This window comes from Pinus tabuliformis, chromosome 5_1 (genome assembly GCF_031772625.1).
Source record: "Pinus tabuliformis cultivar Carrire ecotype Pingquan chromosome 5_1, CPIR1, whole genome shotgun sequence".
Lineage (NCBI taxonomy): Eukaryota > Viridiplantae > Streptophyta > Pinopsida > Pinales > Pinaceae > Pinus > Pinus tabuliformis.
Window position 1 is genome coordinate 321,246,360 of NC_142305.1, and position 144,179 is coordinate 321,390,538.

At 41.4% G+C, this 144,179-nt stretch overlaps 1 protein-coding gene across 1 annotated transcript; it reads left to right on the forward strand.

The window, feature by feature from the left end:
* Window positions 1-46,277: 46,277 nt before the first annotated feature.
* On the forward strand, window positions 46,278-99,744 carry LOC149164645 (plant/protein). The gene is made up of 4 exons (XM_089432141.1): window positions 46,278-46,605; window positions 47,472-47,604; window positions 98,955-99,150; window positions 99,243-99,744. Exons 1-4 carry the CDS (start codon window positions 46,426-46,428, stop codon window positions 99,466-99,468), a joined length of 735 nt encoding a protein of 244 aa, XP_089288267.1. The 5' UTR covers window positions 46,278-46,425; the 3' UTR covers window positions 99,469-99,744.
* The last annotated feature ends 44,435 nt before the right edge of the window (window positions 99,745-144,179 follow it).

Below are 144,179 nucleotides of genomic sequence, written 5' to 3' on the forward strand. Positions count from 1 at the left end.
CGGAGGATAGGAGCAAGACAACCTTCGCGACTGAGTAGGGTTGCTTTTAATATACTGTCATGCCATTTGGATTGAATAATTCCCCTGCTATCTTTTCGCGCATAGTTGTTGCGAAATTCAGGGAATATATTCATAAGTTCTTGAGGTCTATTTTGACGACTGGATTGTATTTGGGTTGGTTAGGTGCCATGTAGCTTGATGCTGGATACATGTCGACGATACCAAATCGTGCTCAACCTCAAGAAGTGTACGTTTCTCGTTTCTTTTGGGAACCTGTTGGGGCATGTGGTTTGTAGACAAGGGCTGATGGTAGACCCCGCGCAATGATTCTAAATTTGGAAGCACCGCGGAGTGCGAAACAACTGTGTGCTACTCTAGGGCATATGGGTACTACAGGAATTTCATCAAAATTTGTGCCTAGATCATCGTGCCGATGGAAAAGCTGTTGAAAAAGGATGTCATTTTCTGTTGGAATGATGACTGTAAGAAAAGCCTGGATGTATTGAAAGAAAAGATGGTTACTGCATCGATTTTGGTCTTCCCAAACTGGAAGAAAGAGTTTCATGTCCATGTTGACGCGTCAAGTATAACGCTGGGGGCAGTACTAACACAAGAAGGTTGAGAAGGCTTGGATCACCCTATCGCGTTTGCAAGTCGCAGATTATCTAAAGCAGAAAAGAATTATTCCACCGCTGAACGCGAGGGACTAGCTATGGTTTATGCACTCTAGAATTATCGGCACTACTTGCTAGGGGGACACTTCAAGATGTATACATATCATTCCGCGCTGAAATACTTGGTCGTTAAGCCTGTGTTGGGGGGTGCTTATGCAGATGGCTTTTATTGTGCCGAGAATATGATTTTGAAGGTATTGTGAATCCTGGACGATTGAACGCGGGACCAGATCACCTGTCGCCTAAGTTGCACGAAACGGGAAATGGGTATGAGTTTTCGAAACAAGCACGGGTACGAAACGTGACACCACCTCCCCCCCCCCCCCCCCCCCAAATTTTGGAAATGGGGAAATGCAATATATATGTGTGTGTGTGTGTGTGTGTGTGTGTCTTAGGACATTTAAGAAATAATGTGCAATCATAAAGCATATATGATACATGTCAATTGTCAATGCATAAACTATAAGTCTCTAAATTTACATCACATTTACTCATGAATGATCACATAATGAAACTACTAATATCCAAAATCAGCCACAAGAAACTTCTAATTTCTTGTCTCATGCTTGATTGGGAGTCTCCTCCTACATAGTCGAACGACCTTAGTGCTCTTGATTAAATACAAGTTACATACCTTAGTACCCTACATGCTCTTGATTATTGGGAGTCTCCCCTGCATAGAGGGGTTGGTTCTCTTGATTAAATACAAGTTCCATACCCTAGTACATTATAAAATCCAATGGAAACAATGCAATCCCCCCAATCCTCAAATCCTGGAAAACAAATAAGTCAGTTGGATTTTGAGTGAGATCTAAAATTCTACTTTCTCCATATGAAATCCAATGAGGGCGAAACCACTCTCAAACATCCTGAGTCATTTCATGGTAATGTTAAAAATTTAAGTAAACGATGAAAATGAAAAATAAAGGAGAATGTCACTTTTACTTTAAGAATTTAACATTACCATGAACTGCATATCAACACTAGGGCCATAGGCTGCCTCACTAAAAAAAATCCCTTTTTTTTTATAACTTGAGAGGCATCTAGAAGCATCCATAAGATATTTTAGTCACCCAATAAATAATTAGAAGCCAAAAAAAAAATACAAGAAAAAGTCAAGTTAGAAGAGGAAACTCCGCCGTACGGCCTGGAAACTCGTTTCCGGCCGTACTAGCCATGTTTCCTCCTCGAGAAACAGGCCAGTACGGCCAGAAATGAGTTTCCAAGCCGTACGGTATGAATTTCCTCATTTCTGTTTCGTTTCCGGCCGGAAATGGACCCTTCTCCAACGTTTCCTGCAACTTAGCCTGTCGCGCATTGAGACAGGAGAGGAGCCTACTAGTATGGAGGAAGGATTACTCGACGCACAGCTCTTTGTTGTGCACGTAGAAGATGGACATTTTGAAGATATAATTCACTCTCTCACAACTGGAACTGTGTCGAAAAGGTACTCTGTCTAGCAGAAGAAGGAACTAGTGGTGCGCACGGTAGATTTCTATGTCATTATGGTGAATCTATACAAAATGGCGAGTGATGAGATACTGCGAAGGTATGTACCTGAATTTGAATGAAGCAATATCCTCGTGGATGCTCATGGGGGCATTGCGGGAGGACAATATGCAGGGAGAGCGACTGCGCAGAACATTCTTCGCATAGGGTTGTGGTGGCCGACTCTTCATCAAGATTCAAAAACACATTGCAAAGCATGTGATGTATGTCAAAGAACAAGTAAACCATCGCAGAGGGACGAGATGCCTTTGAATCCGCAAATGACGTTGCCACAATTTGAAAAGTGGGCAATCGACTTTGTAGGACCTATCAAACCTCAAGGAAAGATAGGCGTGAGGTATATTATCACTGCGACAGAGTACCTGACTCGTTGGGCAAAAGTGCAGCCAGTAAAAGATTGCACGACCGCAATGGCCACGAAGTTTTTGTTTGAACACGTATTGACGTGATTCAGATGTACCAAGATCTTAATGAGCAATTGCGGTACACATTTCCTGAATGAGATGATCAGCGCGCTGACATAAGAGTTTCAGGTGTATCATCAGAAAAGCACACCGTATCACTGATCCAAATGGATCCTAGAAAACCCTCTAAGTCTTCAGAGTCTTCTAAACATTCAAGACTATCGCAGAGGAATAGCCTTTTAAAAAGTTAGATTACACTATCGAGAGGCAAAAAGAGTGAGAAACAGTAGAAAAACAAATTATCAGCAGCGATGCACAGGAGCTGTTGGATCAGGTCGATCAACGATCCAGATTCAATCGGCACATCGCAATCGGCGGTGACAGGCGGAAGCTATCAGGGGGCAACCATATAACAGTTTCGATCGCGATCAGTGGGGTCAATAAGGATCGTCGATCAAGCGCGCAAATCGACGGCCCAAGTTGAACCCCGATATCGCAATCGGCAAACATAGAGGAATGCTTACCCAACGGTCGGGGGCTCATGCGACATGCAATTGCGACAAGTCGCATCACAAAATTGCATCGGAGCAGCACCACGAAGTGGGGGCCGATACCTACGTGACTTGCGATATCTATAGCCGGACCCGACGGGGCTATAGGCGATATTTGATATCTTTTGAGATCCGTCAAATGACAGTTTTGTGTGTATTGTCATGTATTTCGTTTAATAAATGAAATACGAAGGGAAGCGCTGATGCGATGAAGACCAGACCCGAAAGGGTTTGTGAATAAAAATATATAATATTTCAAATCTGCATAAAGCCATTTTTGCGATATTTTAAGTGTTTTAACATATTTTCCAAATACAAAGGGGAAACCATGAGACATGGGCAGTTGCGATATGCGATAGCGATTGAGGGCGGACCCGATAGGAATATAGTGCGGATTTACGAATATTTGAAGTCCGATGAATAGTGTTGGTGGATTTTTTTCCGTGTTTGAATGTATTTCTCTATGTAACAAAGAATAGCTATTTCAGGGATTTCAAAGGCCATATGGACTCTTTCGTTGCAGAACAGGTGGCAACCTCCCCTAAAGACGTTATGTAGCGATTGCTAACGCTCAGAAGGGGAATTCGAGCGGACAGAGGCCGAGGAGCCAGGGAGCCCGAGAAGAGGAAACGAACAGGCAGTGCAGATTGGCTTTAAACCCACACACTGCCAAAAACAGAGACAAGCAGTGCTGAGACAAAGAGAAAACAGAGACAAGGAGTCAGTGAGGAGAGTCTATGTACTCAGAAAGACTTGGGGGATCCAAGTGAAGACTTGTTGTTTGTATCTATTGTGTGAGACTCAAATTGAGCTCACTTTTGTAAAAACTCTGCTTCTGAAGACATAATAGAGAGGTCACCACTGAAGGCTGGACCAGGAGACGTAGCCCAAGAGTGTTGGGTGAACTCCATATTAAACTTGTTGTTTTTTATGTGTGTTGTCTATTATGTTTCTTTGTCTGCTTCATTGTCTATGTATTTCACAATCTTATCGATCCATTGCACAAAGTAACATAGGAAAATCCATGCACGATTCTGTAATACCTTAATAATTGTCTAAGATCTCATTTTAAAATCAATCACCCACAAGCTAACGATACAATAGAAGCGTTTAACAAAGTACTGGAGACTACGCTGACCATGGTATGTAATGCGCAGCGAAGTGATTCGGACCTGCGCATACCCGCGGTATTATGGGATTATAGGATGACATGCAAGAAACTGACGAGACATACACCTTTTAGGCTTGTCTATGGAGTAGAGGTTGTAATGCCTATGGAGTATATCACGCTTAGTCTGCGCATAGCCGTGCTCACAGGTATGACGGACTGTAGAGCCCTAGAGGAGAGACTCGCACAATTGGAGGAGCTCGAAGAAGAACAATTTTTGGTTAGATTCCACCAACAGGTGCAAAAGCAGCGCGAAAAGGCCTAGCACGATCGACATATTAAGTTGTGCACATTCAATAAATTCCTAGGGAAGCTCAGAATGCATTGGTTGGGACCATATGTTATTAAGGAGATCATAGATGGTGGCGCGGTGCAGTTGGTAAAGTTAAATGGAGAACTCTTCCCAGGAAAAGTCAATGGTAGTCATTTGAAGGCGTACACAGGTGGCCCGACCATCTCACTAGCCAACAGAAGCATAGTCTTAGTGCTCCAATCAGTTGAAAGGAGGCGCGGGAATATAAACTACTATGCCCGGGAGTTGCACGATGTCAGGATTGCGCACAGTAGTGAAGTGTCACAAGGTCCGCGATAGCGCGAGGGTAGTTGTGTTGCCGTGCGGGTTGGCTAGAAAGTGACCGTTATAGTCACTATTCACGATGTGATGCTTGGCTTGAGAGCAAATGGAGCGGGTGACAAACATTTAAGGTGAACTTTATGGACCAGATTCTTGAAAATCTGCCGCCAAGTGAGCATTAATGGACCGAATGTGGGGGGAACGGTTGAATTCGAATTCAAAAGGCGATATAAATTACAAAGGGTTTCCAGGAAACAACACTTGGCCATTTGAGAATTGAGTTGTTGCGTGCCCAGAGATTCATGAACCCAGATTTGTTTGATCTTTTGAAGTCGAAGTCGTTGTTTGAGCACTTACCCGAGCCATTGAGAGAATTATGGAATAGCAGTATGGCAGCACCTGAGGAAGCCATGGATACTAAATAAATGACCACTAAGGAGGTCGCGCAGGCCATAACGATAGGAGAAGCCCCAGAAAGTGTCGGGATAGTTGCAGAAATCCCTAAATCACTGCACACGCTGAGACTTAAGAAAGACAAGTAGCCTATGGTACCAATGCGCGTGTCCCCTAGAAACCCGCTGAGAACGAGGCTTACTATGGAAGAAAAGGGGAAGGCTATCAACTTGGAAGCTGATGAGGAGGAGGAAGAATTTGAAGAAATCCTGGTAGAGGAGGAGGAGGAGGACATAGAAATGGACATGGAAACCCAGGGTGGGGACCCTCTGACCAGGCTGCCTGCGTATGTTCCTCTGCGGAAGGGGAAAGCAAGGGTGCCCAAAGACCTAGATGAGAGAAAAAGCTCTTTGCAGAATCTGTTGCTCCTTGACGAAATCATTGTTTATGGAGTGCACTTCGGGCAAGTGCCTCTGCTAAAATTTGAAGACTGGGATCTCGCAGACCACGAGAAGTCCCCACATTTAGAAACCGCGTAGCTCATGTGCCAGAAGAAAGATGTGCCAACTGTTAGAGTCGGTCTAGTAGCCCTCCACCAGAGATCAAAAGCTCTTTGCATTTCATAGTTAGGTGTCTCATCAGTGTGATCATGTTGCATTCCATTAGGCATGCCATAATCTCGGTGGAAGGAGTTTATGTCGTCATTCCCCTCTTGTTTGGCACTGTTGGTTCAGGTTTGTTCAAATAAATAAAGTTCTCAAAGGGTCATTCATTTTGCTTTAAGTTTTAAGGTCTTAGGTCTAGGGTTGAGTCTAATTTTGTCTTGAGAGGTCATCAAGGACCAGCAGGCCAGAGGGATGTCCTTCATTAAACATTTCTTATCATTGTACAGCTTAATTTTTGCCTTGTTCTCAAAAACTCTGTTTTTGAAAACAAGGTCATTATCTCATTTTTGTAAAAATTCTCAAAATTTCAAATTCTTCAAATGTCGAAGTGCAGCCTTGGTCTCCTTTGCCAAAGCATCCCAGAAGCTATCCCTGCAAAAATTTTCAGAAGAAATCATCATTTAAACCAATTTTTCAAAGAAATGAAATTAAAGGTCAGAGCCAATTAAAGCAAAAAGTGTCAACATTCAAAACATTACAAAGTGGGTTTTGGGCAAGTAAAAATTAAAAGGAAGCCTATAAAAGCATACCACTCCTCATTAGTAACTCATTTTCCTCTCAAAACTTCAAGAGAATACTTGTCAAGTCGATTTCAAAGTTCATTGGGAAAATTGAGTAGTTGCAGCAGCACGCTACGCATCAGAGGAGGCGTGCTACGTGTTGGGGGCGCGCTACGCATCAGAGGAGGCGCGCTACGCGTTGGGGGCGCGCTACGCATCAGTGCGCATTTTCCAGTGTTAATTAGCTCAGGCGCTACGCGTTGGAGGCGCACTACGCATCAGGCTGGGCGTGCTACGCGTTGGGTTTCTTGCTCAGGAAATCGCCATCAAAGCTGCTTCTCTCTCCAAATCTTATCAGGTAGGCCTCTAATCCATGGTGGTTTTGGTTTGGCTAAGATGAATGAGCAATGAAAATGCAAAAATGCCATGCTAATATGGAGTAAAACCCTACCTTGCTGTATCAAATATTAAAAATGCAAATGTGCTAGGGTTTCATTGAAATTTGTTGCCCAAGGTTACCCATTTTCCCATTCCTCTTTCCCCATATTTTCCTCACCATTTTCCTTGACATTTTCCATGCAAATCATATAATTTCCCTACTAAAAATCATTAAAATCCCTAAACCCTACTAATTCCTAAAATCCTATGTAAATTTCCTAAACCCCACTTCCCATTACAATCCTACAAATTATGATTGTATATGTTCCATGTTCCTTTCCTAAAATTTCCTTTCACATTTGTTTTCCCTAATCCCCTCAATTTTCCCTTTTCCCTAACATTTCCCATGTGTGTTTGTCCCCTTGGTAACAGCATTTAAACAAGTCAAAACAACAGTTCATTGGGTGCACAGTCAGCATTATTTTTCAGTCACTTGCCTCCAAAACCATGTCAGAAACCGAAATAGATTATGAGCAAAGTGATGACCGTGAATCAACACCAGAGGTAGAGGTGCCAAGGAGGCATCACAGGGGTGGTAAGGGTGGTCAGCATGTCAGGGAGGAACCCACCTCTTTGGCTTATCTACAAGCTTGTCCACTTGCAGTGTCATGTTTCCGATATCTATCATGCTATGAATATTGTGAGAGAATCTCCCAAATTCAACACCACAAGGAATTGGCCCGCTTGTTTGTCCTACATTTGCACAATGGGCATGTGAATCTTGCAGTAGTGGACTTCACATTGTCACCCGAGATTGTGCTCAAGCAACAGGGATACCCAATATTGGAGAAGAATGGAAGAAGCACCAGCAGTTGGACAGATTTCATTATGATCCATATATCAAACCTGTATATATGAGGTACCTAACTGGTGTTTTTCCCTTCAGATTCTTAAGAGACGAGTATGCACCTTTGATGAGGATCATCATTCGCTATTTCACTTGTGAGGGCATATTTTCACGTTTGTATTCGTACCATATCCGTTTGTTGATGCATTTCACACGGGTACGAAAGATGAACATTCCATTTTTCATGTGCCGAAATATAGAGAGGATGGTGCCCTTGGTGCAAAGAAAGAGCCCAGCACAGCAACACAAGAGCATTTATCATTATGCACTGATCAAGATTGTGGTCATGCATCAGTTAGCACAACAGGGTATTCTATGGGAGGATTTCATTTCTCGTGACTTGTTCACAGTGCCACAGCCACCTCCTAAGGTTGTCCGTGATGAGGGAGGGCCTTCACATCAGTTTGATATTCCAGAGTCCGAGCATGTCAGCGCTCCTACTTATGTTACATATCAGAGAGGCCACAGGGTCTTATTTGCATCTGCACGGCGAGTATTATCTCCACATCAGGTGGAAGGGGTCTCGCCTTCTTCATCAGCACAGCGAGTGTTATCTCCACATCAGGTGGAAGGGGCCTCGCTTTCGACAGCAGCACAGGTACCAGAGAGAGGCAAGCAACCCAAGATTGATGAGGGGCCATCAGGTGTTCCAGGCATAGATGTTGTTGACCTTGATATTATTTCTCCTAGCCTAGAGTCGAAGGAGATCATCCAGCAACTAAGGGCTGAAAATGACTTGTTGCAGCAAAAATTAGAGATGGAAAATTGGACAATTACTTATTTAGAGTAGCGCAACAAGCAATTAGAGGATGAACACTCTCTTGATGAGTTGCGGAGGATCCATGAAGACCGCAACTTGGCTCGCAAGAGACCCGGTGATTTGACACCCATTGAGCGAGAGGCTATGCTCATCCGGGTCAATACTCATTTGGAGAAGTTGCTGGCCAAGGCAAACACGGAAAAAGACATGCTCCGACACATGAAGAACCACTATTGGGCTCGAATGCATGTATGCAAAGCAAAAATGAAGGTACTTAAAGCACGCTTGGCCAAGGCACTAAAACGGAGGAAAAGGCCTGACCCCCTTCATATTTTGACTGAAGCTACCTTGAAGGAGCATGGTGCTCAATGATGCACTTCCAGCTCAAATTTCAGGAAATTTTGAGCAATTTTGGTCAATTTTGACTTTTTTGTGCCACACACAGGTTTTTGCTCTCAACGCGTAGCGCGCCGCGCGCTACCCTCAAGATGGGCAAGTCCATTCCTCAAAAACTCAGAATTTTTGGATTTTTCATGACAAATTACACTTGCTCAACAGTTACCAAGACATTTCATCAGGTTTTGAGCCCTCAGAAGGTCAAAAAACATGCAAAAAATGACTTTCTGCCACTTTTTGGACACACAGGGAGCAGTCTTGGGAGATTGCAATTTTGGAGGGGCAAATGACCACCAAATTGATAAATTCCACTTGGGCTGGAAAGTAGACATCCAGACCTTTCCAACAAGCCTACTTTTGCCTCATTTGGATGCTGGGAAGTGCCTCAAAAGTTGGCTCAAAGGCGCGCTACGCGTTGAGGATTGGGGCGCTACGCATCAGGGAAGTTTGCCAGATTTTCACCTACAGCTCAGCAAAACGCAGATTTGACTAGTTTTGACTTTTTGGAGTGATTTTTCATCCTCCTTGATGTAATTGATGTAATTTTATGATGTCATGGCACTTATTTATCTCTTCTAGAAGATTCATTCATAAAAAAGTCAAAAATTTAATGAATGAATCAGTTTCCTAGCTTATAGAGGCAAGTTGTTTTGATTGCCTAGATTGTAGTGCTCAGTTTAGAATTGGTTGAAACAGCTCCTAGGATGATGAGCTCGACCCCTAGAGGCAAGGAAAGGTGTTAGCTTGCCTATATTATGTATTTTCTTACTCATTTTCATGGTTGGACTCTTGAGGGATAAGCTTCTATTGTATTACACTTTGTATCTCTGCAATTTTGGCAAAGGAAAGACCAGGGTTTTGTAGCACTTTTTGGGATTCCTGTGGTTATTTGTGTTGATGGTGTGCTTCTCTCATGTACTTGTAAGTGTGTTATGTGTATCATTTTCCCACTTTTCTTTTCTGCACATTAAGTAAATGAAGTGTTAAGGTAGAATTCATAATTTGTATGCTCTGCCTTTAAGTTTGCTTAATATCTATGTTTTCCTCTGTCTAAAGAGAACTCTCGAAAGTTTCTTGCTCTCTTTAGCTCCTCACCGGTCATTCCTATTCATTCACTTAAATCAAAGGCATCAAGACAATCTCCTACCTTGCCCCAAAAAGACCTCTGCAAAAGCTGTGTCCCATCCCCGCACCCAAAATTGCTCTCCTCCTGTTTTCCACCAAAACCCTAAAAATCTGAAATCAAACTTTCTCAATCAGTTTACTAGCCTAAAATCAGTGTTCTTTATTGGTCATCTCCGCCCTTTGAAAACCTTTTGCCGAGATAGACCCGGAGAGAGCCCTCTCCTACCCCGTAGGGCTAGCTACGAGGCTAAGTGGTTTGATGTTGCCTTGGATTTTGTCTTTTTCAGCCTGAGGCCAAATTCAAGCGCTAACATATTGGCGACCATACTGGGGAGAACAAACTTGTCTGTGGATTGATGTGTTTGTTTCATAAGTCTTAGACGGAGCCTGAAGTTATGCCAGGTAGCCTTCGAAACGCTTTTGCTTTGCATAAGCGGAAGTAGATAAACGCTGCTTCAGTCAATCTCCGTGAGCTTGTGAATACGGCCACTTCGATTGCATTTTACCCAAGTTCATTTGTAAACTCTGAACTTTTGGATGATTAGTTAAGAGTTTTCACAGGCTGATTGGTTATTTGTTCCTCGATATCCAAACTGGCTTTAGATTCTAATCACATATTCAAATCTCATTCATGTCCAGCTGTTTTTGAGTATCTTGAAGACATTGATTTTGACGAGAGTTTTGAGTTGTCCTTGTTCAAAACCAAATCTGAAAGTGCACTTGATTCTCTAGTTCCCAACCCTGATTTTGCAGCTGCTCTTGAAATCGAGAGACATAATAAATTGGTTGAAAATTTCATCCTAAGGCATCTTCAGACAGATATCCAAGTCACTAATCTTGCTGATTTCCTAGAAACTATATCTAGCAATATTGGATCTACTATCACGGCTTCAGCTTCGCATGAAAAGACCAATCCTCCTTTTATTTCTATATCCCCTATAGTCACACATCCTGAATCAACAGTCAATTCTCCTTCCTCATCACATACCGCTTCTCCTCTGCCTACACCTCCCTATACCCCTCATACTACAGCTACACCTACTCCACCTGCTACTCCTAGACCCAATCTACCTAAAGCAATGGCTGCCCGGTTTGCCCCACTTGCTCTTCCTCAAAATCTGCATGATATGCCAGCTGATTATCAGAGTAAAATTTCCATGTTTGATGGCACTCCTCAGGGTGTTTCTGCTCATCAGCATATAGACAAAATGTCAACTTTCTTTTATCTATATGAGATAGATGAAGAGGATGTAACTATGCGTTTGTTTGTACAAACATTTGATGGAGAAGTAAGAAAATGGTTCAGAGGTTTGACAGCTAGAAGCATACCCACATTGGAAGAACTTCAGAAGCAGTTTCTAGATCGATGGGAAATCAGAAAGGATCCACTTCAGATCAATGCTGAGTACAACAATCTCAAACGTAATCATGGTGAGTCGGTCCAAGATTACATTATCAAATTTAACACAGTTTACAATGCTATTCCAGATGATTTAAGGCCATCTAGAAAATCAGCACTTCTCAAATTCCCAGATGGCTTTGATCCGGAGATGGCTTATTCATTGCGAGATAGAGATCTGCCTACCTTGGAGGATATGCAGAAAATCGTTGTTAGTGTTGAAGCGAATTTGAATGATAAGAGAGCAAGGATGAAAGCCGAAAAATGAGTGACAATCAAAGAAGAAGCTTCTACATCAGATCAGCTCCTTCGCAAGGTAGCTACGTTGCTTGAAAATACTCATCTCAGCAAGCCGGAACCGCAGATCCGTAATCCTAATTTCCGAGGTCCACAGCAGCCACAATACAGAATCAAGCAGCGTGAAACTAGGGCACAAGAAACATCAGTTCAGCAACAAGTAAAACCTCCGCTTCAGCAGAATTTTGTTAGCCAAGAATCCGAGGATGAAGGTGATACTATAGGAGAGGAAAATCACTTTTTCACTCCTGATGATCTGCCTACCTATATTACAGAAGAAGAAGAATTTGTGAGAAATTCCATCATACATCAGGATGAGAATTATATCTTATCAAATGAGGCAGCACTTGAGGAAGAATCGGAGGAATACCAAAGAGGATATCTCAATGCTTTGTCCGCTCAGCAGAGACAATTAAGAAACCGAGTTGTTCCCATAAATCCCATTCAGAGAAAGAAAGATACTTCAGCAAAAAATGATTCAGCTTCCCCACAGCCAAAAGGAAAAGACATAATTGATCCCTCAGTAAGTCAATCATCTTCAGCGGATAAGGTAAATCAGCCACCAAGCATAATGAAGGATAAAGTCGAAAGAAGAGAAGTTCCGGCCAAAGAAGGTGAAAAAGTTTCAGCATTTAGTTTGGAGAATGAAATTTCAAAACTGAAAGTGTCTATTCCGTTGACTGAAATCATGAAGAACACCACTTACCGAGGTCAAATCTCCAAAACGCTGAATTTTGATCCAATGCTTGACACGGTAAATGTAGAAGATGATCAGCCGGAATTAATTTTTGGGCCTGCTTTGAATGGTGAGTCTCCTGAAAATGATGTTCCTCCCTTCTATATCAGTTTGAGGTTGCATGAGTATATTTTACATAATGCTATGTTTGACTCGGGTGCTTCGCACAATTTGATGCCGAAAGCAATCATGGAAAGGCTGGGATTGGACATCACAAGAAAATATCATGATTTGTATTCATTTGATTCCAACCGGGTAAAGTGCATCGGATTGATCAAGGACTTGGTGGTAAGCCTAGATCAAATTCCAGCTAAAAATGTTTTGATGGATGTGGTTGTGGCGGATATTCCTCCGCGATTTGGTATGTTGCTTTCAAGATCTTGGGGAGCTAAGTTGAAAGGTACACTTCAGCTAGATTTTTCCTATGCTACAATTCCAGTCTTCGGTCAAATGAGAAATTTATATCGGGAGCAAAAGATGAAATACATGATAACTAGCAAAGAAAAGCCAATAAATCATCCTGTAAATTATGTACATACAGATTTGGAATCGTTTGTTTTGTTTGCTGATAATTTTAATGAGGTAGATAGTCAGTTAGTTCAAGAAGAAGATATACCAGAGATTACCGAAAATTTTCGAGAAGTTTTGCAAAAAGAAAGAGAAGAAACGCCAGCTGCCATGGAGCGAAAAGCTGAAGCTAATGGGCAGCAAGCAGAAAAAACAGAGGCAACACATTTTCAGCACTTGGAGGAAGATGAAGATGGTCTTTGGACCATGGATTTCGATGGCGTTGTGGGCAGCGATGGTGCTGGTATCGGTGTGTGGATTCGAAGTCCCTTTTCTGCCCAAGACAGTTCCAAGCAAGGTGAGAGTATGTTCTTATAAACTAGCATTTGATTGTTCAGATAATGAGGCGGAATATGAGGCTCTTATTGCTAGCCTTAAAATTCTTCGAAAGCTGAAAGCAAAGAAGATTGCAGTCTATGGCGACTCCGAGTTGGTGATAAAGCAAGTTAAAGGTGAATTTCAAGCCAAGCATCCTCGTATGAGAGCATATCGGAATGCTGTCCTAGATATTTTGGAACTGTTTTCTGAACATACTTTGACATGTGTGCCCCACATACAAAATGGTGTTGCTGATGCATTGGCTAAGGCAGCAAGTAACTTAAAAATTCCCATGAATTCTAGCAACAAGTTTGAGATTTATGTGAAGTACCGTCCTACAGTTCCGGATAATCAAAGATGTTGGCAAGTCTTCCAGGATGATGAAGAAATTAAAGATTTTCTGCAAGTTGAAGGTGAGTTTAAAGACATCTCCATAGATACAGAACCTGATGAAGTGAATCAAATGGATGTGCTGCAACTTAAGGATAATTTTATTCCTAAAGGATTGATTCCTTTGGAAGAGTTGTTTGATCAAGATGATGTGGCCCGCAAGCCGACATTGAGACCTACCGAAGAAGGTGTTGAGGAGGTAAACATTGGAGCAGCTGAGAATCCTAAGATGGTAAAGTTATCTAAGTCATTGTCACCAAAGGTAAAGAAGGAGTATGTCAGATTGTTGTCTTCATTTTCTAATGTCTTTGCATGGGACTATTCAGATCTGAAAACATATGATACTAATATCATTCAGCATACTATTCCTATAAAGCCAAATCAAAAGCCTTTCCGCCAAAAGTTGAGGAGAATCAATCCTAAATTTCTGCCATTGATAGAAAAAGAAGTGAATAGGTTGTACAAGTCCGGAATCATAATACCTATCCGATTTTCCGATTGGATATCAAATTTGGTGCCCGTAAGAAAGAAGACCGGTGAGATCCGTTTATGCATTGACTTCAGAAATTTGAATAAGGTATCTTTAAAGGACAATTATCCGCTGCCCAAAATGGATCACATATTGCAACGAGTAGTTGGAGCATCAAGGATGTCGCTACTCGATGGCTATTCCGGGTACAATCAGATTTTGGTGCATGAGGATGATCGTGATAAAACTGCATTCACTACTCCATGGGGTACATTTCATTATGCAAAAATGCCATTTGGCTTGAAAAACGCAGGTGCCACTTTTCAGTGTGCGATGGACATGGCTTTTGCCAATGAGAAAGATGTCTTTTTAGTTGTTTACCTTGATGATTTGACTGTATTTTCAAAATCCGATGAAGAACATTTATATCACTTGCAAATTGTTTTTCAAAAGTGCAGAAAATATGGTATTTCGCTGAATCCAAAGAAAAGTCTTTTCGCCATGAGTGAAGGCAAGCTCTTGGGTCACATCATTTCCAAAGATGGCATCTGTATAGATCCTGCACGTGTTGAAGCTATTCAGCAACTTGAGCAGCCCCGGAACAAAAAAAGAAATACAGTCCTTTAATGGTAAGCTGAATTTTCTGCGTCACTTCATTCCGAATCTTGCCGAGCATCTTAGAGAAATCACAAACATGCTGAAAAAGGACAGCCAGCTAAAGTGGACTGAAGAGGCGGTAAAATCTTTCAATTTGGTAAAGTTGGTTTTATCTTCAGCCCCTACTCTAATCAGTCCGGATTACACACAAGATTTTATTTTGTTTTCATTTGCTTCTGAGCACACATTGGCAGTCGTACTAATGCAAAAGAGAGATGGAGTTGAGAAGCCTATTGCTTTTTTCAGCCGTATTATTAGAGATGGAGCATTAAAGTATAACATCATTGAAAAACAAGCACTTGCACTTGTGAAGGCCTTGAAGGATTTCCGTGTGTATGTATTGCATTCCCACATTATAGCTTATGTTCCTAACGCGGCAGTAAAGGATGTGTTGGTACAGACAGAACCAGAAGGAAGGCGGGGAAAGTGGATTGCTGCATTATTAGAGTATGATCTGGAGATTAAACCGACTAAGTTGATCAAAGGGCAAGGTCTTGCCAAGTTGATGGCTGAAACAAATCTACATGTCCTAGACATCAATCTGATAGCTGCCATGTCCGATGAAGATGAGGAGAATTCAGCACAACAGGTATCTAACATCTTTATTTCTTCTCCTTGGTATGATGATATTGTATATGTACTTCAAAATTTGTCCTCACCTCCCGGGATGCCTCGAAATAAAAGTAGGGCATTGAAGTTGAAAGCAACCAAGTTTTGCATTCTTAAATCTGCACTATATTGGAAAGACCCCGGTGGAATATTGCTGAATTGTTTGGTTGAGGAGGAAGCCAAATCAGTGGTGGAAGATTTTCATAAAGGTGATTGTGGGGGTCATTTGTTTTGGAAGACTACAACAAATAAGATCCTAAGAGCAGGTTTTTATTGGCCTTCATTGTTTTCAGATGTATATAAAGCTGTTAAGAGTTGTCATGAGTGCCAAATATTTCAAGGAAAACAGAAATTGTAGCCATTGCCTCTCAAACCAATTGAAGTCAGCGCACCATTTCAGCAGTGGGGCTTGGATTTTATCGGTGAGATTCATCCGGCATCGTCAGGACAGCATAGATGGATATTGACAGCCACAGATTACTTCACAAAATGGATTGAAGCCATTCCCACTCGGCAGGCCACAGATGCGGTAATTATTTCGTTCCTTGAAAATAATATACTGTCACGTTTTGGCTGTCCAAGTAAGTTAATTACAGATAATGCAGCAGCATTTAATTCAAAGAGAATGGTTGATTTTTGCTACAAGTATAATATCAGCTTGGGGCATTCTACTGCCTACCATCCGCAAGGAAATGGGCTGGCAGAATCTTCAAATAAGTCCTTGGTAAATATCATTAAAAATTTGCTGGAAATCAATAAGAAGAGCTGGCATAAAAAGTTAGTGAATGCACTATGGGCTGATAGGGTAAGTCATAAAAATTCAATTGGCATGTCTCCTTTTGAGCTGGTCTACGAGGTGGATGCAGTGTTTCCTACTTCGCTTGCTATTCCGATGGTCAAATTGCTTCAAGAAATTGATAGTGAGGAAGATCCCATGCAGAGGCGGATTAATCAAATGATTCATTTACAGCAGACACGGGAGGAGGTTCTTCACAATACTCTCAAGTTGCAAGAGCGCATAAAAAAGATTTATGACATGAAAGCAAAATCAGATGACTTTCAAATAGATGATGTGGTTTTGAAGTGGGATGCTCGGAATGAAGACAAAGGGAAGCACAGAAAATTTGATAATTTATGGAAGGGTCCCTATAAGATCGCAGCATATCGTGGCCAAAATGCTTTTCTTCTCAAGGAAATGAACGGAGATGATTATCCCGGAGGGTCGATCAATGGTCGACTGCTGAAGAGGTACCATGTCTGAGCATTTTTGTTCTTCTCACCATCATTGTATATACCATTTTACTTCTGTTTTATCGCATGTGTGTGCTGATCTTTCATCCTCAGTCTGGGGCCTGTGGTGAAGGCTATAATTCTGAAGATGAAGATTAGTTGGTGTGAGGTTTGTCATGTGTTTTTATCAGTCCATTTTCTTTATAAAGTTGAGTTAGTTTGGGTCAAAGTTGTGTCCAATTTGTAGTCAGATGTCCAGTCAATAAAGCTGTCCAAGCTTAGGTCAAATATGTAAATAATGACTCCATCGCCCAATGGTTGAAAGCACTGGTCTGCTCTCCCAGAGGTCTGCGGTTCTTGGCACCTCCAAGGAGCTACCATCCCCATTGGAGCCAATGTTAGAGTCGGTCTAGTAGCCCTCCATCAGAGATCAAAAGCTCTTTGCATTTCATAGTTAGGTGTCTCATCAGTGTGATCATGTTGCATTTCGTTAGGCATGCCATAATCTCGGTGGAAGGAGTTTATGTCGTTATTCCCCTCTTGTTTGGCACTGCTGGTTCAGGTTTGTTCAAATAAATAAAGTCCTCAAAGGGTCATTCATTTTGCTTTAAGTTTTAAGGTCTTAGGTCTAGGGTTGAGTCTAATTTTGTCTTGAGAGGTCATCAAGGACCAGCAGGCCAGAGGGATGTCCTTCATTAAACATTTCTTATCATTGTACAGGTTAATTTTTGCCTTGTTCTCAAAAACTCTGTTTTTGAAAACAAGGTCATTATCTCATTTTTGTAAAAATTCTCAAAATTTCAAATTCTTCAAATGTCGAAGTGCAGCCTTGGTCTCCTTTGCCAAAGCATCCCATAAGCTATCCCTGCAAAAATTTTCAGAAGAAATCATCATTTCAACCAATTTTTCAAAGAAATGAAATTAAAGGTCAGAGCCAATTAAAGAAAAAAGTGTCAACATTCAAAACATTACAAAGTGGGTTTTGGGCAAGTAAAAATTAAAAGGAAGCCTATAAAAGCATACCACTCCTCATTAGTAACTCATTTGCCTCTCAACACTTCAAGAGAATACTTGTCAAGTCGATTTCAAAGTTCATTGGGCGAATTGAGTAGTTGCAGCAGCGCGCTACGCATCAGAGGAGGTGCACTACGCGTTGGGGGCGCGCTACGCATCAGAGGAGTCGCGCTACGCGTTGGGGGCGCGCTACGCATCAGTGCGCATTTTCCAGTGTTAATTAGCTCAGGCGCTACGCGTTGGAGGCGCGCTATGCATCAAGCTGGGCGCGCTACGCGTTGGGTTTCTTGCTCAGGAAATCGCCAGCAAGCCATCAAAGCTGCTTCTCTCTCCAAATCTTTTCAGGTAGGCCTCTAATCCATGGTGGTTTTGGTTTGGCTAAGATGAGTGAGCAATGAAAATGCAAAAATTCCATGCTAATATGGAGTAAAACCCTACCTTGTTGTATCAAATATTAAAAATGCAAATGTGCTAGGGTTTCATTGAAATTTGCTGCCCAAGGTTACCCATTTTCCCATTCCTCTTTCCCCATATTTTCCTCACCATTTTCCTTGACATTTTCCATGCAAATCATATAATTTCCCTACTAAAAATCATTAAAATCCCTAAACCCTACTGTTATGAAACCAACTCACAAAAAGATAGAAAAGAGAGATCCACGCCTTAGAATTCAGCCTCTTCGAGGGGGAAACCTCCTTTACATTACATAAATGAACAATTCTTGGATGATACAAATGAAAAGACCTCCTTTCTATATATAGGAGTCTAAGGGGTTATTATATAATCAGAGCCTACATAACAATAATAATGTAAGGGCACAATAATAACAATAGTGGGCTTCTATGGGGCACAATAGTAACAATATGGGCACTACATGGGTACATCAATATAATAAGAGGGTTGTACTAATAATAATAAGGGGTTACACTAGTAGTATAGGAGCCTAACATGCCCCTCTCCTTCAAAAAGTGTTGTCCTCAACGCTTGAGTAGTTCTTGATGCTTCTGTATAAACTTCTTGTCCTTCGATGTGGAATCTTCAGTGGGTAAGTTCTTCCACTTGATGAGATACTCTGAAATTGATTGATTTCGTAGCTGTCGGGTTCTTGTTTCTGTGACTACTCCAGCTTCCAATATGATTTTTCCTTCCTCTTCAATTCCTGGCAATATTGTTTGAATTGGGATCTTTTGCAACTTTTGATTAAGTGGCCATACTTCTTCATCCTTCTTCGATTCATCCCTTGCTTCGTTTATCCAATCTAGTTTGATAATAGAAATAGCACAAAACAATGCTTCCAAATCCTCATCCTTGAAGAGTCTTCCCATTCGGTAAGGTCGCCATTTTTTAAGTGCATTTAGTATTGCCAACATTTGCTTCTCATGAATAGCTTGCTTGAGATGTAGCAGTAAAAATACCCAATCACCTACATCAAAACATTTTTCACTACGATGTTGATCTACCCGTTGTTTCATTTGATTTTGCACCAAAGTGGCATTATCCTTTAAAAGTTGGAGAACTTGTTGTTGAAGCACGATGTGATCTTTCATCACTTAAACCTTTTTCTTCTTGATATGTCCTTCTATCTTTAGAGTTTGAGGAGTGATAATTTCTTCCAATCCTTTACAAGATATAGTTAGATTCATTTCTTGATGCTCGATGTGATCTTTCACTTCTTGAACATTTTTCTTCTTGATATGTCCTTCTATCTCGATAGTTTGAGGAGTGGTAATTCCTGCCAATGCTTTACAATATATGGTCTGATTCATTTCTTCTATCTCTGGGGTTGGATCCTGGCGTATATCCTCTTCTTTTGATGTTTATTGATCCTTTTCTTCCTCCTCTTCATACTCTATGTAAAATAATTTCTTCTCAACACACTTATGACCTTTAGTGCATTTGCTATCACAATTGTAACAAAGCCCTTTTTCTCTTTTTTCTTCCAATTGTTGTGGTCTAACCCTTGTAGGTTGTGGAAGGCTAGGAGAAACAACACTTCCATATTCCAGAGTCCGAGCATGTCAGCGCTCCTACTTATGTTACATATCAGAGAGGCCACAGGGTCTTATTTGCATCTACACGGCGAGTATTATCTCCACATCAGGTGGAAGGAGTCTCGCCTTCTTCGTCAGCACAGCATGTGTTATCTCCACATCAGGTGGAAGGGGCCTCGCTTTCGACAGTAGCACAGGTACCAGAGAGAGGCAAGCAGCCCAAGATTGATGAGGGGCCATCAGGTGTTCCAAGCATAAATGTTGTTGACCTTGATATTATTTCTCCTAGCCTAGAGTCGAAGGAGATCATCCAGCAACTAAGGGCTGAAAATGACTTGTTGCAGCAAAAATTAGAGATGGAAAATTGGACAATTACTTATTTAGAGCAGCGCAACAAGCAATTAGAGGATGAACACTCTCTTGATGAGTTGCGGAGGATCCATGAAGACCGCAACTTGGCTCGCAAGAGACCCGGTGATTTGACACCCATTGAGCGAGAGGCTATGCTCATCCGGGTCAATACTCATTTGGAGAAGTTGCTAGCCAAGGAAAACACGGAAAAAGACATGCTCCGACACATGAAGAACCACTATTGGGCTCGAATGCATGTATGCAAAGCAAAAATGAAGGTACTTAAAGCACGCTTGGCCAAGGCACTAAAACGGAGGAAAAGGCCCGATCCCCTTCATATTTTGGCTGAAGCTACCTTGAAGGAGCATGGTGCTCAATGATGCACTTCCAGCTCAAATTTCAGGAAATTTTGAGCAATTTTGGTCAATTTTGACTTTTTTGTGCCACACACAGGTTTTTGCTCTCAACGCGTAGCGCGCCGCGCACTACCCTGAAGATGGGCAAGTCCATTCCTCAAAAACTCAGCATTTTTGGATTTGTCATGAAAAATTACACTTTCTCAGCAATTACCAAGACATTTCATCAGGTTTTGAGCCCTCAGAAGGTCAAAAAACATGCAAAAAATGACTTTCTGCCACTTTTTGGACACACAGGGAGCAGTCTTGGGAGATTGCAATTTTGGAGGGGCAAATGACCACAAAATTAAGAAATTCCACTTGGGCTGGAAAGTAGACATCCAGAACTTTCCAACAAGCCTACTTTTGCCTCATTTGGATCCTGGGAAGTGCCTCAAAAGTTGGCTCAAAGGCGCGCTACGCGTTGAGGATTGGGGCGCTACGCATCAGGGAAGTTTGCCAGATTTTCACCTACAGCTCAGCAAAACGCAGATTTGACTAGTTTTGAATTTTTGGAGTGATTTTTCATCCTCCTTGATGTAATTGTATGATGTCATGGCACTTATTTATCTCTTCTAGAAGATTCATTCATAAAAAGTCAAAAATTTAATGAATGAATTGGTTTCCTAGCTTATAGAGGCAGTTTGTTTTGATTGCCTAGATTGTAGTGCTCAATTTAGAATTGGTTGAAACAGCTCCTAGGATGATGTGCTAGAACCCTAGAGGAAAGGAAAGGTGTTAGCTTGCCTATATTATGTATTTTCTTAGTCATTTTCATGGTTGGACTCTTGAGGGATAAGCTTCTATTGTATTACACTTTGTATCTCTGCAATTTTGGCAAAGGAAAGACCAGGGTTTCGCAACACTTTTTGGGATTCCTGTGGTTATTTGTGTTGATGGTGTGCTTCTCTCATGTACTTGTAATTGTGTTATGTGTATCATTTTCCCACTTTTCTTTTCTGCACATTAAGTAAATGAAGTGTTAATGTAGAATTCATAATTTGTATGCTCTACCTTTAAGTTTGCTTAATATCTATGTTTTCCTCTGTCTAAAGAGAACTCTCGAAAGTTTCTTGCTCTCTTTAGCTCCTCACCGGTCATTCCTATTCATTCACTTATATCAAAGGCATCAAGACAATCTCCTACCTTGCCCCAAAAAGACCTCTGCAAAAGCTGTGTCCCATCCCTGCACCCAAAATTGCTCTCCTCCTGTTTTCCACCAAAACCCTAAAAATCTGAAATCAAACTTTCTCAATCAGTTTACTAGCCTAAAATCAGCGTTCTTTATTGGTCATCTCCGCCCTTTGAAAACCTTTTGCCGAGATAGACTCGGAGAGAGCCCTCTCCTGCCCCGTAGGGCTAGCTACGAGACTAAGTGGTTTGATGTTGCCTTGGATTTTGTCTTTTTCAGCCTGAGGCCAAATTCAAGCGCTAACACCAACGAGAGTTATAGAGTTGGAGCCGCATAAGTGGTTGAGAGGTGTAGAAAAGGCAAGACTGTTAAACCTGCTCTGGGTGCCGCATTACCATTGTGCCCCAGTGACTATTTTTGTCATCAAACAGCTGTTATGCCTGGTGCATGATGGGTGCTTGTGGCTGGAGGAGCCCATCCCCATCACAAACCACTTAGTTCACAAAATTACCCGGTTCCCTTGCAAAGGGGAGGACCCAACGAACATCTCGGAGGGTAAAAGTGATGATTTGGTCATCGCGGAGGCCATGAAGAAAAAGTTCAAGCTGGAGAAGAAGAAGAGAGGGTACGTGATTTCCAGCATCAGTGACGTTGTGGTCAAAGTCGTGACATAGATACTGGCTGGGAAGGTTATGCGGAAGTGTCGCGCGGATGAGGTGCCTACGCCGATGGTTGCACTTGCCGCACAATGCGCCGAAGGGGTCTAGTTTAACTAGGCAGACTACTTGTGGAGAGAATTCCTTGAGAATCGTCGCGAGGCACAGGAGCAGGGGTAGACTTTTCATTATGTGTGACTGCTATTGTCCATCGTGCTCGTGGCATGGGAATTGCCTGAGGACAGCCAGTTCCCAACGATTGCGCAGGATCTTCTGGAGGCAGCGAAGTACGTTTCGCTATGGGCAACTAGAGATGCGCAGAGAATCAGGGACAATAAGATATTCTAGGTGTTCATGGAGATGAACATCATAATGGGGATTAACCGCAAGTCACGGTTAACGCTCACTGTTTATAACAGTCTATAGAGCTTCGCGGAGTTCAAGGCAGACTTTCATCACGTATACATCAGGGCGCGTAAGGATCCTGCAAAGACTTGGAACGAGATCCCTTATCTAGCGAGGGACGATGTCATATTCACCGTCCTTGAGTCATGGTTGCCAGAGTGGCACGCTCCGGCCAGCTCCGCAGTGGAAGTAGAGAAGTTCGCTGCGCAAAGGAAAAAGGATGAGGAAAAACTATGGATGGCGTAGTTAGTAGAGAAGTGAAGAAACGAAGCAGGAGCATCTAAGGCCCAGGTGACGCGGGACACTGCGAAGGTGGCAGAAGAGCAACAAAGGAGGAGCGCGGAGGCTAGAATTCACCTTCGCCCGAACAAGAAATAGATACAGAGCAAGGTGGAATGGACCCGCAGACAGTGTCTACACAGCTGAAACAACAACACCCAAAAGAGCAGGTAGGGCCACGGAAGAAGTTGAAGGCTTCAAAGACTTCTTTCGATCCGATCACCCTCACTGAGGGGGATCTGCACAACATTGGGGAGACGGTGAGGGACGTCACCACGAAGACCCTCCAGCAGTTCGTGGAGGAACACCAGATGGTGTTGGGGGCTCTCCGAGCACAGATACAGGAGTTGCAGGTGCACACTCCACAGGCTAGTACTCTGTCAACTAGCCTCATAGTAGGCATGTCAGCGGCTAAGGAAATGTTGCGCGCCAGAATGACCAACACTATAGTGTTGCCAGAGGGAGCACTCGTGACAGAAAATGAGGTCAACAGGCCTATGGTAAGCGGGCTAAAGGGATTCAGGATAAATATGGTTGCACTCCCTCGAGAGATGCTCTATGTTTTGCAGGATGGAGTTACTGTAGAACTGCGTGCCAAGGAAGGTCGTGCGCTCCACGTAATGAGCAAGCAACGCATTAACATCGAACAGTTAAGCCTGCAACGTGACGGGGTAGTGGCACAGAACTGACAGCTAGTACAAGTGGTCGACAAAGCCTCCCAGATGGTCCCAGAGTTGGCCATCCAACCAGAGGAACCAACAGAGGCGCGCATCCATAAATTAGCAGTAGGGGTGCGCAAGGAAAAGGAAGAGATGGATAAGGTTCAGATGGAGCTAAACCTTCAGATCGTTAAATTGCAGTTGAAGGTGCAACTTTCAACTCCACTAGAGATTAAGGAACAGCACGCTAATGCCATTACAACAGCCATAGCGGAGGTCAACAACGCAGTGAAAGTCTGCACCAACTTGTTCAAGGAGTCATTCGAGGTTCTCACTACTCTACAGGAGGACCTGAACATACAATGCCTAGAAACAGAGGCGCGTGAGCTACAACAGAAGTACGATGAAGTAAAAGGGACTGCGCAGACAGTTTCCCTTAGATAAAGGCTCACACGGATGCAACAGGCGAAAGCACTCAAGGAGTAGGTGGATGTTGCTCGACACAAGGAATAGCTTTGAAGGCGCATTTACAACCATGGATTGATGAGGCATTCGACATTACAGCCTCTATTGAAGCAAAGCTTGCGCAGATGCAAGGTACATAGGAACAGGTTTAGGAAAGCAGCTCAACTACCGCGGTCTCTGAACAGCGCGTCCAGGAAGTGCAGTAAGCAGCCGCTCAGTGCGCTACCAATATTGCAACGATCTAGGCAGAGTTGGGAGGTCTTCGCGCAAAGATCTCTGCACCGACAGAGTGACTCAAGGGCGAGTCACGATGTTTGTGTTAGGGGCCTTTTGGGCACAAGATCCCCCAAAGGGAAGTTTTGGAGCTAAAAGCCAATTTTTTGGTCAAAATTTGTAACTTCGATGTAAAGACTCCACATTTTGTGGGCGTAGAGTGCGTAACTTGTAAATAAGTCATAGGGTTGTTCGCCTTTAATTTTGTAATGTAATGTCGGCTGTAGAGATGACCATGGGATTTTATACATAGAGAGAGGCTCTAAGTAGTTAAGACATCAATTGATGATCATGAAATATAAGCATAGCGGAGTACCTGAAGTGTAAAGTCTAGTTTTGGGTCGTAGAGTAGGAGAAGGCTCTGTAGTTGAGTGCGTAGAGGCCTAGTAGTCCGCAGCTAAGTACGCAGGGCGAGTCAAGTCTGTAACAGTTGGAAGCATTAATAAAGAGAAGTTTTATATCATTCCTGTGTATTTATTTCCTGTTTTTTGCATTGAATGTATTGGGTATCAATTTCATTTCTACTATTTATATGATGCGGGAACATATGTGACTGTGTTAATTAAGTGAATGTGAGATAAAGTATCTGTTTACGTGAAGTTAACTACGATATTTAAGAAGATAAGTAAGATCTGCGGTGTACTTTGGGGAAATAACGGAGGACGTTGCCATGGTAGCGCGAAAGCACCTTAGCCCCAGGTTAGGGATGTGCAAAAGGAAATTATAACGGATCGTATAGGCATTGAAGGTCAGGACAGTGCACAAAGTGACATGCGCAAAAGTAGGCATAGTTGGACTAAATCAACACCTTAGACATCTTAAGGGTGCAAAAACTTGGTTCCAGCATCCCCCCATACTGCTTCGAGTGAGACATCAATCCACGCTTCATGGGCTGATGCCGAAAGGGCCAGTAGAGTAGGATTTGTTTGGCTAATTAACTCCGAACCCGGGTCAAGCCCCATCAAGCCAACAACGACCTCTTCTTTTGCTCCTTCAAACAACAATTGTCACATCATGTAGTACTCTTGCATCTTGGTGTACAAACATTTTGGTGTGTTAGTTGATGGTTTACTAAACAAGTCGACAAAACATACTTCTTCAAGCAACTGACTTGACTTGAGAGCCAAACATAAGCATGTACATCAACTTGATGATTCTTTGCATAAACAACAAGAATTTCACATCTCATGCAATAATCCATCAACATCTCCCTTTCATCTTTGGAGATAAAATCAACTCTTCCAAGTCGATATAACATACATGTGACAACAATTGACACAATTCGACACTCATGCATGTATCCAAACACAATGAAACTAGCAACAATTCCACTATTCACACACACACAAACTCTCATGCATGTGTACAATTCTTCAACTCTCCCTCAAGTACAAACACAAGTACAATAAGCCCAAAAACATGTATGGGTACATAAAGAGTTGAATTGACAAATTTGTTGCAAATGAAGTGAGTAACATACCCCACTTTCACACACCTTCTTGGCGAAAATATGCAACATCAATAATGCATTCAAAAGAAATGCATTCACATACAAACTTGTAACCACAAATTGCCTTCTTTGCTGCATTTAAGTGAGTCAAACAGAACTCCACTTTCAACATCTTGCATCATACAAGTTGCAGCATACTTTCAACAAAAAAGTAATGCATTCATAAGGCAAAGAATTGCATCTATCAAAAAAAGAAATGCAAGCCTTATTTGGTTAAGAAATCAAACCACCTCTTACCAAACCATTTCCATGGCACTTATTTCAGCTGCACATCATCTTGTGAATCATCTTGACCCACTTCAATTATGGACTCTTCTTTTCCATTCTTGCCAAATTCTATCTCCACCATCTTCAAATGTCGTGGATGAGTTGTTGGATACAAAGTCCAACATTTGTCTATGAGATGACCTTGCTTATGGAAATGAGTGCAAAATAATTGCATCTTCTTTGCAACATGGTTTCCATTATCCAATGGACCTCTGGTTTTTTGTCTCTTTTGTTTTGAAAGTTCCCTGTATGTGGCAATTTTCTTCCAACATCTTGAAACATTATGGTTATTCAAACCACAAAAAGAACATGTAAATTCTCTCCAATTCGTATGTGAATATTTACCATGTTTATCATAATAAAAGGAATCTTGATTAAAGGCGGATTTATACCTTGCACATTCACTTTTATCGCCTTCTTGAGGAGGTGAATTTGAGGAGGTAGTGGCTCTCTTCGGAATACCAACAATGGTTTCAATGACCTTAGAGCTGTCATCATCCTCTTGTTTTCCCTTTCCACTAGTTGCATGCTTATGAGCATCTTATTGCAAAGTGGGTATAAAACTTTTGCATTCCTGAGTTTTTATGGTAATGTATACTATGCTCTGAAACAAGGAAGAATGCGGGATCTCGACAAACGATTGCGATGGCAACTCCGGGGATCAATGGCCGCATGACGCTTGAGCCCCTTGCAGAGCGGCTGATGGCCCGAATCCTCTGGAGATCTATGGGTCTACCCTTACCTCTGAGCACAAAGAACCCCATGAGGTAGGCAGACAGTGGACCAACAACTCGAGAGGTGGCGATGGGATGCAGAGATGGCCATCTGAGCAGCCTGACAAGCAAAAGGCGAGCGGAAAATGGTGCGCACACAAAAGAGATGGTAAGGGTTTATACAACCATTGTTTTTGCACAAGATCAAGGGATTTTCGGTGCTCATAATGCTGGATCTGGCATCCATAGTGCTAGATCTGACAGCCCAGCACGGGATCAGGCAGTCTTGCCTTCCATGCACATTATACATAAACATGTCTCAGGATATGCTGCACTTGTCTGACATTGCAGATCTGGGAGGCGGAGAAGGGTTTCTAAGAACATTAGACAGGGAACAATGGCATTGGCAGCCGTTGCAGCGCTGGGCCGGAACTCACCCACACCAAATCTACTAAAAGAGCCACTAGAACCCATATTCTTTTATGCAGCCGGTCTCGCCATCAGATCCGGAGAGGATTTAGTTTCCCTACCCAGCTATATCTGGTCCCAGACTACCCCGCCCATGCTGGAGGACACACCCAAATCTGGATTGGGCGCTGCATACAACCATATCAGATCTAAGGATGACCACGCAATCAATGACGTAGAGAAGACCGATGCAGCTCTTAAACGAAACAACCCAGAACAACAGAGAGCTGCGACGATTGTGCAGGAGCAGGTAAACACCCCAACATTAGATCCTGAAGATCTACTCCTGAAATGCTCGAAGGTAAACAGAGTACCCTCTTTATCAGATCTATGGAAGAGAACACATTATGCATTAAGATAGGGAGATGGGAGGAGATAAAAACACTCAAATAGAGGATATAAGATAGGACAAGTATCCCACCTTGTAAACAACTCCTGATCTACACAGGAAAAGTATTGCAGGAGGAGCACAAACTAAAAGAATACGACATAGGCAATGACTCAACCATCTGCCTTAGCACAAGACTCCACGACGACTGCTCTGGCACAAGCTCAAAAGGACCTATTTCCTTCAAAGATGCAGTAAAAGGGAAGATGGAACCTCAAGCACAAACAGAATAGCAAGCTACAACCCCTGGTGCCTACATCGTCGAGCAGACAACTCAGAATCTTGCATTAACAATTGTTGTACCTGAGGTAAATGAAATATAGGCTGATTATTTATCTAAAGCAGTGATATGCAGGTTTAATGGTTTTTGGCCCGAACCTGAAGCCCTTCGCTAATGGATATACTCCATATGGACAAAAAACTGCAATATTCACCTCTGTTCAAAAGGATTTTTTATTGTCAAATTCCACACAGTAAATGACAAGGAATATGCATTGAATGAGGGACCATGGTTCTAGGGTAATGTTGGCCTCTTTATGACATCTTGGTTCCCAGAATTTGACCCAAACACCATGGTGGTTTCCAAAATGCCTGTGTGGGTAAAGTTATATAACCTACCTCTGCACTTTTGGCACATCAAAGTATTAGAAGGCATTGGCAACGCTTTGGGGAAATTCTTAAAAGTAGACAGTGAGCGCCTTTCCAAGGATATCTATACATTTTCCAGGATCTGTGTGGAGGTAGATCTCAGTCAAGGATTACCAGACCACATCCTCTTACTCCACAACGAAAAGAAATGGGCCCAACCACTTGATTACAAAAACACTGCCTTCAGATGCCGCATATGTCGTCAAACTATTCATCTACAAAGTGCGTGCCCACAAAACAAAAAAGACAGGAAAAGAAGATAACCACCAAAGCCGAAAGGATAACAGTTTTCAGCCACATGGGCAGAAGACATAGAAGAGGAAAAAAACACATAAACCACCAACATATTTCATGAAGCAAAATATCTAGGAAATAATCCAGAAATCAGCGAAAAAAGAATTCCACACAACCTACAGAACGACGAAAATCATATTGAATCTGCAATAGCTCTAAAGACAACCAATCCACAACAACAAAGTGAGAAACACACCCCAGTGCAAGAAATCGGAGGTAGCAAGCGAGCACACTCTACGAAAAGCTCAGATTCTGAAAAAGAAATCCTAGTTGCCACAAATGAAGCACAAATGTCTATTGTAATAGCCACACCCAACAAAGAAGTTTGGCGGAAAGTGGAAAAAAAGAAAGGTAGGAAAGCATAGATAGACAGTAAATTATTTTAGATCCTGATTCCATCAAGACAAGTTTTGATAAAGCATATGCTTTTTTCAGCGTCTACAACATGTAATTTTACTCAATAGGAATAAAATTATGATTTTTCCATGAAAAAAAAAACTTTTGCATTCCTCATGAACACAAACTTCACAAGCTTGAGGGTATGAGCATGTAATGAAATTCCCTCTTGGAACACCTTCATGTGCCTCCTTGGCTTTGGAGCATTCTCCATCATGTTGTCCATAACAAAGACCCAAATATCTAGGCCTTTCCTCAACAACAATTGGCTCAACTATCCCTTGTGCATGTGTGCCTAACCCTTTACCTTCATAGCCAATCTTCATCAATAATTTGGACCCTATTCCTCTAGTGTGTCTTTTGAAAGCACCAAAACATTCATTTTGAGAGGAAACTGAAGATAAAATTGAACTTCCTACCTCATGTTCATGCGCATACTTGGCTAGGGTTTCCTTGGCATCATAGAGTAAAATCTCCATCTCATGCATCTTTTCAAGAAGCTCTTGCTTCTCCTCCTTCATGAACATCAACTACTCTTGAAGTATAGTGTTCTCCTTCCTATCTTCAATCATCTCTTGCACCATATCTCTCATGATGAAAAACTCCTGCAACATCTCTTCATCAAATAATCTTGCTAAGGAAGAGAGATTAGATACGTCACTTGTTGAAGCTGCCATCACGTAAACTTGCAGACTGTTAATTCTCCTTGCACAAATCTCAAGCAATCAAGCAAATAAACCTTTCCTCTGATACCAACTTGATTTGTAACAGAATGTTAGTTTTGTTGTGCTAATTTCAATTACAGATTTATAAACACATGCTTGCCTATTGCTTCATGTGCAAGGTTCTCTTATGTTGTCTGTGATTGGAAACAAGTAAATTTTATGTCAAGTTTTATGTGAAATCATGAGCATAATAGCATTAAAGTAAAGTGTTGAACAACAAAAAGTAAATGAATAGCAAACCATCAAGAACAACACTTAACACAATGTTTTGATAAATGAGTTCACCCCTCTTGGGCTATCTCCTTGGTTTAGCTACCATGGCTTAGGCCTCTGTATTTTCTCAAAATGGAAAAAAGTACAGTTTACAATGATCTACAGCTCCTGAAATTTGCTTCAATGGTCTCAGAGCATCCCAAAACCTCTAAGATGACTCTCCAAACTATGCAAATGGACCACAATTGTTCTGGGCTTGACCTCCTCCTTGATGGCCCTAGGCTTCATAAAACTCAATGTGGAAAAATCACGTACAAAAGTGCCTCATTGCCTCTGAAACCTGTTCCATTGTGTTTAGAATGTCGAAATCATCTAGAAACACCTTTTTTTTATCTCAGTTTGGTCGAAAAATGCTCCAGTTATGGCTCAAACAGTTTTTCCCTAAAAATCCTCCTCTAAATCTAGAAGAACTCGAGTTAAGGCTACTAAATCTGGAGGCAGGCTCGAAAATAACGGAGTCTGCCAAAAATCCACCAACTACTAATCTGGGTTTAATTGTGAGTTAATTAAGGGTTAATTAGCGGTAATCCAGATTAGTGCTAACCCTGCGGTTTTACTAACTGTTACCTTGATGATTAAAGAGGAGGCGGGCGCATGGGCAGTTAATGCAAGGTTTCATAACCGTTGCCTGGCAGTTTCCATCGGCGCGTTCACATGTCTTATTGTAACCGTCATGGTCGTGGTTTATACTGTGTTGTTTTCGCCGGTTTGTTAACCGTTTGGTGTTACCGCCGTGATTTGTTCACATGGAGAGTTGACCCTCTTAACAGCCAACCCAAACCACATTAAAGTTAAAATATATGCGGTCCACCATAAGTGATCTAGATCTGGGTGTGAAGAAGGACCCTTCCAAGACCTTTTACTTTCGTGATGTGTTAAAATTGCTTTAAAAGGAACATTAATGAATACATTTGCATGTGGAAAAGAAGAGGAACATAACAATCATTAGCACATGAGAACAAAAGCCGTTGATAACGGAGTTCGTCAAGAAGGGACTACGTCTCCAGGCCCTAGTGTTAAGATGGTGTAGGCCGCTGCAGTATGTGTTGTCATAAAGATGATGTACACAGAGATGATGTCTTGATCATACAAGGAAGAATGCCCTCACACAGGAGTGGCTCTAAGAGATGTTCCACAACGAGAACTCTCAATGATCCAGGTGGATATTGGTGGCCACCTGCCAAGTCCACCTGGACCCCCACCATTGTTTCTCTCAGCATTTTCAGTTTCCTTAATTGTAGCACAACTTACTATTTTTAGCAGTTTTTCGGGTCCTGAACTTCTGGAGCTGTTTTGAGGCCCTAAACGACATTTTTTGGGAAATCTGGGGGCAACATGGGTCCATGGACCGATGTTGCCTTCCCAAAGTGGTAGTGCTCGGATAGATCTTTCTAACGAGCTATTGTACGCGTCAAACGGAGATCGTATGCCAAAGTTACGACCCCGGGAAGTTGATGTACCAATTTACCCAATCACAGTTTGGCATTTCATCTCCTAGGGTTAAGTTTTGGAATGTTAAGGGTTTTCCATTGTTTCTCAACAATAAATAGGCCTTCGAGCCTCATTGTAACACAGTTCAGAGGCATGTAGCCACCACATCCCTTCTCAGAGATAAGCTACCATCGCCCTAGCTGGTTTATTTCCATTTCTGGTTGTAAGCATATTTCAGTATTTTCCATTAATGAAATGAAGTATTAGTTCCACTGCATCTTGGTGTATATGGTTATCTCTGTAATTTGTTGCGTTCCTGTTTAAATCCAGATCAGTGGTATCAGAGCGGTTTTCTTTTTCTCTGTTTTTCTTTGCATGTCCCCAACAAGGTCGGGATATAAGGAGTTAGGGCTTGAACTGGTTGAACCTTTGCAAGACCAGCCTCACAAATCCCGGTGGCCTCCCATGGCGGATGAGAAGAAAGACGAGGGGGTAGGAGATCCCATCAAAATCTTGCTCGAAGAAGCCCTCGAGTGACAACGGAACGCGATGATGGACAGCTTTGCCCAGATCCTTCAGCGACTACCCAGAAGCGACGCATCGGCTTCCAGCAGCTACTCTGGAAACGCCACGCCCTTTAAGGTACAAGTTAATTTTGAAATCCCCATATTCGAGGGTCAGATAGACGCAGATGCCATAGATAAATGGTTAAATCTGCTAGAGGGTTATTTTTCTGTTCATGAATTTTCGAGTCGGGAAAAGATTGTTTTCGCTCTTCTCAAAGCAACCCCCCACGTCAAGGATTGGTGGGAAACCTACTGCAAGAAAAAGGATGAAAGTACTGGCTCACTATTTTCAGCCGCACCCACCTGGAATTCATTCCGGGATTCCATCAAGGAGCAGTACTACCCTGTCGGAAGCTATGAGGATGAATACATAAAGTGGACCACGCTGCGGCAGGGAAGGGACCAAGACGTGCCGGAGTTCACCAATCTTTTCCATACCCTTCGCACAAAGTTGGGTATCAAGGATTCGGAACAACATTTGATACTCAAATACCGTGGCTGCATGCACAAGTACATCCAGGAAGAAATACAATTCCTGAACATCTCCTCACTCGGCGCAGCATACAGATATGTCGTCAAGGTCGAGCAGAAGTTTAAACAAAAGAAGCGAGACTTTGGATCTGCGAATCCAAAGCAGGGGAAAGGTGCCCCTAAACCACAGAACAAAGGACAAAGCCAAGGCGGGACAACCCAAGACAACCCGCTGAAGCTGCAAGCAAAGAACAGTGCCGCGAAGCTGAAAAAGGACACTGGAAAATGGTGTGAGTTCCATAAGAGCTCCACTCACAACACAAGTGAGTGTCGGGCCAAGCAGTCACTGGTGGCTGAGCTAAAGGTTTCAGAATCAGATGCATGTTCTGACTTTGAGTCAGAACCCGATAAAGGGAATGAAAAAGGGAAGCAGATCATTGATGCGGATCCCAATGCCACTGTTGCTACCGCCAAGATCCAGAAAAATGAACCTGAAGATCCAGAGGAGGAGGAGCGTCTCTTCCACTCCCAGATGTGGGTAAAGGGCTCCCCGATACAGTTCATTGTTGATAGCGGGAGTCAAAAGAACCTCATTTCGGCAGAGGAGGTTGAGAAGCAGTTGGGCTTACCGACCACAGCACATCCACAACCATACACCATTGGGTGGCTTCACCAAGGACGAGATCTTCGCGAGAGCCAGCAGTGTCGCCTTCCATACAACATCAAGCCCTTCACGGATGAGGTATTGTGTGACATTGCTCCCCTTGAAGTTTGTGATGTATTATTAGGACAACCATACTTGTGGAAGCGACATGTTGTGTATGAATCAAGGGCCCGTGCTGTTATTATTACATTGGGAAATAAGTTGTACACGATACCAGAGGTAGCACCACCTACCGCCATCTCTTTGATTACTGCAAAACAATGCAGTAAGATCATTTCCAAAACCAGGAAATTTGTTTTCCTGATGATACGCCCTCAAGGAAAGAAGAAGACGGTGGCCGCGGTCTCCAGACGGGGTCCCTATGCACGACAACTATAGATGGACAAGGTTGTGGAGGAGTACGAGGACAACTTCACCTCCCCTGCAGGGGTTCCTCTGCACTGTCAGGTCAAGCACTCCATCGATCTGACCCCAGGTGCGCCGCTACCCAATGGACCAATTTATCGGCGCTCCATTCTGGAGAACAATGAAATCAAGAGGCAGATTCAGGAGCTCCTGCAGAAAAGTCACATCCTTCCGAGTTCATCGCCTTGTGGGAGCCCGATCGTGTTGGTACAGAAGAAGGATGGGACGTGGAGACTATGTATTGACTATCGGGCGCTGAACAAGATCATTGTCCGTAATAGGTACCCGATCCCGCGGATTGATGACCTCCTGGACCAACTAAAGGGGGCGAAATATTTCAGCAAGATCGATATGAAGTCAGGATATCACCAGGTACCAATCAAACCCTCTGATGTGTGGAAGGCTTCCTTCAAATCCAAGGAGGGCCTTTTAGAATGGTTGGTTATGCCTTTCGGATTGACGAATGCTCCTGCACCCTTCATGAGGCTAATGGATGACATCTTGCGGCCATTCACCAACTCCTTTGTAGTAGTATACTTGGATGACATTTTGATCTTCAGCCAGAGTTGGGAAGAGCACCTCCACCACATCCGACAGGTTCTCCAAAAACTGCGGCAACACAAGCTATGTGCCAATTTGGAGAAATGCACTTTTGGCATGACCCAGGTTCAGTATCTGGGATACATCATTGATGAACAGGGGGTGCATGTCGATCCAGCCAAGATCCAAGTCATTCGGGATTGGCCATCTCCAACCACTCTAACAGAGCTCTGCAGCTTTCTAGGTCTTGCCAACTTCTACCGCAGGTTCATGTTGGGGTTTTCTCATATTACTTAGCCCTTGAGTCAAGTCACCAAGGGAGGGGCGAAAGCAAAATTCTTTTGGTCTGAATCTCAACAGAAGGCATTCATGGAGTTGAAGGATCGCCTCTGCACGACACTAGTGCTCGCGTTACCAGATTTACAACAACCATTTGAGGTCGAGACAGATGCCTCTGACTATGCTATTGGGGCAGTCCTTACTCAACATGGACATCCGGTGGCATATCACAGTGAAACACTTTTAGGCACAGTCCGGAAGTACCCCACTTATGATAAAGAGATGTATTCCATTGTACAGGCCTGCCGACAATGGAAGCATTACATTTTGGGGAAGGAAACGGTCATCCACACAGACCACCGACCCCTGCAGTTCATACAGACCCAAGGAAAATTGCAGAATGATTGCCATCAGAAGTGGTCTACATACCTGCAACAGTTCCACTTGAATATCAAGTATAAGAAGGGCAGCACCAATAATGTTGCAGATTGCCTCAGTCGACCACCGATCATGGCGTTAACCACCGTGCTCAACTCTTGTGGGCACGAGACTTCTAATTGGCCACTTCTCTACAAAAGCGACCCAGAATTCGGCCACACATACCAGACACTCTTGGAGGGTCGGCATGTTCCAAATTTTCACCTCCAGGATGCCCTGTTATGCCACCTGGGTCACCTTTGTGTTCCTTCAAGCGAGCGTGCCAAGATAATTTGGGAAGCCCACTACAGTCGAGTTGCTGGGCATTTCGGGGTCGAGAAAACAGTGGCAGTACTGCAAAATTATTTCTATTGGCCGAATCTTCGACAGGATGTTGGGAAGTACATCAGATCATGTACTGCCTGTGCCATTGCCAAATCGACCATTAAGAAGCACGGCCTCTATACCCCGTTGCCTACCCCTAGTCGACCTTGGGAATCCATCTCCATGGATTACATGTTAGGCCTTCCTTCCACTAAGCATGGAAATGACTGTGTTTTTGTGGTTGTCGACAGGTTCTCGAAGATGGCCATTATGGCGGCCTGCAAGAAGAATATCACAGCAGAAGCCACTGCTAAACTCTTCTTTGAACGAGTGTGGGTGCACTTTGGGATCCCACAGTCTATCATCTCAGATCGGGACAGTCGGTTTCTCAGCACACTTTGGTCCAGTCTCTGGCCAATGATGGACACCAAACTCACGAAGTCCACAGCCTTCCATCCTCAAACTGATGGCCAGACAGAGGTTGTCAATAGGATGATTGTGCACATTCTGCGCATGTATAACTCAAAGCATCCACGCACATGGGACGAGAGCCTCCCCTATGTTCAGCACAGCTACAACCGAGCTCTTCATAGCTCCACTGGCCATAGCCCTTTTCAGGTGGGTTTGGGATTCCAGCCACTATGCCCCATTGATGTGGCCATGCCACTTGCAGCTACTCACATAAATTCAGCTCATGTCCAGTCCGAAACAGATAAGGCCACCAGCTTCATTGAGCGCATCCAACATATTCGCCAGCAGGTCCATGAAATTCTTGAGAATTCAAATGCCAAGTACAAGCAGCAACATGATCAACATCGGGCGCCACACAAGTTTCAGGTGGGCGACAAAGTCTGGTTGCATTTGCAAAAGGAACGCCTTACTGGAGCCTATCGGAAATTGAGACCACTCCGATATGGTCCTTACACCATTACTAAGGCTATGGGAGACAATGAATTTGAGCTCAGCATTCCCCCATTCCTTGGCCTGCACCCAGTGTTCAATGTGGACCACCTTCGGCCATACTTTCCACCATTTCTAGACACATCCGACATTGCAGAACAACTCAAACCCACAGAATTAAATCCATATTGTATGGAACAAGCTGCAACTGATCGGATCATGGACACACAGATCAAGAACACTCGCCAACAAAATATCCAACTGTATCGAGTTGTCAAAGCAGGCCAACTCCTTCAGCAGGGCAAGTGGCTCACCAGGGAACAAGTTCAGCAAAAGTTTCCTCATCTCATGGAGGAACTCAACGCAATGGGGAGCATTGCTTCCTAAGGGGGGAGGAATGATCCAGGTGGATATTGGTGGCCACCTGCCAAGTCCACCTGGACCCCCACCATTGTTTCTCTCAGCATTTTCAGTTTCCTTAATTGTAGCACAACTTACTATTTTTAGCAGTTTTTCGGGTCCTGAACTTCTGGAGCCGTTTTGAGGCCCTAAACGACGTTTTTTGGGAAATCTGGGGGCAACATGGGTCCATGGACCGATGTTGCCATTCCCAAAGTGATAGTGCTCGGATAGATCTTTCTAACGAGCTATTGTATGCGTCAAACGAAGATCGTATGCCAAAGTTACGACCCCAGGAAGTTGATGTACCAATTTACCCAAACGGGGCCCACAGTTTGGCGTTTCATCTCCTAGGGTTAGGTTTTTGAATGTTAAGGGTTTTCCATTGTTTCTTAACAATAAATAGGCCTTCGAGCCTCATTGTAACACAGTTCAGAGGCATGTAGCCACCACATCTCTTCTCAGAGATAAGCTACCATCGCCCTAGCTAGTTTATTTCCATTTCTGGTTGTAAGCATATTTCAGTATTTTCCATTAATGAAATGAAGTATTATTTCCGCTGCATCTTTGTGTATATGGTTATCTCTGTAATTTGTTGCGTTCCTGTTTAAATCCGGATCACTCAATCAAAAAGACTCCTATCAGTATGATACAAAAACAAGCATGGTGCGCATCCCGCCAACATGGCACAAAAGGGATGTCAAAGCAAAACACATGCATGACGAAAACAAGAGTATCCCGGCAACATACAACAAGGGATCTCAAAGCATAACATGAAGAGTTATGACAACAAGTACATCACATAAAAAGATTCCGCATCAAATCAAGCAAGGAATCATGACAACATGTAATAAACAAGATCCTGCATCAACATCAATCATGGATCTGTACAACATAATGCTGAAAGAAGAAGTACATGAACACATCATATACCTCACAACCAAGGGCCATCTAAAGAAGTGGATGTCACACTGCTGAAGCTGCTCGGACCATTGCTCTCAAGGAATCGATCTTCATGAAGATGGTTGCTTGCACAAGAATGTGGACATCTGCACTGGCACTTAGAAAAGTGACTAGAAGAAGAAATGAGAGAATAAGAAATCTTAAGGCACCATCAGATTTGTGGCATTGAGTAGTGCTGAATCGAATGTCCAAAATCCAAATTCTGAGAAGTTGAGAATTTTGGGCTCAAGAAATATTCTAGATTCCCCCGGGATTCCTCAAAGATTTTGTTCCATGGATGGACTGTAAATCTGCAACTTAGATGAAAAAATTGGTCTCGCCATTGCAATCTTTGTGGACAACCATGAAAAACAAGTATAAACTTGACTATATTCTAAAAAAATGTCAAAATTTTACCTCCTTGGGAAAATTTCATGGCTCATGGTTCTGCTACCTGTTTTTGTTGAAATCATGGTTCCACATGCATTCTGGAACTGAGTGGAAAATGCAAACCTCTGATGAAGAAATAAACAACACCATTGTGTTCGTGGCAATGAGAGGTGTAACAACCATATAAGACTTGTCAAATTCTGACAAAGTGATAATTTTGCCCTCCTGCAAAACTCATGGTTCCTGCATTAAACTATTAATTAATATGTTGCCTTGAAATTCGTGCCTGCAGTCTCTCCCTGTCTCGAACTATGTGCAGAGAAAAAATAACTGCTTAAGTAGAAAACCTTGGGCGGATTCACCAAGGTAAAGTGGTTGGCGCATTGGTAAGTAAAGAAAAGGGTTGAGGAGAGGTCGGGGGATCAAATCCCGCCTCTCCGCATATAACACTTTTACAACCACAATGTCTTTGAAATAGGGGTTTGGTCCGCTTTAGGCAGCCCGCCCCACAAACCCCGCACCAAACACTTTATCGCTTAAACTGTTGTCGGCATAAATATACATCAGCGCAACTACTGTCAGCGCCTTAAAGATCGACGCTTTTCCAATATCGGCGATCGGCTATAGCGGTTGCATATACATCGGCCCGATTTCTAGGACTTCACATATATATATATATATATATATATATATATATATATATATATATATATATATATATATATATATATATATACATATATATATATATATATATATATATATATATATATATATATATATGTATACATATATGTATATATATATATATATATATATATATATATATATATATATATATATATATATATATATATATATACATATATATATATATATATATATATATATATATGTATATATATATATATATATATATATATATATGTATATATATATATATATATATATATATATATATGTATACATATATATATATATATATATATATATGTACATATATATATACATATATATATACATATATATACACACATATATATATACATATATCTATATATATATATATATATAATGTTTTGACATGTATGCGAGTTATGTGGAGAAGGGTTCTGCGGAGGTTATTACCGCTGATCCCGATCCCATATGTGTATATTCATGCGATTATTGTGATAAGTGATTTAAAAGTGTTCGACGGGGCTTGTTGCTGTCGATCCCGAAACCATGTCTTAATGTGATTTTGGGGTTTAAAGGGGTTATTACTTTTATATAGTTATTTTAATAACTATATTGGCACATTTCGTTATATGGTTTATTTATTTAACCATTTTCCCTGATTTTGTCTCTTATGCAAGTTTAGGAGACAAGTGAGAAAATTCCAAGTGTCAATGGTTAATGGGCTGCTATGTGGGTCCCACCTACTTACTGGGATGCCATGTGGCATGCTGTGGGCCCCACTTTTCCCCTATCATGTCAAACTTTTGAAGAGCTCTATCTTTTGCATACGAGCTCGGTTTGACGAGCCGTTTGCACCACCACGATCAGGACGATGAGGTCTTCGATCTGGTCTTGGTTTGAGCACAATCCAAACACTTTCATTTTTTAGCCATCTTTGTCATGTGTGTCTCTCTAGAGCCACCTGGATTAATCCTCCCCACTAAGGAGATTTTGGTCCTCCAAAAGCATGAAAAACATTCTGCATCTTTATCTGTACCCTGTCCACATTACAAGCGTCCTGAAAAAATCTCGCTTCCATCTCCTTCACCTTTGTTCTTCGGAGCCTTTAGCGACGAACCGACACTTACTACTTCTGCAACCTGTAGTACATTGTTTGCAAATTACATGCTTTGAATGACATGACCAAACTAAACACCCAAACATCCCATACTTGCCACAAGTATATAACACATCCTCGGTGGTCAAGTTTACAACAAGATGAACGTAATACTCTAGCTATGACAACAAGGCCAACCCATCATGGTTGCTTCATAAGTGATGGAAAACACATCATCACTGCAACACATGATTTACAATCATAAGGCCAAACACTATTGTTTTGACACGTGAGGGAAACATAACATCACTTTTAGAGTTTTAACATGAAACTCAAAATAGGACTCAAAACATGACCAGGCATCATTGTTGCTGACCAAGTGATGGAAACACATCATCACTTTTACACTTTAACATGCAACAAATGATTTACAAAGAATGACCATGAAATGACATCATGTCAAAAAAACCATTTCTCACTCATCAATTTGAATGGGTCAGCCCCCTGAGGTGGTTTTGCTTGTTGAACAACCACTCTTCCTGCTTCACGCACCGACGCTTTGTCTTTAAGGCGTTGTTCTGGATGGAACCTCCAACAAGTGACTCTTTGATGACCATTTCTATCGCAATGACTGAGTAGGCTTCCTTCCTCCATACCTACTTAACCTATTTCTTTTCATGCTATTGAGAGGGTTTTTCATGCCTCATGAGTGTTGCCATTCTTTTCCAACACTTAGAAAAGGTATAGTTAGGTAAACCACAAAAGGGTTCATGTTTTCTGATGCCTTGATATTCATTCATTATTAACAACATGATCATAATCAAAATGAACATTCGAAGATCGAAAGTGATTATACCTTCCTTTGTTGTCTCTGATGTCAGTATGGCGATGAGAGCTTGCCTCAGCTCTCTCCCTACAATGGGAACTGCCATGGGATGATGGGGATGTTTTCCCATCATTCTCTTTCCTCGACGATGTCTTGGACAACTCTGACACCTTTGAGCACTCTCCTTTGGTGTATCTCGAGCCTGCAAATCGAGGTTCATGCATAACCTCCAAAGGTTAAGTGATTCCTTGGTTATTAACACCAATCTCTTTCCCCTCATGCCTTGTCTTTGTAAGGAGCCTCATATTTGTCCCTGTAATTGGGATCTCCAAATCTCCAACATACATCATACTATTAGAAGATGAAATCGAAAGGAAATCAACATCTTTTACCTTCTCTCTCGATTTGGAAAGAACTGATGAGGGTTTCTCATCATCTGTTGTTGGTGGATCACATTCCCCAACTTCTTTCCTGACATACCCAAGTCCTGCCTGATGGGGTAATTCCTCTACTTTGATGGGATTGATAATGCCTTGGCCATTAACGCCCAAGCCTTTTCCTTCATATCCCATTCTCTTCAGCAGTTTGGAGCCAATTCCTGTGGTATGATTTTCAAACACAACGAAATCATCATCAGGAAACATACATGAAGATGGAGAACTACTTTTTACCTCACATGGGTCTCGTTGCAGCTTTTCCAAGGCCTCGTCCTTTTCTTGCAGTTGTAGTAGCAAACTCTGCTTCTCCTCTTTCTCTTCATGTAGACGCATCTTCAATTCATCATTCTATGTTTGAAGATTATGTCTGTCTTGCTTCAGTTCTTTCATGGCCTCTTCAATGGATTTTAACTGAAGCTGTAACTGCTCCTTTTCCTCTGTTTCTTTCTATAGGGTTTCATACACAATTTCCACCTTCTTGGAAATGTTAGGCATGGGCTCGTACGTTTCTCTTTCATCCTCTGTCATTGTTTATGCTGCAATTCACATCAATGTTAAGACCTGCTCTGATACCACTTGATCCAGGTCCGGGCATGAAGAAGGACCCTTGCAAGACCTTTTACTTTCGTGATGTTTTAAAATTGCTTTTAAAGGAACATTAACGAATACATCTGCATGCGGAAAAGAAGAGGAACATAACAATCATTAGCACATGAGAACAAAAGCCGTTGATAACAGAGTTCGTCCAGGAGGGACTACGTCTTCGGGCCCCGGTGTCAAGATGGTGTAGGCTGTTGCATTATGTGTTGTCAATAAAGATGATGTACACAGAGATGATGTCTCGATCATAAAAGGAAGAATGCCCTCACGCAGGAGTGGCTCTAAGAGATGTTCCACAGCGAGAACTCTCAATTAAAAAGGCTCCTATCAATATGATACAAAAACAAGCATGGTGCGCATCCCGCCAACATGGCACAAAAGGGATGTTAAAACAAAACACATGCATGATGACAACAAGAGTATCCCAACAACATACAACAAGGGATTTCAAAGCATAACATGAAGAGTTATGACAGCAAGTACATCACATAAAAAGATTCTGCATCAAATCAAGCAAGGAATCATGACAACATGTAATAAACAAGATCCTGCTTCAACATCAATCATGGATCTGTACAACATAATGCAGAAAGAAAAGTACATGAACACATCATATACCTCGCAACCAACGACCATCTGAAGAAGTGGATGTCACATTGCTGAAGCTGCTCGGACCATTGCTCTCAAGGCATCGATCTTCATGAAGATGGCTGCTTGCACAAGAATGTGGAATTGACACTTAGAAAAATGAATAGAAGAAGAAATTAGAGAATAAGAAATCTGAAGCCACCATCAGATTTGTGGCACCGAGTAGTGCTGAATCGACTGTCCAAAATCTGAATTCTGAGAAGTTGAGAATTCTGGGCTCAAGGAATCTTCTAGGTTCCCCTAGGATTCCTCAAAGATTCTGTTCCATGGATGGACTATAAATCTACAACTCGGATGACAAATCTGGTCTCTCCATTGCGATCCCTGCTGAAAACCATGAAAAACAAGTATAAACTTGACTATATTATGAAATGTCAAAATTTTACCTCCTTGGGAAAATTTCATGACTCATGGTTCCGCTACCTGTTTTTGCTGAAATCATGGTTCTACGTGCATTCTGGAACTCACTGGAAAACACAGACCTCTAATGATGAAATGAACAACACCATTGTGTTCGTGGCAATGAGAGGTGTAACAACCATATAAGACTTGTCAAATTTTGACAAAGTGAGAATTTTGCCCTCCTGTGAAATTCATGGTTCCTGCATTAAAAAATTAATTAATTTATTGCCTTGAAATTCGTGCTTGCATTCTACCTCGAAATTCGTGCATGCAGTCTCTCCCTGTCTCGAACTGCGTGCAGAGAAAAAATGATTGTTTAAGTAGATAACCTTGGGCGGATTCACCAAGGTAAAGTGGTTGGCGCATTAGTAAGTAAAGCAAATGGTTGAGGAGAGGTCGGGGGATCAAATCCCGCCTCTCTGCATATAACACTTTTACAACCACAATGTCTTTGAAATAGGGGTCGGGTCCGCTTTGGGCGGCCCACCCCACAAACCCCGCACCAAACACTTTATCGCTTAAACGACTGTCGGCATAAATATACATCGACGCAACTGTTGTAGGCGCCTTAAAGATCGACGCTTTTCCAATATCGGCGATCGGCTATAGCGATTGCATATATATCGGCTTGATTTACGGGACTTCGCGGAGGTTATGGGCGCATTCATCGGGGTTTCCGCCAATTGTTATCAACGATCGGCGCAACGCTTAACTATCGGTGCTATCTCATATGTTTGGACTGTTGGGGTTCGAGCCGGGTCCGGCGATCACACTTATCGCCAATCAGCGCTGCGGAGGTTATGGGCACATTCATCGGGGTTTCCGCCCATTGTTATCAGCGATCGGCGTAGCGCTTAACTATCGTGCTATCTCATATGTTTGGACCGTTGGGGTTCGGGCCAGGTCCAGCGCCGATGGCCCGCGCCCGCCCCCTAATACATGGTTTTGTTATTTTATATATATATATATATATATATATACATATATATGTATGTATGTATGTATGGGTCACGATAGTTGTGGAGGGTTCGACGGAGGTTATGGCCGTCGACCCCAATATACATATATATATATATATATATGTGTGTGTGTGTGTGTGTGTGTGTGTGTGTGTGTATATACACACATATATATATATATATATATACACATATATATATATAGATATATATATATATATATATATATATATATATATATATATATATATATATATATATATATATACATATACATATACATATATATACATATACATATATATATATACACACACACACACACACACACATATATATATATAATGTTTTGACATGTATGCAGGTTATGTGGAAGAGGGTTCGGCGGGTTTGTTGCCGCCGATCCCAAAACCACGTCTTAATGAGATTTTGGGGTTTAAAGAGGTTATTGCTTTTATATAGTTATTTTAATAACTATATTGGCACATTTCGTTATATGGTTTATTTATTTAACCATTTTCCATGATTTTGTCTCTTATGCAAGTTTAGGAGAGAAATGAGAAAATGCCAAGTGCCAATGGCAGATGGGCTGCTATGTGGGTCCCACCTGCTTACTGGGATGCCATATGGCATGCTATGGGCCCCACTTTTCCCCTGTCATGTCAAACTTTTGAAGAGCTTTATCTTTTGCATACGAGCTTGGTTTGACGAGCTGTTCGCACCACCACAATCAGGACGATGAGGTATTTGATCTGGTCTTGGTTTGAGCACAATCCAAAAAGTTTGATTTTTGAGCCATCTTTGTCCTGCGTGTCTCTCTAGAGCCACCTGGGTCAATAAGATTAAGCAACAGGCGGTAGGGGAGATGGTTAAGTCGCGGGCACTTTGGAGGGGAGGTCGTGGAGTCGAATCCCGATGCCTCCATAAAATTTTATCACACCATCATAGGGGCACGTGGCGGCCTCCAGGCTTGCCATGTGTCGCCTTCCCATTGGTCCAACTCAACCACAATTGCCCAATAACAAGATGCCACTTGGTGCAATATGACTCATCCACCTGTACGGGAATATTTTGGGAATATCCCATGGAATATTCTAAGGAAAATTCTCCTTGCAAACTAGGCTATACGGATGCCCAGTGAACATCCCAGTCAACCTTTTCCAAAATTTTCCGTGTTTGTTGAAACGTCAGCGGGCTCTAACTTCCTCATACGAACTCCGTTTTGAACAAAATGAGTTGCGTTGGGATCGTATCGCCGAGATGGACGCGGTCGTTCAACTTTCAAGTGATTCCGAACACTTTTATTTTTGAGCTAATTCTTGCCCCTAATCGAGATTCCGATCACCTTTCTTTAGTGCTTTGTGTGCTACACACAGACATGACAAGTCTTAGTCCTCAGAGCCATATAGTCTAAGTAACAAGAACTACAACACATCCAATTCTTGTTACAAAAGTTGTCACCGATTCTCTCGTCAATTCGAATTTCTGAGTGAGAGAGGGAAAAATGAGTGTATTAGAAGAATAATGGAGTAATGCTCATAACAAAAAGGCCAAAAAGAAAAATCTCCTTCAATGACTTTTCTCTTTCATTTTTATAAACACACCTTAACCATTCATCTTCCCAACCATCACATTAATGGAATTATTAATTCAAGGTATGTATTTTCCTCCCAAGTCAAGTTTTCTCCCTCCCCAAGGCATCATAATCTGATGGTTGTCCCCTTTCTTCAACTCTCGCATTTTCATCAATAAAAATAAACATTGCATCATATAATAGAGTTTGACATCATAGCATCAATGCTAATGCCCCAATATTATATGTTCTTAATTACATTACAAATTTTGGGGTAATGAAAGGGGTGTCACATCATAGTCTACATCTGGTAAGAAGGACCAATTATCCAGAGTTAACATGATAGTCGAAGGGAGGCCTTTGTTTAAATCAATTTCAACATAGATTTTGGCACAAGGAAGCATACCTTCTATTAGATTTGTTCGATCTATATATTTACCTAGAGCATTTCCCATGGATATCAAAGTTTCATAATTCTAGCAATGCAGGGGAAGATATGGGAGCTTTACCCAGACTGGAATAGTTGTAGGCACATCATTTTCTAGGTTAACATTCGAATTCCACTTGTCTAAATACAGTCGTTGGGTTCCCATGAAATAAGGCCCACTCCTGAAGATCATATCTATATTAGATTTATTTTCAAAGAGAAAGGTGAAGAACCCACTTCCACCGAAGGAGACAAAGATTTGTCCCTGGATGAGTGGCTTCTAGTTCTTGTTTACCCAAGAATTTAAGGATTTGGGGGAGGGCCAGATGCTTGTAAACTAACCCACCAAAACCCGTTCTACCATCCTGAGTGCCATAAGTATGGATTAGGCTCCACAAATTGAAATTTTGGGGACTTCCTCTAGTTTTTTTTACATATATTGTTGATTTTTTCTTGGAAGCACAATGAGTGTTAGATAGCAACACTTAGAATGCAACTATATCTTGTAGGGGAAGAAGGGGAAGAGACATGTCCTCCTTAGCCAATGGCTAGCTCTACATGATTTATTAAGTTACAAGAGCGTCTTTAAAGTATATGCAAAATCCTTAACATTTCCATTTTACATCGAACCCCAAAAATCCCTTATTATAATACTTTTTATATTTATATATAAACATTTGTATAATTTCTAAACAAAATTAGATAAAAATGACGTTCTTTTACTCCATTAAATTTACATGAATTGACCCCTTCATATATATATATATACTCTTTTGTTAAGATTTACTAACAATGATACTCCTTTAAATTTACATAAATTGATAACTAATTTTATTATTATTATGTTTTAAATTTAATATGCTACTTTAATATATAAAGCCTTCATTGCCGAATTCACTTTCGTATAAAGGGCCAAAAAATAAAACGTTACGCTCGTTATAGTTTGATCAAAACGCACTTTATTACTGATTCCCAGATTAAACTCGTTCGAGCTTGGGGCACAGACATAGGGGAAAATCTGGTGTTTTGTGGACTCTTTATTTCTTTCAAGTGGGTTTAGGCCGTCTTTGAAGATGAGTCTGGCACTCGTGCAGGGATACTCTTCTGAAGAAGAGGAGGCAGCTCGAAATGACAGTGACGATGAAAGCGACGAAAATGAAAAACGAAATGAATCCCCTGAGCAGAAGCCTTCCATGCCTCTGCAGTCAACGAAGGGATCGCTGTTGCCATCTGCTTTTGATGCTTTTTCTGAGGTACTCAAATCTTTTTTCATATTAATCTCCATTCTTTAAGCAACGCCGTTTTTTTTTTTTCATCTGTTTCTCTGTAATGTGAGGACGACGCATTTTCTTAATTATTTATCTAGGCACCCAAGTTGATTTTCGCTCTATTTATTTACTTCTGTCTTTGTCTCTCTATATTCATACAAATAGCGCGAGAGACGGTGTGTAGCTACCCAACTTAATTTTCAGTTTGCATTTCATTTTTCTTCCTAGGCGCCCGATATGAATGTGGCTGACTTAAAAAATTAGAGACCGGCTGTCAGTTCAGTGTACTACATGGAGGAAATGTTCTCAGGAAATATAATTTAAGCCAAAACCCAGTTGAGTTTAATAAAACAATTTCCTTTTGTTCTTCGGAGAGCGGGCTGCGAGAATGCAGAATGCAGGGCCAAAGGGAGTATTGGATGGTCAAACATTAATTAAATTTTGTTTAACTTATCTGGTAGTGGTTACTGCGAAGTGCCGGTTTTTGAACCCAGTTGGATTTATTTTTCTAAGGGCTGCCTAGAACTGTCTGATAATTTTTCTTGGGTGCTTTGAGATTTTCAGTGGACTTTATTGAACCCAGTTGGATTTATTTTTCTAAGGGCTGCTTAGAACTGTCTGATAAATTTTCTTAGGTGCTTTGAGATTTTCAGTGGACTTGATTGAACCCAGTTGGATTTATTTTTCTAAGGGCTGCTTAGAACTGTCTGATAAATTTTCTTAGGTGCTTTGAGATTTTCAGTGGACTTTAACCTTAACAGTTTGCATTTCATTAGTGAGCAAACTCCTTATCTGTTCAAAATTAAAATATTTTGTTCGGTTGAAAAGGCCCTCACTCTAGGTTCCTGCAGGTTACAGGTCCTCCTGAGTTTTTGAATAACAGTGCCTCCGAACCAATACCGACTAGACCCTCTGAGAAGAGAAATTCATTTGGGGGATGGCAAGCTGCAAAAGATCCTCGCATCAAGAAAGAGCCACGAGCTGGTAAGTCATTCAGAAGTTCATTGATATTGAAGGTTTTTCTTTTCGATTGGAAAACCTCTTTTCCTTTAGATGTTTTTGATAAGGAAGTTTGTACCACCCAAAGTCTCTCACATATGTCAGTATATATAGCCTTTTATGCATCCTTCTACCTCAAGTGGTCGAGTGCTTTGAGCTCATGCATGAGGTCTCGGGGTTGATTCCTTGGCCTGACAACCTCTGTTGCACGCTTCACTTGATGTCCCTACAGGGTCGGGCATTGTAATCAATGCTGATGGGGTTAAACAGGGTACCATCTGCATAATGCGGGGAAGTGCCTGTTGTTTTCCCTGCAAGGTTTTCCTTGGAAAATATCTATACATCTATCTATATACGCATGTATGTATGCAATTCTAAGTCCTGATGTGGTAATATTATAAATTTATAAGCTGTTACCTGAATCATTGCAATATTTTTTCTCAATGCGATTACTAGTACATGAATCAGTGCCATATCTTTTTCTCAATGTGCTTACCGGCATGCTTACTGGCATATGAATCAGTGTTTTGAGTGAGACAGAACTCACACCTGGTCATTTGGCCAAAGTACAGCACCATACACAAGAAGTGCTTGTTATTTGATATAATGCCGTTACTAATTTTTTTACTATGGTGCTGGAATCTGTCAAGAAAATTAGTGCTGATTATTCTGTTAATGTCTAAAATATAGCCTCGGGGATATTTTCTGAAATTGCAATAAGGTTGGGATCATTATAAGTTCTCTCTTTACATAACCACAAATGAGTTTAACGAGTTTTGACAAGGTTGGCATGAAAGGAATATAATTCATAACTCTCAGCTTAGCATAGGTTAGCTATCATTTCACTGTCAACCAAGATCTGGATCAAACAGTCGTTTCTTTGTAAAATTGAAACCTAATTGCACGTTTTGTATACTCATAGGAAGTTGTACTCTAAACATACAACTAAATAAATGCACACGCGAGTGGAGAGGATATGTAACATTATATTAGAATGCAGCAAATATAATCCAAGGGCTGGCCCAAGGTAGGCTGTAATATGTCCAATACCATTGCAGCATTTATGGTACCTTATACCAGTTATAATGGTTTATGCAACCATATATAGTACCTTAAACCAGTTATAGTGGTTTATCTACCTAACACAAACATTCACATTAATGGTCACATATTAGTCACATGTGTTAATTTTTCTTAGGGATATATTGTTCTTTGCTTTGATAATTGCATTTCACCATTTACATATAGAATTCACCCCATAGCATCATAACATTATTCAGATTTACAACATTATTCAACAACATATGCAATTATATAGAAAGAACAACATCATCATCAATGCAGTGGAACATAAAGGAACAATAAAAGAAAAACATTCACACATAGAGACACCAGGATCGGTCGGAGACTAGGGCAAAACCCTTTCAAATTCTTCCTCTTATTAGATTGTTATTGAATGATTTAGCAAAAGAGAGTACAATAATCCATATACAACTATCCAACAAAATCAACTTAAACAATATCATAAGATGAACCCATCATGCCATTGATCAAAACCTTGATTCAGAACCCTGTAATCAACTGTCGCTGTCTGCGGTCAACTTCTGAACCCTGCGGTCGATGAGTGAAATCTGCGGTCAACTAGAAAACCAAACCCTAAGTCCCAACCGCACCCAGAGAGTGACGTGTGTGCGACTAAAACCCTCCAACCACACGCATGAGCATGCGAGCCTGCGATTATGACCAAAATCTGCCTAAGGCATGCATGCGGTTGGAAACCAAAAACCCTAGACACGTGCGAGCTTCAGACCTTGCAATCTCGGACTTGTGCGAGTTAACTATCCATGAACTATCTCAAACTTGTGCGAGCCAACCCAAAGAAAGAAGAAGAAATGATCATAACGATGGTGTCCAAATGAGGTTGAGGTTACTTGTATTTATGGCCTTCCAAGGGCGGTCTAATTTGCTTTAGGGCCAACCTGATCAAATGTGCACATGTGGGCTTTAATTCAAAAATACACTTTCCCTTATCCAAATTGAGCACTTCAATAGTCAAAATTGGTTCTCTCGAAAAGAGGAATCTTGTCCCATGGTTGGAATTTGTCAGTGAGTTGCCAAATTAACGTGTCACTAATACTAGCATAGTCTAACATAACATACGTATACAAATGTTCATATGTCCATATAATAATATTTAATGTTGGAGCTTGTTGTTTGCTCTTCCAAAACCTCCCTTCAAATGAGAGATCCACCAACACCTCCTTACAAATGAGAGATCCAATAACGCTGTCAACAACTAATTTGCGTATCCTTGTATTCAAGATCATTGGCTGCATCAACAAAATCACCATATGCAAAGCCTGATGTCTGTTGTCATCATCCCCCTCATATAACAACTGACAAGGTTAGAATGTTGTATTCCTAGAATAGCATCTCCCTTGAACTCAAGGATCCCTCCAATATATGGTCTGGACTCTGACCCTTACCATTTGTCTTTTTCTTTCACCCCAAAATCACTTGCTTTATTACAAAAACCATTCAACCAATATTTGAGGTGAAGGCTTAATATGAGCTAACTTTGTTAAGCCCCTGGATCTTGGGTCATTAGGTTGTTATTCTTATATTATTGTTATCGTTACCAAGGATATCTTGTTTGAGGGATCAACAAGATTATTTTTAAACGTAAGCTATAAATCAGGTTCTCACCTTGAAGGGCATTGATATTCAAATTTCATTCTCTTTTTATGATTCTTAAGGTGTGGCATTACTAATTTGGGTATTTCTTATGCTTATTTGCCTATTTGGTCCATAACATTTGGTATTAGAGCAGATGATCACTAGCTTGGTTCTTTCAAATAGGTCATTGTGCTTCCCTTTCGCCTGTAATTCTATAAAAGAGATGTAGGGTGCTGCATTGTTGTGGTTAGACAATTAGAGTTTTGAGCTATTTGTTAATTTATGGTATGTTCTATGCTTAAGAGCAATTTACTTCAAATCTTCTTATTAGCGCAATGTCAATTTCTAGTATAGCAATCACATTAACATGATAGTAAAATGCAGATAGAACATAAATGTAAACAACAGAAGACAAGCCAAGACAAGAGACACAAGATGTGGCACCAGCCAGGGACAAACTCCAATGCGGGGAAATCCTTTGATCAATTCTTTTATATTCTTCGATAATTCAACAGAGATAGAGATAGTACAATATCACAATCTGTGATTTTACAACAACAACAGTATAATCCAAATCAACAAGGTCAAAGTTGGCCAAACAGCTCCCAAGTGACCTCAAGACAACCTAGGAGAACCCGACCTCCAATAGCAAGTATATGTAGCCCAAATCAGTCCTCAGTCAACGGTTAAACAACAGTCAATGAAAGTCAAAGTTTGCGGTCAGCCCTAACCAATCAACACTGGTCAACGCTTGGTCAATGATATGCCAAAACAGAAATCCGCAGTCAGAATCTGGTCAATGCATCACCTTGTAGCTTGGTCAAACTTCAGTCAATGCAGTCAATGCTTGCTATAACAAAAAATCTGTCCTCCTCCTTGCACGTGTGAGAGATCAACTACTCCTACACTTGCCCATCAGATTGGGAGAGAGAAAATGATGTGTTGAGTGATGGTTAAATGAGACGCAATGTCTCCTTTTATATGCAACGTTGAGACTAAGTTGGGGGCAAAACTGACTGTTTTGCTTGCTGGTCGACCTTGAAAAATTGTCAAGAATACAAATAAATTCATATCTCCATAAATACATATCGGAATCGGATGATCGTTAGATCAATCCTACACCTCTCGATGAGAGGAATCCAAGAAAAATATCAGCTGCCATAAATAAGATGACCCACATGGAGTTTGGCCCTAGTTGCCAATTTTAACACTCCCTCTCAACTAGGGAGAACTCCATCTGCTAATCCATCTATCTGTCGGTACTATCTCTGCCATCAAATGCACTGCCCTGCACTGCTTGGCTTTGCTCTGCTCTGCTGAACTATGAAGAAGAAGAAATGATCTAGAATGTATCATACCATCCTCTACTGACCTGAAGTCAGTCCCAGATAAAAGAGAGTGTCCAATAACACTCTTACTGACCCAAAGTCAGTCCTCCTGAAGAGAATGTGTCATATCACTCTTACTGACCCGTAGTCAGTTCCAAAAGAGAGTGATTTATATCACTCTTACTGACCCGAAGTCAGTTCCAATTGATCCTAGATCAATGTCATCTTAGCATAGGGAGTACGGTAGATACACGATGTGTCCATCGGTACTACTATGGTCCCTATCTTCATTTCCCTACTCATTGGCCAGATGAGAGGTACTTCCCATGAGTCTTAGACTGCATGGGTAGGATGTCTTGGCAGGAGAAGGATGAACCACTCATCCTGCTTAAATGTCGCCACGGGGTATCACAGGCGAAGGCTGAATCATTCACCCTATACATAGCGCACCACTAGGTGAGCGTGGGTCACCCTATGGTCGCTCGTCGCTCCATGAAGTACCCCAAGCCCCCTGGAGCTCCCAGAGCTTAATGTATGCATCATACAGGACCCTCATGTGAGGGTCTCTCCACGACTTAGTCTTTCTTGGAAAGTTAAGAATTTGACCTTTCCCAGGGGCTTTGTCAAAATGTCGACGACCCGCTCTTCAGTCCCAATATGATGGAACCTTATTGCTCCTCGTTGTACCATATCCCGGATAAAGTGGTACCTGATATCAATGTGCTTGGAGCAATCGTGAAATACAGGATTCTCTAATAAACGAATCCCACTCTGGTTGTCGCAGAGGATCACAGTAGTATCCAACGTATGTCCAAACAACTCACTGAAGAGATTCCTCAACTAGACAGCCTCACAGGAGGCCATACTCGCAGCAATGTACTATACCTCAGCGGTGCTTAAAGCCACCGACTTCTGCTTCCTGCTCATCCAAGATATCGAAGCAGAACCCAAAGAGAAACAACACATGGAAGTGCTCTTTCGGTCCATCACACTGCCTGCCCAATCAACATCGGAATATCCATGTAGCTTCACATCTTCGGCAGTGTATCTCAACCCATGAGTGATTGTGCCCCGAAGATATCTCAGAAGATTCTTGGCACCAATCCAATGTGAGTGATGAGGCTCAACTATATATTGGCTCAACGTGTTGACTGCAAAACATATATCCTGACAGGAGTTCATCATGAACATCAATGCTCCTATTAGTTGACGATACTCAGAATCATTTCCCAAAACAGCTCCGGCAGCACTACCGCGTAACTTCTTGAAGTTAAGCTCCATTGAGGTAGTCATGGACTTGTAGTCCACCATACCAAATCTCTCCAATATCTTCACCACGTATTTTCCTTGAGATACGAAAATTTCTCCTGGATTTTGCCAGACCTCCAGCCCTAGGAAATAGTGCATCAATCTTAGGTCCTTCATCTCAAATTTGGAAGCCAACTCCCTCTTACATTTGTGAATGAGAGGGTTTGCACATGTCAGAAAGAGTTCGTCAACATACAACACCAGTATGAGAAGCTTATCGTCTTCAACCTTAAAGTAAAGGCTCGGATCGACTTCACTCCTAGTGAATCCCAACATCATCAAGTAGCTATCAATCCTCTCATACCAAGCTCGGGGTGCTTGCTTTAGCCCATAGAGAGATTTCTTCAACCTGCATACGTGAGATTCCCGATTATGAATCTCAAACCCCTCGGGTTGTTCCACATAGACTTCCTCTTTAATCGAACCATGCAAGAATGCGGTCTTGACATCCATCTGATGTAGGTTCCATCCTTGCGAAGCGGCAAGGGCTATGATCGAGTGGATAGTGGTGTATCGGGCAACAGGTGCAAATATCTCATCATAATCTACACCTTCCTTTTGAGAGAAACCTTGAGCAACAAAGTGAGCCTTATACTTTTCAGCGCTCCCATCAGCTCCATGCTTGATTTTGTAAAGCCATTTCGAGGTGACAACTGTTTTGTCTTGGGGTCTAGGGACCACATCCCAGACATCATTCCTCATGATGGACTCATATTCCTCATTCATAGCATCCTTCCATACTTTATGCTTTACGACTGATTCGAACGATGAAGGCTCATTTTGAATGATGGTGCTCATAATAGTCAAGTATCCCTGATACCTGGTCGGCTTCTTACTTTCACAGAAAGTCCCTCTAGGTGCAATATGTCTCTCGGCATCTTCAAGAGTCCCCCTAAGCCATGAGGGCCTCTTCCTAGAAGAGGAAGGCTCTTGCGGAGGGGGATCAATAGGATCCATAGGTTCTTCCACATCGGGCATCGTCTCATCTTCCTTCTCATCTGGCTTCTTGGTGTTAGCTTCTTTATCTTTCCTAAGAATAGGAAGATTGTCAACCTTGCTAAGAGCCATATCTTCGTCAAAGGTGACATCATGACTTATCTCGACTTCCCTTTGACCAACCACATAGATTCTATAGCCCTTAGAATTTTCGCTGTAGCCCACAAAGATTCCCTTCTTTCCAGATGCACCCAATTTGCTTCTTTTCTCTTTCGGTACATGAAAATATATAGGACTTCCAAAAATTCTAAAATGAGAGACATCAGGTTTCTTACCAGTGAACATCTCTTCGGGGGTGTTGGAATCCAATGCTTGATGAGGGCATCGGTTTTGAACATATACGACGGTATTCGCAGCTTTGGCCCATAGAAACTTTGGAAGCATGGAGCATGCAATGAACAATTTCCAAAATCGTACGGTTCTTCCTTTCAGCCACACCATTCTGCTCAGGAGTGTATGGTGTTGTGGTCTCCCTCTTAATGCCAACTTCTTTGCAAAAGTCATGAAACTCATTGGATTCATACTCAGTCCCATTATCAGTCCTTAAAATCTTGATCCTCTTCTCAGTTTGATTCTCGATCAAGGCTTTGAAGTGACGGAACCAGGAGAACACTTCATCCTTATTTTTTAAGAAGCATATCCAATTCTTGCTAGAATAATCATCTGTAAAAGTGAGATAATATAGATATCCTCCCAAAGAGTTCACGGGCATCATATCAGATATGTTGAAGTGAACCAATTGAAAAATGTCGAAGGTCTTTCTATTGCTTGAGGGGAATGGTCCCCTTTTGAGCTTTCCTTCAGCACATCCCGAACATACACCTTCATGCTCTACTTTGAACTTGGGCATCCCTGTCACCATCTGTCTCACATCGTGTAGAGCTTTATAATGAAGGTGGGAAAACCTTCGGTGCCATAGTTCAGGCTGTAGAGATGTGTCACAAGACATGACTCCCAACGGACTTCCTCCAACTTGATATAAAGAGTGAACCTGAAACTCAAGAGTGAAAGCATCTTTAAAATTCTTTTTCCACACACATACCTTGCCATCGATGAATCCCACCTTGTAGCCTTTGTCTTCCATTGCCAAAATGGACAGTAGGTTCTTCTTGAGATCAGGTACATATAAGACTTCTTGCAAATGAATTGCGTTATCCTGATTTAATTGAAGAGTAACATTCCCTACACCCTTTACAGGATAGGTGGAATTGTCTCCAAGAATAATCTCCAAGTTTGTCTCCTTCTCTATCAGATCAGAGAGAGCTTCCTTGTAACCAGTGAAGTGCCTTGAAGCACCACTATTAATAAGCCAATTGGCCAATGAATACGGAGGAGAGGTAGTGGAGAGGGCCGATATCAGATAATATTCATCTTGCTTATCGTTAACAACATTTGATTCATACCTGGAGTTCCTTGCTTTCTTGGAGGGTTGACCACTTCCTTGATTTCCTGCATTCCTCTTTCCTTTGCCATTGAACCTGCCATTCCTTTGATTGTGGTTGGAGTTGCCCCTGGAGTGATTTTGATCATCATCATGTGATGTGTCCTTTCTATTTGGACACTCCCTCACATAGTGGCCAAATTTATTGCAAACGAAGCATCTTCCCTTCCTTCCACCCTTCGATCCGGTCTTTCCTTTGAAGTGACCTTTAGACCCATAATTATTTCTCCTTTTGCCATGAGAGGAGAAAGTAGCGGGGTTGCCTTTGCTTGAAGGCATTTCTTGCTCTTCCATCCTTGTCGCTTCTTGAATGCATCTCGACATCAATTCTTCAAATCTCGAAATTCGGTCATTGTTGAGAAGAGTGGTTCTAAATACATACCATTCGGATGGGAGCCCTCCAAGGGTAGTGATGGTTAGTTCCTTGTCAGAAATGACTGCCCCAATTGATATGAGATCATTTTTGATCTCAGTGATCCTTAAGAAGTAGGATTGAATATCTTCATCCTTGCTCTTCTTAATATCCTTCAACTTATTTTTGAGGAACAAAACTTGATTTGCATCACTAATTTTAAACAAGCTTACCAGTCTATCATAGATCTCCTTGGAGGTATTCAACTCAAAAATGTAGGCCACCAGACGCTTGTCAGTTGAGTCTCAGATGATCTTCTTCGCTTTGACTTCACCCTTAGTGTACTTGTTCCTTGTAGCAGCCGGTGCATTTGATGGAGGCTCCATAATTCTACCCCTCACATAGTCCAACACTTCCCGCTCTTCCAAATTCAGATCAAGAGACATCTTCCATCTGTGAGCTTATCTTCGGCCGAGAAGTGTGATGAGGAAACCATGAAGCCTTTTTTTTTTGATTTTTCAAACTGTCTTCGGTGATTGCTCTTGCTCTTGCTTGGTGTTGAAATTGGACAACTAGGTCCAAACTCCATGTTCTGATGCTCAGATTAAGAGGCTGATATTTTTGTTGGATTCCTCTTTCTGAGAGGTGTAAAATCCATATAAAAATAGTCTTAATCCGATGAGCAGAACTTATATTTTGAATTTATTATTCTTAATAAATTATATGTGCAAGGTCAGCCAGTTTTGTAATGTAGGCTCACATGCCCAACAGATGTGTCACACACCCTCATTGATGGATATATATACAGGAAAAGTTGGAGAGAATTTGAACACAACATAACTCACATCTTCCTCTCTCATCCTAAAAGTACGAGCTACCTGGAGGACGAATTTCAGCCACACGTGGGAAGGACGAAGAGGGTTTCTGCTGCTAGGGTTTCGTAGAAGTTTCAGGACAGCGTTGACTTTTGTAGAACTGACTTGGGTTGATTCATCTACTGGTTGGAGGGTTGTTGTGACACATGCTGGGCTGGCTGACCAAAGGAGACTTTGCTGGTTGAAGCATCCTGTTGACCGCCGAAACGAACACATACATTTTTCTTGTTTCTGATTTGTCTTCTGTAAGATCTGCTTATATGTTCTATCTGCATTTTGCTTATCTACTTGTATGATTGCTGTGAGAAAAGTGAAATTGCTCTTAGCATAGAACATCTACAAAACTTTACATGGGATCAGAGCTGAGGTGAAGACAAACTCTATCTATAGCAATCATCATCGAAGAAAATGGATTCCTCTAAGCTGGAAGTCATCACTTGGAGTCATAAGCACAACCTCTTCATGTGTAGTCTCCTCCTCTCCACGTCTGGGTTTTTGGTGAAGGAGAGAGACACCATGAGTGATACGCTAGTCTTCAAGTGATGCCCTAGCTGTTGTACATTGCCCTAGCCGCAAAGATCTGAACGCAGTCAAGGGAGGCATTGTTATGCTGCACAAGAAGCCTTTATACGCTGCCTGTAGCAGCCTAAACGCAGACTTGTTCACGTAGTCAATGGAGGAAGAAGAGCCGCAGTCATCAAGCATAGAAGAATTCATAGGAGATCTGGCCGCAGTTGAAAGGAGACCTGTAGCTGCCAAGCCAATACGCAGTGTGAAGGTTCACGTAGCCCTAAACTTCAGCCACGTCCCTAAACGCTGTAAAGGAGAAGACGTTATGTATGCACAGCACTATACGCTGTCATGATACGCATACGAAATTAAGGAAACTATACACACAGCGTGGACATCTATACGCTCAGTCATGGACAGTCTATACGCTGTCACCTTATACGCAGTTATGGACACTATACGTTGTCACCTTATACGCATACGCAGCAAATCTATACGTTGTCATTATACGCAGCAATGGAGAATCTTCGCATAAGGGAGCCGCATCCGTAGCAAGGTATTGACTGCACCATGGTGCAGTCATGACACTCTCGGCATCCTGTAACGTTCGTTGATCTGGCAGCGTGGGATCTGGCAACATAGATCAGGCAGCGTGTATTAAATGATCTCGGCATAAGGACGCAGTCACCATGAATGAATACCCTCGACCTCCAACGATATACCTGTAGTTGATCTATTATAAAGCAGTTATACTACAGCATGGGATCCGTGTTAATGCCACGTAACTGTAGGTGACAGCGTGGTAAAATCCAACGTTGTCTATGAGAAGAAGCAGTCTTGACACCAGATCTTGGTGGTTCTTCTATAGATGTTTAAGTATATTGAATAACAGTATGAAGATAATCCAGTAACGTATCTATTGCAAACAGTGATCTGAATTACAAGAAGTGACAAGGGTAAGGATCTCGGTTGGATGAAAATCTCGAATGAAGGGACCGAGTTATCTCACACAACAGTCCTGAAATACAGTCTCGGTGAAATCTCAGTAAAGGATTTCGGTGCTATCTCAGGGACAAGGTCTTGTTACTATCTCAAGAAAAAGTCTCGGTGCTACCACAAAGGACAGTGACTTCAATTCGGTGTTGTAATTTCAGTTTCGGTGTTATTGCAGAAGGAGAGGTTCAGTGCCATTGTAGAGATAAACTCAGTGACCACAAGATTCGGTACTATTAGAGTGACCTCAGCTTGGTACCATCACATGACCACTATGAGAGGACGTTCTACTTCAACAACCTTAGTGATGCATGAGATCAAGAGCAGCATGATGATGCATGATGCATATGCAGTGGTGCAGCTTGAGAACCTGATGTAGGATGATGATAGGTGAAGGAGTCACCTTGGAGGATCAGTTGAAGCAGAATGTCTTCAACTGATCTCATCGTTATATGAGATGATCTATGCTCAGATCTAGACAAGTCAAAGTGTTGACTTCTGTTGTAAATGTACACTCTCTCTCTTTCTCTGCTGCACTTTGAAGATAAAAGAAGAATTGATCAAGGGTTTCCCCACACAACTGATCTCATCCTTGGGGGGATGTTCTTACTATATGACATTTACTGATGACTTCTCTCGCAAAACCTGGATATACTTCTTGAAGAAGAAGGATGAGGCTTTCATGTGGTTCCGTACCTTCAAAGCCTCGGTGGAAAATATGACCGGAAAGAAGAACAAGATTTTGAGGACTGACAATGACACTGAATATGAGTCAAATGAGTTCAAAGACTTTTGCAGAGAAGCTGGCATTAAGAGGGAGACTACCACTGCATATACTCCTGAGCAGAATGGTGTTGCTGAACGCAAGAATAGGACTATTGTGGAAGCTGCCCGTGCCATGCTATGTGACCAGGGTCTTCCAAAGTTTCTGTGGGGAGAAGCTGCAAATACTGCTGTGTACATTCAAAAACCGATGCCCTCATTCCGCTTTGGACTCCAAAACTCCCGAAGAGGTTTTCTCTGGTAAGAAACCTGATATCTCACATTTTAGAATTTTTGGATGTCCTGTCTATTTTCATGTGCCGAAAGAAAAGAGAAGTAAGCTGGATGCTACTGGGAAGAAAGGAATGTTTGTGGGCTACAGTGAGACTTCTAAGGCATATAGAGTCTATGTACCTGGTCAAAGGGAAGTAGAGATAAGCCATGATGTCACTTTTGACGAAGATGCCTCCCTGAAGAAAGTAGTAGATCTTCCTAGATCTGAAGAAAACCATGAAGAAAGACCTGGAAATCTGGAAGAACCCCAGGATGAGACTATGCCTGATGTTGAAGGGCAAATGGACCCTATTGATCCTTCCCCTTCTCTAGGAAAGAGGCCATCATGGCTCAGGGACACCCTCGAAGATGCTGAGGGTCATGCTGCCCCAAGGGGATCATTCCGAGAAAGCAAGAAGCCGTGTAGATACCAAGGGTATCTAGCTGCCATGAGTACTATTATACAATCTGAACCTGGATCTTTTGAGGAAGCCATCAAGCATCAAGTCTGGAAGGATGCTATGCATGAAGAATATGAGGCTATTATGAAGAATGATGTCTGGGATGTGGTCCCGAAACTGAAGGACAAATCTGTTGTCACCGCTAAATGGCTCTATAAGATTAAACATGGATCTGATGGGAGCGCTGAAAAGTTTAAGGCAAGATTTGTTGCCCATGGCTTCTCTCAAAAGGAAGGAATTGACTATGACAATATATTTGCACCTGTGGCTCGATATACCACCATCCGATCCATCATAGCCCTTGCTGCTACGCAAGGATGGAGTCTTCATCAGATGGATGTCAAGACCGCTTTTTTTGCATGGTGCAATAAAGGAAGAGGTGTATGTAGAACAACCTCTGGGATTTGAAGTTCAAGATCAAGACACTTATGTCTGCAGGTTGAAGAAAGCCCTCTATGGGTTAAAGCAAGCACCCAGAGCTTGGTATGAGAGGATGGATAGTTACTTGATGAAGCTGGGCTTCACTCGAAGCAATGCTGATCCAAACCTTTACTTTAAGGTTGAGGAAGGAAAGCCTCTCATTCTAGTGCTGTATGTGGACGACCTCTTCCTGACAGGTGATGACCCTCTCATTCATCAATGTAAGAGGGAGCTTGCTGCTGAGTTCGAGATGAAAGACCTAGGACTGATGCACTATTTCCTAGGCCTGGAGGTCTGGCAGAGACCTGGAGAGATTTTCCTTTCTCAAGGAAAGTATATTGTGAAGCTTCTGGAAAGATTTGGGATGGTGGACTGTAAGTCCGTGTCGACACCAATGGAACTCAACTTTAAGAAGTTGAGTGGCAGCGCTGCTGGGCCTATCTTGGCCAATCCTACTGAGTATCGTCAACTCATAGGAGCTTTGATGTGAACACCCGTCCGGACATATGTTTTACAGTGAATACTTTGAGTCAACAGATGGTTGAGCCTCATCATTTTTACTGGGTTGGTGCCAAGAACCTTTTGAGATATCTTCGGGGCACGATAAACCATGGGCTGAGATACACTGCCGGGAGTGTGATACTCCGGGGATATACTGATGCCGATTGGGCTGGCAGTGTGGTGGATCGTAAGAGCACATCTGGATGCTGTTTCAATCTTGGTTCTGCTTCGATCTCATGGATGAGCAGGAAGCAGAAGTCGGTGGCTTTGAGCACCGCGGAGGCCGAATACATTGCTGCTAGTATGGCCTGTTGTGAAGCAGTTTGGTTGAGGAAGCTCTTTAGTGAGCTGTTCCAACATGTGCTAGATACCACTGTAATACTCTGTGATAATCAGAGTGGGATTCGTATGACTGAGAATCCTGTGTTCCACGACCGATCCAAGCATATTGATATCAGGTACCACTTTATCCGGGATATGGTACAGCGAGGCGCCGTAAGGCTCGATCATATAGGAACTGATGAGCAGGTCGCGGATATTCTCACTAAGCCCCTGGGGAAGGTCAAGTTCCTAACCTTCCGTGAGAGTCTTGGTGTCGTGGAAAGACCCTATGATGTGGGTCCTGTTGGACGATGAGCTCTGGGAGCTCTGGGGGGCTTTGGGGATAGCTTCTCGGAGCTATAAGCACTCATAATGCTTCTGCCCCACCCTTGTGATTATTGAGCTGGTTCGCCACTCATTTAATCTGTGCCCCGTATGCATCCTACCCATTGAGTTCAGGGCTCATGGGAAGTACCTCTCATTTGGCCAATGAGGTGTGGAAAAGCTAGAGACTATTAGCAAAGACTGATGGACGCATCAGAGATTGCCGTACTCTCTATCTAGGATGGCATGGTCCAACCACTTGATCTGGGATCAAGATTTGTGAGGTCTGGGACCTCTGGACTGATTATGTCAGTCAGGGAATGATGTCTTTGTGACTGACCCACTTCTGTTCTGAAATAAAGAAGCCAGCAAAGCAAGTTTCGGCGGGATGACTCACGATGTTAATTGCACTAATAGATGGAGTTCTCCCTAGTTGAGAGGGAGTGTTAAAATTGGACAACTAGGTCCAAACTCCATGTTCTGATGCTCAGATTAAGAGGCTGATATTTTTGTTGGATTCCTCTTTCTGAGAGGTGTAAAATCCATATAAAAATAGTCTTAATCCGATGAGCAGAACTTATATTTTGAATTTATTATTCTTAATAAATTATATGTGCAAGGTCAGCCAGTTTTGTAATGTAGGCTCACATGCCCAACAGATGTGTCACACACCCTCATTGATGGATATATATACAGGAAAAGTTGGAGAGAATTTGAACACAACACAACTCACATCTTCCTCTCTCATCCTAAAAGTACGAGCTACCTGGAGGACGAATTTCAGCCACACGTGGGAAGGACGAAGAGGGTTTCTGCTGCTAGGGTTTCGTAGAAGTTTCAGGACAGCGTTGACTTTTGTAGAACTGACTTGGGTTGACTCATCTATTGGTTGGAGGGTTGTTGTGACACATGCTGGGCTGGCTGACCAAAGGAGACTTTGCTGGTTGAAGCATCCTGTTGACCGCCGAAACGAACACATACATTTTTCTTGTTTCTGATTTGTCTTCTGTAAGATCTGCTTATATGTTCTATCTGCATTTTGCTTATCTACTTGTATGATTGCTGTGAGAAAAGTGAAATTGCTCTTAGCATAGAACATCTACAAAACTTTACACTTGGGCTTTGTCTTCACCTCAACTCTGATTCCATGTTAATTTATGGTATGTTCTATGCTTAAGAGCAATTTACTTCAAATCTTCTTATTAGCCCAATGCTAATTTCCAGTATAGCAATCACATTAACATGATAGTAAAACGCAGATAGAACATAAATGTAAACAATAGAAGACAAGCCAAGACAAGAGACACAAGATGTGGCACCAGCCGGGGACAAACCCCAATGCGGGGAAACTCTTTGATCAATTCTTCTATAATCTTCAATAATTCAGCGAAGAGAGAGAGATAGTACAATATCATAAATCTGTGATTTTACAACAACAACAGTACAATTCAAATCAACAAGGTCAAAGCTGGTCAAACAACTCCCAAGTGACGTCAAGACAACCTAGGAAAACCTAGCCTCCAACAGCAAGTATATGTAGCCCAAATCAGTCCTCGGTCATGTTGAAATTTGGTACCGGAGGACAGGTGGTTCCCTAAGGCTTTGATCTTTGGCCTAGGGAAAAGTGTCCAAAAGAATTTAATTTTTCTCCTAAAGTGACTTTATAATTTTATAAAGTTAAATCTAATTTAAAAGTTACTTTAAGTGATAAAATTGCTAACTCTAATTTTAAAGTGACTTTTATAAAGTCAATGAAAAATTAGAAAGGAAAAGTGACTTTGGAAATAAATGACTAAGTGGGTCTTTATTAAAGTGGGGTGAATTAAAAAATAAAAAGTGAGATTTAAATGAGCATTTAATCTCAGCCATTGATCTAAATCTATTTCAGCCATTGGATTTAGAGATTATCCAAAAGTCACTTGGAGTTATATTAAGGGAGGAAAAGGAGGAAAAGATCACATTCGATTCAATTCTTTCATGAGCAAATTGGGAGAAGGAGAGCAAGAGAGCAAGAGAGATTTCTGAGCAGGGAGGAGAAGGAGACAACAACTTGGCACACATTCCAAGGCAGCAGTTGAGCAGATTTGTACAGCTGATTCAGCACATAGTGAAAGGCAGATTTTGGCACGATTTTCGAGGAGAGGTTTACACAAAAATCGAGGAGCAGTTTGCTGGTTTTTCTGCACGCAAAACGAGGGCCATACAACAACATTTAATACTAAAGTGGGCACGAAAATCGAGGAGACCGTACAACATTTATTGCTGTCCTGTTTGTTGTAATTTTCAGTTTGCTGTGAAGCATGGGAAAAGAGATAAGTTGTAAATTTGCTCGCTGATTTTTTGCTGAAAATTTCTCACTGTAAAAGACAATTTTCAGAAATAAAGAAGAGCTCTCAAACTGGTTTTTCCCAAGAGTTGTAGGGGGTTTTTCCAGGGTCACATTGACCAAAAATCTCAGTGTTTAAATGTGTTTTAATGGCTGTTTATTACTGCTGATTTTTATTTCTGCAATTTCCAGCATTCTGTAAAATTTCCAGAATTTGTGTTTTCAACAAATTTATTGTTTTTTAGCTTGTTAAATGTATGGTTATGGGAAAGGGCATTTAACTATATGGGAGATATAAGGAGAAACTGAAAACCGGGGTGGGAAAACAGAAATTTCTACATGGTATCAGAGTTTGAGTGCTGAAGGGCTGTTTGGGACAGCAAAGGGAAAAATTACAGTTGCTGATTGTTCACTCAGAAAATTCCAACAAGCTGATTTTTTCATAAACAACAGTTTTATCTTTACTACAGCAATGCTATTTTTTAATTTTAGGATAGCAGGATGTCATTGGGATTGAGGGTGGAGGATAGACTGGATGGGCATATAAATTACAACGTTTGGAAGGAGAGAATGCAGAGTATCTTTGAGGAGGCAGAAGTCTGGGATATCATAGTGCATACCACATAGAATCCTGTTGTTGTGCCTACTGATGCTACTCAGTTGACAACTTATAATAAAAAGAACAACAAGGGTAAGAGGCTGATTCTAAACGGAATCAAAGACCATTGCATTCCTCATGTGAGAGGAAAGAGCAATGCCCATGAGATGTGGACAGCATTGTCCAATCTCTACCAGAGTACCAATGAGAACTGGAAGATGGTCTTGAAGGAGAAGCTGAAGAACATTAAGATGGGTAATGATAGTGCAGCTGGATATCTCACAAAGATTACTAATGTGAGAGATGAGTTGGCAGCGATTGGAGAGGCCATTCCACCCACTGAGTTGGTGCAGATTGCAGTGAATGGCCTCGCCCATTCATGGTTGAACTTTGCTGATGGGGTTTGTGCACGTGAGACCCTTCCCACATGGGAGAGGTTTTGGGATGATTGCATTCAGACAGAGATCAGGAAAGGTCAGCTTGGGGCAGCCAAGCTAGTTGAGCAGGATGAGGATGTAGCACTGGTGGTAGGAGGCAAGAAAGGCAAAGGGAAGAAGCAGGCTTCCACAAGCAGTGGTGGGGGCAAAGGCAAAGGTAAAGGTAAACAGGGGAACACACAGAAGGACTATTCCAAGGTGAAGTGTTGGAATTGTCAAAAGATGGGACACTATGCAGTTGTGTGTCCGGAGAAGAAGAAGAAGAAGGAGAAGAACCAGGACGTGACAACTTCAACAGAGATTGAGGACTTTGCTGGTCGTTTTGACTGAGAGTTTGTGTTCACTACGTGTGAGTCCTCTAGTGCAGGATCACCTGCCACACAGGTTCAGAGGGAGCATGCTTTTCCCTCGATTAGCGGAGCATCTTCAGGTATCTGGTATGTGGACAGTGGGGCTTCACGTCATATGACAGGAGTCCGTGAGTACTTCTCAGAGCTTTCAGAGAGTGGCACTGATATTGAGGTAGTACTCGGTGATGACAGAGTTGTTAGAGCAGTCGGGGTGGGGACAGTGACATTTCAGAGGGAGTCCAAACCTCCCTTGAAGGTGTCAGAGGTTCTTTATGTGCCAGGGATGAGGAAGAACCTCATATCCGTCTCAGCTTTGGAGGATAGAGGATATGAGGTACTGTTCAGGGGAGGACAGGTGTTGATGTATCCCAGGGGCAGTCCAGCTGATTCAGCTAGAGTGATAGGTGTACGCCATGCAAAGGTGTACAAGTTTGCATTCCAGCCCCTTTTGGCATTGAGTAGTAGTACCGACAACAGAGCTAGCAGTTCTGAGCTGTGTGAGATTTGGCACCGCAGGATGGGACATATGTATCATGGAGCCTTGAGGACATTGCGGGAGATCACTAGAGGTGTGCCAGATTTCAGTACTGATCACTTTGATACTTGCAGAGGTTGTGCTATGGGCAAATTTGCCAAATCCCCTTTTCCCAACAGTGACAACAGAGCGACGGGGATACTTGATTTGATTCATTCCGATGTGAGCGGTCGAATGTCTCATGCTTCCTTGAGTGGATATGAGTACTATGTTTTATTCATTGATGATCACTCCAGGAGGACCTGGATTTATTTTTTGAAGACCAAGAGTGAGGTCTTCAAGTGGTTTCAGGAGTTCAGAGCTCTTGTGGAGACTCAGACAGGTCGAAAGATCAAGTCCTTGAGGTCGGACAATGGAGGAGAGTACACCCTTGGAGAGTTTGTTGACTATTGTGTGGAGGCAGGCATTAGGAGGGAGTTCACTGTTCCTTACAACCCCCAGCAGAACGGGGTTGCGGAGAGGAAGAACAGATCCATCATAGGGGCTGCCAAAGCCATGTTACATGATCAGGGGTTGCCATTGTTCTTGTGGGCAGAGGCCTGCAACACAGCTGTTTACTTGCAGAACAGGAGTCCGCATCGTGCCTTGGGGCACATGACTCCGGAGGAGGCTTTCTCTGGGAAGAAGCCTGATATTGGTCATCTTCATATCTTTGGATGCATTACATACTCCTATATACCCAAGGAGAAGAGGACCAAACTAGAGCCCACCGCAGAGAAGGGTATCTTTGTGGGCTACAGTGAGACCTCAAAGGCCTTTCGGATTTACATTCCTGCACAGAGGAGAGTTGTTGTCAGACGGGATGTGAAGTTCGAGGAGGACAGGGCCTTTAGGAGGTCACGGGAGTTAGAGTATCTGGATCAGCCAGACCCTCAGCAGCAGTTGAGTCAATCGCAGGGATCCAGTGGGCAGGGATTAGTATGATTCGGAGGTACATCTATGAGGATGTCAGGTCCGTCAGTGAGCAGTGGCTTGCTGAGCCAGAGGGGTGGTGCTCCGGGCAGCATGCAGAGCAATTCACAGAGCAGTTCACTAGGGAGTCCATTGATGGACAGTTCACACGGTGCCTCAGCTTCTACAGGTTCAGGTGCAGGCAGGAGGACAGCAGACAGACAGTCAGGAGTTCAGGCTATTGATGGTGATGAGGAGGAGGAGTTTCATTCTCCTATGGGAGAAGCATGCTCAGGGAAGAGAAAGCCCAAGTGGCTTCAGGACACCTTGAGAGATGCCACATCTGTTGCTGAGCCAAAGAGGCCGGTCAGAGAGAGTAGACCACCTGAGAGGTTTTGTAGCTATATGGCGATGGTTACCAGCATCCTTGAATCTGAGCCTTCTAGCTATGAGGAGGCAGCTAGCCAGCAGGTCTGAAGAGAGGCCATGCAGGAGGAGTATTCTTCTATCATGAAGAATGATGTTTGGGAGGTGGTGCCGAGGCCTGAGGGCAAATCCGTGGTTACTTCCAGATGGCTTTACAAGGTAAAGCATGCTGCAGATGGCAGCATTGAGAAATTCAAAGCGAGGTTTGTGGCTAGAGGGTTCTCCCAGGTAGAGGGAGTTGATTATGAGGAGACCTTCGCTCCCGTGGCTCGATATACTTCGATCCGCTCCATTATATCGATAGCAGCAGAGATGGGTTGGAAGATCCACCAGATGGATGTGAAGACCGCATTTCTCAATGGCTTCATACAGGAGGAGGTGTACATTGAGCAGCCACAGGGCTTTGAGGTGCATGGGAATGAGTCCCATGTGTGCAGACTGAAGAAGGCCCTTTATGGCCTGAAGCAAGCTCCCAGAGCTTGGTACTCCAGGATAGATACATATTTGCAAGGGATGGGTTTCACAAAGAGTGAGGCAGATCTGAACCTTTACTTTATTGTGATTGGTGAGGAGCCTCTCATTCTGGTGCTGTACGTGGATGACTTGATCATTACAGGTGCAGAGAGACTCATAGAGCACTGCAAGAGAGATCTTGCGACGGAGTTTGAGATGAAGGACATCGGCTTGATGCATTACTTTTTGGGTTTGGAGGTGTGGCAGGAGGAGGGGCATTTCTTCTTGGGGCAGGGGAAGTATATTGTGGACATCCTTAGCAGATTCCACATGGAGGATTGTAGACCCATGTCGACACCGATGATCACCAACTGGAAGAAGCTTCATGCTTCGGATTCCGAGTTGGTGGATCCCACATTGTACAGGCAGCTGATTGGTTCCTTGATGTATTTGGTCAACACTAGACCAGATATCTGTTTTGCAGTCTACACGATGAGTCAGTTTATGTGTGAGCCTAGGAAGGTTCACTGGGTGGCTGCGAAACACATTTTGCGGTACTTGCAGGGGACAGTGGATTATGGTTTGGACTACAGGCAGGGAGATGGAGTGAGATTGGCAGGATACACTGATTCTGATTGGGCAGGTTGTGCTTTTGATAGGAAGAGCACTTCAGGGTGCTGTTTTGGGTTGGGTTCAGCAGTAGTGTCATGGTTCAGCCGAAAGCAGCAGTCAGTAGCACTGAGTTCAGCAGAAGCAGAGTATATGGCAGCCAGTCTAGCTAGTTGTGAGGCTATCTGGCTTCGCAAGATGTTGTTTGGCTTATTTGGTCAGCGGTTGAGACCTTCAGTGATTTACTGTGATAATCAGAGTTGCATTAAACTCACGGAGAATCCAGTATTTCATGACAGGTCAAAGCATATCGGGATCAAATATCATTTCATCAGAGACTATGTTCAGAAGGGAGTTGTGAAGCTTGAGTATATTTCCACTGATGAGCAGGTTGCAGATATCCTTACCAAAGCCTTAGCACGGGGCAAGCATGTCTACTTCAGAGACAAGATGGGTGTGGTGAGGAACACCTTCCTCGGTAAGAGGGAGTTTTGAAATTTGGTACCGGAGGACAGGTGGTTCCCTAAGGCTTTGATCTTTGGCCTAGGGAAAAGTGTCCAAAAGAATTTATTTTTTCTCCTAAAGTGACTTTATAATTTTATAAAGTTAAATCTAATTTAAAAGTGACTTTAAGTGATAAAGTTACTAAGTCTAATTTTAAAGTGACTTTTATAAAGTCAATGAAAAATTAGAAAGGAAAAGTGACTTTGGAAATAAATGACTAAGTGGGTCTTTATTAAAGTGAGGTGAATTAAAAAATAAAAAGTGAGATTTAAATGAATATTTAATCTTAGCCATTGATCTAAATCTATTTCAGCCATTGGATTTAGAGATCACCCAAAAGTCACTTGGAGTTATATTAAGGGAGGAAAAGGAGGAAAAGATCACATTCGATTCAATTCTTTCATGAGCAGATTGGGAGAAGGAGAGCAAGAGAGCAAGAGAGATTTCTGAGCAAGGAGAAGGAGACAGCAGCTTGGCACACATTCCAAGGCAACAGTTGAGCAGATTTGTACAGCTGATTCAGCACACAGTGAAAGGCAGATTTTGGCACGATTTTCGAGGAGGTTTGCACAAAAATCGAGGAGCAGTTTGCTGGTTTTTTTGCACGCAAAACGAGGGCCATACAACAGCATTTAATGCTGAAAGTGGGCACGAAAATCGAGGAGACCGTACAACATTTATTGCTGTCCTGTTTGCTGTAATTTCCAGTTTGCTGTGAAGCATGGGAAAAGAGATAAGTTGTAAATTTGCTTGCTGATTTTTTGCTGAAAATTTCTCACTGTAAAAGGCAATTTTCAGAAATAAAGAAGAGCTCTCAAATTGGTTTTCCCCAAGAGTTGTAGGGGGTTTTTCCAAGGTCACATTGCCAAAAAATATCAGTGTTTAAATGTGTTTTAATGGCTGTTTATTACTGCTGATTTTTATTTCTGCAATTTCCAGCATTCTGTAAAATTTCCAGAATTTGTGTTTTCAACAAATTTATTGTTTTTTAGCTTGTTAAATGTATGGTTATGGGAAAGGGCATTTAACTATATGGGAGAAATAAGGAGAAACTGAAAACCGGGGTGGGAAAACAGAAATTGCCAAAACAGAAATCCACAGTCAGAATCTAGTCAACGCTAGGTCAACACATCACCTTGCAGCTCGGTCAACGGTCAATGGTCATGTAGCTCGGTCAACGGTCAATGGTCCTACAGCTCGGTCAAACTTCAGTCAATGCAATCAACGCTTGCCCTAACAGAAAATCCGTCCTCCTCTTTGCACGTTTGAGAGATCAGTTGATCCTACGCTTGCCCAATCAGATTAGGAGAGAGAAAATGATTTGTTGAGTGATGGTGAAATGAGACACAATGTCTCCTTTTATATGCAACGTTGAGACTAAGTTGGGGGCAAAACTCACTGTTTTGCTTGTTGGCCGACCTTGACAAATTGTCAAGAATACAAATAAATTCATATCTCCATAAATACATATCGGAATCGGATGATCGTTAGATCAATCCTACACCTCTCGACGAGAGGAATCCAAGAAAAATATCAGTTGCCATAAATAAGATGACCCACATGGAGTTTGGCCCTACTGCCAATTTTAAGACTATTGCATTGTAATTCTTTCTTTTGTTGTATATAATGTGATGTGATTGAGTTTTGCAAGTTAAGCTTGTCGTTCTATTTATCAGATTGATGAGTTCGTAAATATTCCATTGTTTTGATATGAGTAAACTTAGTTTAAGTTTCCTAGTTTAGATGTTTTGTTTTAGTTGTAGATCTGTATACCATGTATTGAAATATTCAGATGATATTAGAGCTGTACAATTAAAATCATCTGATCATGTATGGAGAGGGTTGTTGCTTGTGAGAGGGCACTATTGTTGGAGGATTTAAACAGTATGTTGCCCAAAAAACCCCAGCGGTTGGAGTGATTTGTGCGTGAGTGTAATGGTCTAGGCCCTAGGGTAAATTTTCCCCAGAGTTTCCTTAAGTAACTAGGTTTTTCCATAAAATTTCTCCTTTTGGAACAAACTTCTTATTCAATATAATGATACAACTTCAATAAGTAGTGCTGGTTCCAATGATGTAATAAATCATACAATGTAATCTAATCGTTCCATCAAGCAGTATAATGCACATAAGGATTCCAAACAAACCCTAATAAGTTTAATAGAATAACAATGCCCTAACTGAGATCCGAATTCTATATGCAGGGATTGATAAACATTATATGACTTTGTCTACTCCAGTACTTGAGCCTGGCTTCGTTTTGCCTCGGATCCTCGCATTTTCTGACCCGTGTCACCTAGAACCCTCTCACGTCCTAATACTCCCTTCTGCACTATTACAAAACCTTGGACCTTTGAAGCGGGCCTCCTTCGTGTTTGCTCAAAAGATCTTGTTCAACTATAGGGAATGCGGATCACCATCTAAAACACCTTTGAATTATCTGTCACCGTATTACTTCAGGGGACCCGATCTAACTTAGAATCCCTTCGTACAAGACTTCGCTTGGCCTCAAGATATGCGGCCTGCCACAGATTGATTACAAAAACTCTTCTATCCACGCTAGCCTTCAGAGAATGCGATTTGTTCAGGAATAATACTCTTATTCTCCCAAAACAATTTTGTATGGCTTCAGTCTTGTTCTATCCCGACTTCTTCTAGGCTTTGATCACAAATAAGCTTGCAGGAGGTTTAGGAGGATGCTCAAGAGATGTCTTCGATCTAGCTACGAACATGATCTCAGAAGGTCATGTTCCGCCTCAGAAGGGTTTGGATCATCCACAGTGTATTTAAGGGTCTCAACCTGTTACAAGCTGCTTCAAGAATTTTGGTTATCTTATAACCACGTTGATCTGTAACCTAATAGTAGTAACCCTTTGTGAGTCATAAAGTCCCTCGCACTAGTTGGAGTTATCTTCGCTTGGCCTTGAAACCTTAGGAATAATACTTCCTTTGTCACAGTGTAAGTCTCGATCTACCAGAGATTTGCTACTCTCTAACCTCAACAATTTCGTATGACCTCAAGAGCAGATTCAAATTAGGTGGATTCAATCCTTGATAATATTCCTTAGACCATAAACTTCCTTCAACAACCTATGCCTGAACAAGGTAGAAAAAAGCGAATAATAGAACTGACTAGGGTCGAATCTTTCACTAACGAAATTAGTAGGGGAAAGTGGTTTTAAAACCCTCAGAGCCTCAAGCTCAAGAAAAACAGAGATAAAATGGTCCAATTCAATGATGATTCAAATGAATCTAATTTCTTTGTATTTATAGATTTTCTTGGGGGAATTTTTCTCCTTAATTGATTGAGTAAGGTTGTGTTAAAATTGGCAACTAGGGCCAAAATTCATATGGGTCACCTTATTTGGGGCAGTTGATATTTTTCTTGGATTCCTCTCTCCAAGAGGTGTAGGATTGATCTAAAGATCATCCGATTCCGACATGTATTTATGGAGATATGAATTTATTAATATTCTTGACAATTTGTCAAGGTCGGCTAGCAAGCAAATTAATTATTTTTCACCCCCAACTTAACTTCAACGTTGTTATAAAAGGAGGAGACCTCATGGCTTCATTTCACCATCTCATCTCATCCTTCTCTCTCTTGTTTGGGTACGCATTTCTGGAGCAACTTCTCTCACACGTGTGGAAGGACGAATCATTTTCTGTTAGGGCAACGTTGATTGAGGTTGACCGAAGTTGCAGAAGGGTTTTTGGACTGCGTTTTGGACATCGTTATCTCTCGAATGCAGATTGGGTTAGGCTGCCTCTCGTTGGCAGGCCGCAGTTCTGGACCCCTCCTTGACCCTACGTTGACTAACGTTGATTGTGCTAGGGTTGGCCGCATGGCTGACTGCAGTTGGCCGAAGTTTGACAGTGATTTTCAAATTGTTTTGGGTTGCTTCTCCTTGTTGTTGGAGGCCGAATTGTTTAGGTTTTTGACTGAGCTGATTGGAGGTCAAATCTGACCTATTTGACCAGCGTTGACTTTGTTGGTTAGGGTTTGCTGTTGCTGTCATAAACTATCAGTTGTATATATTTGTACTATCTCTCTCTCTCTCTCTGCTGAACTATTGAAGATTATAAGAAGAATTGATCAAGGGTTCCCCCACACTGGGGTTTGTCCCTAGTTGGTGCCACATCTTGTGTCCTCTTGTCTTGGCTTGTCTTCTACTGCTTATGTTCATGTTCTATCTGCATTTTACTATCATGCTAATGTGATTGCTAATCTGGAAATTGATATTGGGCTAATAAGAAATTTGAAGTAAATTGCTCCTAAACATAGAACATACCTAAATTAACATAGTATCAGAGGTAAGGTGAAGGCAAAGCCCAACCTAGAGTGAAAGAGAAATCACCGAAGACAGTTGGAAAGGACAAAAGGCTCAATGGGTTTCTCATTCCACTTCCTGGTTGAAGACAAACTCCGTAAAAAGTCTGATTATCATGAATGGAAGATGTCTCTTGATCTGACATTGGAAGAACAAGACGTGTTGGACTATGTGAAGGGTAAAATCCCTGAGCCTCCATCAAATGCACTGACTGCTACAAAGAACAAGTACACTAAGGGTGAAGTCAAAGCGAAGAAGATTATCAGAGATTCCATTGACAAGCGTTTGGTGGCCTACATCTCCGATCTGAACACCTCCAAGGAGATCTACGACAAATTGGTAAGCATGTTTAAGGTTAGTGATGCAAATCAAGTTTTGTTCGTCAAAAATAAGTTGAAGGATATTAAGAAGGGCAAGGACGAGAATATTCAATCCTACTTCTTAAGGATCACTGAGATCAAGAATGATCTTCTATCGATTGGAGAAGTCATTCCTGACAGGGAACTTACTATCACTACCCTTGGAGGGCTCCCATCCGAGTGGTATATATTTAGAACCTCTCTTCTCAATAATGATCGAATTCCAGGATTTGAAGAGTTGATGTCAAGATGCATTCAAGAAGAGACAAGAATGGTGGAGCAAGAAATGCCTTCATATAGAGGCAACCCCACTGCTTTTTCCGCTCATGCCAAAAGGAGAAACAAATCTGGGTCTAAAGGACATTTCAAAGGTAAGCTCGGATCTAAGGGTGGAATGAAGGGAAGATGCTTTGCTTGCAATAAGTTTGGCCACTATGCGAGGGAGTGTCCAAATAGAAAGGACACATCACATGATGATGATCACAATCACTTTAGGGGCAACTTTAACAACAACCATCAAAGGAATGGCAGGTTCAATGGCAAATGAAAAAGGAATGCAGGAAATCATGGAAATGGTCAACCCTCCAAGAAATAAGGAACTCCAGGTATGAAGAATCAAATGTAGTTAACAATAAGCAAAATGAGTAATTATCTTATATCGGCCCTCTCCACTACCTCTCCTCCAGACACTTTGGGGAATTGGCTTATTGATAGTGGTGCCTGAAGGCACTTCACTGGATACAAGGAAGCTCTCTCTAATTTGATAGAGAATGAGACAAACTTGGAGATTATTCTTGGAGACAATGCCACCTATTCCATAAAGGGTGTAGGGAATGTTACCCTTCAATTGAATCAGGGTAACACGATTCATTTACAAGAAGTTCTATATGTATCTGATCTCAAGAAGAACCTGGTGTCCATTTCGGCAATGGAAGAGAAAGGCTACAAGGTGGCATTCATCGATGGAAAAGTACGTGTTTGGAAAAAGAATTTTAAAGATGCTTTTACTCTTGGGTTCTGGGTTGACACTTTATATCAAGTTGGAGGAAGTCCATTGGGTGACATTGGAAGAACAAGAAGTGTTGGACTATGTGAAGGGTAAAATCCCTGAGCCTCCATCAAATGCACCGACTGCTACAAAGAACAAGTACACTAAGGGTGAAGTCAAAGTGAAAAAGATTATCAGAGATTCCATTGACAAGCGTCTGGTGGCCTACATCTTCGATTTGAACACCTCCAAGGAGATCTACGACAAATTGGTAAGCATGTTTAAGGTTAGTGATGCAAATCAAGTTTTGTTCCTCAAAAATAAGTTGAAGGATATTAAGAAGGGCAAGGACGAGGATATTCAATCCTACTTCTTAAGGATCACTGAGATCAAGAATGATCTTCTATCAATTGGAGAAGTCATTCCTGACAGGGAACTTACTATCACTACCCTTGGAGGGCTCCCATCCGAGTGGTATATATTTAGAACCACTCTTCTCAATAATGATCGAATTCCGGGATTTGAAGAATTGATGTCAAGATGCATTCAAGAAGAGACAAGAATGGTGGAGCAAGAAATGCCTTCAAATAGAGGCAACCCCACTGCTTTCTCCGCTCATGCCAAAAGGAGAAATAATTTTGGGTCTAAAGGACATTTCAAAGGTAAGCTCGGATCTAAGGGTGGAAGGAAGGGAAGATGCTTTGTTTGCAATAAGTTTGGCCACTATGCGAGGGAGTGTCCAAATAGAAAGGACACATCACATGATGATGATCACAATCACTCTAGGGGAAACTTTAACAACAACCATCAAAGGAATGGTAGGTTCAATGGCAAAGGAAAAAGGAACGCAGGAAATCATGGAAATGGTCAGCCCTCCAAGAAATAAGGAACTCCAGGTATGAAGAATCAAATGTTGTTAACAATAAGCAAAATGAGTAATTATCTTATATTGACCCTCTCCAGTACCTCTCCTCCGGACACTTTGGGGAATTGGCTTATTGATAGTGGTGCCTGAAGGCACTTCACTGGATACAAGGAAGCTCTCTCTAATTTGATAGAGAAGGAGACAAACTTGGAGATTATTCTTGGAGACAATGCCACCTATCCCATAAAGGGTGTAGGGAATGTTACCCTTCAATTGAATCAGGGTAACACAATTCATTTACAAGAAGTTCGGTATGTACCTGATCTCAAGAAGAACTTGGTGTCCATTTCGGAAATGGAAGACAAAGGCTACAAGGTGGCATTCATCGATGGAAAAGTACGTGTTTGGAAAAATAATTTTAAAGATGCTTTTACTCTTGGGTTCTGGGTTGACACTTTGTATCAAGTTGGAGGAAGTCCATTGGGGGCCATGTCTTGCAACACATCTCTACAATCTGAACTATGGCAATGAAGGTTTGCCCACCTTCATTATAAGGCCCTACCCGATGTTAGACAGATGGTGACAGGGATGCCCGAGTTCAAAGTAGAGCATGAAGGTATGTGTCTGAGATATGCTGAAGGAAAACTTAAAAGGGGACCATTCCCCTCAAGTAATAGCAAGACCTCAGAGATATTGCAGTTGGTCCACTTTGACATATCTGGTATGATGCTCGTAAACTCTTTGGGAGGATATCTATATTATCTCACTTTTACAGATGATTATTCTTGCAAGACTTGGATCTACTTCTTGAAAAAGAAGGATGAAGTGTTCACCTAGTCCCGTCACTTCAAAGCCATGATCGAAAATCAATCCGAGAAGAGAATCAAGATATTGAGGATTGATAATGGAACCGAGTATGAATCCAATGAATTCCATGGCTATTGCAGAGAAGCTGGCATTAAGAGGGAGACCACTATTCCATACACTCTTGAGCAGAATGGTGTGGCTGAAAGGAAGAACTGTACCATTATGGAAGCTGTTCGTGCCATGCTTCATGATCAAAGGCTTTTGAAGTTTCTATGGGTAGACGTTGCGAATACCGTCGTGCATGTTCAAAACCGATGCCCTCATTAAGCATTGGACTCCAAGACACTCGAAGAAATGTTCACTGGTAAGAAACCCGATGTCTCTCATTTTAGAATATTTGGAAGTCCCATATACTTTCATGTGCCGAAAGAGAAAAGAAGCAAATTGGGTGCATCTGGAAAGAAAGGAATCTTTTTGGGCTATAGCGAAAATTCTAAGGGCTATAGAATTTATGTGGCTGGTCAAAAGGAATTTGAGATAAGTCATGATGTCACCTTTGATGAAGATATGGCTCTTAGCAAGGTTGACAATCTTCCTATATCAAGGAAGGATAAAGACGCTGACACCGGAAAGCTAGATGAAAAAGAAGATGAAATGATGCCGAATGTTGAAGAACCTACGGATCCTATTGATCCTCCTCCTCAAGAGCCCTCCTCATCTATGTAGAGGCCCTCATGGCTTAGGGAGACTCTCGAAGATGCCGAGAGACATATTGCACCAAGGGGGACTTTCTGTGAAAGCAAGAAGCCGACCAGATATCAGGGATACTTGACTATTATGAGCACTATCATGTAAAATGAGCCTACTTCATTCGAAGAAGCTGTGAAGCATCAAGTATGGAAGGATGCTATGAATGAAGAATACGAGTCCATTATGAAGAATGATGTCTGGGATGTGGTCCCTAGATCCTAAAACAAATCGGTTGTCACATCTAAATGGCTTTACAAAATCAAGCATGGAGCTGATAGGAGTGTAGAAAAGTATAAGGCTCGCTTTGTTGCTCGAGGCTTCTCTCAAAAGGAAGGTGTGGATTACAATGAGATATTTGCACTTATTGCCCGATACACCACCATCCGCTCGATCATAGCCCTTACTGCTTTTCAAAGATGGAACCTACATCAGATGGATGTCAAGACCGCTTTCTTGCATGGTTCGATTAAAGAGGAAGTCTATGTGGAACAACCCGAAGGGTTTGAGATTCATGATCGGGAATCTCATGTATGCAAGTTGAAGAAATCTCTCTATGCGCTAAAGCAGCCACCTCGAGCTTGGTATGAAAGGATCGATAGCTATTTAATGACACCGGGATTCACTAGGAGTGAAGCTGATCCAAACCTTTACTTTAAGGTTGAAGATGATAGACCTCTCATACTGGTGCTTTATGTGGATGACCTCTTTCTGACTGGTGCAGACCCTCTCATTCACAAATGTAAGAGGGAGTTGGCTTCCGAATTTGAGATGAAGGACCTAGGATTGATGCACTACTTCCTAGGGTTGGAGGTCTGGCAAAAGCCAGGAGAAATTTTCCTATCTCAAGGAAAATATGTGGTGAAGATATTGGAAAGATTTGGGATGGTGGACTGCAAGCTCGTGACTACCCCGATGGAGCTTAACTTTAAGAAGTTATGCGGTAGTGTTGCTGGACCTGAATTGGGAAATGCTTCTGAGTATCGTCAACTCATAGGAGCACTAATGTTCTTGGTGAACTCCTGTCTGGATATATGTTTTGCAGTCAACACGTTGAGCCAATATATGGTTGAGCCTCATCACTCACATTGGATTGGTGCCAAGAATCTTCTGAGATATCTTTGGGGCACAATCACTCGTGGACTGAGATACACTGTCGGAGATGTGAGTCTGCATGGTTATTCTGATGCTGATTGGGCAGGTAGTGTGGTGGATCGCAAGAGCACTTCTGGGTGCTGTTTTTCTTTGGGTTCCGCTTCGATATCCTAGATGAGAAGGAAGTAGAAGTCGCTTGCTTTTAGCATCGTTGAGGCTGAATACATAGCTGGGAGTATGGCCTCTTGTGAAGTTGTCTGGTTGAGGAAGCTCTTCAGTGAGCTGCTTGGACATGTCTTAGATACCACCGTGATCCTTTGCGACAACCAAAGTGGGATCCAATTATTAGAGAATCCCGTATTTCATGATCACTCCAAGCACATCGATATCAGGTACCACTTTATTCGGGATATGGTACAATGAGGAGCAATAAGGCTCCATCTGTTAAAATTGCCAACTAGGGTCAAACTCCATGTTGGTCATCTTATTTATGGTAGCTGATATTTTTTTTTGGATTCCTCTCTTTGAGAGGTGTAGGATTGATCTAACGATCATCCGATTCCGACATGTATTCATGGAGATATGAATTTATTTGTTTTTCTTGACAATTTGTCAATGTCAGCCAACATGTAAAATAGTGTTGCACACCCCCAACTAAACCTCAATGTGGGATATAAATAGAGGAGACCTTGAGGCATTTGAGCACTCATATCATCCTCTCATCTCTTCCTTGTCTCTTGGGTATACGAAGGAAGGAGGACGCAAATATCTAGGGCAACATTGGAGGAGGACGTAGTTAGGGCAGAGGAGGACGCAGTTAGGGCAGCAAGGATGCAGGAAGGTGCAACAAGTGGTTTAGGCATGCGTTGACCAGTGTATTGCCTCCTTTGACTGCGACTTTGTATGGGCAGCCTCTCCTAGGCTAGACGAAGTGCTAGAGAAGTCTGCTTTGACTGTTTGAGGGCACATTTATGACAACTTTGACTGGTTAGGGTTGGATGCAGTTTGTTGTAGCATTCATTGCTGATTTGACCATCTTACTTTGACTATTTTGGGCTGCCATTAATGCTGTTGGAGACCGAGTTCTCCTAGGTTGTCTTGGAGACATTTTGGGAGCTGATTATGGTATGGAACATACCATAATTTAACATGGTATCAGAGCTGAGGTGAAGACAAATCCCGAGCAAGAGCAAGAGCAATCACCGAAGACAATTGGAAAAAGTCAAAAGGCTTCATGCGTTCCTCATCACACTTCCTTGCTGAAGACAAGCTTCTGAGAAGTCTGACTATCACGGATGGAAGATGTCTCTTGATCTGACATTGGAAGAGTAGGAAGTGTTGGACTATGTGATAGGCAGAGTTACAGAGCCTACATCAAATGCACTGACTGCTACAAGGAACAAGTACACTAAGGGTGAAGTCAAAGCAAAGAAGATTATCCGGGACTCTATTGACAAGCGTCTGATGGCCTATGTTTCTGCGCTGAACACCTCCAAGGAGATCTACGATAGACTGGTAAGCTTGTTTAAAGTCAGTGATGCAAATCAAGTTTTGTTCCTCAACAATAAGGTGAAGGATATTAAGAAGGGCAAAGACGAGGATATTCATTCCTACTTCTTAAGGATCACTGGGATTAAGAATGATCTCCTATTGATTGGAGAAGTCATCGCTGACAGGGAACTGACTATCACTACTCGTGGAGGGCTCCCATCCAAATGGTATGCATTTAGAACCACTGTTCTCAACAATGACCGAATTCCGGGATTTGGGGGTTTACAACTATGATAAATTGGTGACTAATGACGATGAATCCAGGATAATCTGAATGCTCGAACATGATGGAAATCCTTTGCGAAAAAGTGTACTGCTATAGGGTAGTTGACACGGAGTGGTCAACATGACTCAACTTCATCAGAACTTCAAAAGTTAAGCCAACTTCAATGGTATAGTGACATTATTTACTATTTGGAAAATTTGTCATGTCTTAACCATTTAGTTGGCCATAAAAGAGGAGCATTGAGACTGAGGACAACTAAGTATTGCATTATGAAGGATGGTCTAGGTTGGAGAAATCCAGAAGGGGTGATACTTAGATGCGTTAATGAAGTTGAAGCCAAAAAGTTTCTTATTGAGTTTCACTCAGGATTTTGTGGAGGGCATTATGATGCAAAGACTACTACCCATAAAATCGTGAGAGCTGGTTATTATTGACCTTCTATCTTTTCTGATGTGCACAAGTATGTGAAAGGGTGCCTAACGTTTCAGCTATTCACTGGGAAGCAAAAGTTAGCTTTTTTGTCCCTACAACTAGTGGTTGTGGAAGCTCCCTTTCAACATTGGGGGCTTGATTTTATAGGGAAGTTTTATGAAAATTCAAGCTATGACTACTTATGGATTATAACTGCCACCGATTATTTTACCAAATGGGTAGAAGCCATCCCTACAAAACACGCCACCGACAAAGTAGTGATGGATTTTCTCGAAGACAAAATTATCACTCGTTTTGGTGTCCCAACCAAGATCACAACTGACAATGCCAAGGCTTTTAGCTCTTCTAAATTCTCATATTTTTGCTTTAAGTATGGTATTGTCTTATCCCACTCATCTAACTAATATCGTTGGGGTAATTGTCTAGCTTAATCTAGCAATAAAAATTTGATCACCATCATCAATAAGATAGTAGGGGGTAACAAGCGGGCTTGGGACAACAAGATTAAGTATGTGCTATGGGCTGATAGGATTACAAAGAAGAGTTCAACAAGTAAAAGTACCTTTGAGTTAGTTTATGGCTTGGATGCCACCCTTCCTGTGCACTTAAGGCTCCCGACTTACCAACTTCTATAAAGCTTTGCATCTGAGAAAGATGCTGTGCAGAATAGAATTAACCAAATTGTAGAATTGGATGAAACCTGGAGAAATGCCTTTGAGCATAGTTGCAAAAATCAATAGAAGGTTAAAAGAAATTTTGACAAATCATCTAGAAGTAGGAATTTTTCTAACGGTGATATGGTTTTGTTGTGGGACCGCAGGAATGAAAAGTCGGGCAACCATGGTAAGTTTGATAGTTTGTGGCTTGGACCATATATCATCAGAGAAGCAGTTGGACAAAATTCCTACCATTTGAGCACCTTGGACGGAGAATCACTTGAGCTACCTGTCAATGGCCAAATGTTCAAACTTGTCTATAAAGATAATATCTGATGCCATGGGGCATCTCTGTATTGTATTTATAACCTTGATCTTTGTCATTTTTGGTATTAGAAGTAGCTTTATTTTATGCTCTTAGAATAAATTTCCATTTATGTACTTCTTCATGTTGGTATTTGATTTTATATGATGATATTTTGAACGGACGCTGTAGATTTCAGGTCCTTGCATGCTATCACTTCCTATCTAGCATGCATCCCCATGTGGAGCCGAATGTTGATTATTGAAAATTGCACCTAAAATTTTTGAAGACTCCGGAGCCTGAGGTTATGTCAGAGGCTTCATGGACCTTCAAAGTTCATATATCATCAGAGGTTTTTTAATTCTAACTCTTTCTTCTCATCTTCTTCTATGTTGTACTTAGATTCAACAAGCCCTACGGGGATGATGTGAAGTGATATTAGTGTGATGAATTGAGTCATGTAATAGGTCTAGGTAGCTTGGGACATTTTTATCAAGTGAGTTTATGTTGGGAGGTTTTTTTTACTTGATTAATAATTTGGTACTTTCGGGCACTTAATAATTAATTGAGTTTTTTTATCCAAGCATAACCCCAAATCTAGAGTGCGACTTGATGGCGAGGCCTTGGGTGAGTCCTAATGTCTAGAGTCATTGTATATTACCATATTAGATCACTCATAAAATTTCACGAAATTTGATTAGGTTTAGGGGTCAATTTTTTAATTTTTAAAACTTCCTGTTTGATGGAAATTTTAATAAAGTAAAATGTAATAAATGATGTCTATAGAAGTTGTATGGGGTATGTTTGCCCAAAATTACACCTCTCACCCTCAACTTTCTACTAAGACTCTTTGAACGGTAAAAAATAAGTTTGTAGACCCTCAAAACCTCAGAAACCGGATTCGTTGATTTTTTGCCAAGCTTCTGAATCTTGCGAATCGGATTCGATTCGCCCTAATTCGTGTCCAAATTCTGTGACACGACGTGTCTGAATGGGACACGATCGAATTCGGATCTTGTATCGTTCAAACACATCATGTCATGAAATCCGGACACGAATCCGGCAAAAAGGAACCCGCGAGCCAATAAAAAGGCGCACTTTCTGATTTTCTTTATCATTTTGTTTCATTCCATTTGCAAGAAGTGAGCTGTGGGTTTGCTGTTAGAAGTTTGGAGACAGGAGCCAAGGGTTTGGAGCGTTTTCAAGGAGATTCAAGCAACATGTAAGTGCATTTCATCTCTATTTTTTTGCATTTGTATTACAACAGTTTGTATATGCATTTCTTTTACAAATTTGTGCATGTTTTGTTTATTTTTTTACAGTATTCATGGCTCAATCAAGGGAAACATGTAGGGGGCAAAGGAAGGAGAAGAATGTCCCCATTGGAGATGCCCCTCCTCCCCCAATATCATCAGAGTCTGCTGCAAGTAATGTTGAGGGAAGACCAACTTCTAAAAGTAACATTGATAAATATTCCTTGTGGAAATATGTCACAAGAGAGGATGGGCCAAGCAGCAAGGGGAAGGGAGGAGGCAATGTGAATTGGAGATGCAACTTTTGCCACAATACTTTCACAAGCACATATTTTCATGTGAAAGACCATTTGTTGGCTTTACCAGGTTGTGGAGTTGGAGCTTGTACACAAGTTCCTTTACAAAAGAGGAAAGAAATGGAAAAAGAGTTCACTGTTGGTATGGAAAATGTGGCTGCAAAATAAATAAAAAAACAAGAATGATGCCCCCCTTCCATTTTTGAGGAAAGGCACCACCAAATTTCCATTTGAGAGTTCTATTGGGGGACAAGCAACAAAAAGAAAGGCAATTTCACTTGGTCCAATGGACAAGTTTTTTCAAAAAGAGAAATGGAAAGAGTTTGATCTCACCATTGCCTTTTTTCTATCAAAACTTCATATCCTTTAATGTTGCACACTCACCTCTATTTATTGAGATGTGTCGAGTTCTAACTCACGAGTCTCCATCATGGTATGTGCTTCTTGGTTCAGAGAAGCTTAGAGCCACATTGTTGATGAAGGCAAAAAAAGAGGTGCACAAAATGCGTGAGCCTATTAAAGCATCATGGCCAACACCTGGGGTTAGCATTGTTTCTGATGGATGGACAGATCCAGCACGACAACCACTCATCAACTTCATGGTGTCTTCCTTGAATGGTTTAGTTTTCTTGAAAGCAATGGATACACTTGGAGAATACAAAGATGCACAATTTATGGGTGAGTTGTTTATTAAAGTTATTGAAGATGTAGCTGTTCATTCTTGTGTGCAAATCATTACAGATAATGCACTTGTTTGCAAGGCTGCTGGCATGATTGTGGAAGCTAAATATCCACAAGTGTTTTGGACACCTTACATTGTCCATTCATTGAACTTAGCACTGAAATCCATTGCTTCTGATGTGCTTTGGATTGGTAACATTATTGAGGATGCACGACATATCCGTAACTTTGTGCAAAATCATACAAATTCCCTCCCTATCTACAAGGAGTACAACAATCTATCATTGTTGAAAATTGCTGATACACGGTTTGCCTCTTCATTCATCATGTTGAAGAGGTTGAGGGAGATCAAGACCGCTCTTGGAGCCATGGTTATTTATGAGTTTTGTTCTTTTTGGAGAAAGACAGATCAACTAGCCTCTAAAAGAGTGAAGGACATAGTGCTAGATGATGCTTGGTGGGAGAGGGTAGATCTAATTATTCAGATCCTGGACCCTATCATTTCTTTGCTTCGATTTGCAGACACAGACAAACCCATCCTAGGAGAGGTTTATGAGAGATGGGATTCCATGTTTGAGTCTGTGAGGAGCATTATTCTACAGAGTGAGTGCCCTGAGTATGAGACATCACCAGAGGCCTTTTGTGGTGCTATACAAGATATTCTTGTCAGCAAATGGGACAAGAATTGCACACCTTTACATTGTTTGGCTCACTCATTGAACCCAAAATATTACAGCCATGAGTGGCTGAATGGTGGACCTTCCTGCAGATTCCCTCCTCACATGGATGGTGAAATCTCATAGGGAAGGAAAGATGCATTCAGGCGGGTTTTCCAAGATAGAGCATTGCTTGATGAGGTGGAGGATGCCTTTGCAGAGTTTTCCACTGGCACTGGTTGATTTGCAGAATATAATGTGATTAGAAACAGGGGGGCTAAGAAGCCCTATTCTTGGTGAGCAAATCATGGGGCAACAAGCCCTCCTCTTTAGCAGTTAGCCATGAGGCTCCTTTCTTAGGTGACTTCATCCTCTTGCTGCGAGAGGAATTGGAGCACATATGGGAATTTGTATAGTGTTAAGAAGAGTAGGCTTGAGCAGTCCAGGGCAGAGACAATGGTGTATGTGCACACCAACCTTCGTCTTATTTACAGGTAGAGGTAAGAGTGGTTGAAGGGAAAGACAAAGATGTGGGATGTCATTCCTGATGATATAGGTCTGGATAACAGTGTTGAGTTGGCATTGGCCAACATGGATCTCAATGATCCAGTGCTAGACCCTGTTAGATTTGATGACGGTGACACTGTAGAGGGGTCATCCTCCACACTAGCGGATGCAGAGGCGACTGTGGATACAGGGGAGGAGGATGCAAAGGAGAGCAGGGGTGACCATGATGATGAGCACAGTGATGCTGATTCTGATGATGATTATGAGGATTAATGACTCATGAGTCATGGGCTACCTACTGTTGATTTGTGGTAGCATCATATGTGCTCTAGCCATGAAAATTGGTGGAGAGGCTAAAGCACATGAGATCTCTAAGACCCAGAAATGGTTTGGGGAAATTCCAGCTGGTTAGAGAGATATTAAAATAATTAATATTTTTAATGGAGTTCCTAAGTCTAAACTTAGGAAAATTAAAATATTAATGGGTATTAATATAAAATTGGGTGAGAATGTTCTAAATGACATGGATCAAGCCAAATCTAATCTTAACTGTTGATTAGAGACTTAATCTCGGTCGTTGAAGACTCAACAGGAAAAGTATAAGAGGAGGCTTGAGGGTCAGTTGGAGACACACCAAGATTGATCAGTCAGTTCAATTTTCTGGAGCGGGGTTTGCTGAGAAAATTCGAACAAGTGATCTGAGTTGTAGCGAGGGGCAGTGAGTACATAGTAGAGAGGCAGAGATAGTGTCAGAGGGCCAGCGCAGTGATTGAGGAGGCTATGCAGAGGTAGCAGGAACCACGCAGAGACAACTAGAGACTGCGCAGACGCTGAGGGCCCTGCGTGGGTGATGCAAAAGGCCAGAGAGCTGACATAGAGGGTCCAGAGCTATGCAGAGGCTAGCAGGGCTGACGCAGAGCCTTGGAGAAGTGCCAGAAGGATTTTCATGGGGCAGACTACTGCTGAAAAGCTGAATATCTGCTTTCGAGAAGAGGTATTATTGCCGTGTAGAAATCTCTGTTGGGTGAGCCATTTTGGCACCCTAGTTGTACTCAAGAAAGTTGCTTAATAATAAAACCCTCAGAACTGCTGGATCGGTTTTCCCGCATTGGGGTTTTTCCGGGGACGATTGTCCAAAAATAACGGTGTTCCTTGTGTGTTTGTCTGTTATTTCAGTTGATGATCTGTATATGAGTTGAGAGTGCATTTGTGTTTATTTTCAGTATTTATATGGTTGAATAACTTGTTAAGGAATAAACGAGTAGGTGAAATAAACGAGATAATGCAGTAGGAATTTCTAACGTGTCAGACTTAGAAATTTCAACATGGTATCAGAGGATTGCAGATCACAAGATAATTGAAGGCACCAGCAGAAATTATAAAATTTGCAGCAGAAATAACTATCCCAAGAGACAGAGTTGTTCTTAAGAAGGTAGCGAAGGAGTGACGCAGAGGGCCTGCGTCATCATTTTGAGCCAGAGAGAAGCCCAGCGCAGAGGCAGGAGAGGCTCACGGAGAGCCACGTCATCCTACTCAGTTAGGTAGGCTTGACGCAGTTGGCCAGAGGAGTGATTCAGCCATTGTCGGGATTGCGCAGAGCTGAAAGGCTCAGTTTCTTCAGTTGTCGGGGCCTAGGGAGTTGTGGGCAGATTGTGGATTGGGAAGCTGGTGGGGTGTTGTTGCTGTCGAAGCAGAACAGTACCTAATGGGACAGAACCAAGGTAGAGGGAGTTACTGCCTTGATAGATTTCTAGCCAATAAATCCATATCTGAGTTGTAGTTGCAAAGAGGATCGGAGAGGAGCAGATCAACAGTTGGCGGGAAGATTTCCAGCAGGGAAATCGAGACTCAGAGGGAGTCTAGGAGAGAACTTCCAGGAGGGAAGTCGAGACTCAGAGGGAGTCTAGGAGAGAACTTCCAGGAGGGAAGTCGAGACTCAAAGGGAGTCCAGAAGAGGAGCGGAGATGGCAATGAACGGATTGAGGGATCATGACAGGTTGGACGGGGCCTCCAACTTTGTCATCTGGAAGGCCAGGATCCTGTCTATTATGGATAGACATCACATCAAGGGCTTCGCCTTTAGAACCGTGGCTATCCCAGTCGACCCACCTGATAATGAAAGGGATGAGGATGCAATGGCGAAGGCAAAGTGCATAATCCTTGATGGGGTCAAGCATCATGTAGTACCGCATATTGCCGAGAAGAACACGACAAAGGAGATGTGGGATACCTTGACGACATTGTATCAGGGCACTTCGATGCAGAGCAAGATGCTATTGGAGAATCAACTGTGGTCGTATCAAATGCAGAAGGGAGAGCAGATAGATCTATACCTTAGCAGGTTGCAAGAGATTCGGGACCAACTTACTTCCATAGGGGCCACACCAGATCAGGAGTTCATGGTGAGGACCGCCCTGAATGCAATCTCCGAGGATTGGGAGACATTTGTCCAAAGCATTTTGGGCAGAGATGATCCTCTAGGATGAGAAGAGATGTGGGCAGCTCTTTGCCAAGAAGAGATCAGATGGTTGACCAAGGCAGGAAGTAGCAGCAAAGGAGGTTGAATCAAGAAAGAGGAGGAAGAGGATGTGGCTCTGGCATCTGCGAGACAAGGGAAGAGGAAGAAGAAGGACATCTCCAAGGTGAAGTGCTTCCATTGTGGGGAGCTGGGTCATTATGCAACCCAGTGTCCCAGGAAGAAGAATAAGGGAGAGGCTTATGACTCTAAGGTAGCTCCGACTAAGGCGGAGAAAGAAGTCGAGACAGATGACGATTGTGCCATGAGTGCTCATGTACCTTTAGAGAAGAGGTGGGGAGACATCGAGCTACAGTCAGGAGGACTACAGAAGATGGGGGGAAGGATCCTTGAGGTACCCAAACTCTTGGATCATATCCAGCTACGGGAGCCCCAAGTGACAGTAATAGGATGACGAATATAGGTAGAAGCAAGATGCGGATGGAGCGACAATGCAATGCTAGAGTGCAGAGGTCTGTAGCAGCGTAGTGGGGGTTGCAGTAGTGCGAGAGGCACAGCGGTGTCTGCAGTAGCGCAGAAGCAATAGAGGGAGCATAGGATAGCAGCAGAGGTAGCTTCAGCATCAGGAGGCTTCCGTACTGACAAGGATGTCAGTGGTTGGGTAGATCAGTTACTTACTTCTCCGTAACTGAGTTGCAGTGCAACAGTAAGTAGTGATAGCACTATAGGCAGCGTGATGCAACATGTTGAGAGAGAGCTACAGTACAGATGTAACAGTGGCAGTGGCAGAGCCATAGGCAGCAGTACAGGAGGCAGCAGTGTAGTGGATGTTGGGCAGCAGGCCAAGAATTAGCACAGGGACCGGTACTGGAGGATCAGTGTGATGTTCAGAGGTGGAGCATTACTAGAGCACATTCCTTCCTGAGAGGGAGTGTTGATTTGTGTTAGCATCATATGTGCTCTAGCAATGAAAATTGGTTGAGAGGCTAAAGCACATGAGATCTCCAAGACCCATAAATAGTTTGGGGAAATCCCACTCGGTTAGAGAGATATTAAAATAATTAATATTTTTAATGGAGTTCCTAAGTTTAAACTTAAGAAAATTAAAATATTAATGGGTATTAAAATAAAACTGGGTGAGAATGTTCTAAATGACATTGATCAAGCCAAATCTAATCTTAGCCGTTGATTAGAGACTTAATCTCGGCCGTTGAAGACTCAACAGGAAAAGTATAAGAGGAGGCTTGAGGGTCAGTTGGAGACACACCAAGATTGATCAGTCAGTTCGATTTTCTGGAGCGGGGTTTGTTAAGAAAATTCGAACAAGTGATCTGAGTTGCAGCGAGAGGTAGTGAGTACATAGCAGAGAGGAAGAGATAGTGCCAGAGGGCCAGCGAAGTGATTAAGGAGGCTACATAGAGGCAGCAGGAACCACGCAGAGACAGTGGGAGATTGCGTAGAGGTTGAGGGGCCTGCGTGGGTGGCGCAGAAGGCTAGAGAGCTGACGTAGAGGGGTCCAGAGCTATGTAGAGGCTAGCAGGGCTGGCGCAGAGCCTTGGAGAAGTGCCAAAAGGATTTTCGTGGGGTAGACTAGTGCTGAGAAGCTGAATATCTGCTTCCGAGAAGAGATATTATTGCCATGTATAAATCTCTATTGGATGAGCTAGTTTGGCACCCTAGTTGTACTCAAGAAAGCTGCTTAATAATAAAACCCTCAGAATTGCTGCATCGGTTTACCCACATTGGGTCTTTCCAGGGACAATTGTAAAAAATAACGGTGTCCCTTGTGTGTTTGTCTATTATTTTACTTGATTATCTATATATGAGTTGAGACTGCATTTTTGTTTATTTTCAGTATTTATATGGTTAAATAACTTGTTAAGGAATAAACAAGTAGGTGAAATAAACCAGATAATGCAGTAGGAATTTCTAACGTGTCAGACTTAGAAATTTCAACACCCACTGCCTTGAGGCTTGTATACCTGTAGTTGTTTTGTATTTTCTATTTCTATATGCCATTGGCATTGCACTACTTATGTAACACATTTTGATTTTGATGACTTAATGAGAAAACTGCAACTGTCAGTGTCTTTATCTTACTATCTTGTCTTTCTCCTATTGGATCATTGATGAATTGAATATGTATTATGATTTATCATTTATGAATTTAGAATGTATGATTCATTGATTTATGATTTATTATTTATGTGACATGTATTTGAATTTTGTATGTACTATGCATGATATAATGTTACTAACTTACTTTGTAAACAATAAAACTTACATCTAGATGAAGATCTATGTTTGAAATCAATGAATTTGTATCATTAATGAGAAATTGTGTAAGAAATATTAAATTTTTAATCTATATATATATTTTTAATAAAATAATATAGAACGTATCCTAACGTGTCCTGTTCCGGGGGGTTAACATGTCCGAATCCAACATTCGAATCCTCGTATCCTATGAATCCTGAATCCCCATGTCAGGTTACTTAGCTCAACACCAATTTTTCCTAAGTTTAGTGGAAAATGTGGCAATAAATTAACCCAACAATTAAATAAATGGAAAAAAATAAATATCCACACATGCCAAAATGATGTGGAAATGAGTTGGAAATTCATCTAAGGTGAAAGTCAAGTTAGAAAATGATGTGGACTCCACCTAAGCCATAAATCAAGGGAAATCAAATTTCTTGGAGGGGACCACGAGTTCCACTGGGCAAATCACATTTTTCGAGGGAGATAGCTTGAGTTTCATGGATGAGTCACTCTTTGGTGGGCTTTGGACTTGGAGATCATTGAGATATGAATGGAGAGTGGTCTCCTACCACTCCACTCCCACTCACACATGTCCTTCCTCCAGAAATGCATGGATGCCTCCAAGGATTGGGTCGGGCCACCTAGAGGAAATCAAATTGCACGAGTGTGCACTTGGCTCCTCCACTAAAGAATTCAATTTTGCCTTGGGATATTCTCCAACTCCACTTGTTACATGGTTTTCTCATTGGGATTTCCTCCCAAATTTGTATAAAGAGACCCACTGGGCTCTTATTATGTATTCTTGATACCAGCTATTGTGCTTGCGGAAGCGCTACTACTTTGTACGCTTTTCAAATATCAATAAAGACTTTGGGGTTTCATTCGTGAGAAGTTCTTCCTTCTTGGAGCATGGTATGATCTTGTGTTTATTTTCCTTCTATATGTGCTAATTATTTTATGCTTCCATATACTTAGAAGATGTTTTGATGTAGAATTATCTTGCATCAATACATGACTTAGAAATTATGCTCTAGATTTAGATAGTCCTAGTAGATTTCACAAAAATCTCTAGGTCTTCTTTTCATTGCATATTTCCTAAATCTATACGTGGAGCTAATATTTTGATTGAGTTTTGTAGAAAGGAAATCTTGAGTTGAATCAAAGATCAAACGTGAGGTGAAGTCTTTGGAGAGACCAACCAACTCTTGATATGCTCTTGAAGGAACTCTCATTTGTTCTTTGAGCCTCATAGTCTAATCTAACACATTGTATTGCAGGGGTGTTAGCGATAGCTTGTATACAAGCCAAGTTATTTTCAAATTCAAACCATTTTTATTAAATCTTGTGCTTCATTATTTCAAATTTGCTATTTAAGAGCTTGATGATAGCTAAGCAAAGAGGAGAGTTTACTCACGTATACATCTCATTTTGTTGATTTTCCACTAACATTTGACTTATCTTGTAGCCCTTGTTTGAAGTGTTTGATAACTCATTCTTGTGGCAGCTTGAGACATTTCTCACTTGAAACATCTAACAAGTTGTTTGCAGGACCTTTGGCACATGTTGGGACTGAATTGCAAGACGACCGTGGGCCATTAAGACATCATTTTTCTGCAAGGCCAAGTTGCACTTGAGGGCAACATCACTCTTGACTAGGCCGTGGGCTTTAGGAGGCTCATCCTCCCTTGTCTAAGAAAAATTTTCCACTCTTTGAGGCTGATTTGTTGCTGCAAGAACAGTCCCTTGTATTTTCAGATTTGAAGAAGTTTCATTTGTAATTGTGGTTGCTAAGTTTTACCTTGTTTAAGGAGGAGATTTAGCTCTTATAGTTCACACTTTTGTAAAGTCTCCCCTTACCTCATTTGGAAACCTTTGAGAGGCTTCTCTTCATTGTAACACAACTCTAATAAAATCATATTTTTGGCTTGAGGGAGCTTGGGAAATTCTCCCATGGTATTCCACCACCTCCTCATTTAGAAGGAGGGCTCTATTGGGTGGATTGATTTGCATGTTCTAGTTCCTAACTTTCACATCTAGTTTACTTGCATGCATATTTAATTTGCTAATCTAATTCACATGTGGTTAACCTTTAGAATTAACACAACACTCATATTTACTTCTCATTTGCAAAGTGGGCTTATCTAGTTGACATTTTTATCTTTCAATTTCTTGCATTGTACAATTTACTTCTTGTTCAAACTACAACATTTGCAACATCTCCTTTGAGCAACTCACTTTATGTGCTTTCAAGTACTTTACATTTGCAAGCTTTGATTTGTTCACCACTCCATTTCCATTGTTTGGCAAATTGTTTCAACTTGAGCTTCAATATCATCTTGATTTTTTTCTTGGAGCATCTTGTAGCTATTTTACCTTGATGCAATTTGCAATTTCACAAGCAATTTATGAAGCACATGACTACATGCAAGCTTGTTAAGTAACATTTGAGCTAGTAACGCTCTAATTTTTCCATTTGAAGATATTGGTGCAATTCCAAATATCTGTAAAATGACAAGTAGTCAGTGAAAGAAGTGTGCTTATGCAAGAATGATTACTCTCCCTTCTCCATACTCGAAGTCCATTTGATTCAACACCACCATTTGATTCAACACCACCATTTGATTCACTACTTGTCATTTGCAGGACTAATTGTAATTTTACTTTGAATATCTATTCAAACAAGTATTTATTATTTCGTTTGAGCGATTATTTACAAGGCACTGATTTACATTTTTATCTCTTGAATGCTGTATTGATTATCATTGATATACATCTTTATATTGCTCAATATATTCACTAGTTTGCTCATATCTTGAAGTAGTTCCACTACCCTTGGTCTCCTAGAAAACTCGCATTTCATTTAGCCTTCATTAGGGACAACCCCCCTTACCTTCAACTAGGAGAGAGCTTTAACAGAAAGAGTTGGGAATAGGTGACAACACCTTTTCTTGGTTTGCCACCAAGTCACACTTTGTGGGGTTGAGGATTTTTCCTACACTAACCTAGGTGTGCCAGCGAGGCGGCAAGTCCATACTTTTGTTTTTTGTTGGAGGGGGGTTGGTTGTTGTTCATTGGAGAGAGCACCCTACCTTCTTTTACTCTATTTGGCATCTTTTTGATATCTCATGATGGTTGAACCTCTTTCTTGCTAGAGCACTCCCTTGAGATTGGCATCTTGGCACACTTATGGAGGAATCTTAACTACCATTTGCACATTTATCTAGGGTGCCCACCTTTGGGGTTTATTTTAGTATTTTTTGGCCCTAGATATAAGGGTGGCCTTTGCAACTTCTTGCACACATTTCAAGGGCTCACCTATTCTAAGGATTAGTTTATGTTATATGGTTGGAAGAGGGTCTTCTTTGAGAGTGCTCTAGTTATGGTTGTAGACAGTTGACATCTTTTACAACTTCTTAGGGAAGACTAATCCTCTTGAAGAGTGTTCCCTTCTTCTTGACTTGGCATATAGTCATATTTTATTGAAGTGGTCATTGAAGGGGAACCTTGGAGGGCATTCTAAAGGAAGGAGAAGAAAAGTGGCAAGAGGAGCTTGCTTGCATGATCAAAGAGGTTTAGTCCAAGGAAATATTTTGGACAAGGAGAGGACATGTGGCATGCTATTCATTAAGTCTACAATATTTTATTATTTGTGGGTGTGTTTTGCTTTGGAAGCCCCTTTATGTAATATTTTAGTGTTTTTCTAGGAGAAATTCGTTGATTCAGACACCACTAAATTATTAATTTATTTGCAAGAGAGACTGAGCTAGGTATCTGTAAAAGGATAATCTCTCTACATTACTGGCTACATTATTGGCATGGTTGGATTAATGGGAAATCCCCTATAAGCTAAGTTGAATATCTAATTTGGAGAATGAAAGTTTAAAGGTTTCCTTTTGTAATTTGAGGTTGATCATTTCAATTTTCATTCATATTGCTGTTTGTTAATTGCTGGAAATTCAACAAAATCATGCTGCAAAAAGGGCTTCGTATTATGGCAAAATCTGTCATTTGGAGAATGGTTTCAGTTGAGGTGTTTCTTATCCATTTCCCTTGCTGATTTTTACTGTTAAGTTAGATGATTCACTGCTGTCATTCTAGTGAGTGGTAGGGTATATTTCTAGCTTGTAGTACAATCACCCATTTGTTGTCATAACGTGTATTAAGTAGAATATTTGTAAGGTCCATCTAAGTATCTTTTTTGCAATATGGAAATATCCTTCAGAGGCTTATTTTAGCATATTGTAACAACATTATGATGTCATTCCCATTCATAATTTCAAACCCTAAAGGTTGCCTCTTGACTCCATTTTCCCTGATTGGATAGACACTAGTCTTGACTCTTGATCCTCCATCTCATTGTTTTTCTAAAGTTTGCTATCTCATACTTTTCTCAGGAATCCCTCTTGTGTTAAAGGAGTGGGCCTAAAGTGAGAGATGGTGTTGTTATGGTGACAGTAGACAACCCCTTTTAGTTAGCTAAGGTTGTGTTGAAGAAAGTGTAACTAGGTTCGGTCTTCATAAATGTAATTTTGATCTTTGTACTTGTAAAAGAAAAGAAATATTATTTTTGTAAATTGTAAAAATGAGTTTCTTGCTCATTGCATAGGTCTAGCACGTGTTGAAGTGCTATAGGAAAGTCAAAGAGTCAAAGAAAATGTTGAAGAACCCTTCTTGGGCATGTATCTAATGTATTTGAGTCATAAACAATGTCAAGTAGCCCTCCAAATGACAAGCACAATCCTCTTTGTCATGTTGGCCTGCAAATCAAATTAAAAGCAGTCATGTCGGCTCAAAATTAGGAGACACAACGGTTCACTGTCATGTTGGCTTATATTCAAGGATAACCACTATTTATAGGTGGCTAGGGTCATCACAGAAAGACAAAATTTTACACATCTCTGCAACTTCGAATGAGTACAGAGGTACAAGATTTCAGATGGGTAGAGTAGGGTGCAGGAACTCGGATTCACTATAATTTCGGATGGGTACAGGTCTGAGATCCTTCACATGATTGTGAGGTTCAAATTTCAGATGAACAACATCACTGTAATTTTCAGATGGGTGCCACTGAGATGAAGTTTTTCGGTCTCTTCACAGTGTTAATGGTTACAGTCTCGACATAGGCATAATGATAAGGATCTCAGCGCAGGAAGAAAACACTTTGTCTCAGCGTACTCGACAGTATCATGAAGATCTCAGTGCAGGAAGAAAACATAGTCATTAGTCATAAATCTTGGCATAACGGTGACGACAAGGATCTTGGTGATCCCACAGTATCACACTCTGTGTCAGCATTCATCTTGGACGCAGTCATGATCTCATATATTTGTGACGAGGAGATCTCACAGTGACACACTCTGTCTCGACATATTTCCAGATGCAGTCATGATAGATTCAATTATGATCTCGGTATAGTCATGATCCTGATGGAGACACAGTTACAAGAGAAGATCTCGGTAAAGGTGTGGCAAGGATGCAACAATAATGATTGCGTTGTTATGATGAATATCTCAGTGAAGGCGCAGTAATGATGACTTTGGTGAAGCAACAGTGATGATGATCTCAGCAGTGACGAAGAAGAGGATTGGTGTCTTGGTCTTGGAGTGGCCCAATAGGTCAAGGGTCATGGTCTTGGTATTCGTCAATTGGAATCTCTATAAGAAGAATTTTGTGTGGGTTTTCCTCTCAAAGAGAGAGGTTTTGGCCCTGGCAGAAAGCCAACATCTTGTGTTCTTGTCTCTTTTGTTTTGGTAGCTATTTGATGAACTAAGAAGACACACTCTAATAATAACAAGTGAAGATTGTGCTAAGAAGAAAAAGTTAAAATACCTCACAAATAGTTATCATGGCAAGAAGAATCCTATTAAACTTAATTTGCCCTAGATTCTTCAATAGGTTGCATTTGTGTTTTAGGGCCTTACCACTTAAAAAAAGGTTTGAGAGGTAACATGTTGGCATTGCTGTAGGGGATAAAGTCATTTTCACAGAGATTCAATAGATTTCTACATTGTTTTGATGAGGGTTTTGTGTTTTGAAGATCTTATTCTCATTTGGTGACTTCACGAACAAACAAAACCCTGTTTCCAAAGATTGTTGAGGAAATTGATGCTTGTAGAGGTGAGAACATATAGCATATTTGAAGGCATATTTGAAGACTCACCTAGTGACTACACAGATATGAAACTGAGCTTTGGTGGTTGTATGTTTTTCACATTTCATATCGGCTTCTTGGATTTCTCTTGCATTTTTGCAGATTGAAATAAGCTCCTGTTCAAATTTGGTTAGAGCATGCTCCAAAATTTTATAGTCACTCTCATCTAGCTTCACAATTTGCTACATACTTCATTGAATTTATTGTAGATTTCAATATTGGCCATCAAGATATCATGATGGAAATGTTTGCACTTTCCTTGAAAGGGAGAAATGCATGTAAATGGTTCTGTCATTTCAGCTCAAAGGAGGTTTCTTTATTTCCTTTAGAATAACCCTTGAAGAGTTTTCTTGGCTGAAGTCAAGGATAAATATGATGCAATGACATCCTTGGTGAATATATCAAATAAAAGTATTGTGTGTTAGCCCTAGGAAAGCTTGAAAATGAATTTCATGAGGACACCAAGCTTTATTTTTCATTTTGCGAGTCACTTGTGCATGGTATTTTAGATCTGGAAAAAGATAAGGTTATTGAAGATCTTATAGTAGCTGCTCAAATTTACATATGAATTACCACTCAAATTTCTATCATTGTCTATGCACAAATGCTAATGAAAATTTAGGAGCTTTTCGCTCCCATGGGGGACTAATTTCGTCTTATGGTCATATTCCCACGTCCTGGAGAGTGAATACAGATTCTGAGTAGGAAGAATATCCCTGAAGGGGTTGGAATGGTGAAGCTCTTGAGAAGCCGTAATTTCAAGACTGATACCAATTAATATGAGCACGATACCAACCGTGCAAGACATAATTCACGTTAGAAATAACAAGGAAACAAGTACACATGCTGTACAACTGTTTGTATTACTATATATAGAGAACAAAATTGTGGGGGTGAGTGATCAAAGGTGACTGAGTTCCCAATAAATACAATAAAATGGGTGGGTAATCAATTTAGACTAAATCACCAAAAAGAGAGAGGATAATGAAGTACCAAATAGAAAAATACAACATGCTCATTAAATAAAGTTTGTTCATGAAAGAAAGTTTCATCATCACAATTGTGTATTTACATATTAATTACCACTCAAATTTCTATCATTATCTATGCCTAAATGCTAGCAATGTATGTTGAGATTGCAACAAGATGATGGAGCTTAGTGAAAAGAGTCGCCTTCACTAAGTGGGCCCGCAGGCTATTTTTGGCGCAAGTCTATTTTTAGACTATGTCTATTTTTAGACATATGGATCATGTCTATGGATTGCAGGTTGCTGTTTATGGATGATTGATCAAGTTGGGAAAAATAGATGGACTTCTATTTTTGATGAAAGTGTGAGTGATCACAGTGTGAGTGATCAAAGTCTATTTTTAGACTGGTTGTCAAAAATAGAAAAGTCAAATATTATTATCTCACAATAATATTTGGACTATAAACTTAATCTTATTCTCTTGGAGCACTTCAATTTGAGCTACAGAGGTGGCACATGCAGAGCTGTCAGAAGGAAATACGCTTTTCTTATGAGTCAGTTGAGTTGTTGCATGCATGACTTCAGTTAGAACTCAATCAGTTGAGTTTGGTGGAGTTGATTGTGGAGTTGATGGAGTTGTGTTCAGTTTAGCTTTGTTAAACTGGTTGTATTTAGTCTAACTGGCAAATAGACTAGAGATGAGTTGGGTGAATTAGTTATTAATTAATTCACAAGTTATTAACTCATAATACAACTAATGAATACATCAGTTAACTCAGTTGCATGTCAGTGCATGTTCAGTTCAACAGGGACAGGTGGTAGAGAATCAGATTGCTATCAGTTGTGACTATAGTTGTGCACCAGATCTTGCACAATCAAGGGATTGAGTATGCTAATGAGTTTGCTCACGTATTTGCCCACATTATAGCTTGTGCTCATGTCCAACAAAGTGTGAGTGACTATTTTGCAGGTGAAAAACGAGTTTGGTGAGCCATTCTCATCAGTTCTCGAGCAGGTATTGAGCAGTGGAGGCAGGCAAGCAGTGGAAGAGATTTGGAGATCAGATCTGAGCTGTGTTGTGTGAAACAGAGGTGGAGATACTTGTGAGAAGTATTATGCTGTGTAATGTTACATGACTCAATCATTAATATACAGATAGTTGGGGTTTTTAGCAAGATGCTTTCCCCGGGATACATACTGTGTTAATGTGTGAATGCTCTTGATGTTTTATTGTTATTGATGCTGCTATATTGATGATCAACGTAGAGGAGCTTATGTATTGTGTATGTTTTCCGCAATAGTACATGATCAGGATAATTTCCATTGAATATGTGTTAAATTATTCAAAATTTCTACAATGTTATTTATATATCTCCCTGTTCCTCTCATGCACACAATTGTTAATCATGCTGTTCTTCATTCTTATTGAATTGAACCAGCTGCCCTTGATTTTGCTATTAGGGTGTAATTTTTCCCATGATATAATATCACAAACTCATGGCCTTTGCATAGTCCCCATATATGGCCTCTTTGTTTTGGGTCACATATTTCTCTGATTGTGAATGTTTTTAAGTGCCTTGCACAACCTGTCTTAAAGACTTCCTTTTTCTCCTCTTATAAGAGGCAATATGTTTCTGTGGAAAAATTACCCTGTAGGTTGTCTTTAAGATACTGCAAAAATGAGCATTATTCTTAGTGTACGTTATAAAAGAGGATCATCCATGTAGTCCTGACTTGGTTTTCTTTTGTGGTAAAAACCATCCGTGATTTCATTTTGTATCAACAAAATAGTGACTCATGAAGTTGCAAATTTTGTTAACAAGAAAACATCCCACTTGAATGTCAGCAAATTTGATGTATTTGCTCTGATCAGGGAGGAAACCGAGTCATTTTATTTCAATATTATTGTTAGAACAGTTGATAGAAACAATTCGTCTGTGTATCATCAAGATCTTTAATTTTCTCTGCATTATCCTATAGAAATTATTCCACTTTATTGCTTATCTTGCAGTTGAGTTCTTTCCTTAGAAACATCAATAGCATATCTTCTTACTATTCTCCTTATTGCAATTTATGTTATAATGTACACTATTATATCCCTATGATTTGTTTAAAGCATTCTAACGATGGCTTTATTATGAAACAATCACAATAGATCCTATCATTATATTTTTAACATCTTCAAGTAAAGTTGTGCTTGCAAAATTCCCTACTGCCACATCTGAAATTTGAATTATACGTTTCCAGCCGCTAACTTTCCTGATATTGGCAAGCAACTTCTATGGTAACTCCAACGGCATTAAAAATCCTACTGTTGACTATATCAAGGCCAACCATCCAGAAGGTAAAACCCATTCAAAACTTATAGAAGGCCAATGTGAGAACTTGTTTACGTAAAACACTCAGTTGGAAAGTAAGTCAGAAATCATGTCAAGAATATTGCAATGCAAGAAAAAAAACATGCAAAAATGATGGGTGCCACCCATGACATAGCGTATTCGTGCAAAATCTTTCATGGAGGGCAAACAATATCTCTTGTTTGGATAATTTGTAGATATTTTCCTATATATCAATTGTTTCCTCTATTGTTTCGAGTTTCAGACAAATGCATTGGCAGTGCAGCTATTGTTTTTCACCTTTATAAAAAGCTAGGGCACTGGAGAAAAGGTTCCAGGAACTCAAGGTTGGTTTTCTAAGATGCATCCATGGCCTAATTAGGAGTTCTGTTTCATTATAGTAATATTTCCTGCTTGATCAAAACAGGGATTCTATTGCATGATATTGGCCTGTTTTCTTGAGATGTTCTTGAAACTAGGTCATGTAGACAGAAAATTTGATGTCTCATGTAATTTTATGCCTCTTCTATTGCCTATCTACTGTGTAAAACACTAATTTTTTTATGAAGTAAAACCATATTTTAGGAAGACACACTGTTCAGATTACCGCACAATTATTTAGAGCTTATTGCAATAAACTGGATCGTGATGAGTGGAAAAGTAAAATTCTCTTTGTGAAGAGAGAAGTTTCTGGTGACTAAGACCTTTCTGGTTTGTATAGGTGTTGTTTTGGAGGCTAAAGCACAATTGGTAGGGATTCATGAACGGGTGCGAAGTGATGTTGTAGGAACTATAGCACGAGGTCCTGCTACAGCAATGGCACCACCCAAGAATGTTCCATCACCAACTCTTGATAATGTCCGGAAAACTCCTGGTGCAGCAATGCCACCTCCAGAAGATGCTGCAAAGCTACTGAGGTTAGTTTTTTAAAGTTTTTTATAGTTACTTTTGGAGCAGATAAACTAACTAGTAATGAATTACGATTAACCTGTATTTTTTGGGAATACAGAATGTGTCTTCAATGTGGGGTGCCAAAGACGTACTCAAATGCACGGGAAGGTCTAGTTTGCCCGGTTTGTGGTGATCGACCTCCTGGGAATCCTAACCATGAAAATGAAAAGAAAAAAGGCTCAACGATCAAAGATAAGGAAAAATCCAAGCGGTTGAAAGGCCAGTCGAGTCATGCCTCGTGGAAGAGTGAAACTGAGATGCAACTACGGCAACAATTTGACTAGCAGAGTTGAATGAATTTATTGATTTGCTTTGTATATGGAATATGAGAAATCATATTTCTACTCATCAAATGTTGAGAGCATTGTCTTCGATGTCAGATGTTATGTTCATAAAATACTTTTGATGAAATGCAGTCTACAACTGTGTCCACTTTGGATATCTGTATAATTAGTGAAATATGCAGTTTAGCTGCTATGAAGGTGCATCACGTTGACATTTCCGGCTCGTTATTGAACTCATATACTAATCCATGTCGTAATTAAATTTTTAAGTTTCAACATCTGTGTTATGCAGCATTTTTGTAATTGCTATTGCTTAAAATAATGCTGTACAAGCCTGTGCATTTACTTCTCCCTGGTGAACTATGATACAGTTTCTGGATTTTGAAATGATCCTAGAGATCGGAGAGTTTTTATTAATAATAGTAATAACAATAATTCAATTTTAAACTGACAAGACAGACACCAAATTGGTGTATGAGACATCTTGTTTGTGGGACACGAGGCCCATCTCCATGGTGATTTGATTGCTAAAGTCTATCTAGGCATACGTACTCTACATGCCTCTGAACTTCGCATCATCTGTACCAAGAACAGGCAAAACTTTTCTGATTTACTAAGTTTAATAAGCCAGGCCACATTCCAGGATCTCTCCATGATGGCAAAATACCTTGATTTTAGGAGTTAGAAGAATTTTAAATAGAAAGTTAGGCATGTTTTATTGCACAGAGAGACCTTCTACAACCCAGAATAGGGGAGATGTAGGTGTAATGTAAGAAAATATGTAACATTTTTACATGGGGCTGAAGGTGTTGAATTTATATTAATATGTTGAATTTATAAAAAGTAAAGGATTTGTAAACATTTACATGTGGGTTCAGTTAAATAATAATAAAATGTTAAAAATAATATAGAGCCCACTATGGGGAACCTAGAATAGGGAGATGTAGGTGTAATGTAAGAAAATATGTAAACATTTTTACATGTGGGCTGAAGGTGTTGAATTTATAAAAAGTAAAGGATTTGTAAACATTTACATGTGGGTTCAATTAAATAATAATAAAAGGTTAAAAATAATATAGAGCCCACTATGGGGGAGATGTTGTAGTGTCTGTAAAAAGTTAAAATAATAAAATTCAATTTGTTATATTGTAATTTTGTTTTTAGTAATAAAATTAAGAAAAAAATGAATAAATAAAATAAAATCATAATATACATATCACATTAAAATATATAACATATAAGTAGTAGCTAGAAGTGAAAATCTATTTTACCTGATAAATTAAAATGATGATTCTTTAATCATATTTAAATTAAAAACTTTCAATATAACAATATTTTTAATCATGGATATTCACCCCACTTTTATCATAGATATTATTAATTTGTAAATAGGTTTTGTTACAATGCGATGGGCCATTAAGAGGGTTCATCAATACCACCTGCCCAAAAACCTCTCTCATTTCACAATCAAAATATTTTATAATATATTATTTGAATTTAATTTTACAACATTTTTTTTAATTAAATGTAAAAGAAAAAAATTTATAATTACTTTTGAGATATATTTAAATTCTTTATCACATTAAAATATATAAGATATAAATAGTAGTTTTAAATTAAGATCCATTTTACCATACAAATTAAAATAATTATTTTGTAAGTATATTTAAATTTTATTAATAAGCACATAAAAATTTAATACTTACAATATAACAAGATTTTAAACCATGAATATTCACCCCCACTTTACCATAGATATTATTAACTTATAAATAGGCTTTGTACCATGGCTCATCAAGACCACATGCCCAAAAACCATTTATCATTTCACAATCAAAATATTTTATAATTTTTATTTATTTTTTTAATTTAATTTTATTACATTTTTCCTCGAGACACATTTTCTATCTCACTATGGAAGAAATGTTGTAATGCCCTATTATGTTATGCTATCTAGACATTTTGACATGGTCAAATTATAATAAATAAAAAAATTTATTAATTACGTAAAAATAAAAATTGAATTAAAAAAATTAAAATTAATAGTTATAATTATTAATAATTAAACCAACCTAGATGCATTTTAACTTTGGGTCTATCAAGCTCAAAGATGGATCAAATCTCTTAGGTGCAAACCGTTCCTCAACTTTTTCTCTCAAAAAAGAGGTTTTCACCTTGAGAGATTTGATCCCTCGATGCTTGATAGATATGGAGTTAAGATGAATCTAGGCTTGCTTTTTTTATAAAGAAAATGGTAGCATTTTTATATATCAAAACTGGAAATGGGCGAGGTCCCTTACATTCAAAATTTGCTCTGCTTCAGAGATTGCTTCAGAGATTTCCAGAGTGTTTTCAGTAGAGTATCTATTGCTACCCTGTTTATTTTTTACTATTTAGCATACAACATTATACTAAAATATCACCAAAATCCCACAGAGTTTTAAAAAACGACATTTCATAACAACTATACATAATAAAAAAGAAAACTAGAGATTATCTACCCGCTGCCTTCTATCTTTTCCAAAAGATTATCCTCCTGGGCCATTTCTTTGGGGTTTCAGCTGCCAAAATCCTATCAGGCTCGAGATGCTCTTGCACTCCCTCCTTAGTCACCTAAAGTCTGAAAGGAGGCATTTCCTTGATTGCGGATACCTCCTTTAGCACTCTTATCATCGTTGTTTCCACCTTTACCTCCATATTGTCGACCTTGAAATGCAAATTGATCATCTTTTGACCCTACGAGGTGGATTTTTGAGCTATAATAGATGCCCCCTAATGTATGAGGTCAAAAGAGAATTTGATGGCGAAATACATTACAAAAAGGAAAACATTGAGAGAGGTAGGGAGAGATCTCACACAAGAGACCTGCAGAAACTCTAAAAGTGTAGTCAGATACGTAAAGAAGTACAACCCCAGGTGGGCATACCCATACTCGGTATTGAGATAATAAATCATAGATGCCCACACAACTTACTGTGGAATGATGTCATCAAGGACTAGTCATGATACATTGTAGATCTTTGGCACAATATCTATCAGTAGGGTTGGACATTTGATGTGAGTGCCTCCAATGTGGCTCTGAAATTACTTAATAGATTCTCCAATCGCAACTTGGGAGAGGCAATGATCATGAGTGAAGTGGCCTCAATGCCCGTAGGTCTTCGACACATCATGATGGTATGACTACTACATGTGAATGAATGAGCTGAGTCGAGTATGTGGGGAGACCATCTGATTACTAGGCATTGATGTATCCCATTAACAAACGCAAAAGAAACCATCAATAATCAAAATGGTTCCCAAGGTACCCAGTGCAATCTACAAAGTGTGAATGAATGAGTCGCAAAATCGATCAACATGGGCCAATGATGAAAACCTAATGCAAACTGTGAGGAAACTTGCCACTGATGACTACAAGCTCCAAGGTACTAGACTATTTCTAGATCTACATCCTAGATAAGGTGCTGAAGTCGATTGGAAGAGATTTGTCAAAGGAGGGCCTTAATGTATCCTTCATCATTGACACAAAACTGACACCAAGATAAGGCCTTTGATGATAGCAAATGAAGAAGTGATGTAAAATTGTCATAGGGATGACCGACACAAAAGGTCTAATGATACATGCAGATGGTCGACTCTTGATTGATACTTCCCTTGAACATATAATCACACGACACAAGTGAACTTGGTAGCATAGCTGAAGAACACTAACGGACATGATGGTGACATAGGAGGCATCACCAAAGCTCATGGATTGGAAGTGTAACCAATTGGGTGAGATACTGACTCATGCAACAGAGTGACTTGACTCAAGCTAAAGATGTGGTTCAAAAGTCCGACAAAAACCAACTGCAAGAGTATGTCTCGAACAAGTGCCATGTTCAAGGGTGGTATACAACTGCCAAGACAAAGATGTGAGTGTTGATTTGGGGTAGCATCGGATGTGCTCTAGCCACGAAAATTGGTGGAGAGGTTAAAGCACATGAGATTTCCAAGACTGAGAAATGGTTTGGGCATAATCTAACCAGTTTGGGAGATATTAAAATAATTAATATTTTTAATGGAGTTCCTAAGTCTAAACTTAGGAAAAATAAAATATTAATGTGAATTAATATAAAACTTAGTTAGAATGGTCCCAAAATCATGGATCAAGCCAGATCTAATCTTAGCCGTTGATTAGGGACTTAATTTCGACCGTTGAATTATCAACGAGAAAAGTATAAGAGGAGTCTTGAGGGTCAGTTGGAGAACACACCGAGTTGATTAAGAATTCGATTTTTTGGGGTAGGTCTTGCTGAGGAAATCGAAGGAATGATCAGATTTGCAGCTAAGGGGCAGTGAATACAGTAGCAGAGAGACAGAGATAGTACTGGGAGCATCAACGCAGAAGCTAGGAGAGGGTTGGCGTAGAGCTAGCTAGAGGTCATGCAGAGGCAACCAGAGGCCACACAAAGGCAGCCAGGAGCTACGTAGAGCCTGAGGAGGGCCAGCGTGAGAGACGCAGAGGCTCTAGAGGTTGACACAGAGCCCCGAGAGGATGACGTTGGGCCAAATAGATTGACGTTAGGCCAGAGAGGCTAGCGCTGGGAGATTTCGTGGGACATATTGGAGCTGGAGAGCTAGATAGGGTGACGTAGTCCCTATCAAGGTGATAGAGAGCAGCAGAAGTACTGAAGTGTTCCTGTGGGATCGCTCCTCCAGTCATTTAGCCGGAATATCTGTCTCTCACTGAGAGGTACTACTTCCAAGGGCATTTTTTGTTGGGTGAGCCATTTCTGGCACCCAAATTGTATTCTAAAACTGCTTAATAATAAAACCCTCTGATAGCTGCGCCGATTTTCTTGCATTGGATTTTTCCGTAGACATTAGTCCAAAAATAACTGTGTCACTTGTGTGCTTGTTTCTTTCAGTAGATGATCTGTATGTGTTGATATTGTACTTGTATTTATTTTTAGTATTTACATGGTAAATAACTTGTTAAGTCACTGAACAAGTAGGAAGAAATAAATCAAATAGTATAGGAAGAATTTCTATCAGATAGACTTAGAAATTCCAACATGGTATCAGAGCATGGTTGCAGATCACAGGGTAACTGAAGGCATCAATGAAGCAGAGTAGCAGCAACATAAACAATTGTCCCGAGAGACAGAAGTTGTTCCTAGCAGAAAGCATCAAGAAAGGGGTGACGCAGAGAGCTTGCGTCATCAGTTCGAGCCAAGAGGAGGATCAGTGCTGAGGCAGAGAGGAGTAGACTTGACCTATGCAGTGCTTGGTCATTTTTCTCAGCCAGGAAGGATCGATGTTGTGGCCAGGAGGTGCAAATTGTGCCGGTGCCATATTTGCGCAGAGCCTAGAGGCTCTAACCTTCAGACTGTTGGGGCATAGGAGGCTGTGGGTAAGTTGCGGAGTGAAGCTGGTGGGGTACTGTGGTCAGAACAATACCTAACAGGACAAGACCTAGGAGGAGGGAGTTGCTGCCGAGGATTGGCAGAGGGATTTCCAGAAGGGAAATCGAGGCTCAGAGGGAGTCAAACCGAGAACTTCTAGACATGAGGTAGAGAGACTTGAAAGAGTCGAAAGACGAGCAGTGAAATGGAAGTGAATGGGCTAAGAGATGAGGGTAGACTGGACGGAGCTTCAAACTTCGTAGTTTGGGATGCTAAGATCTTGTTCATTCTAGATAGGTATCACATCAAACACTTCGCCTTGAAAACGATAGCGATCCCGGTTGACCCAACTGAAAATGACAAATACGAGGAGGCAATGTCCAGGGCAAAGTGCATCATCCTTGATGGTGTCAAGGATCACGTGGTGCCACATATTACCGAGAAGGAGACGACAAATGAGATGTGGGAGGCCCTGAAGAAATCCAGCATACTTCTGTGCAGAGGAGGATGTTACTTGAAAACCAACGACGGTCTAATCAGATGCAGAAGGGAGAGCAGATAGATGTCTTCTTCGGTGGATTGAAGGAGATCTGTGATTAGCTAACTTCCATAGGGGCCACACCAGATCAGGAACTGATGGTGAGGACCGCATTGAACGCAGTCTTAGAGGATTGGGAGGTATTTGTCCAGAGCATACTAGGCAACACAAGCCTTCCAGATTGGGAGGAACTGTGGGTGGCTCTTCGTCAAGAAGAGATCAGACGGGTGTCCAAGGTCAAGTGATTCGATTGTGGGGAATTGGGTCACCATGCGAACGAGTGTCGTAGGAAGAATAGCAAGGGAGAGGCTTCTGAGACCAAGGTTGTGTCGGCTAAGGCAAAGAAGGAAGTGGACACTGATGACGACTATGCCATGAGTGCTCATGCACCTCGAGAGAAGAGATGGGGAGACATCGAGCTGTAGTCAGACAGACTACAGGTGATAAGGGGCAGGATCCTCGAGGTACCCAACCTCTTGGATTATACCTGGATACGAGAGCCCTAAAGAGGAGTAGCAGGACTGGCAGATGTCGATAGAGACGGATTCAGATGGAGCAATAGAGAGGGCTACAATGCAGGAGTCCCAGGTCAGCGTGAGGCAACAATGCGAGAGGCATGGAGTTGTTGCAACAACGCAAAGGTTTGTAGAGGGAGCACTTGTCAGCGACAAAGGGAGCTTCAACATCAGGAGTGTTTCTAGCCTGGCAGAGATGTCAAAGTTGGGAGGATCAGTTACTTACTTCTCAGTAACTGAGTTGCAATGCAGCAATTAGCAGTGGCAGTGCTATGAGCAACACAATGCAGCATGATGAGAGGGATGCAGTGCAGATGCAATAGTGGGAGTGGCAGGGCCATGGGCAACAACACAGATGCAGAGGGAGCTGCTGTACAGATGCAACAATGGCAGTGGAAGGGCCATGGGTAGCAGTACATGATGCAACAGTGCAGAGGATGTTGGGCAATAGACCTAGCATTAGCACAGGGACCGATCCTAGATGATCAGGGTGATACTCAGTGAGGAGTATTACTAGAGCACAGTCCTCGCTAAGAGGGAGTGTTGATTTTGGGTAGCATCGGATGTGATCTAGCCACGAAAAATGGTGGTGAGGCTAAAGAACATGAGATCGCCAAGACCCAGAAATGGTTTGGGTAGAATCTAACCAGTTTGGGAGATATTAAAATAATTAATATTTTTAATGGAGTTCCTAAGTCTAAACTTAGGAAAAATAAAATATTAATGTGAATTAATATAAAACTGAGTTAGAATGGTCCAAAAGTCATGGATCAAGCCAGATCTAATCTTAGTCGTTGATTAAGGACTTAATCTCGACCTTTGAATTGTCAACGAGAAAAGTATAAGAAGAGGCTTGAGGGTCAGTTTGAGAACACATTGAGTTGATCAAGAATTCGATTTTTTGGGGCAAGGCTTGCTGAGGAAATCGAAGGAGTGACCAGAGTTGTAGCTGAGGGGTAGTGAATACAGTACTAGAGAGGCAAAGATAGTAGCGGGAGCATCAACGCAGAAGCTGAGAGAAGGTTGATGCAGAGCGAGCTAGAGGCCATGCAGAGGCAACCAGGAGCTGCGCAGAGCCTGAGGAGGGCCAGCGTGGGAGACGCAGAGGCTCCAGAGGTTGACGCAGAGCCCCGAGAGGCTGATGCTGGGCCAAAGATGCTGACACAGACCCTAGAGGCTGACAATGGGAGATTTTTTGGGACAGATTGGAGCTGGAGAGTTGGATAGGGTGACGCAGTCCCTATCAGGGGGACAAAGAGCAACATAAGTGTTGTTGTGGGATCGTTACTTCGATGATTTAGCCAGAATATCTATCTCTGACTGAGAGGTACTACTGCCGAGGGCATTCTCTGTTGGGTGAGCCATTTCTAGCACCCAGATTTTATTCTAAAACTGCTTAATAATAAAACCCTATGATAATTACACCGTTTTTCCAGCATTGGGTTTTTCTTGGGACATTAGTCCGAAAATAACTGTGTCACTTGTGTGCTTGTTTCTTTCAGTTGATGATCTATATGTGTTGATACTGTACCTGTATTTATTTTTAGTATTTACATGGTAAATAACTTGTTAAGTAACTGAACAAGTAGGAAGAAATAAATCAGATATTACAGGAAGAATTTCTAACGGATAGACTTAGAAATTCAAACATGGTATCAGAGCGTGGTTGCAGATCACAAGATAATTGAAGGCATAAACCAAGAAGAGCATCAACAATGGAAATAATTGTCTTGAGAGACAGAAGCTATTCCTAGCAGAAAGCAGTAAGAAAGGGGTGACGCAGAGAGCTTGTGTCATCAGTTCGAGCCAGGAGGACGATCAACGCTAAGGTAGAGAGGAGCAAACCTGACCTACACAGTGCCCGATCATCTTTCTCAGCCAGGAAGGATCGATGTTGTGGCCAGGAGGTGCAGATTGTGCCGGTGCCAGGATTGCACAGAGCCTAGAGGATTTAACCTTCAGACTGCTGGGGCATAAGAGGCTGTGGGTAAGTTGCGGAGCGAAGCTGGTGGGGTGCTATGGTCAGAACAATACCTAATAGGGAAAGACCAAGGAGGAGGGAGTTGTTGCCGAGGATTGGCAGAGGGATTTCCATAAGGGAAATCGAGGCTCAGAGGGAGTCAAACCAAGAACTTCCAAACGAGAAGTAGAGAGACTTGAAAGAGTCAAAAGACGAGCAACAAAATGGCAGTGAATGGGCTAAGAGATCAGGATAGACTGGATGGAGCTTCAAAATTCATAGTCTGGAAGGCCAGGATCTTGTCCATTCTAGACATGTATCACATCAAACACTTCGCCTTGAAAACGATAGCAATCCCGGTTGACCCAGCTAAAAATGACTAAGTATGAGGAGGCAATGGCTAGGGCAAAGTGCATCATCCTTGATGGTGTCAAGGATAATGTGGTGCCACACATTGTCGAGAAGGAGCCGACAAATGAGATATGGGAGGCCCTGAAGAAATTGTACCATCATACTTCTGTGCAGAGGAGGGTGTTACTTGAAAACCAGTTGCGGTCATATCAGATGTAGAAGGGAGAGCAGATGGATGTCTTCCTTGATGGATTGGAGGAGATCCGTGATCGGCTAACTTCCATAAGGACCACACCGGATCAAGAACTGATGGTGAGGACTACATTGAATGTAGTCTCAGAGGATTGGGAGGTATTTGTCCAGAGCATACTGGGCAGGACGAGCTTTCCAAATTGGGAGGAACTATGGGTAGCTCTTTGTCAAGAAGAGTTCAGACGGGTGTCCAAGGCGGGGAGTAGCAGAAAAGGGGTCAGAATAAAAAAGGATGAAGAAGAAGATGCGACACTCGCATTTGCGGGAAAGCAGGAGAAAAGAAAGAAGAAGGACCTCTCCAAGGTCAAGTGCTTCCATTGTGGGGAACTGGGTCATTATGCGAATCGGTGTCCTAGGAAGAAGAGCATGGGAGAGGCTTCTGAGACCAAGGCTGCGCTGGCTAAGGTGGAGAAGTAAGTGGAGATTGATGACGACTGTGCCATGAGTGCTCATGCACATTGAGAGAAGAGATGGGGAGACATCGAGCTGTAGTCACACAGACTACAGGGGATGAAGGGCAAGATCCTCGAGGTACCCAACCTCTTGGATTATACCTGGCTACAGGAGCTGTTATCACTCAGGTTGTCCCCAGGTTGGAGTAAGGGATACGGCCGAGGTAACCACAAACCAACTTTGGATTGCAGGTTCTAGCCCACCTGTAATCAGAGAGGGCTCTCTCTTTGGGATTTAGGTTTGTTGAAATTGATCTTAGGCTAGCTATTGAGTTCAAGGGTTTTTTGTTCTGTTTTGGTGGGAAAATTGATGTTTCAGGTAGAGAGGCATAGCACAGTCTGAGTGTTTCAAACCATTGGAAGTGGAGTCGAGGAGGAGGACTTCTAGTGCATTTCCTTGGTCACAATAAGGGAAAATGGAGCAAGATAGCTGTGCATGAAACAATGTTTCAGGTTTAAATGATGGAAAGAATGCTAAGTAATGAGAGGCAGTTAAGAATCTCTCAATCAGCTTAACAGGTGTAGGTAACAGAGCTCTACCTAGGGGCATTTAAGAATCCCTAGATAATTGGCTTACACAGGTGAATCGGGGTAAATATGAGCTAGGAGGAATTCATATTCATAACCAATTCATTCAGAGGAAAACATAAGGAAACAACAGAAAATGAGCATAGAGTGTATTTAAACAAATTCTAAGCTATTCTTTCTTTCTGCTATTTAGATAGTGGTAAACAATAAAACAGAGGTAAGATGCACTTATTTTTTCAGGCCGCAACACAAGAATTCCATCTTCATATCTTCAAAATATTCATTTACAACAGGCAGTTCGCTCTCCAAGCTTTCAACAATCTTTGGTTATAGAAAAAACTCAGGTATACAATACGAGTCTCTAGTGAAAATTCTCAATTGACCAACGCTTGAAACAATGTAGAGAGCGGTATATATAGGAAAAAACTCTCTACAAATGCTTTTATTACATCTTGACCTAAAACAGGTCATACAAAATGATTAATTGACCTAATTCTATCAGAAATAAATGCATGAAAATATCTCGGGCTGCGCTGAGGGCGGCCGTATCAAAACTGAGTAAATGATGTAGTCCTCGGGTGGCTTGGGGCAGTGTTTTCTGCAATAAATGTGTATGAGTTTTTGCTTCTTTGCTGTCTGTCTGCATTTAAAGCTTTAACTGTGATTTGAGGGTAAGGATGGGCTTACGCTTCTTAATTTGACTTTGCTGAGGGGGTTCATCAATTCTCAGGTGCTTCGAGCCCTTAAAAAATCTTGACTGATACTCTTTGGCTCTTCTTCCTTCTCTGATACTCTCTGACAATAAACCAGTCTGCTGCTTTGATGTGCTGTGCGTTAAATCAACATTAATGGCCGCTGTTCGGCTCTCTGTCTTCCTCAAACCTGTCTTCTGCTCCTTTCGGCAAGCTTCGCGAAGAAAAATGGGTCATTTGGCGCCTTTCGAGCTTGCTGGGGGCTGCATGATGAAAATATTCCCCAAAGATTCCCCATTTCGGCCTATTTTATAAGCGCAAATCGCTCATCAAAAACTGCCTCAGAAACTGATTCCGGGGCTCCGGAGTGCGATTTTCGCCCTTCACGCTAAAAACTGATGATGACGTCAGCATGACATCAGCATGACGGGACTTTGTACGGTGGGTGATGTCAGCGATGACGTCAGCAAGATGACATGGCAGGATGACGTCATCACGTACGGAGGTGACGTGGCAGTACGGCAGGTGACATGGTGGCAGGGTGACTCGGCAGTACTGTGGCAGGAGGGCCACGCAGGCGGATGACGTGTCATGGTGGCTGGACAGGGGGGTGACGCAGGCAGGTGACGTCATTGCGCAGGAGTGGTAAATGGTTTTGGGCGCACCGCCTTAGCGCCTGGGCGGTTTTGGGGGGAGGGGCTCCTCCACTTCCCAGGAGGTGACGCGTGGCGGGAGTATGGCGGCAATATCGCACATCTCCCGGACGTTATCCTTCGGGCGCGTTGGGAGACGGGAAGGCCCGCCAGTCGTTGATCTGGGCACAGGACGATCGGACGGCTGGCGGGAAGGACGGGGTGACGGCGTGTTAGTGGGCGGGGATGTTCGCGGGAATATTCCGATTTAAATATAGCGCGACAGGGGTTTTTAGACTTAGGGAAAGTGGGTTACAGGGTTTAATGAGCGCGGGTTAATGTATTTATGCACAAAAACTTAGGATAAGGGCGAAGTGTGGGTTTTTTGAGGGTTTTTAGGGCTAGGGGGGGAGGTTATTAGCATGACCAGGTGTCATCTAACTCCTGCTATGACACGGATGGGCTAAAAATAGCCCCAGATGGACTATTTTTCCCTGGACTTAGAAGAAATATGGCTATATTGCTAGGGGGGATATTTACATAGGGGAGTTTTATATACATTTTTTTAGTAGGGGAAGGGGAAAAACTGATGGGGAGTTATATACTAAAGTTAGTAGTTAATATGGAGATGATAAGAAAGCGCTAAGGTGGGGGACCTTAGGCTTATTTTTGGGAAAAGAATTTGTAAAGAAATGAAATCCTTGAGCGAAGCAGATCTCCACTAAGGCAAATGACATGGAAAATGATGAACTAAGAGGAACCAAGCAGATCTTGACCTCTTTGGGGAAATTAGTAAGTGATTTGGGGAATTTAGAAGAAGGGGGAGTTAGTGATGTCCACCTCGAGCTCCTTCAGATGAAAAACTGTCTGCACTGTGATCTGAAGAGATAAAACACTTTGTAACACAAAATTGATCATAAGTCATCATTTTGCAACCTCACAGCTACCTACCCAGCCTACTCACCTAACATTTTTCTTCTTTTTGGTTTGGCTGCACTTAGACTTGCAAACCTAGTTTTACAATTTTTCTTTTGAATGATTTCCTATCTAAATCTACACTTATTTCTGCCAAGGGCCCAGATTAAGCAGTTGGGTCCCTCTGATTCTCTACCTATCTACAGATCTGCCAAGATTAAACTGTTTGGTCAGATGCGTTCTCTACATTCTAAAACAGGAAATCGAAACCTAGGGAGACCAAGGTTAGACTGTTTGGACCTCCCTTAAAAAACTCTTCAAAACTGGAACAACTCATCAAAATTGGAATATAGCAGTGGCATTTGGACTAGCACACTCCATGGCTTTTTGTGGAAATATGGAAAACTGCAACCTGCAAAGTATGACATATTTGGCATGTAAAAATGTCAATCATGAAAGATGAAACCCTGTTGCAACAGGAGGCTAACAGTGGCTCTACTTGGGGATGGCTTTTCCTTGTGAAAAGTCAAGAACATCAGGTCAGACTGCCTTGATCTTCTATGGTTGCTGTAGACTGGAAACATTTGTTCTGGCTGCTAAAAAATGTAAAACTTTGAACTATGAACAACCTCCTCCTCAACTGAATTACTGTGAATTGTGCAGCATCGCCTGCTTTCTTTTGCGTGCTTGATAATTATGCACAAAGACTGCAAATAGTTCTTTTCTACCATGAATTGCTTGTAATGTGACAATTTTTTCTCTTGATGATTTGCTGAAAACTGGTGTAGAAACAGAGCTTTAAAAACTGTGTCTTTCACAAATTTACTACTTTTCCTTAAACAATCGGCCTGCTTATACAAAAATAAAAACAGAGTGCTGATATATACAAGTAAGACTGTACAAAGATATATACAAAACTGCATTGTGTCCCCTAAAAGGGGTCATGGTAATGTTTCAGCATACGGCCATTGACAGGGCCTTCTTCAGCAGAACTATCCTCTACAGATTTGAGAAAATATGTGTTATTTCCCTGAACAACAGAAATAACAAATGGACCTTTCCATAAAAAATCAAACTTGGCATGTTTGCCCTTGTCTTCCCTTCTTGAGTCCCATCTTAGAACTTTGTCACCAATATTGAAATCCTCAGCTTTAGCTCTCTTATCAAACATCTTTTTAAGCTTTTCTTGCAAAATTTGAGCTCTGTCATAAACTTGTTCTCTGGTTTGCTGAAGATGGATGGTCTGATTGATTCTTCTTTGAATGTCATTTGGTTCAACCTGAATTTCTTGTAACAATTTGATAGTAGGAATGCCCAAGGATGAAGGAAATCTAGCCTCCATGCCATATACTAGCTCATAAGGGCTCATCCCAATGGATCTTTTGTTCGAGAGTCTGTCTGCCCATAGGGAATTTACCAACTTTTTGTGCCAGTTCTTCTTGTTTTCTTCTAGCACTTTCTTTATGATGTTGATGAGGCTTTTGTTAGATGATTCGGCCAAGCCATTACCTTGAGGGTAATAGGCTATAGAGTGGCCCAAAGTAATATGAAATCTGTGGCAAAAATTGATCATCTTTTTGGACTTAAAGGCAGCCGCATTGTCAGTGATGATTTTCTCAGGGCAGCCAAATCTAGACAGGATATTGCACTCAAGGAATTGGATAATGATGGTGTCATTGGCTTGTCTACAGGGAATGGCTTCAACCCACTTAGTGAAATAGTCAGTGGTTGTTAGGATCCATTTGTGCTGGCCTGAGGAAGAGGGATGGATTTCTCCAATGAAGTCAAGACCCCATTGTTGAAAAGGTTGTTCGGTTGAAATGGGTTTAAGGGGTAGGGTTAACAACTTTCTCTTGCCCTCAAAGATTTGGCATTTGTGACATGACATGGCAAACTTCTTTACATTTGCAAAAAGAGAGGGCCAATGGAAACTAGCCCTTAGAATTTTATCAGCAGTGGACTTCCAATATAGATGTCCTCCACAGTCACCTGCATGGAATTCTTTCATGACATTGTTAGTTTCATTCATGGTTAAACAATTAAGCAATATACCTTCATGATTTCTCCAAAATAATGCACCATCTATAACACAAAACTTTAAAGCCTTCATTTTCAAAAATCTTTTCTTGGTCCTGGACAATCCTGGGGGAGCACACGGGTTTAACAATACAAAGCAAATATCAGTGTACCAAGGGGATTGTAAAAAGATTTCACTGATCTGTGGAGTCGCCAGCTCCGGTTCATTGTCCAGCTGGTTTATGTCTAGGGCTTGAAAGTTTGTTTCGGACATCAGTTTAGCTAAACCTTGTCCCTTTATCAGCTTGGTTGGTTTTATTTCTATATCATACTCAAGGATGCTTGCAATCCACTTGCCTCTTTTGCCTTCTAATCCCTCTTGGGTCAATATGTCTTTTACAGCAACGTGTGGGACATAGGCAATCACATGTGAACATAAAATGTACACTCTGAAATCCTTGATGGCCTTAACAAGTGCGTAGGCCTGTTTTTCCATGATTGGGTACTTCAAAGGGGCGTCTCTTAATGCTCGGCTGAAGAAAGCGATTTGATTTTCAGCTCCTTGTTCATCCTTTTGCAAAAGGACAACGACTACTGTGTGATCAGATGCAAATGAAAATATGATAAAATCTTTGTCAAACTGTGGACTGGTGAGTACAGGGGTTTGTGTCAATGCCGATTTGATACTTTCGAATGCTTGCTTGGTTTCCAGGGACCATCTTACCTTGGCATCCTTTTTTAACATGTTGCTTAACAGTCTTATTAATTCAGCTAGATTTGGGATAAATCTTCTTAGGAAGTTGATTTTCCCAAGGAATGCTTGTAGCTCTTTTATGTTTCTTGGATATGGAATTTGGAGGATGGCTTGGATTCTTTCAGGGTTAATTCTGATCCCATCTTTTGATATAATGTGGCCAAGTAACTTGCCTTCTTCGAGGCCAAATAGGGATTTCTTGAGATTCACGGAAATGCCATACTTCCTACATGTCATAAAAATTTGCCTAAGATGCTTGAGGTGTTCTTCATCAGATTTGGAAAATGGGGTCAAGTCATCAAGATAGACAACTAGGAAGTCATGTATTTCTTTGGCAAATGCAATATCCATTGCTCGTTGAAAAGTTGCACCAGCATTTTTAAGTCCGAATGGCATCTTTACATACTTGAATGTTCCCTAGGGTGTGGTAAAAGCTGTTTGTCTTGGTCATCCGGGTGAACAAGTATTTGGTTGAAACCTGAAAAACCATCTAGCAAAGAGATTCTAGACGACCCCACTACTCTCTGCAAGATGTGGTCCATTTTAGGAAAAGGGTAATGGTCTTTTAGGGAGACTTGGTTTAAATTTCTGAGATCTACACAAATTCTGATTTCACCTGTCTTTTTTCTCGTAGGAACAAGATTGGACACCCATTCAGAAAATATGATGGGTGCTATGATGCCTGCTTCAAACATCCTCTTTACTTCCTTCTCAATCGGTGGAAGAAGCATAGGGTTAATTCTTCTAAGTTTCTGTTTGAAGGGTTTCTGGTTTGGTTTTAAGGGGATTGTGTGCTGGATCACCGAGGTGTCATAGGATTTCAAATCCTCATAGCTCCAAGCAAATACATCCTGGAATTCTTTGAATAGGTCAATGTACTTGGGCTTTTGATCAGGTGGTAAATTTTTGGATAGTTTGATCATTTTTGGATTTTGTACCGTCCCAATGTTGTGTTCTTCTATATCAGTGTTTATGGGTTGCAATTTTGGCTTTCTAGGAACGTCATTGGTGTCAAACATGTCTTATAATAGGGTTAGGCCAGCAGGCAGAAAGTTATCCTTTAAGTCAATGATCTCTGCCTCTTCTTTGGCAATGTCTTCCAAATGCATTTGTTTCAGTTGTTCTATGTTTTCTTTGTCAAAAATAGTTGGTTTTAGGATTTGTTTGGTTGTTGCAGCTGTTATAGCTTGCTGATCTTCTTTTGTTTGCTGTTCTGAATCTATCATAGCATCCAAGTCAATGTTGATATTTGAAAATTCATGCTCAAGGGTAAGGAAATTATTAATATGGACGTCATTTTCGAACACCTGCCAATCTATGATGTTATTTGGGACAGCGGGCCTATGTTTTATTTCAGCTGTGAAGTGATGGTTTGGGTCAAAAGGAAGCTTGCATGCACTAGCAAAGGTGGCTAGGCTATGTGCATGAATGTTATGTTCTCTTGAAATTTTGTCAAGCTTGAATTCAGTGAATCCATTGAGTATATTAGTGGCAACAGTCCTATAGGCTCTCATTCTATTATCGTTGGTAACAAAATTACCTTTCATTTGTTGTATGATTAAATCAGAGTCTCCTAAAATAGACACTTTAGCAGCTCCTAGTGCTTTGAGCAGTTTAAGGCCTAACAATAGAGCCTCATACTCTGCCATGTTATTTGTGCATTTAAAATTCAGTCTGTAGGCATGACCTTCTACATGGTTGTTATATGTATTGTGAATTCAGACACCTGCCCCTGCTCCCAACTTGTTAACAGAGCCATCAAACTCTAAATACCAAGTGATTTCTTGCTTGTGGTTTGTACTAAGAGTTTCAGCTAATTTAGGATTGGGCAGATTTACAATTTCTATTTGGGGATGTTCTTCTAGCATGCTGGTTGTGTTAAATGTTGTGACAGTTTCACTAGTGTGTGTAACTGATTCTTCATTGATGTGTGCTTGTTGTTCCAGAGCCAAGGGCTCATTATCAGTTGGATAATTTGTATCATCATTAAACAAAATAAAGGAATCCATATCAGAATGGATTGAATAAATGGGAAAATTTTTAGGCTTGCTCTCACTACTTACCACATATTTCATGAGCGTTTCTCTATACAGTCTCTTTGGTTGCCCAAAGACTGAAATGGTGGCATAGGAAAGGTCTAATTGAAGGGATCCTTGAAGCTTTGCTCCCCATGATCTTGATAGGAGCATACCGTACTTTGGTGGAATGTCAACAACTACCACATCCATGAGGATGGTCTTATTTGGATATTGAACTAAGGAAACACACAACTCTTTGATGAGGCCTATACATTTCACTTGACTTGAGTCAAATGAGTACAAGTCTTTGTAAGGTCTTGTAACGTCAAGGTTCAGTTTTTCCATAACTTCTTTGGGCATTAGATTGTGCGATGCCCCTGAGTCAAACATAGAATTGTGAAAAACTTTGTCATGTATATGCAAACTGACATAAAAAGGTGGGACAGGTCCATGTGTTGACTTTCCATTAACTTCTGGACCAAACAACAGTTCAGGGGAATCATCCAAAACATTTACATCGTCCTTGTTTTTTGGAATTTGAAGTGACATTTGAAATTGTTGCCTATATACATCGTGTTTGGCAAGTTCTGAGAGAGGAATGGATATTTTCAACTTAGCTATTTCTGCCTCTAAATTAAATGGCTTTTCCAATGGAGTCTTGTTGTCGATAAAGGCAGTTTTTTCCTTTTCATTTAAATTATCTGCGATTTGCTCTTGTTTATCAACGTTATGAGGACTGATAGCTTGCGGTTTTTAGTTTCATGAAAGTTTTTTGGAACACTGTTCGAGCTTTGTTTCGAGGGAGAAGGTGGCAAAGGCCGATCTTTGGAAGGCTGTATTTCTGTTATGTCTTCTGCAGTCACTTGATGCGGGTTTGGAACATTTGTATCAGCTGGTTCTATTATGACAACCTTGCCTTTGGTCTTGTTGGGCTGTTTTCCATCCTTTGTTTTACTAGGTTCCGAAATGTCAATGGTCCTAGTTCTCAGCTTATATTGTTTGTGTACTTCATACACAGCAGTATCATATCCTTGTTTAAAATCAAAAGACTCACCAGATTTAGTTTGAAACTGATTGTAATCGAGTTCATTTTGGTCTTCTTGGGACAGGACAGTTTGGTGCTCACCCTTTAGATCCATCAGGTTCATGTGAGTGTCCTCTATGGGTTCACTAGAAGTAGATCCTTCAACATAGTTATCTTGAAAAGGGGGTCTTATGTCATGGTCTTGGGTAGACCTACCAGCATTTGTGTTCTGCGTTTTCCTAAAATTTGGATTCCTTATGGTATTGGACTGTTGTCCTTCCCATGATGCTTTTCTCTCAACATTCTCTACTCTTTCTCCTAGCCTTTGTAGGCCATTGATAATAGCATCAAGCTTTTGATCAAAGGCTGAGGGTTCTTCCTTAAAGATGGTTCTTCTTTCCATTCTATCTCTATTTCTCTTGGCAATTAAGTTAGCCTCAACACTGACAGCAACGTTTTGCATGTCTGCAAGGGTCCGAGGAGCTCTTTCTTTTAACTGATATGCCATATCAGGGTCAAAACCATCTGGAAATTTGTACAAGGCCAGATCAGGGGGAGGCCTTAGGTTATGTGGTATTGCGTTGTAAACATTATTGAATCTTGCACAGTACTCCAAAACAGTCTCTTGAGGACCTCGTTTAATCGTATCATATTCGGCTAGTATGTGCAAGGGGTCTTTCTTTTTCTCCCATCTCTTGGTAAAGGATTGGTAAAGCTCATCTGGGGTGGTTATGGAATTTGCAGCGAGTGATGTGAACCAAGTTCTCACATCACCTGTTAGACTCTGAACAAAAATTCTCATTCTCACGCTATCATCGTCTATCTCGTAGTTTTCAAAATAGTCTTGCATCTTTTTGGTATGCTGAATGGCAGTAAAAGGGCCAGTACTATCAAAATATGTGATTTTAGATTGGTACTCTTGAGGTAAAGCCCCAGCATTAGCAGGTAATTGTAGGGGTGCATATCTATTAGCCATATTGGCAGGGATAAGTGGGACAACGGGGATAAATGGAACAACTGGAGTAATGGGGATCACAGGAATAACTGGAACGCTGGGAACAACAGTAGTGGTAGTATGTGCAGTGAATGAAGGTGTGGAAGGAGGAGTTCGAGGTGTAGATGATGAACTAGGGGAAACAGGGGCCGAACGAAACAAAACCTTGACAGGAGTCGGAACACAATTGGGGTAAGCTATTTCAGGAGTTTTATCAGCGAAATTTTCCTGTCTTTCTTGCTTCCTAAGGATTTTCGAGATTATGTTAGGGTTTTCAAAAACAGCTGGAGGGTTTGGATCGGGATTTGACCTTGTATATCGTGGATTCTTCTTGGGAGCCAGCTTCCGAATTGTTTTTTGGGTATTTTTATGGGAATATTTTTGTAATTAACAAGGGACAGATCAGATTTTGGAATGGTTGTGTATATCTTAAAACTAGCATGAAGATTGACTGAAGCAGCTTTTATTTACTTCTGCTAATGTAAAACAGAAACAGTTTCAAAGGCTTCCTGGCCGACATTCAGGCTTCATCTGTAGTTTTAAGAAATATACAACGATTTAGAAAATTGACCTTTTTAGGGGATCTTTCCAACCTTCTTCGTGAAATTAACTGAGGATGTTCCCCAGTGGAGTCGCCATTATGTTATCACTCAGGTTGTCCCCAAGTTGGAGTAAGGGATACGACCGAGGTAACCACAAACCAACTTTGGATTGCAGGTTCTAGCCCACCTGCAATCAGAGAGGGCTCTCTCTTTGGGATTTAGCTTTGTTGAAATTGATCTTAGGCTAGCTATTGAGTTCAAGGGTTTTTTGTTCTGTTTTGGTGGGAAAATTGATGTTTCAGGTAGAGAGGCATAGCACATTCTGAGTGTTTCAAACCATTAGGCGTGGAGTCGAGGAGGAGGACTTCTGGTGCATTTCCTTGGTCACAATAAGGGAAAATGGAGCAAGATAGCTACGCATGAAACAATGTTTCAGGTTTAAATGATGGAAAGAATGCTAAGTAACGAGAGGCAGTTAAGAATCTCTCAATCAACTTAACAGGTTAGGTAACAGAGCTCTACCTAGGGGCATTTAAGAATCCCTAGATAATTGGCTTACACAGGTGAATCGGGGTAAATATGAGCTAGGAGGAATTCATATTCATAACCAATTCATTCAGAGGAAGACATAAGGAAACAACAAAAAATGAGCATAGAGTGTATTTAAACAAATTCTAAGCTATTCTTTCTTTCTTCTATTTAGATAGTGGTAAACAGTAAAACAGAGGTAAGATGCACTTATTGTTTCAGGCCATAGCACAAGAATTCCATCTTCATATCTTCAAAATATTCATTTACAACAGGCAGTTCGCTCTCCAAGCTTTCAGCAATCTTTGGTTATAGAAAAAACTCAAGTATACAATGCGAGTCTCTAGTGAAAATTCTCAATTGACCAACGCTCGAAACAATGTAGAGAGCGGTATATATAGGAAAAAACTCTCTACAACTGCTTTTATTACATCTTGACCTAAAACAGGTCATAAAAAATGATTAATTGACCTAATTCTATCAGAAATAAATGCATGAAAAAATCTCGGGCCGCGCTGAGGGCGGCTGTATCAAAATTGAGTAAATGATGTAGTCCTCGGTGGCTTGGTGCAGTGTTTTCTGCAATAAATGTGTATGGGTTTCTGCTTCTTTGCTGTCTGTCTGCATTTAAAGCTTTAACTGTGATTTGAGGGCAAGGATGGGCTTACGCCTCTTAATTTGACTTTGCTGAGGGGGTTCATCAATGCTCAGGTGCTTCGAGCCCCTAAAAAATCTTGACTGATACTCTTTGGCTCTTCTTCCTTCTCTGATACTCTCTGACAATAAACCGGGCTGCTGCTTTGATGTGCTGTGCGTTAAATCAACATTAATGGCCGCTGTTCGGCTCTCTGTCTTCCTCAAACCTGTCTTCTTCTCCTTTCGGCAAGCTTCGCAAAGAAAAATGGGTCATTTGGCGCCTTTCGAGCTTGCTGGGGGCTGCATGATGAAAAGATTCCCCAAAGATTCCCCATTTCGGCCTATTTTATCTAGCGATGAGCGATTTGCGCTAGGTGCAAATCGCTCATAAAAAACTGCCTCAAAAACTGATTCCGGGGCTTCGGAGTGCGATTTTCGCCCTTCGCGCTAAAAACTGATGATGACGTCAGCATGACGGGACTTTGTACGGTGGGTGACGTCAGCGATGACATCAACAAGATGACATGGCAGGATGACGTCATCACGTACGGAGGTGATGTGGCAGTACGGCAGGTGACATGGTGGCAGGGTGACTTGGCGGTACAGTGGCAAGAGGGCCACGCAGGCAGATGATGTGTCATGGTGACTGGGCAGGGGGGTGATGCAGGCAAGTGACGTCATTGCGCAGGAGTGGTAAATGGTTATGGGCGCACCGCCTTAGCGCCTGGGCAGTTTTGGGGGGAGGGGCTTTGCCACAGCCCAGGAGGTGACGCGTGGCGGGAGTATGGCAGCAATACCGCCCATCTCCTCGACGCTATCCTTCGGGCGTGTTGGGAGACAGGAAGGCCCGCCAATCGTTGATCTGGGCGCAGGACAATCGGACGGCTGGCGGGAAGGACAAGGCGACGGCATGTTAGTGGGCGAGGATATTCGCGGGAATATTTCGATTTAAATATAGTGTGGCAGGGGGTTTTTAGACTTAGGGAAAGTGGGTTACAGGGTTTAATGAGCGCGGGTTAATGTATTTATGCACAAAAACTTAGGATAAGGGCGAAGTGTGGGTTTTTTGAGGGTTTTTAGGGCTGGGGGGGAGGTTATTAGCATGACCAGGTGTCATCTAACTCCTGCTATGACACAGATGGGCTAAAAATAGCCCCAGATGGACTATTTTTCCCCGGACTTAGAAGAAATATGGCTATATTGCCAGGGGGATATTACATAGGGGAGTTTTATATACATTTTTTTAGTAGGGGAAGGGGAAAAACTGATGGGGAGTTATATACTAAAGTTAGTAGTTAATATGGAGATGATAAGAAAGCGCTAAGGTGGGGGACCTTAGGCTTATTTTGGGGAAAAGAATTTGTAAAGAAATGAAATCCTTGAGCGAAGCAGATCTCCACTAAGGCAAATGACATGGAAAATGATGAACTAAGAGGAACCAAGCAGATCTTGACCTCTTTGGGGAAATTAGCAAGTGACTTGGGGAATTTAGAAGAAGGGGGAGTTAGTGATGTCCACCTCGAGCTCCTTCAGATGAAAAACTGTCTGCACTGTGATCTGAAGAGATAAAACACTTTGTAACACAAAATTGATCACTTTTACAAACCCAGTTTTACAATTTTTCTTTTGAATGATTTCCTATCTAAATCTACACTTATTTCTGCCAAGGGCCCAAATTAAGAAGTTGGGTCCCTCTGATTCTCTACCTATCTACAGATCTGCCAAGATTAAACTGTTTGGTCAGATGCGTTCTCTACATTCTAAAACAGGAAATTGAAACCTAGGGAGACCAAGGTTAGATTGTTTGGACCTCCCTTAAAAAACTCTTCAAATCTGGAACAACTCATCAAAATTGGAATATAGCAGTGGCATTTGGACTAGCACACTCCATGGCTTTTTGTGGAAATATGGAAAACTGCAGCCTGCAAAGTATGACATATTTGGCATGTAAAAATGTCAATCATGAAAGATGAAACCCTGTTGCAACAGGAGGCTAGCAGGAGCCCCGAAGAGGAGTAGCAGGATTGGTGGATGTCGGTAGAGACAGATGCGGATGGAGCAATAGAGAGGGATACAATGTAGGAGTCCCAGGACAACATGAGGCTGCAGTGCGAGAGCCATGGAGTTGTTGCAACAATGCAGAGGTTTGTAGAGGGAGCACTTGTCAGCGACAGAGGGAGCTTCAACATCGGGAGTGTTTCTAGCCTGACAAAGATGTTAGAGTTGGGAGGATTAGTTACTTACTTCTTAGTAACTGAGTTGCAGTATAGCAGTTAGCAATGGTAGTGCTATGGCTTGCATGATGCAACATGATGAGAGGGGATGCAGTGCAGATGCAGTAGTGGCAGTGGCAGGGCCATGGGCAACAACACTGATGGAGAGGGAGCTGTCGTATGGATGCAGCAGTGGTAGTGGCAAGGCCATGGGTAGCAATACATGATGCAGTAGTGCAAAGGATGTTGGGCAGCAGGCCTAGCATCAGCACAGGGTCTGATGCCGGATGATAAGGGTGATACTCAGTGAGGAGTATTACTAGAGCATAAACCTCGCTAAGAGGGAGTGTTGATTTGGGGTAGCATCAGATGCTCTAGCCATGAAAATTGGTGGAAAGGCTAAAGCACATGAGATCTCCAAGACCCAAAAATGGTTGGGGCAGGATCTAACCAGTTTGGGAGATATTGAAATAATTAATATTTTCAATGGAGTTCATAAGTCTAAACTCAGGAAAAATAAAATATTATGTGAATTAATATAAAACTGAGTTATAATGGTCCAAAAGTCATGGATCAATCTAGATCTAATCTTATCCATTGATTAGGGACTTAATATCGGCCGTTGAATTGTCAACGAGAAAAGTATAAGAAGATGCTTGAGGGGCAGTTGGAAAACACACCGAGTTGATCAAGAATTCGTTTTTTTGGGGCAGGGCTTGATGAGGAAATTGAAGGAGTGATTAGAGTTGCAGCTCAGGGGCAGTGAATATAGTAGCAGAGAGGCAGAGATAGTACCGGTAGCATCAACACAGAAGGCAGGAGAGGGTTGATGCAAAGCGAGCTAGAGGCCATGCAGAGGCAGCCAAGAGTTGCACGGAGCCTGAGGAGGGCCAACATGGGAGACGCAGAGGCTCCAAAGGCTGACATAGAGCCCCGAGAGGCTAATGCTGTGCCAAATAGGCTAACACTGGGCCAGAGAGGCTGACACAGACCCTAGAGGCTGACGCTAGGATATTTTGTGGGACAGATTGGAGCTGGAGACCTAGATAGGGTGACACAGTCCCTATCAAGGTGACAAAGAGTAGGAAAAGTGATGCAGTGTTGCTGTGGGATCATTCCTCTGGTGATTTAGATAGAATATCTGTCTCCAACTGAGAGGTACTATTGTTGAGGGCATTCTCTGTTGGGTGAGCCATTTCTGGCACCCAGATTGTATCCCGAAACTGCTTAATAATAAAACCCTCTGATAGCTGCACCGGTTTTCACGCATTGGATTTTTCCGGGGACATTAGTCCAAAAATAACTGTGTCACTTGTGTGCTTGTTTATTTCAGTTGATGATCTGTATGTGTTGATATTGTTCTTGTATTTATTTTCAGTATTTACATGGTAATTAACTTGTTAAGTAACTGAACAAGTAGCAAGCAATAAATCAGATAGTACAGGAATAATTTCTAACAGATATACTTAGAAATTCCAACAGTGAGAACAAAAAATATTTACCCCCCCTCACCCCCCCTGCCCCCTCCTTTTTGTACAGTGTATCCCCTCCATAGTTTAACAAGAACGAAAGAGAAGACAAGTAAGCTCAATAGATTCCTTTTTCGTGAAGTTTATACCAAGGAGGAAAAATATAAAATTACACTTGTGATCTTCTCATGGATTAACGAGCTTGAGAATGGGTAAGAGATCACTCGCTGATTTCAAATTTAACTAACGAGTAGGAAAATATGGAAAGAAATCGACGTTTTCATATAGGTTTTACGAGCATGAAAATATGGTAGCAAAATAAGCTCGAGATTTTCATGGGTTTAGCGAGACATGAAAGAGGAACAAAACAGACTTGACATATTCGTATAGATTTAAGAAGCACAAAAATATAGAAAAAGGAGCTCAGATTTTCATTGTTTAACAAGCCTGAAAAGAAGACCAAAAGGAAGCTCATTCAGAGAGATGAGCAGTATACTATATGCATTTAATTCGGAGTAGTAATGATGAAACCAACCTAAGTAGAGCAGGAAGCAGTGGTAAAGTGTATGGTAATGGAAATCCACTCATCACAACAATCTCTTTGAAAGGTGATGGTTGCAAGATGGAGGCAAGGCTAATGCAAAGGCAAAAGATCAGGTGTTACAGGTCATTTTGTCACATATGCTCAAATGGCTTGGAAAACAGATCAATAAACATCCTTGACATCTTGTTATCATCCCTTTTCAAAGCCTCAAGCATTACCTCTCCAAAAAGTCCAAGAATTATGGTTTGTCACTGTAAAAACTCATTTTTGGGCCCATCACACCCTATCTTCTATGCAACCTACATTGTTGCATGTTGCATAACTAAACAACTATGCTAACCATCGCAAGTTGCCTTTGCTACAAGTGTGATGGTTCTAGAATTTCAGGAAAAATAAAAAATAATTTCGAAAATTCTCCTTCCAAAAGCTTCTAAGGTGGTTTTAACTTTTTACTACTGATTGGGATCTTGAATTCCTATCCTAAAGGTCTTATCTCTTATCCCTAGCATTTGTATTCCCTCATATTTGGATCTAAGTCCTAGATTGGTAAAACCAAAACTAACCTATTTACCCTATAAATTCACTTCCTCCCACAAAGTCTGGGTTGGCTTTTGGAGACTATTAACTATGACCTGATGTTGTTGTTTTTTACTAAGGATCCATTACCATATTTGAGTTGTTATTGAAGGCTTTCTTTGTGGCTAAGGAAGGAAAATTTTGGTGGGAGACATCTACATTGTCAAGAACTGCAAAAGGGTTGTAATCTTCTCCTAGATTTCATTAATACAAAAAGCTTTGTTTTCCTATACTTGTGTCTATTTGATGCATATGTATTTCAATGCCCTCTTGACTCATTGATTAGAGATATTAGTCTATGTTATGTATATTTTGTAGTTCTCTTGTTTGTTGTAATTGTTTTGCAGGTTCTATTTATAGTGTTTGGAGTTGGAGCTAAAGTTTACAAGCCAAGAGAAGAGGAAGACTTGCATTGGACTCCAGGTAGGCTTTCTCCTCCATTTTCTAATTTCTTTAAAGAAAACACAATTGTTTTGTTTCCATTGTTCTAGATCAGACTACTAGATCTAGGGGATTCACTTCTGTCTGTAGAAGATAGTTTTCCATATATCATCGAGCATGGTTGTAAATTTGGTGAGTGAAATGAAGGCAAGTTGTCATGGAAACATCTAGCAGGACATTGAGGACCATGAGCATAGGTGACCATAAAGCAACATAATAAAAGTGTCAGGACCCTCTATAGGATGATAACTAGAAATTATAGACAAAGAGAGGCATGAGGCTCATATTCAATGTCATGGCATGTACTAAAGGGGAACCTTGAACCTACAAATAACTGCAACATGGAAACCAAAATGGAAATTAGGTGCTATTATAGGGTGTCCATGGAGGGTAGGATCTATTGCACAAGTTACAATTCACAAAAAGGAGTTGTTAATGTCACAACCTGATGGGGTGGGCCCTAAGGGAAGCCGAAACAAAGACTAAAAAGGCCGATAACGTAATGGCATGATCGGTGAATCCTATTCACATATGCCAGTTTCAAGTATATACCTCAGAGCGGTAGTGAAAAAGAGAAAAAATGTTCTTTTTTTTCTATATTGATGTAGTATATACATATGCACAAAACATGACATAGCCTGATAGGTTATTCATTGTAGTTCCCACTGTCAGGCACAAGCCAAGGATTCAAATGTTTGAACTCATGTGCGGTTGTTAGAAACATATGGAACACCATCATGGGGCCATGCCACATCAAATTAGATTTCCATGTTCCTAAAGGTTGATGATTCCAAGTAGGGCCTAGAACCATTGTATTTATTAGGAATGATTGAAGGGCATAGAGATTGAAAGGTCTCACGAGCTAAGATAACTCTTTCATAGCAATGATCAAGACATGAAGAGGGTAGGAGACACTCGTGGATGGGGGAATTTAGAGTGGATAATCTAGTGGAAATTTCAATGTTAGAAATCCTTGACTTGACTTTGTCCAAGGTAGTACTGCATTAGATGACTCAGGAAATGCCCCTTGGATGGATTGAAGATTTTTTAGTGCTAATATCCTTCCATGCCATAGTCGAGAGAGTAGAGACATCATGAGGCATAGTATCCTTTATCTTATCTTATGAATCCATGACCTCCAAGATGGCCTTATCTAAAAGCAACCCAATATCAAGGGAGTCATGTGAAAGTGTTGGAGTGACAACCCATGTGGGCAGAGTAGCCTGATCATATTCCATATTAGGATGGTTTTTATAACCAGTGTCATTAGGTGGTGGTGGGACCATTTAATAGGTGATTAATTCCATAAAAGGTCGCATCGTGCCCCCATGAGATTCATCTTCTGTAGGAACCGCCTAAGGATTGGGAGGTCCAAGGGATTCATAAGCGATAGAACAGACCATGTTAATGGTGGAAGCAGATGGACATGGGTCTGACGAAGCAAGGGGAAATGTGCCCATCAATGAGGAGTCTTTGAACATTCCCACCCTAATACTCTCTGCAAGAGTGGAAGACTCACCTTTAAAGGGGATCGACTAACTATCATGAAATCGAAGATCGGGCTTGCAAGTCTAATTGGTTGATAGTGACTATTTTACCCTCATGGGGGAATATCACACCGCGGAATAATTATGACACGGAAATGGTCATAGTTTAGAACCAACTTCACCCAAGGAGGAGGTTATAATCAAATGGTGCATCGATGAACTTGACCTCAACAGAGATCGTTTTTCCTCCTAATTCGATAAGCATAGCTAAAAACACCCCTTGAGGCTACAAGGTGTGACCATTAAAGGCCTTCAACGTTGATCTAGGTGTAGACAAAGTGGAAGAATCGAGAGCTTTCCAACACTTCGATGAAATTATACAAGTCAATGCCCCCTCGTACAAAACTACCCTATAGATGCATTGCACGAAGATGTGGACCATTATCTGGAAGGTCAGATGATGTGGAAGACAGGGTTTCCAAAGAGATTGATTGAAGGTCATTATATTTGAGTATGAGGGATCCAACCCACTGATAGCATACAATAGTGCCTTTGCATTGTGTTAGGAAACTTTGCAACACTTCTAGTGCAAACATAACAAATGAAGCTTGGGCCTTTGTATTGGGGTTGTGTGTAGTCTTTCAAAGGGCACTCTTAGGTGGGTGTGACACAATGTTCAGTTACAATTTATCAAAATTAAGTTGACCATCCAGTGTAGGTTGGTTCACGGGATCTGAGGTAGAAGTACCACTCTTAGAATTCTTGTAATTATGAGCTCACTTTTGTAAATGGATGCTCGAATTTACCATAAATATATCTTGTGTTGAAGGCGAGGAATTAAGAGAGTTGCCCCCACTCCCCTCTTGCTGAGGTGGTGGAGGATTTGCAACTAAGTTTTGTTGTTGGACCATAAATGGATGTGTTAAGACAATTGGTTGATGAGTAGGTTGCTGCGAGAAATATTGATGAATCTAATCCATTTGGGGGAACTCATGAGTAATATTATCATCCCCAAAATATTGCAAGGAAAGTTATTCTTCTTCTTCTTCTCTTCCGTGCCACTACTAGTGTTATCTTTGGTTTGTGATGCCCCTTGTTCATTAGATGAATTCTTGGAACTATTATTTTTCTTCTTTCCTCTTGGTTGTTGAGGATTCTTATTTGAGGTGGATTGAACATAATTTACTTTGGAGGTGGGAAAAAATGCATAAGGAGTTTAAGTAGTAGGATGACCAGTCGGGGCACTAGAAGAGATTTTTAGTTCACACACCTAAGAGGCTAGTTGTCCTATGCTTCCAGATGATACAGAGCCCGCAACTCCATCTGCATGGGTTCCAGGTTTATGAGTTGAAGGACTAGTCGATGGCCAAGGATCCTTTGGAATGCATTGATACAAGGTGCCCGAATGAGAATAAATCAAATCGAGTTGGTGGGCACGCAAGATAGCTTCATATTTAGTTTGGGATCCACCCTTTTCCACATCTTTGACAATTTCAGGCAGTAAATATTTAATAAACCACTCATGAATCACTTCATCAAGAAGTTTGGTTCAGAGAAAAGCTCGTCGTCTTCTCCACTCATGAATATGATCAGAAATGTGTGTGGAGTCATCCTGATAGAAGGTAGTGAGGATATCCATACTAGCCTCATATCTAATAGGAAATTGATAATGATTAAAAAATGTCTATGCCAAATATAGGAAAGTATCATAAGCAACAGATTCGAGATCGATATACCATTTGGCAGCACCACCGGTGAAATTCCACTGAAAAAGCCGCAACCTAATGCTGTCATCCATGAAAGAATTGGATGAACACCATAAATGATAAGTATTTATATGAGCTGTAGGATCTTCACTAGGTTTAACATTGTAATTGGGAATATTTGGTGGCAGCTTATGTGGAATAGGTGGCCATGCTTGATTATCTCGTATAGGGTTGTTCGTCAACTTAGAAAGATTAGGAAAAGATAGAGTTTCCAGGAAAGGAGATGTGAATGAAGCTTTGGAAGGGTTGGAGGCCCCTTGGGACCCAAGTGGAGGAGGTGCTCCCCACATAGCATTGTTTCTAGTATTAGGGCTAGTTGTGGGAGAGGGTTGACTAGAGTTGTTAGCTCCAATTCCCATGTAAGTTTGAGATTGGTTAATGCCCCAGGGTAAGTGGCCCCAGTGGCAAAAGGATTTAGGTTGTTGAGTTCATAGACCATAGGGGGATCCAAAGGTGGAAAGATTAAGACGCCATGGATTGCACATGTAAAATGTGTCCCCCCCCCCCCTCCCCTAAATGCATTCCAAGGATAAGATATGTGACTTTGGAATGTAGATCCTCTAAGCAGTTGACTCCCAAAAGGATTGGTAGGTCCACTAGAAACAAATGCACCTCCAATGCTACTAGAGGATGACATGAATACACTAAAAAGTTTTCAACCAAATAGAAACCCATTATTTGGTATTGTCATACTTCCTACCGAGATATTGTTGATGGTGATGGACACGTCAACATTCAGGGGACCTCCCCAATATGAAATCCCAATCAGACCTCACACCTTTTGGTTTAGGAGTCCCATCCAGTATAAAGGCCTAGTTTCCAAATACTTAAATATTTGCCTTGGCTCCAACTATCAGCGCAAGAGAGTGATGAAATGGTATCTTTGAAAAGCAAGGTGAGTGTGCTTGTTGAGTGTGCATCGCAACTGTATCTAGGTTCTCTTACTGCAAAAGGGGGAGAAAATTGATCCTCTAAGTGAGAGGTAATAGTACCACCCAGGAAGAGACACACATGAACCAGAAGGACTTGTCTAACATCCAACGAAATTGTCCACAGCGGATGCAACAATCGTTACCACCAATGAACAAAGGGAAGAATCGTCTAACATCTAGTGGAAAAGTCCACATCGAATGTGATGGTAATTATACTTTGAATGACTTACTTAACGCAGTTGAATCCCAAAAATGATATCTAATGGTAATTATAACCGATAAGAAAATAAAGTTTTTTCTAGTATCCTGCAGAAGAGTCCACAAGGATGAGACATTAGTGACAACCATTATAGCACATTCCCAATAAGATAAGCACTAAATAACTGAAATAGTCCAACTATATTAGTACATGTGAAAGCAAACATGAAATAAAAATTCTCACAGAATAGTCTTACAAACATTCATAAGTCATGCATGAAGAACGTGTTGGCCTTAAAAGGCTTCTGTAATTAAGAAAAAGTTCCAAGACACATATTTACATTGTACATCACTAGCCCCAGTAGTGGGACATTAGAGCCACTCCTTGCTCCTCAAAGAACTAGCTGATCTCTCTAATGCCTTGTGGGAGGAGCCAAGGTGAAAATTCATTTTCTCATACAATGAGGGGGTATATATAACGAAGGGGTGATGCTTACCCCTTGTGACTCTTTGACTACCCTCATGACTATTCAACTTCCTATGACTTTTCAACTTACATGACTCTTCATATTCATGTGTGTCCATTGGAATTCCACTTTACAATACATTTGATTTACAATATACATGGCCCACAATAGTGATGTGGCATATGAAAACTCATGACACGACTTGACATGACACTGTTGACATGGACTGACTTGATGATGTGGCAATGTCAAGTCGTTATTGCTGTCGAGCGATAGATGTGTCCTTGGATATGATTTCTCTTCTCCTCCACATAGCTCGATGATGCAGGGCCTTCAATGATCTTCAATCTTGGAAGGTGGTTGCACACTTGTGTTCATTTTTCTTTCTATTCGTAGATCCATTCGTCTTTTCATCTACAAGTGAGTCTTTAGGCATGTTTCCCTCCTTCTCCTTCTTCATCATCTTGCCATGACTTGACAATGTACCTGTTCCTGCGATTCACTCATGATGAAATGACATTAATCCAAAAACCCCCTATCCTAAGTTGATGCATTATTATCCATGAACTGAGCCCGGGATAGGTGACAGGTTGGGAGAGAGGGCCTAGTAACTACGCATTGTGCAGTTCTAGATGATAGGGAGAGAGGTTGATCACTGAGACTACGTAGAGCGTAGCTCTAGCTTGATTGAGGAACCTTTCAGCACAGTCTCTGCTGGGGAAGGAAATTGCGCAGTGTCCACTGGGAGTCAGGATTGCGCAGTTTAATCCAGCAGTGGGTGATGAGGTATGAGGCCTTAGGGGTCAATTCTGTGCAATTTTCAGAGGCAAGGGGGGCTAGGCATCAGAGAGACCTGGAGGAAAAATCTGCGCAGTTCCTGGGATCAATGAGCTCCAACTGAGGGAGGACACTAGGAGACACCTCTGCGTAGTTATGGAGGCCAAGGGAAGCTGGGTTGTGTATGCATTGGAGGGTTCCAGTAGGCAAGGGGAAAAGCTTGAGGAATGGCAGTGAAAAGTGCACAATTCAAGTTAGACTGGGAGGAACTGTTGTGCAATTCTGGGGGTCAATGAAGGTTGCTTAGCTCTAGAATTACTGAGTGCAACTATCCTGGAGGACAGTGACTCTACATTGTGTAGTTCCACGCAACAAGGTCACACCAATGTGGGCTGAGACTATGTACTGCATAGTTCATTCAGGGTATGATGCAACTGAGTTGACCAGTTAGGAAGATTTCGAAAAAAAATTACCAAGTGCAGGAGGAAGATAGACTTTTGATGAGCTTGAACTGGTGATCACACAATTAGCATACTTTGATGACACGATAAAATAGACCACTAGAGCAACAAGAAAGCATTCTCCTCTGTGTGATTTCCTCATAAAGAAAAGCAACAAGTGCGACACTTGAGATAGACTTAAGGACGACCATGACAACACTTGTGCGACAATGCTCAAAACTTTGTGTATGAGTGTGATGGATGTTTACATGGTTGGGAAAACTCATATACACAAATACCAACCTTTGAGTTGACCAGAAAAGGTATGCAAGCATGGAAAAACAGTCAAGCATGCCCAAAGATGACAGGTGATCCAACAAGTGAAAGAGTTCAAAGAACTTTAGGAAAGCTCATGAAATAAGCTTAAGTGTTTGCAACGATTAAGGGAAAGACCAAGGAAGGCTCCAAAATTTGAGTGCAAGCCAAAATTTTTGAGGGTGTTGCAGCCGCTACAACACTTGGTGACACACTGGTTGAATTCCAACTTCTCTGTCTTGGTTGTTTTCTTTTGTGCATGGCCTTGGTTCTGTTGTGGCCACAACCACCACCCTATTAAAATTTACCCAAGTAGCAATTTTGAATGGGTCCCCTAGAGGTTGATCTTGCACTCCTCCGAATGATCTGTTTTATCCCAAGGGTTTTAACTCTTTGCCAGGCAAAATCTTCAATGTCTAAATGGTTAAGGCCCCCTTAATAAATCTCTGCTGCATAGTTCATTCGTAACCCAGCCCAACCCTTTATTCAGTCCCTTCATCAGGGGTTTCAATCCTCATAAGTATTCATGGTACATTTATGCCTGCACATATAATCGCCCCTACCTTTACAATGGCCGTTCGTGCACTTAACACGCAAAACCTTCTATCACATCTTTATCCCCCTTTTAAATCTTCACAAGGGAAATGCTTCACAAAACACATTTAACATACCCATTTATCACTTATTGTACGTCACCCTGATCAAGGGCAAAGGCTTGTTTATCATGAATAATTGTGATGCAATTAAGTCCTCAATCGCATCACATATCGCAATCGGCAAGACCCAAGGGTTATTCATAATGGAACCACAATGCACCGGAACCGCCGGGGTCATTAACCATAGCGTATATAATTTCGGGTCCGAAGCCCCCACCGCATATCGTATATCGGTGGAGCTCGAGATCATATACAAAATGCAATACGATTTGGTGGACTTGTTGATATTATCAAACACAATATATACGTTATCGGGTCCACCTCCCCCATCGCTAAATCGCTATAGGCGAGATCTAGTGCTTATGCATAAGGTCCAATTCGATGAAGCGGACTCGTCGATAACTGTTAAAATTGGCAACCAAGGAAAAACTTCATGTGGGTCATCTTATTAATCACTAATAATATTTTTATTAGATTCCTCTCATCAAGAGGTGTAGGATTGATATAAAGATTATCCAATTCCAATAAGTATTCATGGAGATATGAATTTATTTTGATTATGGAATTATTATCAAGCCGACCTACAACTCATGTAGGCTCAGAAGCCCAACAGTCGCATCTATTCACCCACCAACGTTGTGTATAAATATAAGAGGAATTTTCCTCATTTTGACTCACTCATCTCATCACAACTCTCTCTCTCTCTCTACTATGCAGAAATGAGTCTCTTCTCTACTGCGCTGAAATGGGTCTCTCTCTCACACATGTGAAGCCGGAAGCTGTTGAATTTGAAGCTGCAACTGAAGAAGTAAAGATTGACCTACGTGGCCTAGAATATCTCCTCTTTGGAACTCCACTGTAGGTTCATCTGAACCTCCTCTGAAAGCCGCAACTTTTGGTGGTGGAATGAAGTCAATCCGATGAACGGTTTGCAAAATATCTACTGCCCTAGTTTGAAGCCGGAAACTGCTGAAACTGAAGCTGCAATTGCAGAAGTAAAGATTGACTTGCGTGGCCTAGAATATCTCCTCATCTGAACTGCGCTGTAGGTTCATCTAAACCTCCTCTAGAAGCTGAAACTTTTGGTGGTGGAATGAAGTCAATTTGACGGTAGGTTTGTGAGATATCGTCTGCCCTAGTTTGATAATGAAGCCGCTAATGCTGATGCTATTGATCTAGCGTTTTCTACTGCTGATATGAATCAAATTTATTGTACTATTTCTCTTTGCTGAACTATTGAATATAAAAGAAGATTTGATCAAAGGGTTTCCCCACACATTGTGGGGTTTGTCCCTTGCTAGCCGCCACATCTTGTGTCTCTTGTCTTGGCTTGTTTTCTTTCGATCGTTTAATGTGTTGGCATTATGATACAAGTGTTGTCCTTGATGGCAACTCCTCAGAGACAGGTACAAGTGATGGCAACTTGATCAGAGGACAGATCTCAGTACAGCAGGACAAGAAAGAGATATACGCAGGTTCATTAAGGAAAACCAGCGTGTACACGCAGGTTGGCTTCAGTAAAAGCGCGTACATGTGAAAAGTACCTTTGGTCCGTGGTGGTTAGTCCTTGGAAGTTGTGCATATGGTTTTGGACCATGGTGTCTCGACGGGCGTGTCGATCCCTAGTTTTGAAGTTGATGGTATTGTGTTACTATGGTTTTGGTCCGTGGTATTGTGAAGTGCCTAAGGCTATATAAGGAGAAGATCATTAGGCAAAGTGAAGCAAGCAATGTGTGTCTGATGAAGTGAGAAGATCTGGTATTGCTGGTTATCTGTTCGGGACGCTTGGCAAGGGTCGAATCTGACAGCGAAGGTATAAGTAATTATTTATAGATCTGCACGCGGGTTGCCTTTGGAGAAAGTGCGTATACACGCGGTTTTGGTATAGCGAAGTAGCGTATGCATAATAAGATTTGATATTTCAGGTTGCTGTTGATTCTGGTGGTTGTTGCAGAGTTCTGGGCTCTGGTTTGTGTTTCTGTGTTCTTGATGACAGGGTTTCAGTGATTCAGTATTGGGTGATCTAGAGAATTATGATGCAAGTATAAGTTGATGATTGTATTGCAGCAATGTTTGTTTTATACTCATGGATCCAGTCTGAAAATTGATGAAACGTGGTCCCTGTAGGAAAGAAGGTTGTAGCCTTCTGTAGGGTCAACACCTACGTACTAGTAAGTGGATCGGCTAGTACAAGAGCTGAGGGGGTTGTAGCTCCCTTCCAGAAGTAGTTGGAAAACGAGAGAGGGTTGTAGCCCTCTGCAGGTTGTAGCCTGCGTACTGGTATAAGGCTGCACCAGTACAAAAGATTGTAAACTGAAGTTTCTTATTAAAGAAAGAAAGAGACGACTTGCAGCAGGTGGTTTTCACCCACATTGGGTTTCCATCTTATATCATGGTGTTCATGTGTGTGGCTTTTATGTTATGATATGTTCTGTTATACTGCACCTATTTACTGTCAATGTGGTTAATAATGTTCTGATGCATTTACTGAAGATAAGCTAACTAAATCATAAGATTTCTGGATATACGCTAGTTGCTTTAGACACAGTAGCGTGTACACGCTGGTTCACTTAACTGAAGTAGCGTATATGTTTCTGAGCATGAAATTTGAAAAGTTTTATTGATCTGATAATACTGATTCACCCCCCCCCCCCCCCCCAGTATATTATTTCCAACAATTGGTATCAGAGCCGGTCCTTCAGAGGAAGCTTGATCGCTTGAAGGAAAAGATCCATCAGAATGGCTAATCCAGAAAGAGAGGCACACATTAGGCCACCAATCTTTGACGGGAACAATTTTACCCACTGGAAGATAAGAACCACTGCATATCTACAATCACTTGGAGCAGAAGTTTGGGGAATCGTAGAAGGAGGATACAAATTCCCATCAGCAACTCCTACAGATCCAGCAGAGAAAAAGCAATATGAGCTCAATGCCAAAGCTGTTACTGTCCTATTGAGTAGTTTGACACAATCAAAATTTATGAAGATCATGCATTTCAAATCAGCTAAGAAAATATGGGACAAAATCGTTACAAGCTACGAAGGAGATGATCAGGTAAAAAGAGCAAAGCTTCAAACTCTCAGAATCCGGTATGAAACTCTTAAGATGCATAGTAATGAAAGCATAGCTAATTATTTCCTGCGTATGGATGAGATTGTAAATTGTATGAGGGATCTGGGTGAAGAATTTGAGGAAGTTTTCTTAGTTGAAAAGGTTTTGAGATCTCTGTCTGCTAAATTTGATTCTAAAGTATCTGCCATAGAAGAAAAGGAGAATGTGCAGAAAATCACCATGTCACAGCTTCACGGGATCTTAACTGCTTTTGAAATGCGACAAGAGGTACCATCAGAAGCCGCATTCGAAGCGTCAGAGGAAGAAGATGAGGTAAATTTTGTCAAGAATCTTGAACGGGGAACTGGACGGTTCAAAGGTAAGCTACCTTTCAAATGTTTTCTATGTGGTAGAGTTGGTCACTATGCTGCTAGATGCCCTCATAACAAAGGAAAGATATCTGAAGAAGATGGTAGAAGCTATTATACCCATATTAAAAGTTCATTCAATGATAGTGAAGATATTAGAAGTCTCATGGCACATGAAAAGAAGAATGCTTCATCCAATAATAGTGAAGATATTAGAAGTCTCATGGCACATGAACAGAAGAATGCAGAAACTGAAGAAGTTACCAAATTAAATGAACAATTGGAGACAGAAACCAGGGTAAGGGAGAAATTGCAGGATATAGTAAAGGATCAGAGCATAACTATTCAGAGACTTGAATCAAAGATCCTCTCTCTAAAAGAAGATCTTAAAAAATCAAGAGAACATAACAGAGAAGCTCTTGAAGATCAAGAACATGAAGTGATCAAACTAAAGCGACAAGTGGAAGAAGGAAGAAAAGCTGAAGAAGACCTAAGGAATCAGTATCTGGAAAAGGAAGAACAACATCAAGTTGAGGTAAATATCTTGAAAGGTAAATTCGAAGAAAAGGATAAGCTTTTACGATTTCAAGATAGTACTAAAGTCTTGGACGATATTCTTACTAATCAAAGGTCTCCTGCTATCAAAACTGGTCTTGGTTTTCATGAATATGTTGAAGGTGAATCTAGTTCACAAGGTGAGGCAAGAAACTCTAATGAGAAATCTGAAATGCTGAACAAGGAACAACCAAGGAAAGAAATTCCTCAAGGAAGATCCTTTACTCCTAACTATGGAAGTGATAGACGATTATTTCCTCCTCTGAATAATGTTGAATGTTATGTATGTCATAATCTTGGACATGTTGCAGCCAGATGTAGAAGTAGAATGGTTCAAGACCATTACAAAAGATCATCGCATCCCAGGTATTTCAGAGGATATTTCTTTGCCTGCAATGCATATGGACACAAAGCAATTGATTGTGATAGAAGGAACATGAAATATGTAAGATGTTATACATGCAACAACTATGGGCATAAAGCAAGGGAATGCAGGAGCAGATTTCAAAATTCAAAACAAGAGGACCATACATCATCACAGTTCTAGGAATTGAAGAAGACAGAGACAGAAAGGTGTGGCATAACTCAGACAGCTAACACAACAGACACAGGGGAATCTGAAAGTGATGAATTTCAGTATTCCATCTTGCATACGCTGATATAATGAAGACAAGTCGCGTATATACGCGAGTTACGGGCTGCAAAGTTGCGTATATGTAGAAAGGGCAACAGAACAGACCCAGGAAATGGTTCAGTCATGGTTGGCTCAGGCTCAGGGGGAGCATAAAGGGCAGCAGAACAGACTCAGGAAATGGTTCAGTCATGGTTGGATCACGCTCAGGGGGAGCATATACTTCAAATTATTCATTGTTGGGATTATGGTTGGAAGTTGCTGATGAAACTAAATGATACATCTTGTTGTTTGATCAAAGGAATGGTATTGCAGGCTTATGCGTATGGTACAGATCATATATGATAAATGTTAGTTATTACTGGTCTTAGAACCTGCATCTTCTCAGGGGGAGCATGGATAGATTGGTACACTTTGGCATACACAAAGGGGGAGCACATTTGGAGATTTCAGCAGGTAATCAGGGGGAGTATGGACAATAGAAGGTATACCAAAGAAGAGAATATCTTGGTCCGCCCTTTGCCCTTGATGTCAAAGGGGGAGAGTGACTTGGTGTGGTGGTTGCCATCAAGTCCAAAGGGGGAGATTGTTGGCATTATGATACAAGTGTAGTCCTTGATGGCAACTCCTCAGAGATAGGTACAAGTGATGGCAACTTGATCAGAGGACAGATCTCAGTACAGCAGGACAAGAAAGAGATATACGCAGGTTCATTAAGGAAAACCAGTGTGTACACGCAGGTTGGCTTTAGTAAAAGCGCGTACATGTGAAAAGTACCTTTGGTCCGTGGCGGTTAGTCCTTGGAAGTTGTGCATATGGTTTTGGACCATGGTGTCTCGACGGGCGTGTCGATCCCTAGTTTTGAAGTTGATGGTATTGTGTTACTATGGTTTTGGTCCGTGGTATTGTGAAGTGCCTAAGGCTATATAAGGAGAAGATCATTAGGCAAAGTGAAGCAAGCAATGTGTGTCTGATGAAGTGAGAAGATCTGGTATTGTTGGTTATCTGTTCGGGACGCTTGGCAAGGGTCGAATCTGACAGCGAAGGTATAAGTAATTATTTCTAGATCTGCACGCGGGTTGCCTTTGGAGAAAGTGCGTATACACGCGGTTTTGGTATAGCAAAGTAGTGTATGCATAATAAGATTTGATATTTCAGGTTGCTGTTGATTCTGGTGGTTGTTGCAGAGTTCTGGGCTCTGGTTTGTGTTTCTGTGTTCTTGATGACAGGGTTTCAGTGATTCAATTTTGGGTGATCTAGAGAATTATGATGCAAGTATAAGTTGATGATTGTATTGCAACAGTGTTTGTTTTATACTCATGGATCCAGTCTGAAAATTGATGAAACGTGGTCCCTGTAGGAAAGAAGGTTGTAGCCTTCTGTAGGGTCAGCACCTACGTACTAGTAAGTGGATCGGCTAGTACAAGAGCTGAGGGGGTTGTAGCTCCCTTCCAGAAGTAGTTGGAAAATGAGAGAGGGTTGTAGCCCTCTTCAGGTTGTAGCCTGCGTACTGGTATAAGGCTGCACCAGTACAAAATATTGTAAACTGAAGTTTCTTATTAAAGAAAGAAAGAGACGACTTGCAGCAGGTGGTTTTCACCCACAATTGGGTTTCCACCTTATATCATGGTGTTCATGTGTGTGGCTTTTATGTGATGATCTGTTCTGTTATACTGCACCTGTTTACTGTCAATGTGGTTAATAATGTTCTGATGCATTTACTGAAGATAAGCTAACTGAATCATAAGATTTCTGGATATACGCTAGTTGCTTTAGACACAGTAGCGTGTACACGCTGGTTCACTTAACTGAAGTAGCGTATATGTTTCTGAGCATGAAATTTGAAAATTTTTATTGATCTGATAATACTGATTCACCCCCCCCCCCCCTCTCAGTATTATTTCCAACAATTGGTATCAGAGCCGGTCCTTCAGAGGAAGCTTGATCGCTTGAAGGAAAAGATCCATCAGAATGGCTAATCCAGAAAGAGAGGCACACATCAGGCCACCAGTCTTTGACGGGAACAATTTTACCCACTGGAAGATAAGAACCACTGCATATCTACAATCACTTGGAGCAGAAGTTTGGGGAATCGTAGAAGGAGGATACAAATTCCCATCAGCAACTCCTACAGATCCAGCAGAGAAAAAGCAATATGAGCTCAATGCCAAAGCTATTACTGTCCTATTGAGTAGTTTGACACAATCAGAATTTATGAAGATCATGCATTTCAAATCAGCTAAGGAAATATGGGACAAAATCGTTACAAGCTACGAAGGAGATGATCAGGTAAAAAGAGCAAAGCTTCAAACTCTCAGAATCCGGTATGAAACTCTTAAGATGCATAGTAATGAAAGCATAGCTAATTATTTCCTGCGTATGGATGAGATTGTAAATTGTATGAGGGATCTGGGTGAAGAATTTGAGGAAGTTGTCTTAGTTGAAAAGGTTTTGAGATCTCTGTCTGCTAAATTTGATTCTAAAGTATCTGCCATAGAAGAAAGGGAGAATGTGCAGAAAATCACCATGTCACAGCTTCACGGGATCTTAACTGCTTTTGAAATGCGACAAGAGGTACCATCAGAAGCCGCATTCGAAGCGTCAGAGGAAGAAGATGAGGTAAATTTTGTCAAGAATCTTGAACGGGGAACTGGACGGTTCAAAGGTAAGCTACCTTTCAAATGTTTTCTATGTGGTAGAGTTGGTCACTATGCTGCTAGATGCCCTCATAAAAAAGGAAAGATATCTGAAGAAGATGGTAGAAGCTATTATACCCATATTAAAAGTTCATTCAATGATAGTGAAGATATTAAAAGTTCATTCAATGATACTGTTTCACCTTGGGATCTGCTTCGATATCCTGGATGAGCAGGAAGCAAAAGTCGGTGGCTTTGAGCACCGTCGAAGCAGGATATATTGTTGCTAGCATAACCTCGTGTGAGGCAGTATGGTTGTGAAAGCTCTTCAGTGAGTTGTTTGGATTTACATTGGATACCACTGTGATTCTCTGTAACAACCAGAGGTGGGATTCGATTATTGAGGAATCCCGTATTCGTAAATTGCTCTAGCAGATAGACATCATCTGGGATATGGTAAGTCGATGAGCAAGGAAGCTCCATCACATTAAGATGATGTACAGGTTGATACACCTTGTCAAAGCCCCTAGGAAAGATCTAATCTGTGATTTTCCCAAACGACTTGGAGTCGGCAAGAAACCCTTGTACAAGGGTCCTGCATGTTGCATACGTTGAGCTCTGGGAGCTCTGAGGGCTTGCGGTTCCTACTGGAGCAACATATGACCACAGGGTGACTCACCCTCCCCTGGTGGTGCACACTGGAACAAGATGATTCGCTCTCTTGTGGCACAAGATGATTCGCTCTCTTGTGGAACAGGATCATTCGCTCTCTTGTGTAGCAGGATGATTAGTTCTCCTGTGAGGCCTGGATTGATGTGTTCTCCATGGCAACCTAGATTGATGTGTTCTCCACGACGATTGTAGCAGGATTGATGTGTTCTCCTGTGAGGACAGGATTGATTAGTTCTCCTGTCGAGGCATCCTATCCATGCAGTCTGGGACTCATGGGAAGTACCTCTCATCTGATCAATGAGCAGGGAAATGAAGTTAGGGACCATAGTAGTACTGATGGACACATCGTTGTATCTACTGTACTCCCTACGCTAGGATGACCTCCATTGATATGGGATCAATGATACTGGTCTGGGACCAGTGGTAGGAGTTGTACCATACTATGACGCTGACTTCGGGTCGGTTGAGACTGGTCTGGGACCAGTGGTACATACTCCGAGACTGACTTCGTGTCAATGCAGTACTGGTCTGGGACCAGTGAGAGTGGTACATACTATGACGCTGACTTCGGGTCAGTTGAGACTGGTCTGGGACCAATGGTACACTCTTTGAGACTACGATATTGGTCTGGGACCAGTGGTAGGAGTTGTACCATACTATGACGCTAACTTCGGGTCGGTTGAGACTGGTCTGAGACCAGTGGTACATACTCCGAGACTGACTTTGTGTCAGTTCAGTACTGGTCTGGGACCAGTGAGAGTGGTACATACTATGACGCTAACTTCGGGTCGGTTGAGATTGGTCTGGGACCAGTGGTACACTCTCTGAGACTGCGATACTGGTCTGGGACTAGTGGTAGGAGTGGTACTTACTATGAAGCTGACTTCGGGTCGGCTGAGACTGGTCTAGGACCAGTGGTACGCACTTTGAGACTGACTTTGAGTCAGTGGAGGATGATACTGGTCTAGGACCAGTGGAGTTTTACTCACTATGACGCTGAATTTAGGTTGGTTGAGACTAGTCTAGGACCAGTGGTACATACTCTGAGATTGACTTTGAGTTAGTATGATACATCCTCGATCATTTCTTCTTCTTCATAATTCGGACAAAAGCAGAGCAGAACATAACAATGCAAGAGCAGAGCAGAACAGAGCAAAATAGTACAGATCAGTGTAGAGCAGAACAAGACAAAGCAGAACAGGCAGAATAGAGCAGAGCAGGGCAAAGGTCACGCTGTACAGGGCAGTGCATTTGATGGATGAATAATCACGACCGATAGACAGATTGCAGATGAAGTTCTCCATGGTTGAGAGGGAGTGTTAAAATTGGAAACCAGGGCAAAACTTCATGTGGGTCATCTTATTCATGGCTGATAATATTTTTATTAGATTCCTCTCGTCGAGAGGTGTAGGATTGATATAAAGATCATCCGATTCCGATAAGTATTCATGGAGATATGACTTTATTTTGATTATGGAATTATTATCAAGCCGACCTACAACTCATGTAGGCTCAGAAGCCCAACAGTCGCATCTATTCACCCACCAAAGTTGTGTATAAATATAAGAGGACTTTTCCTCATTTTGAATCGCTCATCTCATCACGTCTCTCTCTCTCTCTACTACGCAGAAATGGGTCTCTTCTCTACTGCACTGAAATGGGTCTCTCTCTCACACATGTGAAGCCGGAAGCTATTGAATTTGAAGCTGCAACTGCAGAAGTAAAGATTGACCTGCGTGGCCTAGAAGATCTCCTCTTTGGAACTGCGCTGTAGGTTCATCTGAACCTCCTCTGAAAGCCACAACTTTTGGTGGTGGGATGAAGTCAATCCGATGAACGGTTTGCAAGATATCGACTGCCCTAGTTTGAAGTCGGAAACTACTGAAACTGAAGCTGCAACTGCAGAAGTAAAGATTGAATTGCGTGGTCTAGAAGATCTCCTCATATGAACTGCGCTATAGGTTCATCTGAACATCCTCTGGAAGCTAAAACTTTTGGTGGTGGAATGAAGTCAATCCGACGGTTGGTTTGTGAGATATGGTCTGCCCTAGTTTGATAATGAAGCCGCTAATGTTGATGCTATTGATCTAGGGTTTGCTACTGCTGATATGAATCAGATTTATTGTACTATTTCTCTCTACTGAATTATTGAAGATAAAAGAAGATTTGATCAAAGGGTTTCCCCACACATTGTGGGGTTTGTCCCTGGCTAGCCGCCACATCTTGTGTCCCTTGTCTTGGCTTGTTTTTTGTCGATCGTTTAATGTTCTATCTGCACTTTACTTTATGTACATGTGATTGCTAATCCGTGGAATATAATAAGAAAAAGAAGTAAACTGTTATAAGCATAATACATACCATAACTTAACAATAACTATGCATCCGGGCTTATAAATTTTGAAATCCAGCCTTGTGGTCTAATGCGGTCTTTTCTGTGTATTCCTGTGTTTTCTATAAGATGTCCTGATCCAGATTCTCAAAGGAAATTCGGTAGGGCCGATATGGCACATGATTTCCCATTGAGATGTGCGATTGTGACTCGGTCGCAGCATGACGTTGGCTAAGCTAGGGGTCGATTCTTTCACGCTCGCTCCTTTTGATTTCATTGTGCCTTATCATTTAAAGTTTCAATGATGACAAGAGTTGTTCTAGGTTGTTTCTATTGTATTTTCATAATCACAGCTAATATGAATTATCTCTGCAGGCGAATTCGAGTGGATCTAGTAGAAGATAAAGGTAATGTATGTCAAGACGACACCTATGCATCCCTGATGTCGATACTGCAAAAGCGTAGTCTGCAGAAAGAGGGATGAACCACCACAATGCATAATGAAGGCACGCTCTATGTCAAATGGGAAGCACAACACTGATCCACCAAGATGTCACTCCCTCCATATAAACCTCAAGGCATGTCAGATGTGGGATGATGAGTGTGGAATTTTTAGTTTCCTTCAAGAAATGACATGGAATAATAGCCATCCCACACAAGTGAAACAAAATGATACACAGTCATTCTCTGTCCCTCCCCTAGGAAGTAGAATGCTCGAGCAAAGATCAGCAAAGCTGACTTCGACGTGTCAATAGCCTCACCGACCTTTCTCCTCTGTATGTTCAGATCTGTGTAATGAAAAGAAAGGAGGTGAAAAGTCAGTAGGGGAGAGTCATTTTGAGCTGTATAAGTATTACCTCCGGATAGGAGAGAAAGGGATTTTTTGGGTTTTGAGATGGACAACTTGGATTATTGTGAATAAAGAGAGATTGTTTAGCTCAATAAGGAGCCCGTGTTTTAGATTTATTTTCCTCTTTTATCATGTGTTTTGATCAGACTGTTGTCACTGGTATAAATGCAAATGTATATTTGTTTTGTGCATATTGATGACTTTTAGTTCATGGTTATGCCTGGTTATTTGAATATGATTCAATATCAGGGTTAAATCATGAAAGGTTGTTGACTCAAAACTCTATTGGACATCAGTTGCAAGCTTCTATTCCATAAAATGGAATGTATATTCCTGTATGAATGATTGGGTTGTAATTAAGTATTAATGCAGCCTTGTTCTTACATGAACCAGTAATTGATTCATTTAGACTTGGAATTCATATATGATGTTTAACCTCTCTTTGTCAAGCTCCTGCAGGATAGATTAGGATAATTAGGACTAGATTAGAGTAGTTAGAAGTAGTGTAGATAGGATTTAATACATAGTGGTTAACTGTTTTATTTGGTTGATTTAATTGAAGTCTTCTTCCCAGAAGCAATCTTTCAACACCTATTACAGT

Excerpts from the sequence above, each read along its gene's own strand:
- LOC149164645 (XM_089432141.1), top strand. The coding sequence starts at position 46,426 with ATGAGTCTGGCACTCGTGCAGGGATACTCTTCTGAAGAAGAGGAGGCA. Across the intron at positions 47,605-98,954 it reads CAAGAAAGAGCCACGAGCTG|GTGTTGTTTTGGAGGCTAAA; the intron begins GTAAGTCATTCA and ends TGGTTTGTATAG. Across the intron at positions 99,151-99,242 it reads GATGCTGCAAAGCTACTGAG|AATGTGTCTTCAATGTGGGG; the intron begins GTTAGTTTTTTA and ends TTGGGAATACAG.